Source organism: Lissotriton vulgaris, chromosome 5, assembly GCF_964263255.1.
Source record: "Lissotriton vulgaris chromosome 5, aLisVul1.2, whole genome shotgun sequence".
Classification (NCBI taxonomy): Eukaryota; Metazoa; Chordata; class Amphibia; order Caudata; family Salamandridae; genus Lissotriton; species Lissotriton vulgaris.
In genome coordinates this window covers 1,296,682,682-1,296,826,860 of record NC_141693.1, presented here as the reverse complement: position 1 = coordinate 1,296,826,860, position 144,179 = coordinate 1,296,682,682, and positions in this window count along the sequence as shown.

Here is a 144,179-nt window from a genome sequence, read left to right as displayed (position 1 = left end):
CTCCTTCATGACCCTCTGACTAGCACTGTGTGATACTCCGACTGCCTTCAGCATCAGGGAATTTTATTGTATCCCACCATGAACATCCACCTGTGTCGTGATTTCACACAAACACCTAGAGGTGACTCATTTCATAATATACACTATACAAGTGTCATACATTGCATGAAAAGAAAACTACAGAAACACACCTGAAAATAGGAAATGCTGTTAGGTAAAGAAGGGATCAATGAAAACTAAGGTACCAAGTAAACGAGCTGCGTTGCTGGCATGGATTACCACGGTTTTTTTTACAGTCCTTATTGAGAAATTGCTTGATGCTTTTGACTTGAGGACATGAATTTAGGGCCCCTTAGTGACCCATTTCAATGTCAGTTTTACAACCTGCTCCGACTAAATTTGGGTGTTTGTGATCGTTTTAAAGTAGCTGCACAGCCTAATGAGATTGAACTGTTCAATGGTGATATGAGAGACAGACAGTGCAAATGATGAGGGGCACTGCAAGTACTAAGGACTCCATCTCCCAGCACTCCATGGGCCGCACACATCGAGGACGTCATTCTAGAGCGCCCGGAGGCGCTTAAATCACCGCTGCGCCTCCCGCAGCGTGGGACACATCTGTCTGAGACTGGAAGAGACTGGACTGGGCAATCCCTCTAACAAGTTTTTTCTAATTGAGTTAGGTGGGCTATCTGAATGAATTTAGTGCATTGTATGTACCAAAACCTGTAGAGGATTATATTTGGGTATCTCTCGGTGGTTCGTGAATATAACGCAGAGTAAGTGTATATTTTCCTTTGCACTCTGTTTCAGTTATTAGTCTTGTCTAGGAGAAGTGTGGCTCAGGGGTTAGAGGCGGCAGACCCGGAAGCTGAGATCGGCCCTGGACGGGGGTTCGGCTCAATAATTCCACGGACTCGATAATTCTCGCTCCGGTGCCTACTCGACTCACGGGTTCACACTCTGCGACTCTGGGCAATAGCTTGCTTAATCTCCACAACGGCCCCTCGCGGCGGGATGCCTGGCTTTCACCTTGTGGATACCCTGCCCGGGTATCTCACAGGGGAATACCAGGACGGGTTCCCTAAGCAAGCGCATAGATGCCTGCGATGTGGGCGATTTGCGCTATATAAATACATGTACATTTACATTTACATTTACATTTAAGTATGGGAGAGAGCCCACCTCCAATCCCTAGGCCTAATACGCGTCAGAAAGCCACTATGCGTACACCCAACCCGAAACCAACTGCTATTGACAAAATGCTACGGCAGGTGTTGGGTGCAGTCTCTAATGAGATTTAACGCACGGAACGTAGGCTCTCTGTGACGCCCTCTTTTCAATGCCCCTCTTTGGATCTAGAATCAGGAGCCCCTAGTTTAGCTCAGACACTAGATCTGTCTGCTACTCCAGACCTGATGGAGCCTCCGGAAAGGGCCCACTATGTATCTCCTGTTAAAACACCTGTGAGGGGGGCTAATCGGAAAGGCAATCCAAGAAAACAAAAAAAGGGGGGAAGCACGCAAGTTCCTCTTTGAGAGTAACCACTACGACCCAGACTGTAAGTAATAATGGAAGCAACCATTTAGAATTGGAGCCACCAACATGGGCTTCCACCCTTCTAAAAGAAATTAGAGAGAACTTGGAAACATATATCCACAGTGAGATGGGAGTCCTTAGACAGCTTTTAGAGAAGCTTATTATGAAGATCGACATTTGGGGAAGCGAAATTGATGCCCTTTTTAAAACTTTGAGTAATCTGAAACCTATAGAACCAGCCTGTATACAACAGAGTAGCCAGGTGTGCATCCTTCCCGGAAATGCTAATAGAGAATCTAACCCTCCAGCTGAGCTCCCCACTGTGATTAATTCTGCTATGATACCGGGGGGGGGCAGTAAGGGCCCAAGGGAGGGAGCTGTTAGCCAAGGGCTGTTGCCCGTGGTATTCCCATTAGATTTGCAAGCAGAGGGTAGGACATTGAGCACCAGCAGAGGAGATCATGAGAATAATTTAGACCCAAATAGACCACCTACTAAAGATACCTTGCCATGTCTAGACCTGCCTTCCGCATCAATTCCCTACACTGTTATCCTCACTGGTGGAGAAGTGTGGCTCAATGATTAGAGCGGCAGACCCTGATGCAGAGGTCTAGCCCGGGACCACGGTTCAATTCCCCGCCTCGGCGGGTCTTGGGCTCAAAAATTCCACGGACCTGATAATTCTCGCCTCGGTGCCTATTCCAATCATGAAGTCCCACTCTGCAACTCTGGGCAATAGCTTGCTTAATCTCCACAACGGCCCCCACCATGCTAAGGATGCCTGGCCTCCACTTTGGGGGTGCCCAGGAGTGGACGCCTCACAGGGAAAACCAGGATGGGTTCCACAGCGGTATTCGTACAAGCGCCTTGAGACCCTTGCGGGTGTGTAGTGCGCTATACAAGTATCAATTTACATTTACATTTACTGGAATACCTGAGTTAGAACCAAATAAAGTTGAGCAATACCCGGAGCTAATAAATAAAGTTATTTTTGGGCTAAATAAACATAGACTATTGCCCCTTTAATCCTGAGTGAAATTATATTCGCTAGGCGGGTTAGCTGAATAGGACCAAAGAAAAAAGATACACAGGGGATTGTGTATTGATTAACTTTAGGGACCCTAGAGCAGTCCACCATATTCTACAATGGGACCACGTAAGAGATACCTATGGCATAAGGACCCTTCCCCTCGCCTATTTCTATCCCCCCACCCCACTACTAGCAAGAATGGGTGGTGTTTATAAAAAATGGGAACACCAAGCCAAGACTGATTTTTTTATCATATCCCACGGGGACTTGACATTTTCTCGTCTTTTAACATCCCAGTATGCAATAGATTTATCAGCCTAGACCTAGTCAATTGACTAAACCCTCAAGTAGAATCTACTGAAGGTACAATCACTTATACAGTACCTCAGCAAGAAAGCGAATTAATTATGCAAGGGGTCTGTTACTCAGAGTTCTCAGCCAAGGCTTAGAAGGTCCGAACAGAATGGGAGCCTTACCCAGTGCACTGGGGGACGTTTCAGGAATTCTCCATGGCCATGAGGGGGCACATAGCCAGTTAATTGAGCAGGAGGTAGTTACCTCTAGCCCCTTGTCTGCAAAATCCATAGATCGATCTAACTTAAGGCTCCTCTCCTGGAATATAGTAGGCTTAGCCTCTAATTTAGACCATTCCGATTGGGGAGCCTTTGTAGATAATCATGGGCTATGTCTCTTTCAGGAGACATAGGCCACTATTCCAATACATATGATAGGTTTTTCAACATACATAATCCCAGCACATCAGGGACAAAGGGGTAGACCATCGGGGGTCTTTGTATCTGGATTGCTATCCACTTAGGGTGTACTATTCAAGCCCTTGACACTGGCTCCCCGGATATGCTCTGTATCCTCCTCTTGTTTAAGGAACAATTTAAGCTGGCTATCGTAAATGTGTATTTGCGCCCTGTGAAGTTGGGGCAAACCTCTCAGAACTTGGATTCCCTGTCTCATTTTCTTTCTTCTCTTCCTGAGTCTGTCCATCTAGTTGTTGGTGGGGATTTTAATTGCCATTTTGAACCTTTAAATGGTATTAGCCCCAGTATTACTAGTGAAGAAGATGCAGTTTGGTCAATTCCGTTATGCAATACTTATCCGACTAGAGGGTGGGTCCCCCTTGTCCTTCAATTGACCTCGCTGACACTAGTCCACTCCCTAAGGGCCTGCAATGGACAACTCCCGGCAGACAACCCGGGAAATCCAACTTTTAATAAAATAGGACAGGCTTCTATAATCGACTACATACTGGTTGATCTTGAGTTTTGGCCCAAAATCCAGGACTTTGCTGTGCATCCAAGATGCGAAAGTGATCATAACCCATTAGTCCTGGCTTTGTGTATCCCCCAGCTTGGGAATGCCCAGGAGTACTGCACCCAACCTCCTCCAATTTTAACTACAACCGAAGGAGGTAGAATAGTCCGTTGGGGAACTCTGGCTGTTTCTGATGAGAACGTGGCTACTCTGTACTCCGAGATTATCCCTTTTCTTGAGTTTGCTTTTAATGTTACTGGAAACCATCAAGACCAAGAATCTCTGATACTGATGAATAATAATCATGATGAGATGTTTTCTAAATTGGCAGCCTTTTTTCATATACATGATAATAATAGTAGACCTGATCCCAAACCGAAAGATCCATGGTTCAACAAGGCGTGTTGAGAAGCCAAATTAAAAAAAAAAAAAAAAAAGAAAAGACAAAAACATTTTTTTGATACAAACACAATGATACGTTTTTGATACAATTAAAAAGATATTTTGAGATGAACTGATTTGCTCAGTGGTGTACTATTTGTAATGTACTTGTTAAAGATGTGAACATTGTCATTTGGTAAAAGTATGATGGTCAATGAGGGAAACACTGATACAGTTGAGAAGCCAAATTACTACTTCTACTTAAAGTTAAGAACAAGGATGTCCCAGGCACTAGACTAGCTAGGTCTCGGTTCAAATCTATCTTGGCTGAGGCAAAACTAGCCTGGGAAAATGAAAAGGAAGTGATTAGGAAAGCATTAGATAGCAGAGATATGCGCTGCTTCTGGAACCTTGTGAAGTCAGGCCACACAGAAGGTCATTTGGCCATTGCTTCTAATTTGGCAGAAGAATCCTGGAGATCACATTTTAAAATATTATATTCTAGGCCCGTGAACACAATTGAATCTCAGGGCCTAATGGATGTATTTCATATTCCCCTGAACATGGAACCACCCCCTTGCACATTGTTGGAAGTAAACCTGGCACTGGGCAAGCTACTCCCTAATAAAGCACCTGGTCTGGACAGGATCCCTGGTGACACATTCAGATCTGAACGGGGAGTATGGGCTCCCTACCTTCAGTCCTTATTTAATTCGATATTTCAAGGCATGGAGCTCCCTCCAACCTGGCTCGGTGCCGAGATCATTCCAATTTTTAAAAAAGGTTTCCCTTTGGACCCGGTAAATTACCGGCTATTAGCCTCATTGATGTCACCCAAAAGATCTTCGCCCGTGTCCTTCTTGGGCATTTGCAATCATGGTTTGATGAGTCAGACATTCTTACTCCCCTACAAGCAGGATTCAGGTCCAGAACATCGACTTTAGACCAAATCTTCAGACTCCAACTAATTTATTGGAAGACTGTAATCTTGGGAGGGGTAGTCTTTATCTGACTTTTGTGGACCTTAAGTCCGCATTTGACTTGGTCAATCGAGAGCACTGAACTTTGGGGACACTGTTCATCTCACTCACTACAGGTAACGGAGAATACCTTTCTCAGACAGTTGCTACGGCTGCCGAAGAGCACGCCCCTTACTCCGCTTAGGATGGAACTTGGCATCGGCCCCATTTCTGATGCTATTGCCTCTCGCCCTCTCCTCTTCTGGCACCGTATATGGAGTACGCCAGAGTTAATTAACTATAGGGAGGAATTGAGGGATGTAATGTGCAAATTGGGGGCTAAAAATTTACCTTGGTTATCCTATGTCAGGAGTCTGTGCTTTTCTCTGCGTTATGGTAATTTATGGCTGAACCCAGAGGACTTCTGTCCTAGTACCCCGAAAAAAGCCTTAGTCACAGCGATGAAGGAATTCAAACTTGCCCACTTAGTTAGGAGTACGAACTCATGCTCCTTGACATCAAGGTTTCTTGATGTCAAGCAGCAGTACAAATTGGAAAAGACCTTGGACAATATCCAACCTTTTTTGGCAAAAAAACTATTTATTCAATTTAGATTTGGAACACTCCCATTAGGCGCATTTACAAATAAATGGAAGGGTTAGCTCAATCTCTTTGCCCTGGTTGTGCAGTAGCGGAAGAGACAGAATTGCATGTAATACTTTTCTGTCCCGCTTACCATAGGTCTAGATCGCAGTGGGTTTACCTGCTGTGTAGAAACCTAGGGCTAAGAAATTCCCAGAAGGTTTTTAGGCTACTTAAATATGAAACCTCACCACTTTTTGTAGTCACAACCTCAAAATTCCTATTTGCAATGTGGTGTACCCACAGAGGAATTCTAAAGGGAATAGATCTGGGCAATAGATTATGTTCCTGTTTGTATTAGTGTATTATTCTCTTTGCTGCTATGCAACAATGTAGTGAACGAGATGATAATAATCATGCCCTTATCTTTTAGTATGTGAGTTTTAGCATAATCTTTATAATTTATTTACTTTTTAACATGCAGTTTAATAGAACATGGATTAAAGCATCGGTCATGTTTTTATTCCTCTTATATATTGTATATTAGATTGTGCTCTGGGTTCCCCCTGCAAGTGCTTCCGAAATCTGCAGGATTGGGCACCTATTTATCATGAGCCATGGCTGTCATTGTTGTAATCTACTGTTGTACATAATTAATTCTGGTCATTGATGTTAAATTGTAACTTGCCCCTTTGCAATCTTCTCAATTTGAAGTTACACTTGGTGTATGTATATTATTTCTTGCTTTTATAGCTGTGCAGCTGAAATAAAGTATTTTGACTGACTGGCAAATGATGAAAGAATATGGAATTAAAGGGGACAAGTGGAGTGATGACAGTGTCATCAGACTTGAGCGAACGTTAGTTTTGAGATGTTGGGGGATGGTATCACTTAAGGTTTTGGAAAAGGGTTGTTTTCTTTTCCGCGCCTATATTTTTCATTTGCTTCCCAAACAAACCCATCCGCTTCTTGCCAAAACTAGAAGCTTTAGTCTAGGCATTGCTGGCACACGAAGGCAATAACATAGGTCCTGAATAGCATTTAGTGTCACAGTAGGTGGTCATGGTGAAGGAATTTGTAGTGGAGGGCAGGGAACTATTCAGACTAAGCAACTATCTCCTTTTTTGGCATTTGTACAATTTAACAGGAGGGAGTGTGCCTCTCTCGCAGCTTGCCAAACAAGTTAAGCTGGAATTGCTTTAACACCAGTTTTTTTTTATTTTTTCTATGTTTATCATTGTGTGGTGTTAATCCTGTGAGATCCGTGAAATGCATTAAACGTCCTGTTTGAGGAGACACACTTAGAACTTATTAACTTGGGTTATAGTCTCTTCCTGTAAAGTTTATTCACCAATGCCAGGTTCAGATTTGGATTTGTGATGCCCGAAGTAACAGTTGAATCCTAGTGGGGACCAATCTTCAAAATCAGTAGTTACTAATAAAATTGGGACATGACAGCAGAAGTGCATAGGTGCCCATTGAACCTCCTCACACTAAACATACATTAAATTGAAATTAGAATTATGCTTAAAATGATGTTACCTGAAGGATGTTTATCCACATACTGAGGGTTACAACTTTGGGTTTGTTTCTTAGCTGAAACCTGTTAGGCTGAATTTGGGCTTGAACTTGGACAGCATTGGGCTTGAGACAGAGCTCAAAATCTGGCACCATGACCGCGACATCTGCAGGTAACTAATTGAGGTCGGGCAGCGTCCTAGCAGAAGCGCATTGGCGCATTCCTGATTTCTACTTGCAAAAAGGGAAATGTTATTTCCTAAAAGACGAAGAGGCCTATAGAGCTTCTCAGAAGCTAAGTAACTACTGTGCTGCAAAGATAATTTTGTGAATCGTGTTCCTTTAAGGTAAAGTAAGTTGTTCCAGTTTTCTTGTTGAGACAATCAAGGCAACTGCCTGTGTGTGCTTTTGAAAATACCTTTGATGTGGTGACAATCGTGGGGAAAAATAAAGACTGGAAAAAAATAAATTCAAACTATGAAAAAGACATGATTAATCTCTGTGAGGCGAGTCTGAAAGCGAAAAGGAACTACTGTGTATACTCCTTAAAACAGTAGCTTCGTGAATATGAGGAAACCCACAATTAAGACTCCAACAGTTCTTACCAAGCAGTGAGGAGTTGATCTGGCAGTTCATTGTGAGTGAGGAGTCCAGTATGATGATAAGGTTACATGCAGGGTCCATGAGGATGGGCGTGGTTTCCAGCACGGTGGGCCACCAGGAGTCATCCTAGTCTGAGGGGGTGGTTCCCAAGATGGGTACTTTGGTCTTGTCCGAGTTGAGCTTGAGGCAGCTGTCTTTCATCCAGGTGGCAATCCCTCTATAAAAGTTGATTTTGGTGGCTGTGGGTTCATTGGTAAGGGAGAGGATCAGCTGGGTGTCATCCGCGGTGATGTTCAGTCTGTGGTTTCTGCTGATGGCCGCGAGGGGGCCATGTAGACGTTGAAGAGGGTGGGGCTCGGGGAGGAGCCCTGGGTCTCTCCGCAGCTGATCTTTGTAGATTCGGAGAGGAACAGAGCAGTCTGACTTGCTGGTACAGTCGGTGTGGAATGAGTGGATCCAGTCCAGGGCCTTGTCGCGAATGCCAGCGTCATGGAACCCAACCCAACATAAGTAAGGTTCTCTGCTGTTTGTTGTAGAGACGACAACATACCTATTAACATATACTTTAGCTTGGACGAGCTCTAAGCTGATTTTTTTGCAATTAGCCAGATTGCGCTCTTTTGTAAGAGATTTATGGTTGTGCTTAATGCAAGGTGGATTTTCATATTTGTGGGCAAAAATTTGGATTACATCCAAACTTGCTTTTACAAAATGTTTTAGAATTGATTATCAGTCATTAGAGAAAGTGAAGCAGATCCCCTGGCTGTCTTATATCAAAAATATTTTCTATTTACTAGAACTGCCAGAATTTAATGATAATTGTATCATTATTCCAAACTGACATTTTCTTCTATTCAATTTCAATAACTCCCAATTCTAAACAATGCTTTGAGTATGTTTACCTTCTGATTACATTTAGTATTCTCTTTAGAGGTATTATCCTAACCAAAGGGAGGGTGTCCAGTTTCCTGCATGGCTCTTTGTAGTTTTTTTCTATGTAAGCCTAACTGTACATGTTGTAGGCCTCATTTTCTTTTGCATATGTTACTATATCAACACACTTGCTTTTTTGCCACATTGTACTTTCACATGGAAGCTACACATGTTTGCGTGTTCTGTTCTTTTCCTGGGATTTAGTCTGAACACCAAAGACAAGGTCAAACAACAGTGCCACTTGTTATTCTCTCTGGTCAGGCACTAGCACGTAGACACAACACAAGAAAGCAGCTGCTGTTTGTGAGCACACATGCCTTGTCATATAACTGAGCCCAAGAGCTTAACCCCTTTGCCGCAAGGCTAATTCCTCCACAGCCTGGGGAGGAGGGGGCTGCGCTCGGCACCTCGGAACTCATGGCGAGCTCAGCTTGTTATGACTCCACCCATTCCCTTGGAACGTCCGCACAGGAGGGGAATAATCCCCGCGTGGGCGTGCCGCAGCAGTTATGACGAGCTCAGCTCGTCATGAGCACAGCTTCACTGTGCCTCATGACGAGCTCAGCTCGTCATAAGCGCCGAAGGAGTTAAGAAAACATTCTGAGCAAGCTTTCTGACACAATATTGCTATGTCAGCTGAGATGTAGAATGTCCATCGGTGTACGCTAAGATACGGGGTCCACCTCTAATCCCAGAGATCTTTGATATATAAACATTTTTGTGGGGGGGGGGGTTGTTAGGCTACTCTGTCTTATAGACAGGGCTTTTTATGATAGATGGTATATAGACCTTTTTGGAATGCATTTGTTTTCTAATTGAGGCACAAATAGTGGATTTTAGGACACAATAGTTTAAATAAATATTCGAAACTTCCTTTGTGTCTCTTCGTTATCTTATTGTGGATGGGTGAGAGAGTGAAAGGGTGCGTCCTGCTACCGTGTTCCCTGAGAGGGTCAAAAGTGTTGTGCGCTGGGGTGCCAATTCCCTTGCTCGTCTCGTAAGGTTTGGAGGGCAAGTGAGGCACAATAGCTTGTTAGACTCAGGCTCAAGGATACTGAGGTGATATGGTGACTCAGTCCCTACATGCTGTTGTTCTTTGGCCTCAAGCACAGTTCTGTTCCTAAGCAGAATCCCTGCAACACTTGTACCCTGGACGAGCTGAGGCTGCTATACTGAAGTATCGCAGGTCTGGCTGCTAAGTTTAGTGACAGCAATTGAGTGCAGTTTGGTAGGACCTATCATGTCATCTCTCTGCAGGAAACCTGGGAAGTAACTAATCTTTTTTTCCTAGAAGGATATAAAACATACTTTTCTCCTACTGTGGAGTTGTATGGTTATATTAAAGACCTTAAGTGGGATTCCCATCTGTTTCAGGCCCTGAAGCTGCATGTATCTGATGCCACGCCCATAGCATTGATTAACTTCTATAATGCAAAATCAGGGACGTATGGGTGCTCTAACTTCCCCAGTTTATGCTCCGCTATTAACTTCTGGCGGGGCATGGCATTGGTCGGGATGAGCTTATATTAGCAGGCGACTTCACCTGCCAACTGTGTCTGCCCCATAGCCTCAGATAACATCGAGCCCAAATGTATGATCGGAGAGTACGGAGTTTAATATATTTTTAAACACTCCTAACCTGGTTTTCACTCTAGAGAGGGTGGTGCATTCATAATAGATTTTATCTTTGTTTCTCCCCCTCTGTTCTTGATCATTTCGAATTTTAATATAATCCAGAGTCCTTTTATTGACCATAATCCTCTGTCCCTAGCCATAGGTGGAATAAGGGGTGGAATTAGGCCATTGGTGGAGACAACCCAAAGGAATTCAATCTGCCACTCTTTACTGAGTGCTGGCAGGAGATATCTACCTGCCAGGATTTGAACTCCTCGGGTCAGCGATCTTGACTGCATTTGCATATATTGCAAAGAATGTGTTGGCATTGTTATCGGTCGCAGTGACACAACCTAGCTTAGAAGAGACTAAATGTTTCAATTGACACTGCTCCAAGTCCCTTCGTCTCTTGAAGGCTGCCCTAAAGCATTGTTCACAGAGACAGGGAGCACGTTGCCCTTCGTAGAACGGAATATAAGAAGACCTTAATTAATCATATATTTGCAGCTCCTACCGAACAAACGTCTTATTTGCTGTTTCATGCTTTTTACGTGCAGCTTTGAGATCAAGGCAATCTAGACCTGAATAATATCCTTGTTGTACGTGAGGGTTTTTTTAATGGTAATGCATTGTCAACACAATTTTATCTTTTTATGTTATAATAATGTGTGCTTATCTGTTTTTACTTTGTTAAGTGTATGTTTCATGATTTTATGCTCTTTTATGGTTATATTTATAACCGAACAAAAATGTATATGATGATTTATAATTGTGAAATAATATACAAAAAAAGAGAAACTGAATTTCAATACCGGTTATTTAGTGTAACATGTTTGTGTATGGTTCATAATGTTATTTTTTCTCCGTTGTCCTAGAATGTTTTAAATGGTGCAACTGCAAATTGGCGTGCATCATATGTGTTTCTGGAAGACTGTCGACATTTTTAGTCTTGAAGAATGGTGTGAAAATAATCTAGGCCGCCGAAATGAATTGCCATTTTTTTCAATACATAATCAGCTTTACACTGAATTACATTACATTAAATATTGATTTATAAATGTATAGCAGCAATATAGGCTAATTGGAACTTTTCTAAAGAGATGAATGAGTTTTTTAAATTCTTCCGATTTGTGTTGTTATCTGTGTCTTTTTTAACAGGCTCATGCAATTACACTGATTTATTTTGTTCTTTTAAAGTGTGCTTATATGCATGCTCATTCTTTTATAAATAACCTGGGGGAGTCACTTGGTCTTTAGTAAAGTTCTGTCATCAAGAAATGTGAAACCGAGGGTTGCTTACCTGAGCTAGGTCAGAGGCAGACTCTAACCTAGTTAGGAAAGGTCTATAGCAAAGTGACAGACATTGATTAGATAATACAATTTACGTTTTTTTGTAAACAAAAACCTAGAATGAAACAGTATATTAAGTCCACTTGTGTACAGAAACCAATGAGCAAAATAATTTCTGATAGAGCTTTATTGTTTATTGTTGTTGACTATTTTTCTTTTGTTTTCTACTGTTTTTTTTAATATATATAGTTTTTATAAGTGATTATGTGTTTAAATTTTATATAGTCTTGAATTAAAAAATACAAAAGAGAAAATACAAAATCAATAGACATGAAACATATATACAGTGATGAAGGCAAAGCGGTAGACACCACTACGCGCGTTTCGGCTCTTGAGCCTTCTTCAGGTGACCGTCTATTGTTAGAGTTTCAAAGAGTCCAGGACTCACAGTTAGGTGTGGCGTGGATATAAAAGGTCAGTCGGTAAAGGCAGCTTCTTAAGATCTTGAGATGTGGAACGATGTAGTCCTATAGCTTGTCATATGATGTTATGACATCAGAGAAAATGAGGTGGTAGAACAGTATAGTGGAGGTAGCTTAGATTCAGATAGTTATTTGTGTTGACATTTGTAGAACCTCCACGAGTATAACTTCCAGTGAGTAGATGGTAAGGTGATGAGAGTAATAGTGAAGGAAACGAGTATTTATCTCCACAAGTTGATAAAATATCCGGAGGCGAGCAATAATGATGTATAATTGTTAGCACGAATATTTTGTATCCACCTAAAGATAAAGTAGAAAAGATGTCCCAGGAGCGGAAAATACTATGGAGGATGATCTGGTCATAGCATCGCCCGTGAGGTTTGATGAAAATAGTGACGCTCCTGGTAGAAAAGGACTGGTAGCAATACTCGACCGCCAAAAGACCACACACCGGTATGCTAGAATGCATGCTAACAATTATACATCACGACTATCTCTTATTGTTTTAGGTTAAATTCGGGGGTTTACACGTATCGAGCCGACAATATTAATTACTTTTCAAAACTCTCGACAGCTTTAGAAGGTACGATTTTTTTGTTTACTGAATGTCGAATTATGGTGTTTTCTAAAGAGTGGAGGTCAAACAGCACAAACAGTAATTGTGGACAGGTTGTTTGAATTTAATGAATCTATAAGAAGGCATGAGAGAGTACATGCCAGGAAGCGTTTTTTGCAATGTATTTTTAAAGTGTTTCAAAAAATATGGGCTATAAGGTTTCTGAACTAAACAATGCGCAGATATGATTGTGCATATATGAATACATAACAGTTGTGTATTTATGGCTACGAATATATGACAGTTGTGTTTATTTTCCTTGACAGAGAATCAATGCCCCTGACGAAGGGCAAAATGCCCGAAATGCATTGGGGCAAGTATAATTTTGACATTTGAACATCAGTGACATTGTGAAAAACTAATGATTACAATCAACTAAATTGAACGTTTCAATAAAACTTTATTTTGAAAGTACAAAGCATAAGGGAAATTTCTCAGTGTTGTGTGCATTTGAGGACATCATTCCCGGTTGGAATGACGCTACCATATTCATCATTTCAGCCTCCAAGACTCAGAAGGAGGAACTCATCTAGCACCTAACTACCTTCAGTACTGTTTTACAACCACAAATAACGAGTGCGACGGTTCATTCTCTAAATTTTCAGATATCCTTAGTGGAAATGTTCCCTGGATACTTTTGTTCCTCTCTCTCTCTCCATGATTGTATACAGAAGACTGCACCATCTATATATTGCTTTTCGATTCCTGAGAAGGTGTCAATCGTAATAGTGGCATGTGGTGACAACAGTAGAGTATACGTTTTTAATGAGCGTGCTCATGTGATGGACTCTGGATCCTAATGCGCTTATTGTATATACCTTCCAAGATAAAAGTACAACTGTATTTCACTGACTAATGATATCATATATATAGTATATACATGGAATGTAGGTACAATAACAGTAAATATTCCGATGGATACTCCTAACTGCAGATTACTCATCTTTTGAATATCCCTGGGTGACAGACTGAATCCAGAACATCAATTGTTCCCAAATGCAGGTGGAGCCATAAGACTTTAGGACTATCTTGCATGTAGATCAGGAAGTCTGCTCCCTACTTTTTCAGAATCTTCTATCCAACAGTGTGTCAGGGGAAAAATGTCCCACCCCATCTTTCAAAAACAATAGACCTCAAACCAAGCCACAACTGCAGGAAGAAGATATCTCTCACGAATCCTATAGTGTCTAGGGTATAGGCAACTTGAAGTTGTGCAACAGATGGTCCCTGATGCACTCAAAGTCCATCAAGGAGTGGGAGGCAGAACTATATGTCATGGAGCACAAAAAGATATGTCCCGCTTTCAAGTATAGGACACACTGAAGCTCGAAGTTGCAGGACTAGTCCTGTCCAGCTCCAGATTATGACCTGCTCCAAGTCTTTGTCTTTGAGGAAGGCAAAGACTAAGTCCAAGGACAAATCATTCCATAAGCACAAGAAGTCCATGCAGGACTTGTCTTTGTCTTTGCCCTACGACACACAGGACATGCTGTGCAATGACACACCAATAGTCCAACTCAAGCCCATTCTGAAGCTGATCCCAGTATGCCTTGTTTCCCAAGCCATCATCGAGGACTCGGCTGATAGAGGCTTTCAGGAAGCCCATACTGCAACTGTTCATGGTGATTCCACCTTCCTTTTTAGCACCATTGGGCCCCAGGGAGCTGCAAGGACACTCATGTTGGACATGTACCAGTGGATTCAGCTTTGGCACTGACGATCAATCCTGGATTCAGCACCGAGAGTTTGGGCCATGTCAGGCCTGTGTGTCGTTATGAGCTCACCAAGTCACAACCCACAACTTTGGAGGATTCTTTGTTCCTTCCTCGACACCATTAGTATAAGAGCTGGAAGCCTTATTCAGGTTGGATTCTGCTGCCACTTAAGGTCTTCAAAATCTCCCACAAAACAGAGATGACAATGAGGGAACAAATAACTTACTTACCTTTCACTATACTGATGATTCCCATTTACATAAATCTGCAGAATGCCACTGGACTTGACAACTCCCCTGAGACAGAGCTGGACTCTCCACCAGGTCCCTCCACCAAAGAGAGTGCATCCTGTGCTGCAAAGTGACAGAAGTACAAGATTTACAACAATCCACAATAGACACCAAGTCAACCCTTCGAACAGAGAGATTACAGCTTGGGCGTGCAACCTCAGAGCTCATGCTGCCCTTCAATGAAGCCTTTTTGGAACCTTTGATGGTTACCACGTCTAAGCTGTGTTCAGGCCTGTCTGTATGTCACTCTATAGCTAAACGTCATAGGTGAATCCAAATGCATGCCCTACATCTCCTTTGGATCAGAAATCAAAATGTATCAACATTTTTGGTAAACAAGTCTTTTCTTTTGCCAGCTTGTCTGTGAGGTCCCTGGACACTGTTTGTATGCTGAGACAATATATTCATGCTACCTGGGACATGACCAGCAAGATCTTGACAGTCATCTATGAAGAATTTCAAAACTCCTCTGCTCAGAAGATCGAAGATGGCCAAGATGCAGACAAATATGGTCTGCCCACGTTGCATTCTTTGGGACATGCCAGGGGCACTAGTTTAGTGATCCTGTGCTATACATTGATGTGCCCTACATATTTGTCTGGGGACATGCAGGAATCCCTATTGGGCATGCCTTTTCATGGCTCCAGACTTTTCAATAGAAAGTCTTATTTTGTGTTGGAACGCTTCAAGGCCAGATGTGCTACAGCACTCTCCTTGGGTCTGACCTTTCCTGTTCATCAGTTTCACAAGCAGTACCAGAGGTTCGTAGGGAATTCATGACGTCTTGTCTACAACCAGTGACTGCCCTTGCAAACTGAGTAGCAGCCAGTACAGCCCTTTCACAGCTCAGAAGGACACAGTGGTGGCAGAGATCATGCACACCACGAGAGCAGCAATCTTCCTTTTCTTCTGCTGCAGCTGCAGTCGATCTGCTTTCATTTTCACTCCAATGGCCATGTTCAGCCATTATGTGGAAGAAGATTGTTCCTGTCTGCTTGGTGCACCATTTCATGGGATCAGTGACTGTTACAGATTGTTCAGAGATTTTAGATCCCCCTTTCACAACCTCCTATCTCACATCCTGCCAAGTTTTGCTCAGACCGCAGCCTATCACTTTTGTCCAAAAGGGCCTTCGAGAATATCCTGTAGGTGGGGAATACGCCCACTATTTCTTAGTGCCCCCCCAAAGATAGAGGGATCAGAACAATGTTAGATGTTATCCTCTGATCTCCTTCTCGACTAAGGACAAAATCAAGATGATGACTTTCTCCCAGTTCCTTTCTCTCCTGTATCCAGAGGATTGTTGGGTGGGATGTCCTTGAAGTTGCAGGATGTGTACTTTGATATGCCCATCATACAATCCAGTATACACTACCTTTGATTTGTGGTGAGGTTGGAGCACTTCCAATTTGCCTTTCTCCCTTTCAACTTTACCACAACCCCTCTGTGATTTACAAAGGTGAAGGCAGAGCCCTTTACTTCAGTTCTGGAATGTATGTATTCCTGTACCCAGATCACTGGCTGCTTAAGGGGGGCTCGCTGCAGTCAGTCACGGACCACCTGCAGATGACAGTAACCCATCTGTGATCGCTACGGTTTTCCATGGTGTTGCCATTTCCAAACCATATCCATGACTTTTTGGTGGATAATGAAATAGACTGCTGATCTGTGAAACATGGCTGCATTTTAGAGACTGTGTTGCATGAGATCACCATTTCCACAGTCAGATTGAAATGTCGTTGACAGCATGACATGCAGATGCAATGGATGTATGCTGATAACTTAGCCTGCGGTGATAGTATTTGTAAATAACCCATAGTTTAAAAAAATAATCTGAGGTGTTTGTCTTTTTTGCATATTCACACTTTATACACACAGTCTCTATTTTTCTCGTTTTCTGTGTGAGCATTGGGGACACTTAGGACCCTTTTTCCTTTTTTCCATTTTCTCTATAAATGTATACCAAATATTGTTGAGCATTTTAAGTTCCCTCAACTTCAGGATTACCTCAAAGAGGCAGGGGAGGGTCACAAGGGTCATTATCATTGAGTTATTTCAACTTAGATATTGATTTAAGTCAGCTTGAGTTTTCTTCGTTTATTTATGCACCCACTCACATTCATTATCATACTTGAGAACTTATAGAGGCCTATTTATTATATCATATATATATAGAGTGCCCTATCACCTCCAAGGTATCCTGGCTCTTAGTTCTCCAGTAAAACTATTATTGACTAGCTGTACCCTGCCACGCGTTGCTGTGGCTCATTCTGGTTAAATGGAAGAGAAAGAAAAGAGTAAGCGCACTTTTCTAATATTTTTAATTTCACAATGCTTGTGGGCACACAATATGTTTTTGTGACTATTGTCACGTTGTGTATATATAAACACGCGCTAATGTTGCAAAGTGAACCAACTCCTCCCCGCTCCCTCCACTCACTTCCCAGTCTGACATCCTGACACCAACTGTTCATCCTAATATATGTAGACTATTGTCTCTATGCGTCCTTGCTTAATGTTACAAAGTGAACCAACTCCTCCCTCCTCCCTCCACCCACTTCCTGGTCTGCCATTCTGACACCAACTGTCCATCCTAATATATGTAGACTATTGTCTCTATGCGTCCCTTGTAGTTGTTGCGCAGCACCAAAATCGATATGGTCTGTTCAGACTTTCGATTAAAAACACGCGCGTATTGGACACGCGAGTATTCGAATCCAATGTTGTGTATATATAAACACGCGCTTAATCGAATCCAACGTTGTGTCACAATTTCAAATCAATCGTGAAGAATTTTCGGAGACTTGCGATTTCGAACAAAGGAACATTGACATTTTTATGTGTCCGTTCGGGCTTTCGATTAAAAACATGTGCGTATTCGACACGCGCTTATTGGAATCCAATGTTGTGTACATAGACACACGCCCCTATTCGAATCCAACATTGTGTCAAAATTTCAAAGCAATCGGTGAAGAATTTTCGGAGACTTGCGATTTTGAACAAAGGAACATTGACATTTTTATGTGTCTGTTCAGGCTTTTGATTAAAAACACGCGCGTATTCGACACGCACGTATTGGAATCCAACGTTGTGCATATAAAAACACGCCCCTATTCGAATCCAACGTTGTGTCAAAATTTTAAAGCAATCGGTGAAGAACTTTCGGAGATTTGTGATTTTGAACAAACAAACATTTACATTTTTGTTTATATAGATGATTGAGTAGACCTCAACCTTATTTACATGGGAAAAGCCAAGTTTTTAGAGTTTCCTAAATATCAAGAGATCTGTATTGTTTCTCAGTGATACTCATAGTTTGTTCCAAAACTGTGCTACTTTAACTGAGAAACCTCGTTCTCCTGGTCTTATTTTCCAATATTTGGGAATACAATGGAGATTTGTGGTCGATAAATATAGGTTCCTTGATAGTACATATCGCTTGAATTATTTACTTTGGATTGGTTTAAGGCATTTTTCCTGAATTGCTTTGAAGACTATGCCAAGTGATTTAAATGCTATCCTTTCCTTTAATGGGTGCCAATGAAGTTCTCTCAAAGCTGAAGAGGAAGATGACTTTCTAGTTCTGTTCAATGTTTTTTTTTTTTTGTTTTTTTTTTTGGGTGTAAGAATTTTATTGCACTTTTTTACACATACAAGACAAATCGATAATCACCTATAGTGCGTTCGCCTACAACCGCAATGGGCCGGCGTCCAGCAACCATGGTTATCAGCAACAGTTCTAGATGTACACAGCCCATCAGCCAACATCCAGCGGACCGGCGGCGTATTATCAGATAGAATCCAGTCGCGCGTCAGTGCTATGCTCGCTGCCTGATACATCAATAATCTTACGTTTTCACAGTTTTTTTGATCCTATTAACTGGAACTTAACTTAACTGTACATTCCCCAACTTGTAGTTCTCCCCCTGCATCCTCCCCTCTGCATCACAGCATCCTCCCTCCTAAGTGCCAGCACTGTACAATTGTTCGTCCTGTGTTGTCACCATCATATGTTCATTCACACAACTTGAGCTTCTGAATCTGACGTGCCATGCTCAAGTAAATAGTCACGTAAGTACCCCCAGTAGTCTTTGGGCCTAGAGCCGATTGGCAGTTCCTCCTCGTATGTGTTGAGCGTGTCTCGGCAATATACCATGTCTTCAATCCAGCGTTTTACCTCTGGTGTTCTTTTACTATTCCAGTGGATTGACACCCTTCTCTTAGCTAACAGGAGTGCAACAGCACAGAATTTACGCTTCAAGGCTCTCAGGTGCGGAGTTATACCCAATAGACAGATCTTTGCTTCACACGGCATGATAACCCCCAACATTTCGTTCAAAACCTGTATGACTTGTTCCCAATATCCCGCCACCTTTCTACAGTGCCACGCTAGATGCATGAAGTCAGCATCTGCTTGTTTGCACCTGCAGCAGTTTGAATCTTCCCGTAAGCCATGCTTGTGCAGTCTCTGAGGGGTGTGGTAGACCTGATGTAATACTTGTAATGTATTATTTTCAAATTCCCGTTAGGTGTCAGCATACCCGTAAGCATGCATGCGGAGTCCCATTCTACTTCTGTCAGGGGTTCTGCTAGTCCAGCGCTCCACCTGTCTCTGGCCTTGTGTGTGTTGTTTCCCACCGCCCCCTGTGCACTTGCATAAAGCTTGGACACCATGTGAGATGCTTTGGGTGTAGTCAAGAGTAGTTGTAGGGGTACAAGGGTAGGCGGCTCTTCTGGATATGTCGGGTAGTGTTCTCGTATTGCTCTCTGTAGCCTGTAGAAGTTGAAATTAAACAGTGGAGATGGGTTTGTGATGTAATGTAGTTTATCTAGTGTCTGAAATTCTCCATCTTTGTATAGGTCCCCCAATGTGTCTATTCCGGCCCGCCGGAACAGATCCATGCCAACCCTTTCCTGCGTTACCGAGAGGGCTGGGTGATGTGCTAGTGGGAGCATGGGTGCGTACAGTGGCAGGCAATTTGCCTCCTTGCCTATTAGTCTCCATGCCTCAGTGGTCGCGTTGACTGTGTTAATATCACGGTCATGCAGCCTGGTGCGTTTGTGCGTGAGTATATTGGCCAAAGGGATCGGGTCAGTGTCGCCCGCCTCCACCGCCACATGTGTCAGGAAGGGCACTTCATGATACCAAAAGTGTGCGTATTGCGCCTGAGCGCATAAGTAATACAGGTAAAAGTCTGGTACTTTGAACCCCCCCGGCATATGGCAATGTCATGGTGCGCAGGTCCATTCTCGCCTGCTTGCCCGCCCACAGCAAATTAAGTACTAGTGTCCTGATATTTCGGAAGACAGCAGCGGGAGGTTTTATTGGGATGTTGTTAAATAAATAAAGAAATTTCGGTAAAAGCACCATTTTTACTATCGCTGCCCTGTCCGCCAACGAAAGTGGAAGTCTGTTCCATTTCTTTATTTTATCTTCCAGGGTTGCGATCGTCCGCCCATAGTTTGTCCTAATGACCACTTCAGGGTCTCTGTGAAACCATATTCCCAGATATTTTGTGGGTTCCTCTTGCCACTCCAACGGATAGTCTAGTTTAGTCGGCTGTGTGCTGTCTGTTAGTGCCAGCACCAGGGATTTATCCCAGTTTATCTGTAAGCCGGCTTGGTGACCAAATTTTATATACTCCCTCAGGAGGGGATTTAGGTGTTGTTCCGGGTGTTTAACATACAGCACCAGGTCATCCGCGTACAGTGAGATGTGTATGGGTCGGGAGGGCATTTGAATCGCTGAGTGGTGATAATGTTGCCGGATTTTGCAGGCTAGAGGCTCCAGCACTAGAGCGAAAAGCATCGGTGATAGTGGGCACCCCTGCCTAGTACCTCTGCAGATTTGTATGGGTTCTGATATGGATCTGTTTACTCTGATGCGTGCCGTCAAGTTTGTGTAGAGCATCGCTATCCATCCCTGAAATATCCATGGGAATCCCATGCGCACCAGCACCGCACGGATAAAGGGCCAGCCAATAGTGTCGAACGCTTTAGCAGCGTCTAGGAGTACTGCCACAGCCTTCGTTTCCGGAGCTAGATAGTGTGCTAACGCGAACAGTGTGCGGGTGTTGTGTGTGGTGGCCCTGTCTGGGATGAATCCCGACTGATCAGGTCGGATTAACATTGGCATGAGTGGCTTTAGCCTGTCTGCCAGCAGACTAGCTATGATTTTGGTGTCACATTTAACAACGACAAAGGACGGTATGAATCGCATTTATCTGCGTCTTTGCCCGGCTTCAGCAATGTGATGAGCAAGGCTTCCCTTAGCGATGCCGGCAGTGTCTGGGCCTCATGCGCCGTCCCGTACATCTGTACTAAGTGTGGTGCAAGTAGGTCAGCGTATGCCTTATAAAATTCCGCTACAAAGCCATCCGGCCCCGGTGCTTTGTTGTTAGGTAGGCGCCTAATGGTGTCCGTGACTTCCTCTATAGTTATGGGGCGTTCTAGGTATTTCCTATGTCCATCAGCTAACCACGCCATCTCAATATCCTCCATGTATTTCAATAATTCAGTCTGTGATGGCGAGGGGTGTGCCTCGTATAGCGTGCCATATGTTTTCATAAATTCTCGCAGTATACCCTTGGTGTCCGTGACCACCTCCCCGGTGCTAGTAGTTATGGATGTGATATTTTGCGGTGTTTTGCCTGCGCATATCTTTGCGGCCAGCTCCCTGCCCGGTCTACCTCCTTCTCCATACCTCCTCGCAGTAGCTCGTTTAGTCACATATTGTAGCTCGTCCGTCGCAAATTTAGCATGTTCCGTCAATAGTGACTGGATATCCCCCAAGATTTTGGTGTCTCCCGTTTGTGTGTATGACTGTTCTAGTGCGTGAATGGCTTGTTCCCGTGTGTGTAGTTGATGTCTTATATCCTTGAGGATGCCAGAGGCTGTACTGAGGCAGACTCCCCGGATTGTAGCCTTGAAGGCCTCCCATAGCAAACCTGGGTCTTCCGTGGTTGGGCCGTTAAGATCGAAGTATTCCCTTATTGCCTTATGTATTGTGGTGGCGTACACTGGGTCTCTCAATGCAGCTGCGTTAAAACGCCAGGTGAAGGGTGGTGGGTCATAGTGCGGGATATCGACTTCTAAAAGTACCGGACTGTGGTCCGATAGTGTACGTGGCAAGTGCGCAACATCTAACACCCATGAGAGTACATCTTGAGTGCCCAGCCAGTAATCTATCCTGGACCAACTATTGTTTGCCGCGTTTATGTGTGTCGCTGTTGCCACCCCTGGGTTACGAACCCTCCATAAATCTACCAAGTGTAGGTCCTCCATGGCGTCTCTCACCATTTTCCTAGCATTACCATGTTGTTCCAAAGTGTGCGCTGCTCTGTCTAGAGCGTCCTGCATCGTGACATTGAAATCCCCTCCCCATAGTACATGAGGTGTTTGCATGTTTGTGATGGTGTGCCATACCTTGCTAAAAAACCCCGGGTCATCCACATTAGGGCCATATGTGTTCACCAATAGAATCTGTTGCCGTCTAAGCCTGCCAGCTAGTATCACGCTCCGCCCAGCTGTGTCTCTTTGTATGTCGGTAATTTCAAAGCCCGTACCCTTCCTGATTAATATGCTCACTCCTCTCGAATATGTTGAGTAGCTAGAGTGAACTACCGTTTCAGCCCATCTTGCCCCCAGTGTTGAGGTGCCATCTCGTTCTAAGTGTGTTTCCTGCAAGAAAACAATGTTAATTTGCAATCTATCAAAATAAGCAAATAGTCGCCTGATCTTCTTCGGGTTGCCTAGACCCCTCACATTCCAAGTGAGAAACTTCAGCGTGTTACTACGGGACATGCGTACGTATTTGGTGATGAACTATCCACTTCAGACGTCTAGTCTGCTTGTTATATCGCGTGTGCATAGTGCTATACCGTACATCATTTAAAAGTGACAACATCATTTGCTGATTACAAACATTATTCACATGACAGTACATTTCTAAGGAGTTCGCCATGCTTCTCAGACACAGAGGTTGCAGTCAGTTAGATTTTGATTCTCCCGCTCTCCCCCCACCCACTTTAGCACCCAAACTTTGCCAAAGCCATCCCTAAATTAACTTTAACTTTAACAGTAACTTCTGCGTCCAACATAGTTCGGGGTACACCCTCCTGGGGGTGTCACCAGGTTCACACATCTCCATCCACATAGTGGATGTGGACGGTCGCAAACGTATGTTTTAGTGAATAACTTGCGTGTGACTTCCTCCAACCCCGTTCACCCACTCATCATAGTTAGTATCGCTGAAATGCCATTTCTCCAGTACACCGGACTCCCCTTCGTCTCTAGTCCCAGCGCATATGTGGGGCGGCGCTATGTAATGTATGTAGTGTCTCTCGCTCAGTAAACAGTTGAACAACAAGGCCGGTCGGGGTCGCAGCCACCTGTCCGCTGCCCCTCATTCCAGTAGCCGGCCCCCCCGTCCCTCCTCGCCTACAACAGCATTTCGTATACTTACAACTGAAACAGCACTTCTGCGGCATCTCAGACACAGGGACAGTACTCACATTAAGTTCGTAAGTGCCTTTCCAGTCCAGTTGCCGCCACCCACGTTGCCATCATGGTCCATGTGATTGTCTGCAGGCAACAGTGTTCATAGATAGCCGTAACTTGTCAGTGAAGTTCGTAAATCCGTCTGGCTTGATAGTGTTCCGCCTCACTCATTCCACGTCACTTGTTGGTTCATTCCGGTCTTGCTGTTTTCTCCGCTTTCCTTGTTGCTTGACATAGTCCTGTGCCGCCTGCACCGTTTGTAGTATGACAGGTTTCCCGCCGGTGATGACTTTGAGTTTCGCCGGATATAGCATGGCGTACTCCATGCCAAGTTTTCTTAGCTTCTTTTTGACAGGAGCGAATTCTTTCCGAGCCTGTTGCACCGCCATGGTGTGGTCTGGGTAGAACTCTAGCGTGTTCCCCTGGTGAGTAATTTTCCCCAGCTCTCTTGCCAGTCTCAGGACCGTGTCTCTGTCCCTGTAATTAAGCATGCGGGCAATGATCATGCGCGGGGCTGCTCCGGGTTTCGGCACAGGCGCCAGCGACCGATGTGCGCGTTCCACTAGGAACACTGGAGACAGTTTGTCGGCTCCAAAGATTTCTTTCAGCAGAGTTTCTACATAGGTCTCCATTTTTCCTGTGTTTGTGGATTCTGGCAGGCCCGAAATCCGAACGTTGTTCCGCCTGGACCTAGCTTCCTGGTCCTCCACCCTGGCTCGTAGGCTTTCCACTGTTTTTTCTAGGCCCCCGCAGGTCTTGGTTGTGGTCTTCTGCTCATCTTCAAGCCTCGAGATTCGCTGCTCTGCTTCCATGAGGCGCCCGTCGTGCTGTTCAATTTTCGCCGCCATGTTGTCGACCATCTGCACCACGTTGTCGAGCTTTCCGTTCATCTCTTGCAAACTCTGCTGTATCGCCCTCAGTACCGACTCCATGCCCGTGCCCTCTGGTGTCTCCTGGCCCCCGTCCACCTCTGGGTCTGTCGTGTTATTTCTACCTTGGTTCCGCTTTTCGAACTGGAGCTTAGTTTGATTCCGGTCAGGCTTCCCCATTTCAGGGTGCTGTTTGGACGTGTGCTGTTCTGCCGTTTTAGGGCTGCTGCCCGATGCTGTACTGGCTGTGGAGATGGCACGAGGCGCTGTTACCGCAGCTCCCCCTCTAGCTGTTCGTGTGGTCATCAGCGGGCTACCTAAAGCTCGGTTGCAATCTGGTCCCTAACGAGGTCTCTTTCGTCAGGTGTGGCAGGTGTTGCCGTTCGCTGGTCTTTTGGGGCACTTCAAGGGCAACAGCCCACACTCTCTCATCCCGCTGTGGGGGGGGCAGTCCCCGTACAGTCGGTGGAGCCGGCGCTATGTTGATGGCAGCGCGTGTAGATATCAGGTGCCGTCGTGTTCGTTACACCTTGTCTGCGCACCCTCGGTTCTGGTGTAATCGCGGCTCCCTTCGTTACCCCATGCGGGGACCCAGCTGTCAGTGCGCCATGTATGTACTGATGCGTGGCACAGTCAACAGAAAGCGCCGGGATCCTCCCACCGCTGCCGGTCTACAGACGTGTGCGCCTCAGACAGTCTACGAAGGGGGTCTGTCCGGCGGGAACGTCCGCCGCTGCCGCCAGCCTTGTGCGTTCCACGGGCGCCGCCATCTTGCCCTCAGTGGAACGCACGCCAATTTTCTGTGGCGCTGTGTCCCGGGGTCTTACATGAGCCCTGCAGAGTCCTCGATGGTGGTTAATAACCACTTACCAAGCAGCGCCGGGTGTGAGCATGTGTCCCGCAGCGCTGGGTGTCACGGGAAGCTCCGTTCCGCCGAGCATCCGAGGCGGCCATTTTGCGATGTGTCAGCGAGGACTCCGGGATTTGGGCTGGATCTTTCCTTCCTCGCTCAGTAAGCCGCTTTTTTTGTGCTGGGAGATGTCGGCCTTACATTCCGATGCCCATATTTATAATCGCCGCTGCTTTTGGTGAGGTTTCAAGGGGTTAAAGGCCGCTAGGCGCGCGACCGTCCGGCGGAGCTGACACGCTAGCCAGCCATTCCGCAGTGCGCCCTCTAGCGCCCCCCCAGGTCTGTTCAATGTTAGTTTTGCACCTGGTGCTTGTACTCTGTACAGTCTTTTTTTATTACCAAATCTGGTATTCCTAACAACAGCGCATTGCAGTAGTCAAGCCTGCTCAGGATGGTACTTTTGCACTATCAGTGTTCTGGCTTATGAGGGTAAGATAGATAGGAGTTTCTTCAGGCTACAAAGAAGTGCAAAGCAGCTAGCTGCCGTCTTGTTGATATGGCTCTCCATGGATAGCTTATTATCCACCATTACCCTAAGATTGCAAACCATCTGTGAGATTTCTAACTCATCGTCCTTTGTCAACGGCGCACAATTAGCTGGGAGTTCCATTGGGACTGTGCAGCAAAGAATTTCTGTTGTATCTCAATTAAATTTGAAGGAGTTGTTGCTTAGCTCGTTCGCAATCTCTTTCAGACAATTATGGACGAAAACCAGTGATTCTGATATTGTTTCCTAAGGACAGTTTCAGCTGCGTATCGTCTGCATAGTTGACCAGACTAATATTGTTAGATCTGATAAGAGTTATTAAAGTTCCCATGTAGATATTGAAAAGTGATCAGGCTAAGCGATGATCCCTGGGAAATCTATACTCAACTGTTTTGAATTCAGAACGATATGGGGGTAAGGAGACGGCTTCAAACTGTCTGTCAGATATTATCTCATACATTTCAGTGTTATTCCATCACTTCTACTCTTTTCTAGTGTTGACAGTAGTACCTTGTGATTAACCATGTGAAATGCGACTGACAGGTTAAGTAGTGTCCGAACCACCATTTGACCTTTGTCCACTGTCATCTGGAGTTCATCTATTGCCCCTCTTCTAGGAGATTTTGATCTTCAATTCTGTATTGACAATCTTTTGCTTACATATGACCGAAGGGTCAGCTGTGGACTTTTTAGTTAGGGAATTACAATTTCTTTTTTCGAGGCCCAAGGGACTTGGCCCAATTCCAGTGATTGATTACAGATCTGTAACATGGTGGCTATAATTCTTTGACTAGGCACTTCAACATTTTAGGTGGTAGTGGATCTAATAGAAATCCTGATACGGTAGACATCGCTATAGATCTAAAACGTTCTTTAATTCAAAGATATTCTTTAGGAGAGCCATGATCATGGGGTTATTTCGACCTCAATACTGACTTACGCCAGCTGGAGTTTTCTCAGTTTATTTATGCATCCACTCACATTCATGATCATACTTTGTGGGGCAGAGTTAAACCTGGACATATGAGCATATTTATTAGTAGTAGTATTTTTATTTAGGAATTTAATTTACATTGGTCAGATTACTGTGATGTGTTCTTCTCCAGTAAATGTCGAGGGGGCAAACAGAAATACTCGGTGAAATTTTGCGCTATGAAAAATACAAATAATATATCTAGAGAGGCACTAGCCACACTGATAGAACAGTTTGCCAGATGGTCTCTCAATTCAGTCAGTGAGCACTTAATTGTTTTTGGCATGCGCTGCATCTTTTTTATTGACACCTTAGGACCTAGAATTGAAACTCTGGTCTAAATGCACATCGCTCAAACGTATTTGATTCATTTGAAAACCCTAAGGCAAAAGGCCTACTAACTGAAAACAAAATATTGTAAGTAATATGATAAGGCAAAGGAAACCTACAAGAACATTGTATGCCCTCATTAGAAGTCTGTCAGAATACTGTGGAGTATTTGTCATACATGGAAAATACCATTACCCCCAAAGTGAGGTATTTGCCACCTGATGTAAGTGCCTTCTATTCCAATTTGTTTTAACGCAAACATGAGGAATAACATGTGGAATCGAATTTTAACACACCAAATTCTGCTTCTTTTTACTTTTTTCTGGGTCCCCGATTAACCTCAGCAGGTTGACATGCCAGAATTATCAGGGAAATAACGCAGGTGTGTGGTAATTATCACATAACTCGTAATTCCTGTGCAAAAAAAGTCTATTGAGGTGCTAAAATATTAATTAATGACATTCAGAGGGTTTTTCAGCATGAACGTAGCATATAATTCTACAAGAATAAGTTATTTTCCAGCACATATGCGAGACACTTGTAATGATACAGCAATTGTTTTTCATGTACAGAAAAAAACAAGCACTGGCAAAGCCAACATGTCTTGCAAGGCACAATGACACAAACGTGCATGAGCACCGGGGGGCTTGGTGGGGGTGCGGGAGATATGGGAAAGCAAAGATAAATGAGCTTAGAGCTGGCCGAAAAATAAGTGAAAAATATATGAAAAGCAAAGGAGGGGAAAGATACACTGAGTGTGGGCTTTGGATGGAAAGCGAGAAGCAGCACATGAGGAAGAGAAAACTAATTTTGGGAGGAGGCTGCAACAAGGCGCACACAGAGTTGGGTATTTGAGAGTACAGCACAGAAGCAAGCAAGAAAACCGAGAGCCCTACAAGTCCCAGGGGCTCCAGTTTTTTTCCAGCTTCTGAATTTCCAGAACACTGAATTCAGTCGTTTTGAATATTTCCTGAGAAAACCTTTCATGTTTTCAATATCTCAATATCTTTCAGGTCAGAGAATGTTTCTCAGTAATTTTCGGACTGAAATTTGTTTTTCTTTTGGCAAAATGCCATCTCTTTTTTTATCAAGTAGACAACCTATGGGAGTAATAAAGCAGAAAAACACCCCAGTGATTTCTGCATTGCTTGCTTTCCAAAGTCAAATGTTCCTGAAAAACGCGGGCTCTGTGTAAACCTTTTGATGCGCTTTACAAATCAACATCCCAACCGCATCATGTATATACCACACAGGCGCCACGCGCATAGCATGTACTTGGGATGTTAGTGCATGGAAGCGGGACACTATATGAGTGGGCCAGTGGACCTCTTCCACTTTAGTGACACAGATAAAATGGTCTGGTGACAACTACTGATTTTCAAAACGTGGTATGCTACCACCACCAATCTACATGCTAAACCCCTATCAGGGACTGTAGTCCAATATCTGTCTAATGAGGGCATGCTTGACACAAACCTCCTGCTCACTGGACAGTTCCAAGAAACCACTCATGGCAAGGGGCAGGCCTGGGTCTTTGTGCACATACTAGACTAGCGTGAGGCTGGTGCCAAAATAAAAAACCAGGATACCAGATACTCACAGTCAGGCAAACAGTATGAGAAGCATAACTGTCCACCATGCAGGGGACAGTCCCATCCCAACAAGTGGGAAGAGATGCTAGCATAATCTACACCAGGAATTACATTGGATTGTGTACATTTCCCTATGTGTAGCATTTAGTTCTAGTGCGCATGAAAGTATTTTGCTTCATGGAAGTCCACCACTGGGTTGGACAATCATGTATTATACTAATGTGTGACTGTTGAGTGCTGAGCTTGATCACCACCATATTAACCTCTTGATAAGCCAGAGACTGCTCCCCATAGTTACAACTGAGAGTCAATTGCTGAACGGATTATACTTGGCCCAGTCTGCAGAGCCATATTATGAGGTGCCCCCGGACATGTGAGTCAAATAACCTAACCCTCACAACTGAGGCACTGTAGCCCCTGCTTGCCTAGTGGCCCCCAAAATGGGTTGCTATACTTAGCCGCAACATAATGATTAGACGGTAGAAAAAAACTGGGAGCACTGCCACAAAGCAAGTAGCATTGGCAAAGCCAACATATCTGCGTTTTGTGTGCTGTGCTTTGAACGATGCACGCGGGGAAAGCCAGGAGGAGGGGACAGAGAGTTTTTTGTACAGTAGCTCCTCATGCAGGTTAATGCAAGCACTCTAGTAGAGATGTAAGTATACACTCAACAGCAATATGTGAGGTGGGGCTGAATCAATATGTTTAAAGGAATGGATCAAAAGCACACTTCACACAGATTGTTAGCAATTAGTGTCCTTGACAGCTATGCTGTCAAACTACAGACATAATAGTTTTTAAGACCCTTAAATCACCAATGACCAAAAAAAGAGAGAAAAAAGGCTAATTTCCTTTTAGAGACACTATTTCAAATTCAGGGTCATATTTACAAAGAAATGACAAAGCGTGGCACTGCAAGCAATTTACCAGCGCTGTGTCATTTCCAAAATGCAGGGATGCGCCGTATTCACAAGAATATGGCACATCCCTGTGTTATTTTACCTTGCACCGGTGCTTGAAAAAAGAACAGCCTAGCACCAATGCAGACATGCTTGCGCCATGGAACAAGGGTGGCTACGTTGCAGGGATGATTTTTATATGTGCAGGAAGGGACACCTTCCTGCGCATAAACAATCATTAAAGGCAATTTGCTCCTTCTACATGTGCTGCAGAACGCAGCACACCAAGAAAGAGCAAAAAATGAGGAGAAATAAAAGTATTTCTCCAAATTGCGGCACTCTAACGCCAGCTTTTCAATGGTGTTAGTTTTTGGCACTGTATCCTAGTAAATCTGCGGTGGCTTCAAAAAGAATTGGGTGTTGTAGTGGGACACCCACAGCAAAACCCATTGCATGCCCCTTTCACGCAGGTACCTGCATAGAAGGGTCTTTAAATTACAGTGCCGCATTAAGCCATGCAAAGTGGCTCAGCGTCGCATTGTAAACATCGAGCAGGGCATTGCACCACCAATGCGTCGTAAAAAGTGATGGTCTAGTGGGGTAATGCCCTTGTAGATATTCCCCTCTGAGTCCATGCTTATATGTAGTAGCTGCCCAAAAGAAGAGCGCCCAGCCAAGTTTGAGAAAGAGGTGCCCTCTTTTAGGAGACTGAGACTGGCCGAGGTGTTGCTTATAGCAAACATTGTGCTTTCCTGATCTATAGCTCACTTGAATCTTTCTGTTAATGCTTCCACTGGCAGCAAAGCAAATGATTTGAGCGTTCTCATATTTCAACACATCCAATTAGTAGAGAACAGACTTAACAAACCGGAACCATAGAATATAAAGGTTTATAGTGAGACCATTCAAAGAGTCGAGGTCGCCAGCTTCTTGTTCCTCAGACGATGCTGGTATTGAAGAAAGTTCAGCCAGAGTTACCAGCTCTAACTGCCAATATATCTTAGATGAAGTGAGGTCGCTAAGCAACGTTGCACTTTTTTCAGGGCTGCTTCTTCCTTCCGGGCCCCTTCTGGTTCCCGAGGGCAGGCACAGCCTCTGGGAATGGGGATTCCCACGGCTCCAGCTCCAACAAGGCCCAATTCAAAGCTTGTTCAGGTTCTGACTACAGGGCTTTGTTACGGAAGCCGACCCCATCTAAGACGCGGGGTGGCCTGGCATCAGAGTCACTTTCAACATAGTCTGTGGCGCTGCTCTCAGAGCCGCTTCAGCCCATAAAATTGAAGGAAATCCTTCGGGTGACTAGATGAACAGGTCAAAGCACTCTTTAGTACCAGACTTTTGTTGACATTCTTCCCAGAGCATAGAGATTGGCATGCATGAACTCCGTTTTAAATGCACTTTATCTGCCAAACTTGCACTTCCAGTTGATTGAGGAGGAGGATTCAGTAACTGATAACCTCCCCTCGTCTTATTATCATATATGTGCTCGTCTCTCTTGGACCATCAAAATGATAGCGGCCTTGATACACTCCCAGAGGTTTTCATTCACTATCCTTTGGGACATCTCTCGGGGAAGTTTACTTGTTAACGGGCATTGGCATAAAGCATTTGAGGCATAACAATTGCTTAGACATCTGCGGAGCCCAAATCAGACATTTTCATAGAAATCCTACAGCCATAATATGTGGCTGTGGAACTTCCTATGCACTGTAAAGATGGCTTGGAGGTGCCAGTTCGTGCTGCATAGGAGAAATCCTTCCCAGGCTGGACGTTTGTCAACAGATTGCCCGCAGCAACAGTGCTGTCTGATCTTAAATTGTCCAGGCATTTCCTGCTCACATTTCAATACATTTTAATAGGTAGAGAACAGACGTACCATACCGACACCAGAGAATACCAAAGTTTATGGCTGTAATAGCTGTGATTCAGTGAGAACCTTGTGCTCTACTTTCTTATTACCGTATGATTCACCAGTCTGAACAAGAAGGTCATTTTCAATGGAAGCAATGAGCTACATCATTATTCTTTCGAAATCTATGCAATAGCCATTTCAGTGGGTGCTATGATTTGTTAATGAAGCAGGTTTTGAACGAACAAAATTGTGAGACAAATTATGTATCCTCATGTGCAGGGTAGTATCTTGTATTCCAAATCTAAGACATTTTGTTGTGTCAGTAATGTTGAGATTAATAAGATTGCTTAACATTTTTCCATAAATGTATATCAAAGTGCTTAACGCCTGCTGATATATTGACTACACAGCTTGAATTTGCTACATTTAGACTACACAGAATTAGAATCTAAATGGGCCACCAAAACATTTTATTTATTTTTAAGAGACCCAGTGGACATAACATCCTGTCCTAATATCTCAGGGATGCTGCGTTTGCGGATTTAAAACATTGCGAATGTGCCAAAAGGCTAGGTGGCCTCATCTAACCCTGTAGGACTATCTGCCTGTGGAGACTAAAGTTACCCTTGCATGTGCACGGTGCTCCTGAAAACAAATTCAGAGTATCTGAACGATGGTCATTACTCAGGGGAGATGGGTGACTGGAACAGCAAATGGTGCTCCAGGCCAGAACACTCTGGTTCATCCCGGTCAGTAGCAGGTGTGTAATATTACAAAATTGACATGACACTTGTTAGGTAAGCCTGGTAGAAGAATCGATTTACGAAACATTACAAATACTGATAGAAAGCAAACCATCAAAAGGCAGGCCTCTTTTTATCTACGTGTTTCCGTTCACAATGTTCAAAGACAAAAATGTAACCTTAAATTGCCATTGTCTTAACTTCGGTTTAGCATTCTTCATACGTTGTTAAACTTAATTTTGCATTGCAAGCAAGGGTCCCGGCCCTAGGACGTGTCTTTGTGAATTTTACAAAGTAGGCGAGGTGTCTTTGCCTCCCCATGAACAGCAGCTTAGAGAGTTTGCGGTGCCCGAATTGCAGCTGCCTTTATCTCTTCTGGATTCTGGATTCAGAAGGCCATCAGGCGGCAGGGCTAAATTATACCTGGGCCAGGCCCATGACTGTCCATTTACACCCCTTCAGTAAGCCGGGGCTAAATTATACCTGGGCCAGGCCCATGACTGTCCATTTACACCCCTTCAGGCAGGCGGGGCTAAATTATACCTGGACCAGGCCCATGACTGTCCATTTACACCCCTTCAGGCAGGCGGGGCTAAATTATACCTGGACCAGGCCCATGACGGTCCATTTACACCCCTTCAGGAAGGCGGGGCTAAATTATACCTGGGCCAGTCCCATGACGGTCCATTTACACCCCTTCAGTAAGCCGGGGCTAAATTATACCTGGGCCAGGCCCATGACTGTCCATTTACACCCCTTCAGGCAGGCGGGGCTAAATTATACCTGGACCAGGCCCATGACGGTCCATTTACACCCCTTCAGGAAGGCGGGGCTAAATTATACCTGGGCCAGTCCCATGACGGTCCATTTACACCCCTTCAGTAAGCCGGGGCTAAATTATACCTGGGCCAGGCCCATGACTGTCCATTTACACCCCTTCAGGCAGGCGGGGCTAAATTATACCAGGGCCAGGCCCATGACGGTCCATTTACACCCTTTCAGGAAGGCGGGGCTAAATTATACCTGGGCCAGTCCCATGACGGTCCATTTACACCCCTTCAGTAAGCCGGGGCTAAATTATACCTGGGCCAGGCCCATGACGGTCCATTTACACCCCTTCAGTAAGCCGGGGCTAAATTATACCTGGGCCAGCCCATGACGGTCCATTTACACCCCTTCAGGAAAGCGGGGCTAAATTATACCTGGGCCAGACCCATGATGGTCCATTTACCCCCCTTCAGGAAAGTGGGGCTAAATTATACCTGGGCCAGGCCCATGACTGTCCATTTACACCCCTTCAGGCAGGCGGGGCTAAATTATACCAGGGCCAGGCCCATGACGGTCCATTTACACCCCTTCAGGAAAGCGGGGCTAAATTATACCTGGGCCAGACCCATGATGGTCCATTTACCCCCCTTCAGGAAAGTGGGGCTAAATTATACCTGGGCCAGGCCCATGGCGGTCCATTTACCCCCTTCAGGAAAGCGGGGCTAAATTACATCTGGGCCAGGCCCATGACGGTCATGAGAAGCACACAAAAATCATTAGAAAAGACAAGTCTTCTCCCTCTTCTAAGAAACGGTCCAACATGCAGATAATTTGGAGAGTCAGAAGTGCTGTCCCATAGTGATGGCTGCTATTACTACTTCAGAGACCATGCTGGATCTGAATATACATCAGCCAGATGTTCCCAGCTCCTTCCACCAGTACGTCTCAGGTCGCAGTGTTTTGGTACATGTTGTTGGACCTGTTCAAGGCTGCCTCTCCTCTCTCTATGCCCCTTCCGGCCCCCGAGGGCAGGTCAGAATCTGAGGGAAGGGTGATTCCAGAGGCTCTGATCCTGACACTGCCCATTTCAAATGTTGTGCAAGCTCTGTCCTCGGAACTGCTTCCACGGAAGCCACTGCCATCTAAGACTCTGTCTGGCCTGGTGTGAGATGAGTCAACATAGTCTCTGGCACCGCTCTCGGAGCTGCCTCGCTCTGGAAGTTGAGCGAAATCCTTCGGGTAGCGATAGAATTCAAAGTGTCCATTCAGGACCAGTCTCGTGATTACCCTTTTTCCTGACCTAGAGAATCGCATGCACAAAAGAGCTCTTTGGCTCAGAATTGAATGCATTTTATGTGCCGAACCTGGACTTCTAGTGTACTGAGGAGGATGCCTCAGAGACTGAAAATTCCCTGTTTACCATACAGATGCTATATATTCAAGAACAAAAAAGGAGAATCCCCAGGACACAAAGTCCTAATGATGTAAAAAATAATAAGGGGCGAAAAAAAGCAGATAAAGAAAGAACTCTTTCTTTATAAAAACCCCTCACTCACCAACCTGGTCGGTGACATGCTTCATCATAGGGGCCCACCAGAGTGACCGAGTGCCACTCCGGTGTGCTGCGACGCCTGCAACTGCAGCGGAGCTAGTTTATTTGTGTGAATTGTGACAAAAAGTGAATGTGAGTGATTAATTAAAAAGGTGTTCAGCATGTACTCCTATCTAATTTATTCTAGAGTCATGTGACACGGTTAAAAAAGGAAGCTTATTTCAAACCTCTCCTGGTATAATGTAGCCAGAAGGTACATGTGCTTAAGTGAATATGGTCAACATGTTTCAACCTTTGTCTATTTTTTTGTTGGTTTTTATCAGGACCAGTGTGTACTGAGCCGAGAGGTCTGCACTCGCTAAGGTGCGCCCGTCCCAAGCTCAGTTGTGCGGCCAGACCGTATACTCACAGTTTTGGCAAGCTTACAGCATTCTGTGCAAGAATAAATCTGAAAAAAACAATGTGCGTAATTCATTAGTTCAGACATTAATTGCATATTTTCTCCTTTCTCAAATGGCATGTTCAGTCTCATGCTTCGATATACAATCACTGCTATAGCATGCAGTGACAAGTACCTTGCTCAGGTGTACTCCTGTTTGAAACGTGTTTGGTGTCATACCTACTGTATTCGATTCAGTGGTATGTTTTTTGCATTCCTTACTTTTGTTGGAGTGCTAGGAAACTTGTGTAGCACTAACAGATTCAGCCTTGTGTCACGCATGAACATTAATTAAAAACAAGCAAGGGTGACCGAGGGTTTTTTTGTTTTTCAAAAAGCACATATTATACTCAACAAATGACTTACTTTTAACTAGATTTTAGTCATGCCCCGTGGATCTCGTGGGGGGGCCTTCTACGAGAATAAACTGTAGAAATGGAAAGAACGTGGAACGGGATTATGGTTAGCTCTCTCTTTGTTGTGCCAGTCTTTCTCTCAATGCGGAATCATGTCCGTTCGTGAGGATCGAAATTATTGGACACTGACAAAAACGGAGCCCACTCGTATTAAAAGGTGGTGAAAAACTTACTTTTCTCGTGATAATGGCCCGCAGGAAACCTGATTACCTTCCACTTCGAGTCCCGAGGATACTGAGAGATTCTCAAGTGTGTGTAATAGTGCTTGGTTTCCTGGTTGGTAATAGCCAATCACAGCCCTTCTAGCCCGATCACGTGATGTGTTGTGTCATCATTCTTATAAGGGACCGTCTCGACACCAAAAAACGCCATATGCAATATGATTATGCAATATTGTAATGTGCAATGATGCATGAGAGAATGATTTAAGTCTGTTAAAATGTTCAAATAGGAGTGTACAGACGTATTTCACTTTGCCCTTTGGCCATTCTGTGCTTCGTTGTTTTGTCTCATTGTTTTGTGGGTCACGGCTGTGCCCACTTGTCATTGAGTGTTTCTAACAAATTAGTTTTATATATATATAAGTAAAATAAATTCTTGTCCGGCTGGACAAAAGACATACTACCTATTTAGAGTATGATTATTGTATATAAGTGACTCTTCCTTTAAAAATAGGGACCAATGTTCTCGCTAACATGCTACTGCCCAAGGTCCCTATACTATACCTTTTGGGTTCCATTGTTTTTTGTAACCATCATTCTAATAAGGGGCCGTCTTGAAAGTTTGTTTCTTAGTACATTTCTTAGGGAACTAGTCCAAACTATAGTTTATTGAATTTCTTAAGCTTTATTTTTTAATTTTCAGCCATTTTTAACATAGACTGATATTTCAGGCGTTCTAGAGTTCGCTAATTGCCCCTTTTTTTGGTTCTTTTTTGTTTGAACACTTATGGATGTTTTTAATTTATTTGCGGATTCTTTTATACATTTTTCTGATTAAGGCTATTATCATACAAATCCAAATGGGATGAGGCCTGTTACCTTTCTTTCACGGTATACCACGGTATATTATCATTAAGTCCAGAGGTGTTTGTGGAAAGTCTATAGATCCATCTTTGCTCTTTTTCAAATAGATGCTGCGTTGTCTTATCTCCTGGTTTTATTGCTTCGATTACTGTCCAGCGCATATCATTTGTGGTGTGATTCATTGCGAGGAAGTATTCCGTCAGTTTTGTAGTTGGTTTTTTACATCTTATTGTGCTCCTGTGTTCCCAAATCCGTTGCTTTACTTTTCTTCCAGTCATGCCTACATAACGTAGACCGCATGGACATGTTACTAGATACACCACATTTTGGATGTTGCAGTTCGTATGACACCTTTGTGTCCAGACTTTTCCTTCTTCTAAATTTAGAGTTTTTGTGCTTGTGGTCAAATGGCACACGCTACAGTTCCCGCACGGATGGTGTCCCATCACTGGAGTCAAGCTATCCAGGCTGAAGAAGGCTGATAGCCAGAAACCGGTCCTTGGATGCTTGATTCCGGTCTAGGAAAGACTTGACTTGATAGTTCGGGCTGGACTGTTCCCATGAGGCACAGGGTCAAGGCTGATTTGCATATAGCCATTGTCTGACCTAGGGTGGTGTGGAGTGCAAACAAACGATGGATTTAGGCCCAGATCTTTGTACTGGGATGAATGTAAGACATTGTTCTACATTCTGTCCATCAACTGTGTTTTTTGCAATTTTCACCCCGAATGGGCTGGGTATGCTCAGACGTGAGTCCCAGGCTCTCCACATCACTGGAGTCAAGCTATCCAGGCTGAAGAAGGCTGATAGCCAGAAACCGGTCCTTGGATGCTTGATTCTGGTCTATGAAAGACTTGGCTTGATAGTTCGGGCTGGACTGTTCCCATGAGGCACAGGGTCAAGGCTGATTTGCATATAGACATTGTCTGACCTAGGGTGGTGTGGAGTGCAAAAAAACGATGTATTTAGGCCCAGATCTTTGTACTGGGGTGAATGTAAGACATTGTTCTGCATTCTGTCCATCAACTGTGTTTTTTGCAATTTTCACCCCGAATGGGCTGGGTATGCTCAGACGTGAGTCCCAGGCTCTCCACATCACTGGAGTCAAGCTATCCAGGCTGAAGAAGGCTGATAGCCAGAAACCGGTCCTTGGATGCTTGATTCCGGTCTAGGAAAGACATGGATTGGTAGTTCGGGCTGGACTGTTCCCATGAGGCACAGGGTCAAGGCTGATTTGCATATAGCCATTGTCTGACCTAGGGTGGTGTGGAGTGCAAAAAAACGATGTATTTAGGCCCAGATCTTTGTACTGGGGTGAATCTAAGACATTGTTCTGCATTCTTTCCATCAACTGTGTTTTTTGCGACGTTTGACATTAACACTGATCTAGAAGCCTTCATCAGGGTACTGAAGGCAACCCCTTTCAGTAGGTAAGTAGGTATTTTAAGCAGTTGTATTTGAGTATGACTGCCTGTGTAGAGGTTTCTTCTGTGTTGCTTTTAGAACACTTGGTGAGCCCCCACACCTTGCTCCTTTATCTGGGGTTCTTCATCGATCAGCAGAAGCTGTATCCCACTCTGATTCAGCGGCTGACCTTCATTGGAGCGCTCCTGGCTACTGCTTGCCTGAAAGTTTGTCCTCCACCTCAGGGAATCTCATACATTCAGGATTGATTCTGATACTTTGGACTGCAGTGCTAATCCCAGTTGTAAAAGTCTTCAACCGTTTAGTCTTGATGAGCTTTTGTACCATTCTGATTCTGAATGTCGTGCAGAGAATGGCATTCCTCCAGTAAAGACTCAGGCACAGTTGTCCCCCCATCAAAGCATACTCTGCCTGCTTACAGAACTTCTGCCCATTCTGCCTACATGTTGACTGGTGGCTATATATCCCTCCAGTCTTATGGTGGGCTGTCTCTTCTACCCTACTCAGTTACAGGCCTCCACTGTGACAGAAGCGTCCTTTTTGAGCTGGGGCACCAATTGGCGGCAAGATGACAGTTCAAGGCCTATGATTCCCGAGAGATCAACTATTGCATATCAGTGTACTGAAACTATGCTGTCCAACTAGTCCTGTGAAGGTGGTGCTCCTGTCCATTATGTGCCATGTTGTGCGGGTTTTTTCGGACAGTACTATTGCTGTAAGCTGCCTCAACATTTAGAGAGGAGTGGGTTCATGGCCCCTGTGTGGGAGGCCCAGCACTAGTGGCAGTGTGATCTGAAATATAGATTTTTCCTGGCCTTAGCCCATCAGAGGGGCGCTTTGAATGCAAGGGAGAATACCTTGAATTGTCGGTCCCTGGATGATCACAAATGGGAGCTCCACCCTGATGTGACAAGTGTGGTCTTCTTTCCAGTTGGACTTTCATGCATTGGGCTTTTTGCCACAGTACTAAACAAGAAATCTCCTCCATTCTGCTTCCTGTACTTTTCACACTTAGTTCTATGTTGGACGCCTTCTTCGTGAATTAGTCGCAAGAACTACTGTATGCATTCCCTGCAATTCTGATAATCTTGAGGGTTCTGCAGAAGGTAAGCAAGGGAGGCACGGAGACGTTTCTCCTCACCCTGGACTAGGTGAGGGGGATTTGGTACACTGATCCCTGGGAACTCATTGTTCTGTCTCCTCTTTTTTCAGAAAGGGCAAATCTGCTTTTGTAGCAGGATGTTTGGGCGCTATATCCCAATTCATGCAGGAAGGGACACCTTCCTGTACAAAAACAATCACAAGTCAAGTCAAGTCAAGTCATGAAATTTATATAGCGCACTACATACCCAGAGGGTCTCAAGGCGCTTAGGGAGGGGAGGAGGATTACTTGTCAAATATCCACGTTTTAAGTTGCTTTCTGAATGCTAGGTGGTTCTGGGTAAGGCGAAGGTAAGTGGGAAGTGAGTTCCATGTTTTAGCCACCAGGTATGAGAAGGAGCGACCTCCCATGGTGGTCTTGTTGATGCGAGGTACAGTGGCGAGGGCTTGGCTGGAGGATCGTAGTTGGCGGGGGGGGGGTGTAGAAGGACAGTCGTGAGTTGAGGCATTCTGGTCCGATTTCGTAGAGTGCCTTGTGTGCGTAGGTCAGAAGTCGGAAAGTGATCCTCTTATTGACGGGTAGCCAGTGGAGGTTTTTCAGGTGACCAGAGATGTGTTCGTTACGCGGGATGTCCAATATGATCCTGGCTGAGGCGTTTTGGATTCGTTGGAGTTTTTTCTGGAGTTTAGCGGTAGTACCTGCGTAGAGGGTGTTTCCGTAGTCCAGTCGGCTCGTGACCAGAGCATGGGTGACTGTTTTTCTGGTTTCGGTGGGGATCCAGCGAAATGTTTTTTTTGAGCATTCGAAGAATGTTGAAGCAGGATGAGGAGACGGCGCTGACTTGTCTGTTCATTGAAAGTGAAGAATCCAGGATAACGCCTAGGTTCCGTGCGTGGTCTGTCGGGATGGGTGCTTTTCCAAGGGCTTCCGGCCACCAAGAGTCGTCCCATGCAGGGGAGGATGTACCTAAGATGAGGACTTCTGTTTTATCTGAGTTCAGTTTCAGACGGCTGTTTTTCATCCATTCGGCAACTTCTTTCATTCCTTCGTGAAGGTTAGTTTTGGCGGTGCTGGGGTCATTGGTGAGAGAAAGGATCAGTTGAGTGTCATCCGCGTAAGAGATGATGTTGAGGTTGTGTTGGCGGGCGATGGCCGCGAGGGGGCTCATGTATACGTTGAAGAGGGTGGGACTGAGTGAGGATCCTTGTGGTACGCCACAGATGACTTCAGTGGCCTCGGACTTGAATGGTGGGAGGCGGACTCTCTGGGTTCTTCCGGTGAGGAACGAGGTGATCCATTCAAGTGCTTTTCCTTGTATTCCGATGTTTCTGAGGCGTTGTAAAAGGGTGCTGTGGCAGACTGTGTCGAAGGCTGCAGAGAGGTCGAGGAGGATGAGGGCGACTGTGTCTCCATTGTCCAGTAGAGTTCGAATGTCGTCTGTTGCTGCGATGAGGGTGGTCTCAGTGCTGTGTTTTGCTCGGAAGCCAGACTGTGAGGAGTCGAGGGAATTGTTGGCTTCGAGGAAGGCGGCGATCTGGTTGTTGACAGCTTTCTCGATGACTTTGGCCGGGAAAGGAAGGAGCGAGATGGGGCGGTAATTTTTGAGTTCGGTGGGGTCCGCTGTGGGTTTTTTCAGAAGGGCGGTGAGTTCAGCGTGTTTCCTGCTTTCCGGGAAGGTGGCGGAGTTGAAGGAGCAGTTGATGACGTCTCGGAGGTGCGGTGCTATGACGGAGTTTGCTTTGTTGAAGATGTGGTGAGGACATGGGTCTGTAGGGGATCCTGAGTGGATGGAGTTCATCAGGCGGATGGTGTCCTCAGTGGAGATTGGGTTCCAGTCGTTAAGGGTGTTCAAGGGGGGAGGATGTTCAGCATATGGTTGGGTGGGTTGGTCTCCGGGTTGGTTGTCGAAGCTGTTGTGGATGTCTGCAATTTTGTTGTGGAAGAATAAAGCCAGGGAGTCGCAGAGGGCTTGAGAGGGGGTGATGTCGTTGGAGTTGGCCGAGGGATTGGTAAATTCCTTGACGATGTTGAAAAGTTCCTTGCTGTTGTGGGCGTTGTTGTCTAGTCGATCCTTGAATGCTGTTTTTTTGGCCTTTCGGATTAGTTGGTGGTGTATGCGGGTGGCGTTTTTGAAGGCTTCCTTGGTGCTGGTGGTTGGGTCTTTTTTCCAGGCCTTCTCAAGGGAGCGGCAGAGTTTCTTGGACTTCTTAAGAATATCGTTGAACCATGAGGCCTTCTGGTTGCCAGGTTTGCTTTGACGTTTTTTCAGTGGTGCTAGGATGTCGGCGCTGTTGGATAACCATAGGGTGAAGTTGGCGGCGGCTTGGTCTGGGTTAGAAGAGTGGGCTGGGGTGTTTAGAAGGAGCGATGAGGAGATCTGGTCGATGGTGATTTTGTTCCAGTTTCTTTGCAGAGTTGGTTGGGGGTGGTTGATGAGTTTAGGCTTGTTGTAGGTAAAGTGGACGCAGCTGTGGTCAGTCCAAAGGAGAGCCGTGGTGTGGCTGAAGGAGACGTGGTTGCTGGAGGTGAAGATAGGGTCGAGAGTATGACCTGCTATGTGGGTGGGGGAAGTGACCAGTTGTTTAAGTCCTAGGTTGGCGAGGTTGTCCAAGAGGGTGGTGGTGTTGCGGTCGTTGTTCTTTTCAAGGTGAAAGTTGAGGTCTCCCAGAAGGATGTAATCTTTGGAGGGGAGCGCGTGTGGAGTGATGAAGTCCGTGATGTCTTCACTGAATTTTGCGCGGGGTCCTGGTGGTCTGTAGAGGAGGGTGCCTCTGAGTGTGGTCTTGGGGTCGATGTGGATCTGGAAGTGAAGGTGTTCAGAGTTGGCGAGATTGGCGTCAGAGCTGGTTGAGATGTGGATTGATTTTTTATGGACAATAGCGATTCCTCCTCCTGTGTGGCCGGTACGGTCCTTGCGAATGATCTTATAGTCTTCAGGGATGGCAATGGTGATGTCTGGGGAGGTGATTTCCTCTTACTATGTGTGCTGCAGAATGCAGCACGCATAAAAAGAGGAAAAAAACGAGGATAAATGAAAGCATTTGTCCTCGTTACGCGTTGTTATGCCTCCCCTGGGGAGGCATAGCATTCAGACCCATTCCCATGTTTACAATTTCTTGTAAATCTGGGAATGTGTCCGGTTCCATGAGTGTTGTGTGGGAATATCCACAGCAACACCCATGGAGCGCCCTTTTCACGCAAAGTGCTGGGTGTAAAGGGGCCTTATTTACAAGGACAGGAAAAGTCACACAGGGAGCCACTTTGTGTCCTTGTAAATATGGGGCACCAAAATGCGCCGCCAGTGCGTCACAAAAGCGGACGTAATGGTAGCGCACGGGGCTTGTAAATAAGCTCCTCAGTTCTTTCTTCATGGCATCTATAGGAAAGTGGAGTATTATGTAGTGAGGCTGGGTAAACTTCACTATGCAATACTTTCACAATACCCCAAGTGTGGCTAAGAGCAGTCAGGCTTTACTAGAGGAACAGGTGTTAAGCATTTCAGAGTAGTAAAACAGACACCAATTTATTTAAAAACACATTTTTTCATCTAAATTTAGACACCATAACACAATTGAATAAGGATAACTGGACTTATGGATTTCAGGAGGAAAAATAAATCAGTGCAATTCACTACAGAAAAAGTTTAACATTGTAGTCATTGGGAAAAAGCACTAGTGACAATCGGTCATTTGCAGGTTGAGTCCAGTGGAAACCACTTAGGGGTAAGGGGATGCAGGTCCCAGGACCAGTATATGACAGTTGGTAGAATTTTACCTGGCTCATAGGGCTTGGGTGCAGAGTTGTCCTGGCTGTCCATGGTGCTGAAGTGGGAGCTGCGTGGGTGCTGGTTTTACCGCTTAGACAGTACTGGGGAGGAAATTGATGTGAAAACTTGATAACGGGGCCACTGGTATGGGGACTTGAAGTTGCAGCGCGGTTACCTCGAGGCACAGTGTTGAACAAAAATAGCAGTAGCTAGATTGCCCATCAACAAGCCTTGGCAACAGCAAGCTTAGCCTGGAGATACTTCGATATCCTGGAGTACGGGGGAAAACTGTAGCAGCCTCACACTTGCTGGAGTTCAGGACTATGTTTCCCACAATGTTCTAGACCAGCTATTTTTGGGAGATCCCTCAATGGCCCGATGGCCAGTGATTCTTTGGTTCCGGGAGTGTGCTGTATCTGCGGGCTGCAGGGGACTAGTACCTCTAGTCCAAGGGAGTCCTGGAGTTGATTTTGGCTCTCAGAGAGGTTCCTCTATCCTGTGGAATTGGGCTCTGTCTGGGCCGAGTCTCAGTTCTGCAGTTGCAATGTGGTTGCCACAGGTGCAGGGTATCGCACTTTTGCTTTGTACAGGTTCTGAAATCACAGACGCTGGTCTCCTTTTTCTCCTTGGTTGCAATTCGATTCAAATCTGAGGTTCTGGTGGCAGGGGAGCTCCTTAAGTCCTAGATTTAGGGGTGCAGGTGCTGGTAGTCAATGGAATACTAGCTGAAGTGGCTAATCCATCCCTGAGGTGACCACTTCCTGTGGAGAGGGCAACTTTTCTACCCAGAAGCCTCTATTCTGCCACTTTTAAAAATGGCAGAATCCTTCTTCGGCTGTACAGATGAGGTAGCCCATTTTAGGGATACGGCTAGCCTTTAGGTGGTGTACACCTCTTGACTACCTAATTTTTCCACCTGCCAGGGTTGCAAATGTGCCCTGGTTAGGGTGTTGGCTTTTTTCTCCTCTGGGATGAAGCATGGTTCCATATCAGAGGCAGTTAATGCTTTGAAGTTCACTGCCTTGATGTGCCACTTAACTATCCATCCTTCCAGGAAGGGAGGTGACACCTCTTATCCATTTAGGGCTTTGTTTCTGCCTCCTGGGAGAATTCACAACTGTTGTCAGGGGTTAGATTCCTGTCTTGGCATCAGCAGCTCAGGCGGCCAGCCAGGGCACAGGAAAGACTGGGGCAACAAGGTGGGCAACCTCTAAGATAAGGTAAAATATCCAAGGGTCTATAATGAGAAAGAGAACACTAAAAGTTCTTTTGGAAAACCAACACTGTGATGTCTAAATGCTACAAAATCAGGAAAAATTCATTAAGTTTCCGGATTCCCATCGCTAACCAACATGGTGACATGCTTCATCATCTGGGTCTCCTCTGGAAGTCAACCTAGTGACTCTAAGGGCTACAACTCCATCATAATGGCGGAGGAGCCTGAGGATATTTTCATTTAAAAAAGAAGATAACTTTCTAAATTACCAGATGAGAGCAGTGGAGTGTGTGGGAGGTGTATGCAGTGCAACAGTGATATGTGAGATTAAAATTGAATCATAATAGACCCAATATTTATTATTGTCCACCGTGATCCAAACTAAAAACAGTGCAAAAGGCAGTTTTAACAAAGAGCTGTCTATAATTACTAAGAGGTCAACATGTTTCAGCACATGTGGACAACGATTTGCCCTGTGCCTTCGTCAAGACCCACAAAACAATTTTTTTGCTACTGCAATAAGTGAAAATCGTGATATATTTCAAAATAGATGTAATTAATACAAGTACGCTCAAAACGGTTGAAAACAATACAACCGGATCACCTATATTATGGCGTGTACAATCCTTCCTCAAAGAAAATCGTATACCTTGAGGTATCTGTAAAATAGGAAAAAAATGTGCTATATTCGTGTTCATTACCAAAAGAAATAAAGTGTTCTCAATACTGTAGACATAGTTTCAGTAACATTGTCACCTATCATACTCCATCTTTGGGCATAAGTCACTTATTCTTACCTCGAGTTTCTGAGGAGACTACCTCACCCCACCTGGCAACAGCTCAGGGGAAAGGAGGCACTGCTCTAAAAAGGAGAAAAGCAGAGGGGTCCTCAAAATTACTTCGTTAATATTGTCATTATCATCCAGAAAAAGTCCACCCATGATTGGATACTTTGTCAGGCCCCCAAAGGTATTATTAGGGATCTTTTCATACACCTCCTCAATGTGTTAGCGCATAAAGATATCATTATACTTGCGCCTGCTATTCAGCTTAAAGGGCACAGCCTAACTATCTTACTGATTGTTTAAACAATTGTCAGTGTCACTGCTATACAGGGGCACCCACGCTCTCTCCAAACCTATGAGACTGTATCAGGCAAATAGTCTCAAAAGCATAATATGGTCCCACAAACAAATCTTATTATGGCCAACCATGTAGATCATTTACTTCACCCCTTCGGTATGCCTCTGCTACACAACAAACAGAGCGTTTCTCAATACGCGCAAGCAACATGTATTTCCTCGCTCCGATCTGATTAGAAACCCTGTACTAAGAACGGAGCAACTAGCTGACACCCTCGTGTGTGTCCTTGCTCTCATCAAATTAGAAACCCGGCATTGAGAATGGCACGCTCGCAAAATAAGTCCCCCACTCTACATTTACCGCATACAGGGATGTCTCCTCACCTGTCCGTCGGTACCTCTAGACGGTCGTCCGAGCCGTCGGGGAGGTACCGATCGCGTGGTTTAGGCTATACCGAATAATGAGTGAAGTCACTACTGAATTAAGGGGCAATATTGTCGCAATTCAGCGCTATGCACTACTGTCTTTATATTCTTATGCTAGTAGTGAGGATCGATATATAAGGATGAGTCACATTAGATCTAGACCCGAGCACACTACACTTCCCATGAATATAGACGCTAAACAATGACTCCGTTACGTCTTTACCCATCATTATACCAGTGTACGCTACATTTCCCATAAGCACAGAGACGCCCAACGATGACGTCATTACGTCGACAATCGCGACCTCCAGGAAGTAAGGAATCAGTATTGCAGTTAAATAGATATGGTCTCCACCTGATTGGTACCTCCTAGATGGCTCGGATGACCGTCTAGAGGTACCGACAAGACAGGTGAGGAGACATCCCTGTATGCGGTAAATGTAGAGTGGGGGACTTTTTTTCAAGAAGAAGTGGCAGGATGAAAAGCAGAGGGTGAAGGAGAAGTACTCCAGGACCGAATCGAACAGGATCCTCCCTGCCCCACACTCCAGAACCCGCCTCCGTCTCACCCCACTAGAGGAGGATATCCTCACCACAATCCACCCCCACATGCTCCATTGGCTGCCTGTGAGTGATGTCCTCAACGTGGTACCAGGTAAATGGGATGACAAGAAAAAGTGTATGAAAAGATTGTCTGTGTTGCACTGGCATTGTGAGTAAGGAAGTTGTACAAAGTGTATTTAAAAATATACTCAGACACTCAGTTGTTACCCTCTGTATGTTGCACCACAAGTCGCAGAATCCTTTGTAATAGAAATGGCAAATTCCTCTCCCACTATTGAAAACATGGGCACAGTACTGCTGCCGTATATACCTAATCCCCTAACCCTGCTAAGTAGCAATTGACAAAGTGCCCTTACCACTCATCCAGATGTGTCTGAGCCAGTCAAAAATGTGAAAGGTTGCGGAGCATATGAAAATCAATTGACAAATGAATTGGGACAATACAAGGGGGCAGATTTACAAGGACTGGCGCATCCCTGCATATTAGCAGGGATGCACCAGCACCAATGCGACACGCAATTCTACCCTTGCACCACCACAGATGTGTCGCATTAACAATGCTGCACACCGTGGCAGAGGGATATACAGATGTGTGTCTCTTCTGATGGCTTAAGGGCGGCGCTTTGCTGGAGTTGTGTCGCAAGTGCAATGCAATTCCAACAATGTTCATGGACCTCCCATACCTAACGTGCTGCGCCACTCCTTACGTCTGCTTCAAGCATGCGTAAGGTTTCGTCACAGTGGACTATGAAAAGTGACTTTGTGGAATCTTGTAGATTTCGCTGCATCACTTTCACGAGGCATTTCACAAAGGAATGTCCACCCTGCTTACATTAAACCTGACGCAGGTTTAATGTTGCGCAAGGGTACACAACGTGGCGCATCTCCCTAGATGCGTCATGTTGGAACTAAGTCACAACGTGGCACATGGTTTCCGCCACCGCTGTGTCACAGAAGTGAGCAACTGCGGATTAAATATCTAGCTAGGGGCCTGTAAATCTGCCACAAATTATCCAAGAAGTAACTCGCCCTGTGCCATCAAAAATCACAAAGCAGGAGGTGAGAGAATCCTCAGATCAAAGTATGTCATTTACATATTCCGTTGTTCATTTCCCACCCTGCCACACCATTACATCACCAACGCCCCACTGCACCTACCTGCCCTGTCTGCTGCAGAACTTCACAACACTGTTAGCATGCAGAAAATATGGGGTAATGCCTGAAAAGTTCCACATGTACATTTCCCATTTGGTTACTTTTCACTCTTCTCACCTATTGACATATTCAGCAGGAGCACAGACAACAACCGTAGCAGAGGTCCCTGCATATTCTGGGAGGAAACAACATCGTCCAGAGCAAGGCATACCACCCTCACAAACTGGTAAGTCAAACTGGTCAGGAGATGGTCAAAAGACATACATTGTGAGGAGACAACAGAGGGACGTGTAGTGCCCGAATGTGAAAGGTACCTAGAGATGAAAAACTAGCTTAACAACTATTGGATTCGTCAATGGACATTCACCTTTAGCAAATGACATATGTGAATAGCGAAAGATAAAATATAATATGTCTTGGCTCATCATACCTTTGTATTTGATGAACATAATATGTATTCCACCAACAGTACCAATCCCAGGAATTCAATCCTGCAATCGAGTGCCACAACAAGTCAAAAGGGTGTCCCCACTATATTGTAATAGTGTCTTTAGCCATAATCAAGAATGCAAATGTTAACAAATATGACAATGAGGAACAAGAAGTGAGCTACCATTGTCAGTAGTAATGATAATGAATCCACTTTCCAACTCAGAATGTTTTCACTATAAATGAAATCGCCCAGTCCACCCAGCTGGTCATGTACTTCTCACATTGAATGGCTAGTTTGTTGACCATCAACAAAACACGATAGTGGACCTTAATTCAGGATTCAGAGTCATTTCATTCTGATATACGTTGCTTCTAGGTAGTGGACCCATTATAAGTTATATTTGGGATCACTCATGACATTAAGTGACACACACTTCTGCAATGGTGGTGCCCACAACTGCTTGTTCTTATCCTTTGTGCCTGAAATTGAGTGTGTCAAATGTGCCAGCAGAAATTTAAAGTTGCAAACACACTTATCATTGTAGGTACAATAACGTCCTCCCAGAATTAGAGTCACACACTGACTTCTGCTACAAAGTTGGCTGTGACATCTGGTCCGGGACCGGGCCATGCTGAGTAAACCCAATAATAATGTACCTGAATGCTCATTAAAAGTGCCTTTGATCTCCACTGTATGTTGTATGTGTTGTACAACACTGTTGTCCTGCATCACAATATGCTCACATACAGCATTTAATCACATACCTAGATCAGACTTTGGTGGCTAGTGAACGGATGACACAACATTTATGCCAAGTGAGTGCAGAATGGACATAAAATAGTACAATGTGCCATATGAAGTGTCCAAAACACAACTGACTTGCAATTCAATTATATGAAAACTCCCTAGCAAAATGTCAATGGCAAAATCATATTGAAATTGGTATGAATGAGGCTCACACTGATGCCAGTTGTGTACATTTGAGACGGGTGTATGGGCTACTAAGCTGAATCTCTATGAGTTTACATTTTCAAATCACTTGGCTGAAAAGCAACACGCTAATCCAGTGCAGGCGGAAAAGCATCACAGCTTCTCAACTTAGCCGCAATGTGGGATAATTACCAAATGTTGCATTCGGCTTGCCTCCTCTTCTACCATATTTACATATAGGTGAGTGGTTGACATATGAGGTTATGAAGTCTGCTGTACAAGACACCATCCGTTGTCAGCTAAATACTACCATGATGGTGGAATTAGTGTATGCAAACAGAGGACACTCAAAGGATGGACATAAGAAATCTGTGTTCTCTCAGTCAGAAATGAGCTTTGTCACTTCTTGGGTAGGGAAGCACAAATGATCAACATTATGTACCTGACTATTGCACTTCTCACACATGAACACCTTTTGACTTGTCAACAGACAACATTACACTCATGAAACCTGTTGGTCTTAATGATGAATGTGAAATCAGTGTAATGCGGAGGAGTCCGGGTCATTTATCCCCTTCCTTGAAATTTCAGTAACCTTCTCATACAAGTTTGTGTGTTGATGTGTCATCTTATTGATGTCCGTGCTACGTAGAGGTAACAGCTGGCAACTGCTGCATGTGAGCATGGGCCCACATGTAAAGTCCATGAGGAAAACATGACGCACATTGACCTGGATTATCCGATCAATGGTTATTGAGAACGACTTGCTAGCTCATAGCTACCATCTGTTGCACTGAAATATGGACATTTATGTCTCATCACAGCTGCTGATAGGATGACACCAGTGCAGCGTAAACCATCCCGGGGAATGCATGACATCCTGGCTCCAGCAGTGAAACTCTCTTGCACCCGACCATCAGGTAATTCAAGCATAAAGTGTGTCACTAGCTCAGATTACTGAACCATGACAGAGATCAAGATCCCCTTCTGTATGGAATTAGCAGTTGTTGTTTACAAAGTGACATACATATTATGAGTGTCACATGTCACTGTTTGTCAATTAGTAATGCTGATCATTGAGAATGTTGTCACTTCCCTCTACCACTGCTGGATCGTGGACAGCCATGTCAATAACTTCAATAAGCAGACAGGTTCAGCATTTGAGAACAGGGGTGATCGCGAAGGGACATAAAGTTGTGGCTGGAGTTGGTGAGTTTGCTTGTCTAATGTACATCTCAGTTTAACACCTCAGTTCTATGGTGTGAGCTGTCATTTGTGGTGGTACACTAGCCAGGTCACATGATCCTCATCTGTTGATGCAAAGTACAGTTAATCCAGCCCTTGTGTTGCATCACATGTAATACCAGGTCAATCACTAGCATGGTTGCAACCTCTATGTTCCAGGGGATGAAGAGGAAGAGGATGAGGATGAAGGACTTACAACCAGTGTGGGCTGATTGGCAATCAGAGGAGGAAATCCACTGATCCTCCAGGCAGTTATGTCGGGAGCAAGTACTGTGCAAGAATAGGAGGAAGTCACTGAGGACAAAGACTTGGAAGAGAATGTCAACTATATGTCCATGCCAACAGCAATCGTACCCCGCCCAGCAACATCCGTCAGCCTCCTCCAAAACAAACAATTGCCTGTCCCCAGCATAGGGGAAACCAGCCACGACTCTCATGCTGCCCAACACAGACATCACTCCCTCACAGCCCTCATGCCCAGGACCGACGTGATGGTTCCCCTTCATGCTCTTCCCTATACAGTGTATCCCCGGCATCCTCTCCACCATCTGGGGGAAGTACCAACCCTGTTGTGGGACAGGTATCCCCTGGGCACCATTCTCCTGCCCACAGGCTTCCACCTGCACCCCCCCTGTTGTTGGACCTGCTGGTCCAATCCAAGGCAGACACCTGCATTGTTGCCTGCACCTGGCTATGGTGGCCAGTGGGAGCAGGACTTCTTCCAACAGCAGACAGATGTGAGGCAGGACATTCGTGCTATAGGGAATACACTGTCAGACATATCTGAGTCCCTGTAGGACATTGTCCAATTCCCTCAGCTGGTGGACAGGCTGAGCCATGTTTTGGATAGGATGTATAGAACTTGACAGGACATGTCCAGGAATATGAGAGACATGATATCCATCCAAAGGGAAGAAAGCGCAAGACACCATGCCTTGGCCATGAAGATGATGGAGGGCATGTTGAAAGTGATCCAAAGTCTCCCTTCACGGTCAGCGCAGGGAGGGGAGCCATCATATCTGCCTGCAGGACAGCACATCCGCACACCTGTACCACCAACTGCCAAGGACCATAGCAAAAGTACACATCCACACCAGCGGCCTGAACATGCACTCCCACTACCTGCACAGCCACCAGCAACCCCTGTACAGGCACTTCCACCACCTGCACAACCACCAGCAACCCCTGTACAGGCACTCACACCACCTGCACAACCACCAGCAACCCCTGTACAGACACAGCTACCATCTGCACAACCAGCTCTTGTCCAGGCACAAACACCAACTGTGCATACACCATCGGCCCCTGTACATGTAGCTCACCCTGTACAGGCACATGGACAACACCCACATACATGTAGGCAACAAGCCAGAACTGATCCCTTACAGTGATCATCACCTCCGAAATTGCGATGTCGCAAGCTCCATCCCATTGACAACATCCCAAAATTAGATTGACCACTGTGAATATGTGTACAGAAATCTTCCCAAGTAAGATTTTGTTGTATATCATGTCCTGTATAATGATGTTGGTGGCCTGGAGATGTGAGGAGGTATGTGTGTGTGACACAGTTACAAGTGTACCCATCATTGCAACAACCCATAATGTGCAATACAGATGACTCACCCGATACGTGTCCATTTTCTGTACCAGACATTCACAATGAAGTCAAACAAGTTAAAGTAAGTAAGATTCCTCAAACATATTTATGTTAGATCATTAGAACAACCGTCCGTTTGGAAGGGAGAAAGGAAAACAAATGATGATCTTAATGCAGATGGAGTGGGAAACTTGGATTGGGGTTGGGCAACAAAAATATAACAGGTCAGGGAGCGTCAGGGAAACCAGTCTATTTACAAGGGGAAAAGACATTTTTGTCCACAAAGATGCATCAGTCAAAAAGTCAAGTGTCCTTCTGGTCATCCTTTAACACCACAATGTCCAGACCCTCCGAGTCTGATGCAGGCACAATGCTGGTCGGTGCAGGAACAGGCACCACATAGGTTCATGACCCATCTGGGGAACAGGGGGAAACAGTGTGGGCCAACGGACAGGGGGAGACCTTGACGGTGGTATGGGAAGGGAGTTGGGAAACAACAGACGACATGGATGTGGCCAGGGAATTGACGCAGGTGATGAGGGTGGCCAGAGTTCCAACAAGCTCCGCTCGCGTCATGCATATCTCCAGACACATCTGCATAATGATGCGAGCGGACATGTCTGACTGACCCTCACACATCCACCTCAAGTCTTCTGGGACATCCACAGGAGGAACAACACAGGGAGGGACCTGGGTGGGAGTGGAGGGATGTGGTGCCTCAGGTCCGGAGCCGATGTTTTGGTCAAGCAGGCAGCAATGATGAGGGGGACTGGTTGCAGGGGATGTAGCTGGAGTCCCCGATGGAATGGGGGCCTCTGGAGTTAGGGAGGGGCTGATGGCAGGCCCAGGTTGTGTATTGGCCTGCCCAGAGGATACCTCGACCGAACCCACAGGTGAATAGTCTGGGGGAGAGTAGCACTCCACCACCCCATGGTCAGAGGTGTCGGGTTCTCCCCCCCACTTCAATGTCCACAGCCTCCACCCAGGCTGTAGCACCAGATCTGTGTTCCTTGTCAGTCCGGGTGGGTGCAATCCCCTTGCCTACAGATGTTGAGGGTCCCTCCTCATCTTCCTCTCTGGTCGAAAGAGTTTGTAGCCGCCGGCGCACTGATGGCCTCCCGCTCCGGACCTGGTCCTGCTGTTTGGCCAGCTGCGCCTTCTGAAATGTAGGCGAAATCATGATGTAGTGGTTGTTTTATTTAGGACGGGACACATGCATAGATGAGCCAAGGTCAGACTTTGTTTTCCTCTGACCACACTATACAATTGTCAGTGTTTATGAACTTACATTACGTGTATGTTCACCGTCATCTCCTGAATTGAGTCTGACATGGACATCTCACATGAATATTTGTGGCTTACACAACAGTATTGGCCAACCCTAAACTTTGGCATTCTTGTGATTGGTGTGTCCTGTCACTGCTACATGTGCAGGTTCCAAAACCAGTCCACCAAAGGGGAACAGAGAAAGTCCAGATTTAATCAAAATTGCCCAGTGATATATAGTCGCAGCTCTTTGACGTCTGGACAAATGTCATCTACTGTATAGCATTGTATGGGACAAGACACATGCCGAATGTGGGTCACACATCCACATGGGTCTGGGCTATTTGTTTTGCTACATTGTGAGTCTAGCCTCTTGATGTCCCCTCACAAAATCTGACAATCCAGCACCACATATTGGCTTTAATGACTGATAAGGTAGTGCAGAACACCGGTGACCAGTGGTGGGTCATTGTGACAGCTACCTGTACATGTGAAATGGCATACATACCACTGAGGATAAGACGTATGTCAGTGGACAACCTTTGCACATTTAGAAACACTTAGGAGTGAGGCAAGGATCCCAAAGTCTGTCTTGACTCCATGGCACATGAAGATCTGTCTCAATTAGAACCCAAACTCAACAAATGCAATGCAAGTCACAGCATCCAATACCGTTTGGTCTGCCATACACACACTGGACAGTGTCTGTACGATTGCTAATCCAATGCACACATCAGTTATGATTCCCTTGGTTTAATGGTAGTGGTGCTGGCAAAGCAAACTACAACACAAATGCAGTGCGTCTCATTTACCCAGTTGTCAGGAAGAAACTACAACTCCCAAAATGCACTCTGCCCTGTACAGTCCATATGCCACAGTTTGCCTTTTTATTCTTGATGACTGCTGCATGAACATGGTATAGGTGAATGGAGGCATGGAACACACAATGGTACAGCACTGTTTTCACTCACATTATACTCCCAGACACATTATGCATAGGATGCACTTACCAGGTCTCTCCTGCTCATGTTCCTCCAGCTGAGCATGGAGGATCGGCCAAGCTGCTTGCAGGACCCTCCTGTACAGTGGGGTGAGGCGAGGACGATGCACATGGTGCTGAGAAGACTGGCCCACCAGTTCCTCAGCCTTGTGCCGGGACCAGGGCTTGCGGCATGCCCTAGCACTCCTGATGTGGACTCCCACTGCACTGCAGCGCTCACCGATGTTGGCGCATAGCCTGGTCCGGGCTGCAGTGCTCAGCTGGTATTCAGGGTCCCCATTTAGCTGAGGATATTTGGCCCGCACCCCCTCTACCAAGATGTCTAAAAATGTGGTCTGGGTTATTTTCTGAGGTATATAACTCAAATGATGGGTAGTCGCACAGCAAAGTTCAACATTGAGGTCAAAGCCAAGTATATGTAAGGTATTAACATGTATGAGGTTTGCAGCCCAGGTGGCGTCTATTGTCAAGGACGACCAGTTTACTAACAAAAGAAAGTGCCTCCAACGTGAATTAGAAGCATCCCTCAGCGCTCCACTCTGAGAACAATTTAAATCAATTCAAATAAAGTTCCATGTAACGTTTAAATTCTTATATTGTATTCATCAAATCAGATTTCAAAAACATCCTTTCATTTCAAATATCAGGTTCATTGAGCGATGTTTCAAGTGATAATAACACATATTACAGTCCAATGCATTTCGGGCTGTCTGCCCTTCATCCGGGACAATAGCTAGAAGCAAGATGAAAAAAATCTATAAATCTAATGCATTACATATTTACAAAACGTCAAACGCATTAAATGTCATAATCATGGCAACAACGAAAGAAGGGCTTTGTGCTCTCCCTTAAAGTGCGTGCATGCAGGAAAAACTGATAACAACATTAAAGGGTCTCACGTGTTATTCTCGTTGCTCTCTGTTACACAGGATGCTGAAAGAATGAAAATGGGAAACTTGTTGCCTTATGCTAATAATAAATAATATTGATAAGTGGACTGGGGGGAAAAATTAATGCTTACTTATCGTACGCGACTCGCGTTCATGCAATGTTGCTGAACGGGTTCTCCTTAACGTCTGGCGCGAAAACCATCTGAAAAGGTGGCAGCCAATTGCAGTGTATTTAACAAAATGGGGACTGTGATAGGGTGTGAAGCGTTATATGATACGCTAAAGGTTCCGATCACGTGGTCGGATTCCCACCAATCTACGGTGGGTAGTGTGAGTTGTAAACATTGCGAACAGGGTGCTGGAGTTAGGCACAATGATGCAGCCGTGTCTGAAAACAAATAGAGTCGTATCTAAAAACAAATATAATACCTTGACTTTCTTAGATGTTCGAGTCAATCTATTTGAAGGAAGAATCGAAACAGAAATGTACAGAAAAAGCACAGACTAGAACAACACCCTTCATTATCATAGTTTCCACCAAGAATCATTAAAGAGACATTTACCTTTATCTCAAATGATGCGAGCTAAACGCATCACATCGAACACTGAAAAAGCAAAAATCAACATCGGAGAAATGGGAGATAGGTTTCGCACAAGGGGTTACCCAGCACCCCTAATCCAGGAAGTTGTACAAAAAGTTGAAAACATGCAAAGAAGAGATTTACTAACCATCAAACATAAATCTCAACAAGACAGAATGACAATCGTGTCCAAATACTCCACTGTGAGTTTTAATTTCAAGAGGATCATCAGGAGTCATTGGAATATTCTTAAGGCTGAACCTGATTTCCAACAAACCTTTCAAAATCCTCCCATTTTTGCATTTACCAGGAACAAAAACTTTAGTGAAATGTTAAAAAATACTACAATTGATCAAAAACAATACCGTGGAACACGTCCCTGTTTACAATGCGGGAATTGTAACAGCATAATAAGAGGCAATCAAATAACCCATCCTATGAAGGGCAACAAAATAAGACTGAAAGTCAATGCAACTTGTGACAGTTCTAATTTGATATATATGCTAAAATGCCCATGTGGCAAGACATATGTTGGAAAGACAGAATGAAAAATCAAGACTAGACTCAATGAACATAAGTCAAACATACGTACAAAAAACTTGAAATCTACAATAGCCACCCATTTTTCAGAAGCCAATCACAACATTTCCCAACTCCAATATGTGGTACTTGAAACAGTGGATAAAATCGAAGGCAGAGACAATAATCGATTTCTCCTACAAAGAGAGAACCATTGGATTTATTTACTAAATTCAAGCAAGCCTTATGGCCTCATTGAACGCATTGAATTTCTGTGTTACCTTTAACCTTACATCCTGATACAACTATTTGATGTTATCACGTTTTTGTATTGGAAAGTATGGGTGGGCAGATCTGTTCAGATTTTGGTCCTGTTTAGACACATATTTTTGTTTAGACACGCATTTTGTGCGATGTATTATATTTGTTTTTAGATACGACTCTATTTGTTTTCAGACACAGCTGCATCATTGTGTCTGACTCCAGCACCCTGTTCGCAATGTTTACAACTCACACTACCCACCGTAGATTGGTGGGAATCCGACCACGTGATCGGAACCTTTAGCGTATCATATAACGCTTCACACCCTATCACAGTCCCCATTTTGTTAAATGCACTGCGATTGGCTGCCGCCTTTTCAGATGGTTTTCGCGCCAGACGTTAAGGAGAACCCGTTCAGCAACATTGCATGAATGCGAGTCGCGTACGATAAGTAAGCATTAATTTTTCCCCCCAGTCCACTTATCCATATTATTTATTATTAGCATAAGGCAACAAGATTCCCATTTTCATTCTTTCAGCATCCTGTGTAACAGAGAGCAACGAGAATAACACGTGAGACCCTTTAATGGTGTTATCTGTTTTTCCTGCATGCACGCACTTTAAGTGAGAGCACAAAGCCTTTCTTTCGTTGTTGCCATGATTATGACATTTAATGCGTTTGACGTTTTGTAAATATGTAATGCATTAGATTTATAGATTTTTTTCGTCTTGCTTCTAGCTATTGTCCCGGATGATTGGACTGTAATATGTGTTATTATCACTTGAAACATCGCTCAATGACCCTGATATTTGAAATGAAAGGATGTTTTTGAAATCTGATTTGATGAATACAATATAAGAATTCAAACGTTACATGGAACTTTATTTGAATTGATTTAAATTGTTCTCAGAGTGGAGCGCCGAGGGATGCTTCTAATTCACGTTGGAGGCACTTTCTTTTGTTATTTTCTGAGGTTAGAGCCCGAAAAAGTAGTTTCAGGTTCAGGAGCGGTGGGTCCACATCTGCGCATTACGGTCCGAAGCCGGAAATTACATTTTCGGGCTGTAATCTACGAAATTGACCCGGAACACATATTATTTCATACAGGAAGTGGGAGACAGGAAATACATCACAGGACATTGTTGGAAGCCATTTTGCTATCATCCTGATCCATCCACATCACTAAGCAAATCCACTGCCATCCTGCAGTTCTGTTGTGGAAAAACCTGAAATGACAGTGCAGGTTAAAATCATGAACATGTAACAAAAGGGGAAACAGACCATTTAATGAAATTTCTGCCCGGACGGGGGGAGGGGGGGTTTGGGGGGAGTTGGGGGGGTAGGGCTGACACAACATCCAACCCCAGTTTGGTTTTCTCCAACTTTGCATTATGGTACATGTAGTCCATACTGTGTGCTCATTACAAAGGTTGTGGGATGTGTTACGTAACAATTGGGTGGAGCAGTGCTGTAAATCACAGACACATGGTGCCTGATTCACCCATGACATCATCACTCACGTTGTGGGCCCATCATTTGTGGGGTAGTCAAATCTGTAGAGTGCACAGGCCTAAGACTGCAATGGTAATGGGCTTTTGTGATTGAGCGACCAGGTAGGTCTCTCAGAACATGTATAGTTTTACATCTACGTGAATAGATTGTTTAGGGATATCCACTACACTGATCGCTGACATGGGCACATGACCTGAGGTACGCTCAACCTTTTGTATACTGTTCAACAGCCATGATTTGCATGCAGTGAGTGTGGCTTGCAAAATAGTCTCAGGATGGAATATATTGATACAGCCGTGTCTATCCAAGTTTCATCATTGACAACAGACAGCAAACCACATTTTGCCCATGACACTACAGGTTGCTCATGTGAAAAACGTGGCAACGATCTGTTCACGGACTTGCATACCTTGATCTCGGTTATGCGCAATGGCTCGGTTTCCCAGATTCAGAGCTAGCCGAGGTTTCAGAGGTATGTGTAAGCCACGCTTTAAAGCAATGTTGTGCAAAAACACAACAGGCTAATATGATCTTGCACACAACTTCAGGGGAGTACAGCAGCACACCCCCTGTACAGTCAAGACATTTGAATCGCAACTTCAACAGACCAAAAGTGCGCTCTATGATGGCTCTAGTCCATATGTGCGCCCTATTGTACCTACGCTGAGGTACAGTGTTTACATGCCTGTAAGGGGTGAGGAGATGTGGGGAGAGTGCATACCCAGTGTCGCCTGAGGAGGGAAGAAAGGGCAGTTGGCTACATTTCCCTCTTTTATTTGCACAGGACATGATCTGTACTTTAGTACATGCAGTGTCTGTTGGGCCATGTATGTAGCTTTATTATTCTTATTGTACAATGATTAATGTTGTGTGGCATTCAGACATTTCAATAACACATATCCCTCATTTTTAGTGCTAGGTACTTATCTAGTAGCCACATGTTGCCAAATTCTCCTACAGCCATCCGCCGGGCAAGAGGTGACATGTGGAATAAGAAGCTGTCATGGGTATTGCCTGGGAACACTGCATGCACATCAATGAACCTCCCACTGGCATCACAGACAGCTTGCACATTGATGGAATACCATCGGTGTCTGTTGCAGAAGATGTGTGCAATGCGGCGGGGTGGCTGAAGGGCCACATGTGTACAACCAATTGTACCCAGCACACATGGGAAATATGCAATGAGATAGAAATCACGTGCTGCCCTTTGTCTCCTAGCCAGTGTCTGGGGCATTTGTATGTTGTTGTGGGCTCTAGCAGTGATGCATCTCAGTACCTGATGCAGGCACCACGACTGGTTTGCCTGGGACATGCCCACATAGTCACTGGAGACCCTTTGGAAAGACCCAGAGTCAAGTTCCTACTCCCATTCAAATACCATATCCAAGATGACTTCTGGAGGGAAACGGTACCTGGCCCTTACATCTTGGCTGGACATTCCAAATAGGTTGTTCCTCTGTCTGAAGATCCTCTCTGCTCTCCTCCTCAAGTAGTTTTGCCCCATGGCAAGGGGCAGAGCAACAAACACATTCAGCGACATGTTGAAAGAGTTTGTGTGTGTCTGCTCTGCATTTATACATCTGACGTAAATAATTAATTTACTCTCTTAATTTCTATGCAGGTAAGTACTTAATCAATGATAACTCAATCAGAAAGAAAGAAAACAGAGTCCGTGGTGTTAGAGTTTCTAAGGGTTTTATTCCTCATAAAGGAATCAGGATATCATGTTCTGACCACCACAGGGGTGTCAGAAGGGATAGATGAGCGCGCTCTCGTTTATTGACAATACATAGCTTATATACTTGATTTACATCATAAGGTTCAATGTAAGAGGCGTAACAGCTGAGAGAAGACAAGATAACAGTATACACGTGGTACCAATACATCATCAAGAGGCGTAAACTAGGCGTGAACTAGAGGTGTGTGCTAGAAACGTCACTGATAGGTGACGCAAGTGGGTGGCACCAAGGGGTGGTGCTAACAGAATGTTGCAATGTCAGCAGAAATCGGAAGCTTGGATGCGCGCGCAGCTGCATGACGTGTGATTGACGGGGTGCAGGGGTCTTGACATTTACACGGACGGAAAGAGACAGAAGTCTGGCATGTCAGATCAACTTGTACTTCTATCATATCTGATATCTGATGTTTAGGAACTATACTATCTGGGCGGAAAGGTCTCTAGGGCAGAGACTATTCTATGCTAACTGTGGATGCGTATATGAGCGCCTGAATGTCTATATGTGAAGCGTGGGGCACGGGGCCTTCCATGGAAGCATGGCAACAGAGGCTATGAATTACTTGTATTAAGACAGGTCGGCCCTTTTGGCTCTGCAGCTGGAGAGGATGTTTACAGGATCTAGTAGGCAGGAATGTATTCTCGGGGAACGGAACAGATAACTCGAAGGTTATAGTCAGTCTTGGCAGAAAGCAGGCTTGAGCTGAGCGCGAGGGGCCGCGCTGAAAGTAGGACAGAGTTCACGAGTAGAGAGGTAGCCTGGGCAGAGTCAGGAGCCACAAAAGAGGTTCAGATGGCAGGAATTCAGGGCCTACTCTGGCTAGAGCAGGAATACATGAAAAGTGTACTACAAAAAGACGGTGGCATAGCATACTTAGGAACGGACTATATAATCCATTCATGGTGGATCTGAAAGAGGACAAGTTGACGGTGGACGCAAATGTATTTGCGTCTTCATAGCTGTCACAGGAGGGAAGTTACATGCACTTTAAGCTGGTACATGGAGTCGGTGGGGTACGCGCTAGGGAACACATCATGACCAAAATTTAATTTTCCTCATTCCCTCCTTGTTCCCTACGGACCCTTCATGAAATATCGATCCTCATGAATCGATCAGTCTGTTCTTGTAACATCATTTGTTCTTCTTTCTTTCGGTTACGTTTTGAGTGGAAACTGGAATGTTCAATACAAGAGGTGGCACACAATCCACAGATCGCTGGCCCACACTGCAGGCATAGGCAGCAACTGAATACTAGGACTAGGCCAATGCCTAGGAAGGATAGGATCTTCCATCCCCAAGCTGTTAACGTTGTCCAGAACCAACCGGACCAAGTCCAGGTGCCTGGATTCTGATGTATCTGATTTGCAATATTATGAAGACGGGTGATAGCTTGATATACAGATGGTGCATTCTGTGGAATGAAAACACAGCAGCTTGACCCGATGACCTTACAGGCTCCACCTCTATCTGCCAAGATGACGTCAATTACAAGACGATTCTGAAGGACAACAACCCGCATAGCGGACTGCTCTTCTGTTAAGTTACCTAAGGCGGAGGTAGTTTCATTTACTACGGCTTCAAGTGTTCTAGTTAATCTGCGTATTAATTTACTATTCTGGACAGGGCCTAAAAAGAAAAAGAATCCTTTATTAAAGTCAGTGTACTGTTCCCATGCCGTTTCTGTGTAGTCGACAAGGGGGGCATCTCTCCTGGGTCTATTCTTTACTAGATTGCTGTTTCTATGGTAATCAGAGGGAGCTAGAAAAACAGGTGGCAGAAGGAATGCAATGTAACAGGTACCATCCCAATCTGGAGGTAGACAGATGTATGCGGTATGACCACACACAAAGTAAGAATGACTGATAGCTTTGAAAGATGATTTTCCATCATCACTGAATTCGACCACAGTAGTGCATTTACTATGACCTAAGTGTACGGAACCTTTCTTCTTGATACATAATTCACCAGTGACTGGCAGTACTGACATAATAGGTAGAACTGGTGCGGCTTCGGATTCGACAGTAAGAATCATAAGGCTAATTGTGTAATTACCTAATCCATATACTTCATTTTCTAGATCAGTTCCTATTCTAATGGGGAGTCCCTCCTTATCTGGGTAACAGACGTCTAGTAGGACCAAGTTCAGGTTTCCCCAAACCCAACCCCCATCGAAAACAGCAATGTCGGGATCTAAAGAATTAATTATTTTGAACCATGCTCCGCAGGAGCCATTGTGAGTGAACGGGTAAGGAAAGAGAGGCAGGGCTCCCTTATAATTCTGGTAGGGAGGGAGTCGGCCACATATCCAGCAATTTGTAGCATTGTTAGTTTGATGAGAATGATGTAACATACTAATGAATGTATTGTTGCGCAGCGCAAGTCTGTAGGAAAGCTCATGAGGAGGTAACTCACTAAAAGTGTGTTCAGCAGAGACATTGTAAGCAGATTGTTCACGCTTGAAAATAGGATAGTATACAGGTAACAAGATGCTAGCGACAATTATTAATATACTTAGAATAAACATAATTATTAGTGTCACTATGCAGTGACTACGAAGTGATTTGCAATATGTTCTTTTCTTTTCTTCTCTCTCTCTAACTCGATCTAGGGGATACATGTCAGAAACTATTTAACCGATTCACCTAGGGGAGGACTTAAACAATTAAACTGTCTGACTGACTAGATCGCAATTTCATACGATATTGTTCTTGAGGAGTCTTTTCTCTTTTAACTTCGGTAAAGTCTTTGTTATCACAGTCTTTGGTGGGGGTGGGTGTGTCTTGTTCCGGTTTCAGTCCTGGGAATGTTTTGATATGGCTTAGGTGGACCCACCCCTTTCTGCCTTCCAATTTGACTGCGGTCCTTGTCGTAAGTAGAACGGTCTTCGGAGACTTCCAGCGGGGCTCCAACGGACTTTTCCTGTCGAAGTTTCGGACTAGCACAACATCTCCGGGGCGGACGTCATGCTCCTTCACATCGGTGTTGTCAGGGAAGGCTGCGGCAACCTGTGAACGACATGATTGGAGTGCAGACATCAAGGAGGCAAGGTAATCTGTCAACATATTAGAATCAACATCAGTAATCCTTTTAGGAATGGGCGTCCCCCACATATTCGGTGGTCTTCCAAAGACCACCTCGTACGGGGATAGCCCTGATCTCGAATGGGCGACCATTCTCATATAGAATAGTGCCACTGGCAGAGCGACTATCCAGTCGACCCCTTTGTCCTGACATATTTTGGCAAGGCGGATCTTTAATGTCTGATTATGCCTCTCAACAAGGCCTGCGGCTTCTGGATGTCGGACACAATGGAACTTCCACTGGTATCCCAATAACAAGGAAACTTCTTTCATTAGGGCAGACGAGAATGGCTGACCGTTATCTGAGTACACGACACGAGGCATGCCGTATCGTGGGAAAAATTCACGAACCAACTGTTTGGCAGTGGTCGGAGCAGTGTAATCTGGGACTGGGTATGCTTCGGTCCAGCGGGACAGAGCACAGACAACTACGAGAACATATTTGAATCCTCGACAACGGTCCATCTGGATATAATCCATCTGGAGGACTTCAAAAGGGTGATCGGGAGGATGAAATCCACCTTGCTCTACAGGGACGCTTTTACCTGGATTGAACTGACAACAGATCATGCAAGTACGCACTTTCTGTTTTGCTGCTGCTCGTAAGTGTTTATTGTTCCAGAGATTTTGCAAACTGTCTAGCATTGCTTTCTCTCCAAGGTGGGCGGGACTATGTGCTGTATTTATCATGACTTGAACCATAGAGTCAGGGAGAAACCATGTAGATTTTCCCTTCGTCATCCAACCTTGATCTGTCTGGATCCCTCCTAGTTCGATCCATTTCTTTATTTCGTCTGCAGTAGCATGTGTCTGAATGTCAATAACATCTAGTGTGGGATCCCTGACTGTCATGCAGTTTGTCGGATCTGTTATCTTTGTCGTGTCAGTTGTCTGAGTGTGAGTCAGTGCTGTATGTTTTGCTGTCTGATCTGCCAGGTCGTTACCCTGGGAAACAGAATCTGTGGCTTTAGTATGTGCTTTACACTTCATGACTGATATGGCTGAAGGCAGATGTATTGCTTCTAACAGTGCTTGAATGAGAGGACCATGCTGTATCTTTGTACCATGAGAGGTCAGAAAACCTCGTTCTTGCCAGAGCATGCCGAAGTCGTGTACGACTCCGAACGCATAACGGGAATCTGTGTATATGTTAACATTTCTGTTCTTCGCTAGAATACAGGCTTGGGTCAGAGCGATGAGCTCTGCTGCTTGAGCAGACAATGTATCAATACGATGTGTTTCTTTAACTTCAGTTTCAGTGGTCACGGCATACGCGGCCACTAACTCTCCTGTACTTGTTCTCATGCATGAACCATCCACATAAAGTGTCAGGTCTGGATTTGTCAATGGAACATCTGTTAAATCTCGTCTGGGCTTTGTTACTGCATTAATAATCTCTATACAATCATGTGGAGCTGGATCTGTCATAACTGTAGGTAACAATGTTGCTGGATTCAAGATACTGCAGCGTCTGATTTCTATGTGTGGCTGGAATAATGTCAATTCGTAACCTGTCAGTCGTGCTATAGTCAAGTGTTGAGTCTGGGTTCTGTTTAACAGAACCTCTACAGAATGTGGAACTTGTACTGTTAACTGATGACCTAAAACAATTGAGTCGCTTTGTCTGATTGCTAACGCTGTTGCTGCTACTGACTTTAAGCATGCAGGGAGTGCCTGTGCTACTGAATCCAATGTGCTTGAAAAATAAGCGCAAGGCTTATGTGAACCTGCTTGATCTTGAGTGAGGACAGACAATGCTGTACCGTCACGTTCTGTAACAAAAAGTGTAAACGGTTTGCTGTAACATGGTGTCGCTAAAACTGGTGCTTGGCATAAAGCTTTCTTTAATTCCTCAAAGGCTTGTGTGTGTTCCTGAGTCCAAGGGAGGACAGTCGAAGTTGCTGCCTCCTGTGTTGTTAACTGGATGAGTGGTTTAGCTAGAAATGCATATTGAGGAATCCATTGTCTGCAGTACGAGGTGAGGCCTATGAAGGCCCGCACTTCTTTTTGTGTCTGGGGTCGTGGCATGTTTACAATTAACTGAATGCGATCGGGAGTGAGCTGTCTCCCCACTTTGGACAGCAAGTGACCCAAGTACACAACTTGCTGAACACAGAATTGTAGCTTCGAAGGAGACACCTTGTGTCCCTTGTCGGCCAGAAAATGCAAAACTATCAGAGATGCTTGTTCACATTCGGGCTCACTTCGTGCGGTGATCAGTAGATCATCGACGTACTGTAGTAAAGCGGTATTAACTGGCATTTGGATACAATCTAGTTGTCTTTTCAGTGCTTGACTATAGATGCTGGGGCTTTCTGTAAATCCTTGAGGTGCGCGGGAAAATTTGAAACTTCGTCCATTTAAACTGAATCCGAAGAGATATTGGCTCTCCGGGTCAATGGGTACACTGAAGAAGGCGTTCTTGAGATCGATTACAGTAAAGAACGTTGCTTCTGAATCAATGGCAGTTAACAGGGAGGAGATATCGGGGACCACAGGATACTGTGGTACAATGCATTTGTTCAGTTCTCGAAGATCAATCACCAGCCGATATACTGGCGGTGCATTGCGGTCTGTACGTTTAAGAATTGGAATGATGGGTGAATTACAGATATTGGAGTCGGTCTCTACGACCACTCCCTGGGCGATAAGCTCTTCAATAATTTTCAGTAAAGCCACTACAGCATCGGGTGGTAACTTGTATTGTCTGATTCTGGGTAGAACAACTCCTGTCTTGAGTGTAACACGGTATGGTGTGATATGCATACAACCTACATCAGCTGGGCCTTTTGCCCATAAGTGATCTGGTACATTTCTCAATCTGACATCAAAGTCACGTAGAACATAATGACCCTTGAAATCCCGTAGAAAGAGTCTGACTCCCTCCGGGGAACAGCAAATTATAGCTCCTAGAGCCTTCAGTGTTTTAATTCCTAACAGATTTTCGGGACATGATTTCGTAAGTAACAAATCTGTAACTCGAGATAATGGACCCACAGCTAGTGGTACTGGTTCTGATACTTCATTTACAATAGGCTGTCCTGAAAAACCAAGGGAAACATTCTGTGAGCCTGAGAGGGGTGCCCCTGGGACTTCATTATGACTTATAGTAGTGCGACTTGCCCCTGTGTCAATTAAAAACTTTCTGTCTTTTCCTAATACGTGACTATGTACATAAGGACCTTCTTGATCTACAGGAATTTCAATAAGAGGCAAATCACTTTCCCTCCCTAGGCTGTTTCATGTATAACGCTGATAATCTGGATATGCTGACTGGGCATACTGGTACATCTGTTGTGATACTTGTCGTGTTGCGGCAGCGGGCTGTGTCTGAGCATGCTGTGGCTGCGGTACTGCTACTGTCTGTACTGTATGGGACTGATCATGCATAGGCTGTGTATTCTGCATTGGCTGTTCGTTCTGTGAGGTCTGTTGTTGACCCTGTTCATGTCTAGGCGGACGCGGTCTTTCTTTAGTTTTACCTGTCTCGATGTTATGTTTCAGGACTGGACATTCATGGACGTAGTGACCTGGCTGCTTGCAATAATTACATGTCCCTTTAACGGGAGCGGCAGAATGATTGGTCTGGGCCCCACCTTTTCTATGACCCTCGGCTGGAATTGTCTGAGCTACTAACATTTTCATTTTCGTGTCTTTCATACGTTTCTGTTCCTGATCTTGTTCTTCCCTTATTCTGTTCTGGTGATATTGTAACATTTGTAACATCTGTGATGGCGTATTTGCCTGCCAAGTACTTTCAACCTTGTACACTCTATTTTTAACTAGTGGTAGGGCGTTCTCTACTAATTTTGTTACAAAAAGGTGTGGATATGACTCGCTACTAGTTTTTAGACCACTATTGATAATGAAACATTTCTCGAATCTTGAATAAAAGTCACTAGTATCTTCATCTTGTTTCTGTTTACAGGACGAGATTGCGTCCCAATCTTCCTTTCGAGTTGTCAATAATCTTGGCAGAACCTGTACTATTAAACCTGGTAATGCTTTAGTCAGATCCCCAAGGCCTAACCCTGGGACTCGTTTCTTTTCTTCGTCTTCTATCTCCGCCCATGCTATCTTTGACTCTCCCACTTCCCAATCCTTCTCCTTTAATTTCTCGTAAATGCCCGTGGGCAACAGTACCTTTAGCATTTTCATAATATCATCATACGTGTAATCTCCCATCAGTAACATGTCTTTAAGCTCTCTGTGAAAACCCGCAGGGTCTTTATCATGGCACGGAACTAATTTCTTCATTTCTAACAGTTCTAACTTAGTCAGTGGTGTGTGAACATACACACGTTTCAGAGTATGATCCTCACCCATAACTGGATGTACTTCTCGTAAGGGATTCTGACTTTCAATGCCACCACCGCATTGCATGTGGTACATTTTTCTTTCTGGAGGCGGGGCGGGAATATATTCAGAGCTCAGGAAGGTGTTATACTTACGTCGTTGTTCTATAATTATTTGTATTAGTTTGGTACTAAAACCTCTCCATCTATCCATGAGTAGTGCTTCTAATGTTTCATGTAAGGGACCTGGATCAGAATGATGGTTTCTGAACTTGATGAGGAGGTGCTGAATCATGTATACACCTGCTATTTTCTGTTCTTCCGGGGGAAGGTTCAAGAATGTCTGCACTAACGTGTCATCATTATATATGTCTGGGTTTTCGGCCCACAACACGGCTGACCGGGCTAGTTCCTGTTCATCCATAGAATTGAGTACATGGTACCCTACTCGATCTCGAAGCCTTTTATCGGTTTCCTGGAACTGATGCTCAGAAGAATTCGGATTTGTTAAAGCAGAGAAAAGGACTCTCTTGCTCTCCGGACGGATACCTTTCCTAAGGTAGTTTCCCCTACCTACATATGCTATAATGTCTGTAGATTTTCCTGATGTTTCATCTTCATCTTCCTCCTCGGAGGAAGTTTTATCATTTTCTTCCTGATGTGCAGTTAATACTGCCTTTCTAATTTTCTGGGACATAGTGGCTAGGCAAGTCCCCTTGTCATGTTTCGCGTCTGCTATATTTTGGCCCCACTTGTTTAATGCGTCTAACTCACTTTGATCTGTCCCGGGCCTGTCTCGTTCTCTTATCACACAATTAATGAAGAATCGTAATATCTGTTTTTGAATGTCAACTTTCTGTTTATACATGGCAGCTTTAACACTGTCGGGGTCTTTCCCTGTCTGTATGAATTTGTATAGTCTGTCGAGAGCTTCCTGCATTCCTACACAGCATAGCAAGTTATCGGTGGCAGATCTTAAGCGCAGTGATGCTAATACCATTAGATCGTCTTTTCCGGGTACGGGATCATATCTGCAAAATGACATCCTATTTTTGAATGCCTCAAGCCGGGGTGAGTAGGGAGACTGGAAAGGATTCTGTGTGTCCTTTAAATGCAATCTGTGTGTCGGTGGCGGGGTCTGTAGACCCGTTGTCGCACCTCCTGAGGCGGATGCTTGGGCATTATCTCTCCGCGGAGTCTGGATTTGGACTTGAATCTGTCTTTTAGTAAGATCGGGTAGTACTGGTTTCGGTAGATCCGTCTTCAGTGGAGGAAGTGGCGGAGGTGGCGGAACAGGGGAGGTTTGTCGCGGTACCGGCGGAACTGGATCTGGGGGCGTAGTGCCACCCCCCTCCCTGTCAGTAGGCAGGGCACGAACAGGCAGATTGGTGTAAGCTGGTGCTACATCCTCTAGATACGAATTCAGGAATATGTCTTTAGTAGTTTTATGCATTACTTTAGTTGGAACTAATGGTGTCGGTAAGTTTTTCGGTATCTCTGATTCAGTTTCGGATGTCCCATCTGCTATGAGATACATACCGTTTACAAGATTATTTCGGGCACGGTCTATTTGTTCTGTTTTGACTCGGATCCCTTCAGTAACTAATTCGTTTTCTCGTTCTTTATCTGATTCTTTAAGTCTGTCTTCTCTACGAAGTGCTTTGTCAGCACGCTTACGTGATTCCTTACGCCAAAATTCTATGGCGTCCTTCTGAGATTGTCTAGCTTTCTTTTTCCATAATGCTTCTTCTACCCTCATGATGCACTCAGCATCCCACGTTCCGGTAACAGGCCATCTGTGTCTCTCATCTAGGTGCTTGGTGTAATCGGCCCATAAATCTAGATATAATATGGCATCTATGCCGTGTTTTTGATACATAAAATTGCCTGGAGTGTCCCTAGGGGGGATAGGAATTTCTTCCTCTAGTAACCCTTTCCTAGTTCCGATCTGTTTTAACTTGCTGAGGAACGGCATCCTGCTTACTTATTACTTGAACGCTAGATCTTTATTCCTTGATACGAGTTGCTAGTTGATACAAGAAATACAATAATACACAATAAAACAGTCACATTCATACCACAACATTAATCACATAAAAACATTAAAAGACATAGCTAACTACCCCCTACACTGAATGTACCGCTCAACGGTACGGATACACTGGTGTAACAGTGCAAAAATTCGGAATACTTTATATACTGCTAAACAGTACAGATACACTGCCTAAAAACAGTGCAGACCGGACTTGCGTACCCAAACCCGTCTAGATACGACCCAGCAATGGTACTCACCGGGAAGCACGGAAACAGAAGGCCTCGGAAAACTCGACTGGACTCGACTCGGAAACTTCGGAAAACTTCGGAGAACTTTCGGAAAACTTCAGAAAACTTCGGAAAACTGGTGGGCCTCTTCACACCTCGGACCTTGCTTCTTTCGGCTGGGCTCTGGTCGGGATCCTCCGCACTCCTCACCGCCTCGTCTGGGTACTGATCGCAGTCTTCGTCACCTCCGTGGGTCAGAGGGGGATGCAGGAAATCCTGCCAGTACACGTGTAGTCCGTCTAACTGATGGCAGGGGACACGGATTGCAACGCACCTACCGGCGCGTGAGGTGGGGGAGGGGTCCCTATTCGGGCGCCAAAATGACGTAAATAATTAATTTACTCTCTTAATTTCTATGCAGGTAAGTACTTAATCAATGATAACTCAATCAGAAAGAAAGAAAACAGAGTCCGTGGTGTTAGAGTTTCTAAGGGTTTTATTCCTCATAAAGGAATCAGGATATCATGTTCTGACCACCACAGGGGTGTCAGAAGGGATAGATGAGCGCGCTCTCGTTTATTGACAATACATAGCTTATATACTTGATTTACATCATAAGGTTCAATGTAAGAGGCGTAACAGCTGAGAGAAGACAAGATAACAGTATACACGTGGTACCAATACATCATCAAGAGGCGTAAACTAGGCGTGAACTAGAGGTGTGTGCTAGAAACGTCACTGATAGGTGACGCAAGTGGGTGGCACCAAGGGGTGGTGCTAACAGAATGTTGCAATGTCAGCAGAAATCGGAAGCTTGGATGCGCGCGCAGCTGCATGACGTGTGATTGACGGGGTGCAGGGGTCTTGACATTTACACGGACGGAAAGAGACAGAAGTCTGGCATGTCAGATCAACTTGTACTTCTATCATATCTGATATCTGATGTTTAGGAACTATACTATCTGGGCGGAAAGGTCTCTAGGGCAGAGACTATTCTATGCTAACTGTGGATGCGTATATGAGCGCCTGAATGTCTATATGTGAAGCGTGGGGCACGGGGCCTTCCATGGAAGCATGGCAACAGAGGCTATGAATTACTTGTATTAAGACAGGTCGGCCCTTTTGGCTCTGCAGCTGGAGAGGATGTTTACAGGATCTAGTAGGCAGGAATGTATTCTCGGGGAACGGAACAGATAACTCGAAGGTTATAGTCAGTCTTGGCAGAAAGCAGGCTTGAGCTGAGCGCGAGGGGCCGCGCTGAAAGTAGGACAGAGTTCACGAGTAGAGAGGTAGCCTGGGCAGAGTCAGGAGCCACAAAAGAGGTTCAGATGGCAGGAATTCAGGGCCTACTCTGGCTAGAGCAGGAATACATGAAAAGTGTACTACAAAAAGACGGTGGCATAGCATACTTAGGAACGGACTATATAATCCATTCATGGTGGATCTGAAAGAGGACAAGTTGACGGTGGACGCAAATGTATTTGCGTCTTCATAGCTGTCACAGGAGGGAAGTTACATGCACTTTAAGCTGGTACATGGAGTCGGTGGGGTACGCGCTAGGGAACACATCATGACCAAAATTTAATTTTCCTCACATCCTGCGGGCCGGGATTGGCTACAGTGTGTCAGGTGTTGCATGGTGGGGGATGGTAGGCGCTTGGGCAGGTGCTTATCCTTAAGTAAAATGATCAATGACCACAGTGCGTATATTATGGCCCGATATCGGAGATTCCGGCCCGTAAGCGGAGATTCCGGGCAGTAAGCGCTGATTCCGGCCCGTAAGCGGAAATTCTGCCCCGGAGGCGAGTGCGCACGTAAAGTTAGTAGTCGTAAATCCATTCTGTGAATACCAAAAGTATTAAGTTCATTCTGTGAATACCAAAAGTTGTAAGTTCATTCTATGAATACCAAAAGTAGTAAGTGCATTCTGTGAATGCCAAAAGTAGTAAGTTTAAGATTTTGTCTTAAATTAGTTCAGTGAATCGGGCCCTGAGTGAAGATACTTTGTTAGAGCTGTGCTCCATGATTTTCGTGGTTAACTGGCACAACACAACTCTCTTCCTGGTGGGTACTGCTTTTGTACTCATTGATATGGTGATGAATCTGCAGAAAGACGTAAATCAGAAGAAACAGTTGTTTGCCTTTGGTAGAAATGTTTATAGTGTATACCAGATTTTTCACTGCCCTTCCTATTCCTCTTCTGAGGTAGTGCCCTTTATAATATTATTCCAAGGTAGTCAACTGTTACATTCCATTGCTAAGCTGTGACTGGAGTTGCATTTCACCATTGGAAGTAGCTGGAAATCAATTGCTAAAAGAAAAATGTTTACAAATCAAGTCTTGTGCCTAAGAATATTAATCAGGTGAGGAATCTGAGGAACGACATATGGGCTTAATTTGTAGTTTGACAGATGCAGAGCATTTACCAAAAAACGGCAGTTGCCCCAAAATCGAGATGGGCCTCTATGACCTCCTTTTGGCCAATGAGTCATTCCCAGTCTCATGCTGGGCCGGGCTATTAAAGTATGCAGATTGAGCAAGGGTAGGGGGCTTGAGCAGAAGTGTCCTCACTTATATTCTAGTGTGGCTTACCATTGTGAGCTAATCCGTTCACAAAGAATGCTGCAACATATGTATTTTTTTATCTTAGTGAAGTTCAGAAAATATGGCTCTTTTAGAAAATCCCCCCTCCTCCTTTTCATAATACTTACAATACTGAAGTAGTGTTTTGCGAAAAGGAGCAATCCGCAAATGTGGGCCACTTTTTTTAGGGTGCCCGGGCCAAATTTGCATCCCAATCTAACACTGCAAAGAGCTCTCTGGAACAGGAATATGTCATTCAAGCCATTGTTTGCACTGGAGGGGTCAACTAATTGGACCAAGTCGAGAACCCATGGTGTAAAGAGATATTACAGATAGACCTTGAAAACCACAAAAATCACCCACTGTTGAAGTAAAAATGATGTTCCATTAAGGTAACTTCTTAATAAACCACTGGCAAATAACTATCTCTTGAGTTTGATTTCCATGCACAACTTGTGCAAAGCCATGTGTCATGGGCGGGCAACACTTCTGCCAGTTGTGACTTGTGTTTTTTAAACACCACTTTGCAAGCTGTGAGTTTTAAATTATGTTTATAGTGGGTGCAAATGTCAGAATACAAAGTACTGCAGGGTAATCGTGGTAGTGCAGACTGAAGTTGTTAAACATTACATACCTCTTTCCTCCTGACAGGGACCATCTGGCATCTCTGCTAATGGATGAGCTCCCTTTATCTATAAATGTTTTGACACCTTCTACCTTAACCAAGAGCCAGTCCCTGAAAGAAGTAAGTCTCTGCAGTAGTTTATCAACAGCAGTGCCCCATCTCCAAATCTCATCCGGTTGGATGCTCTGGTTTATGAAACAGTTGTGCCACAGCACTTTGTAATGAGGGTCTGAACTCTGTGTCCTCCTTCGAAACCAATGAGCCATCCATAAAGTCAATGGCCTTGCACCCGACCGACTCGACCGACTGCTAATGGTAGCAAGTTCATAAGATAAACCAGTACAAACTGGAAACTGCAGTACATTCAAGCACTATTTTTAGAGGAGTGCAGTACTCACAAGCAAATCCTAAAGAAAAAAAACATTCTGTACATAAATTATATGTTTTCTATTTTTCAAATAATAATAAATAATGTAAGACCCTCAATTTTTAGTCTGATCCAAAGCAATATTTTTAGGTACCCTGCAACTCAATCTTAGTCCAATACTTTGATAACTTGTTAGTGGCATCAAGGACGAAGGACACAGGAAGACTATAAACTAAATACAAATGCAGTCCTGAATCATCTTGCAGACAATGGTCACAAGATCTCTCCCACAAAGATGCAGTACTGTAAAAGTGATTTCATTTAAAAGGGGCCAACGAAAGTCTTGAAAGAACACATTTCAGCAATCTTGCTGATGAATCCTCCAACCACCCAGAGAGAGGGGAGGATGTTTCTGGGAATAGTTGGCTATTGTTGTGGGAGCAAAAAGGCTAGCCCAAAATCGAGACGCCCCAAAATATACCTCAAGCTGATTTCCCACATTTCATTGGATCGGAGATGGTGTTAAACCTCAATTTCTTGAGGTAATGAGTCCCGTGGTAAGGAACATGCCAGAACATCAAAAATCAGAAATTCAATTAATTAGCTATTAAGACTGATTGAGTGGGACCCAGTCAATAATTGAGTTCTAGATCAATGAAAAGTTAATTGAGTTTACTACGGAATTCAAAAATATGTAGGACAGAGTCAATGCCATAAAGGCACTTAAAGAGGAGTTATTAAAAGTATGTAAAAATCAGAAATAATTCTAAGTCCCAAATGGACAGCAAAATCAGGAAAGAATTGGACAGCATCCATAGTACAATAGGAAAGTCTTCAGGCTCAGCCCCAACATCAAGGGGTTTTATAAAAAGAATTCAACATATGAAACCTATGGTTTCAAAAGTATTATTTCAGTAGCAAATCAGAGAACATGAAAAATAAATGTCATATTACCTTATCACCGAAGCACTAACCCACTACAGGAATAATTATTCCGCTCCCTCCATGCTAATGACTTTCAGAGACACTGGAACATAACTAGATACATTTACATGCTATGCGAATAACTAGAACACAGTGAATCAACTTGCTGTCCCCCTCTTCCATCTTTTTCTGTATTTGTTATTTGTTTAAGTCACTCCACTCTCTTGCCTATTCAACTAGATCTTTAATATGAGTCCTTAAAGTAATTAAACCAAATTCCTTTTTTCATCATTGATCAAATCCATTTAGTAATTTCTTCCCACTTGTTTCATTCTGCTGATATCGACCTCACGCTCGTCAGCAATTCATCTAGCTTGCCATGTGACTTATTTGCACATCAAACTTTTTCCTCAATCACATTTTTCATTTCATCAGCATTATACAACAATGGTTTGTTTAGATCAATTGTCCCCTGCCAAATTTCACCATACTGGATTTTCAAAACACCAACATTAATAATTCTCTGTGTAGGAATCTCATCAACGACCACAGTGATGATAGGCAAATCAATTGGAATTCAAGAAACAGCTCTGTTGTCTCTACTCGTACCCAGCAATGCTGTAATTGCAATTTCAGGTGGGGCATTCGCTCTTGTGCTCATAGCCACAGATGCAGTTGGTCCCTGTGTTTGCACACCCACACTATATCCCGCGCCAAAGGCAAGCCCGTCTGCGCCTATCCGAGCCCGACCGGGCCAGGGGCCGCAACCCCAGCCAATTTTTTCTGGAAATTGGCTAACTTATAGCTCCCATTCCTTGCTCGAGCTAAGAATTGATACTAACTCCAACTGTCTACATTCTCTGAACATTGCTAATAACCCCTCCTACTGCCTACACTGTAATTTTAAGCTTACACCTCAAACATATTATAGGCCCCGTACCAGCACACCACTAAGGATGTTTCTTTTAAATTGCAGATCACTTCCTAAACATTCTGTCGAATTAGCGTTACTAATAGATGAGCTTGAGCCAGATGCTTTTTCTAACAGAGACCTGGCTCCAGATTGAAACCGACCCTTCCATTATTCAAACCCTCCCCCAGGGTTATTCAATACTCAGAGCCGATCGCACGACCGGCAGAGGCCGAGGCGGAGGCCTGGCTATTATATTCAAAGATACCTTTAATTGTCGAACCACACTGAAAACGCTATCAGATTGTGAGAGCATGACCTTCTCCCTAGAGTTCTCCCCAACGAGCACCTTATCCGGTTTGCTTATTTATCGCCACCTGGGAGCCTTAGAGCAATTTCTTCCTAATCTCTCCACCTTAGTCGCCAATATAGCATTGGTTCCAGCTAATTTTACGGTGCTTGGCGACTTAATATTCATCTAGATGACCCCTCCAACCATGTAACCATTGAACTTTTATCGAGTCTTTTGGCAATCCAACTCGAACAAAAAGGATTCGCCTCTACACATGTCAAGGGCCATCTTCTTGACCATGTGTTCAGCAACCTGCAAAACCTTGTCGTAAGTACCCCTACTCCACTCCCCTGGACGGATCATTTTTTGATCCCTCTAAGTTGGGAGGCCTTCGTGCCGTCGCTCCCCCAGAGAGCAATACCGATCTTGGAAAGGAAATGGTCTAGGCTCTCCTACAATCGTTGGACCGCGGCTCTTGAAAAAACAAGACCGCTTAGTGATCCTAATCCCAATATAGCAGTAACTTCAATGCATGGATCCAAAGGTCCCTTGACCTAGTTCTCCTCAAGGTACACACTTACAAAAAAAACAGACAGAAAACAACTCCATGATTTTCCCCCAAATTGAGGGACTTAAAGCAATCATGTCGAAGACTAGAAAGAAGTTGGAGATGAATTTCTCAGAGCCTAGGAAAGCGGAATATAGGAAAGCAATTAGGCTATATAAATCAGAAATCAAAACTGCTCAAACCACATTCTTTGAAGAGAAAATAAGTACTGCTGCAAATTCATCCAAGGAGATTTTTCGAACTGCTAAATCACTTATCACCCTACCCCAAAAACCCTTGATAACAGAAGGAGCACTCACACGATGCAAACATTTGGCGTTTTTTTTCCACCAAAAGATCCAAAACATCTATATGTCCTTCCCTACCACAACACTTGAGCCCATGGTGACCAGAACAAGAAGCTCTAACTCTATCTCCAAATGCTCGTTAGAGCAATATCCCCCACACCCTAGATGGTGACTCACTGGACCTGATCATTTCTAGAGTAACCTCAGGCTCTCCTTCAGACCCTGCTCCCCAGCAACACCTCACCGTAGTCATTAATTCCATTTGCCTGGTTATCCTTGTTATTCTGAATTCCTCCAACACCTCCGGTATCTTACCCACTGCATGGAAATGCGCGATGGTTAGGGCCTTCTTGAAGAAACCCAGTCTGGACCAATCCAATCTGGCCAACTATCGCCTAATTTCCCTCCTCCCTTGACTGGGTAAGCTGATTGAGAACACATCAATATTACATTGGTTGATTATTTGGAATCCAACAACCTGTTGCATGATTCTCAAACAGTCTTTCGTCCTCAGCATAGGACAGAAATGGCCCTATTAGCAGTAACGGAGGAGGCAATCGATGGAAACAAGAGCAGCACCCTTTCGGAATCGGTTAAACTCTCTTCACATTTGGCAGATCCCTGTTCAGCTGCATTGTACCCTAAGTGATATTACCTACTCCTGTGCACTTATGAGCAAAGGACACCAACCCAGATTAGACATACATTTCCTAATAAATATATCTTTTTGATTTAGAAACCCCTATCTGGGTGTATGCTGCGCCTCGCAAACCATACTACATTATGCTGACAAGTAAACCACAATGTCTCACCATATTGGAATTCAGCTAATCCGATCTCCAAACCAACCAATAATAAAAACAAAACAATTTCAACAGAGAAAATCAAAAATGTTAATTGTACATCAGAACAACAATGTTCAAACCACCAATTGCACCCAAAATCAACAATGCTTAACCAAACACCTCACACATAGCATAACAATCAATCTCTAAGCATCAAATTCGAAACCTCAATACCACACGATTGACACACCAAAAACACTCTCAATCATTAAAATGATTCTGCCCTATACATACTTCCAATCCAAATTATTCAGGAACAGCACAACAAGCCAAATTTCTCAGCAAATACCTGCGTATTATCCTGGAGGATACTCCACACTTAAAAAGCAAAGCTACCATCTCTAAGGCACTAAGGCATGGGCAAAAGGGAAGTTTCCAAAGCAAAAAGGAGGTGCTTTTTTTTTATAACTTGCAACCATCCCCTGCTACCAAAAAAAACTGTGGGAAGACAAAGGGTAACCCAAAATTGAGAACCTCCCAAATTTACCCCAATCAGAAAATTGAGAAACTCCCAAATTTACCCCAATCAGATTTCCCATATTTCACTGGACTGGAGGCGGTGAATTTCATGAAGCAATGTGTCCCTGCATAAGGCACTTCCCAGAACATCAAAAGTTAGAAATACAATTCATTAGATAATAAGGTTTGTCAGAGGACCCACTCAATAATTGAGTTCTAGATCAATGAAAAGTTAAAGGATTTTATTACAGTATTCAAAAGTATGTGATACAATTCAATGCCATAAAGGCACTCAATTGCAGAGCCTTGCAAAGTATGTACAAATCTGAAATTATTCTGAGTCCCAAATTGGCAGCAACATCAGAAAAGAATGGGACAGCATCCCTTGTAGTGTAAGAAAATCTTATAGCTTCCCTCCAATATCGAGGGTTTTATTACATTATTTACTAATATTAAATGAAAGTAATCACAGACAGACTGTGGTGCGAGCAAAAGTATCATTTCATCAGCAATCAGAGCACATGTAAAATAGATATCATATTACCTTAATACCAAATCACCAACCCACTATATGAATAGTTATTCAGCACCCTCTATGGTAATGTCATCCAGAGATGCTGGAATATAACATTATATACTAGTAATAACATGTGAATAAATATATATAGTGAATCAATGGAAAACCCTTGTGAATGCTGCAAATCATAGTGGAACAGGGGCTGGGTCTCCGAGAGCAGAATGCAATAACTATGGAAAGAAACCATTACATTTCAGCTTGACTGTGTGCTGCAGGGTTTGTGAGGAAAGAAGGTGGGCTGGGGTAAAGAGCAAAGTGAGTGACAGATATGACTTCCATCTTGGACAAGATGGCTGTTATAAAATAAATATATGGGGAACTCCAGTTGATATGAATGCAGGAACGTTATACCCAGCCATCACCAATTTAATTCAAGATCTATCTCACAGTTATTCGGTGACATGTGACCACTGAAGATTGAATGTTCCTTCGAGATAAAAAGTGAGGGAATGAACCAAGGTAGGAAAAGCAGAATACAACACATGTCCTTACATATGGACAGGAAAAGATAAAAAGTGAGCAATGTACCAATTGGATAGAGGTGAGAAATAGTAAATGATCAAAATACAATATATGAAATCACCAGGCTAAAATGGGTACAACAATAAGATTAAGAATATTATAAAAATAAATTGGGGAGTTTAAGTCATAATAAAATTCTCCGGCCACTTAGAGGCAGAACAACTCTTCTGTGGGTATCTGTGTTTCCTTCCTTGGCGGTTCTGGAAAACTGTTTATTTTCTGTGGTTACAACTTTGCTGCCAACATGGCAAATTCTCATTGGGGAAGAGAATCTACTGCTTTCAACCTTCCTCTGCCTTAGTAATATCCCTCAATCCCAATTCCTGATGTCAAACTTAGTGTTGTATGGCGTTTTAGGATCCGAGCCAAATTTCCAGATTCATGCCCTTATATAGGTACAATTCACATTGCCTTAATATAGGCATAGAAATCATACCCTTATTTAGACATTCCACCCATACCAAAAAGTCACGACGATTTCTTGGAAAATCGGCTTAAGCAGTCAGAGACCTCCCCTTGCTTGAATATTGATTTGTCCAAGAATTCATGTACTTTACAAAGAACTACTATTCCCTTGGGGTACTTTACTGACATTATTATGCCCAAATTTACATCAAACTAGGCACCTTCAAGGTATAAATATGCCTTCACTTGCTCTAGCAAGACACTGTGGTTCTGAGCAGCTCGACTATCTACTTGCCCGACGTAGCTCGCTACAGCAAGTGCTGAAGGAAGCCTACCCTCCAGCTGACGCATTGATCGAGAAGCTGTCCTTTCTCCCGCTGAGAATCCACCACCAGTGTTTCCAATCTCCCCTTGCGGTGTGTTGGGAAATCGACTCCGAGACAGAGATACCAGACCTCCTTCATTCTAAACTAAGGTATGGAGCTGATTAGAACCTAAGAGAAATCTTGGATAGATTCTTGGCAAAGAAAACCAAACCTATGCTACACAATACTTACTCCCTCCCAGGTACTAGACTTAGGTTAGGTACATTGGGGTAAGCGTATTTTAGAAACACCAGTTTAGTATTTTAGTCAATGTTATTTATGTAAGTATTTTTATATGGCTTAAAAACCATACAATGCTTTTACAGTATTATTTCATAATACTATTCTCGCTGTACACATTATACTTTGCAGCCTGCATTACGATTGTAGCAGTTCATTTCTTTTGCATGAGAAAGAAGACTGTTCAATAAATCATTTCTATTGAAAACGCCTGTATCTCTATTTCTCTGCACCTCTGTTGAAACGAAGCATGCACGATTGACTGAGTGAAATATTTATCTATTGTTTCCGTTATTCTAGAGATACATTTCTTATTCTTGGGAAACAAAGTTGTCATGTTTATGCGGTTGTTAGAAACGAATCCCTTCTTGTGAATTCGAGAAAGTTTCTAGTGACCTCTGAGCTACCTGGCACTCACTATTAAGTTTAATATATTCGATAGAGACCTATTCAACCACAGACCTACGTCTAAACTATAGGATATATTATTCAAATGCGCAGAGCCTTTTGGGAATATAGGAACTACACTACATTAGGTTCTTTGACACTGTTCAATGCAACATGTTACCCTTTTACTTGTTATGGTGGGATGTGGCTCTTTCTAATATGTTAGAAATATCCACCTATGTTGTCCCTGTTCCTTTTATCCAGGAGGCAGTGATTTTTATTCTCTGACTTCTTCCCTTGAGAGACCCTAAAGGAAACATCTGAGAAATGCAGTTGGGTGTGGTACAGAATGCCAAGAGAGTGTCTGGTAAGGCTCTAACAGCGAGCACACACATCACTTCTGCTCTCTGCAAACATCGTTTTACAATATGATTCCTTTTCCCCACAAACCTGTAGGCACGTGGGCAGTATTGAGCAGTTGTTTTTGTGCTGGATGTACAAATCATCAAATAATTCTTTCATGAGGTCAGAGGTAAACTGTACTATATCCATGCAAGTGTTACAGGTGTCCCTTTATCACAGAAAGTGACTTTCAAAAAACTAATTAAAACTGAAGTGGTTACTTGATGTACACATTTCACAGTGAGCCATCCTGAGTGATAGTCAATTTAGACTAGGATAAAATGCTCACATTTTGAAATTAATGGGGACCAATGAAATCAAGGGCCAATTTATTCTTCAGCTTATCAGGGGCTTCAACAGGAGAGAGAGAGGAAGTTTTCTGATCTGTTGAGCATTCATGCTTGGCCACCAATGCTCGGAACATACTTTGTTTTTAGTAAGGCTATGCTCTATATGACATTCATGTGCAAGAGCTATCATTTTCTGTCTGATGGCTTCTGGTGGTATATCTTCTTTCCACAGCATACAGCACCTTTAATGACCCACAACTCAAACCTCCCAAACTTTAGACAAGATACTGGGAAGGTTGTGGCGGGCCTTGGGTATGTAAGTCCAGGGGTCAGCGATCAGCCCCATCTTATTCAATCTTTATCTATGTCCCCCGGTCAGGTTGAATAAATCTTTTGGTATCACTGTAATAAACTATGCGGATGAGAACCAACTTATCTTCTCTTTTGAAGGTAAGGAGGCTGTCTCCACAGAGACCTTTCATCGCTGCATGATAGCCACTGCGGACTGGCTGAGGGAAAATTCCCTTCAGTTCAACAGATCAAAGACAGAGGTGTTGCATTGTTCTCTAGATAAAATTCCTCGCCCTCTACCTGCTGATTTCTGGCCTCCCGCTACCTCGGTCACTGTTGAACCAGCGGACGCTGCTCGCAATCTGGGTGTTGTCTTTGGCCCACATCTACAGTTGGATGCCTTTGTGAACAAGACCGTTGGCACCTGTATGATGTTGCTAAGAATGCTGCGCAAGATCCTCCCCATGTTACCTGCATCGGCCAGACCTGAGGTAGTGCGCAGTATCATACTCAGTAGACTCGACTATTGTAATGCACTGCTTCTAGGCGGCCCTAGTTCTCTGATTAGACAATTGCAGCGGATCCAGAATATGGCAGCCAAGTTGGCTCTCTTCGCGGATGCGTTCTGCCTCGTCATCTTTGGCACTTAGGGACCTTCATTGGCTGCCTATCCATCAGCGGATCTGCTTTAAGGCCTCTTGCATTGTCTTCAGAGCACTTCATGGTCTAGGGCCTATTGCACTTCAGAATTTATTTAAATGGTATTCGGCAGCTAGACTCCTACGCTCTTCTTCTGCTTATCTGGCTGTAGTTCCCTGAATCCTGAGGACACGGATGGGTGGCCGCTCCTTTGGCTTCACTGCTTCTAAACTGTGGAACTCTCTTCCACTTTCCTTAAGGAATCTTGATGAAGTGTCTCTTTTTAAAAAGGGGCTGAAGTCCCATCTTTTTCCTGGGGCTGTGTGATCCCTCTCTGCTTGTGATGTAAATGGAGTCAAAGCGCTAGGATACCCTTTGGGTGAAAGCATGCGCTATATAAGTATGTTTTTACATTACATTACATTACATTACATGTGATTCATCTTGTATGTGCTTGTTAAGCATGTCCATTTCTTTATCTCCCTTCATGCATTCAAACCACTCATTCTTACTCACACCTGTAAGATTTACCACAATCAGGTAGATTATCCTTGGTTATAAGAGAGTCCAAAGGCACATGTGAAAGGTATTCAACACAGAAAAGGGGTGAGGGTCCTATAGGTTTAGACTCTACCACCCCTGACCCCCAGAAATCACAAATGTACACACACAAAGGGGGTGTATAGAGTAGACCACACAAGCAAAACACAAAAACATAAATACCCCAAGCAGGCAAATCTCTCTGTTTGGAAAAACTGCCCTCACTCACATACCGAAGTACGTGACATGCTTCATCATTGGGCCTGCTTACAATACGCCCTGGTGTACCCACACTCAGGGCGGAGCATAAGGGAGGGGGAAAAAATAATAAATTCCACTTAACAGGACGTACAACCAGAAAAATTCAACATAGGACAACACATAACATAAATTGCGGTGAAAGCCGTGCAAACACCCAGTGTGACCAAAAAGTGCAGTTCAAGGGAAGTGCTTAAAACTGATTAGGGGTGCCAACCTAACAAGTATATTTATTCAACTTTCCTTGCTACCCCTATCAGGATTAAAAAGTAAGAAAGGGATGGGAAATGCCTTAAGGAGAAAATTAGGAATCTCAAGGCTTCCCTCCTACCACTGCTAAAGTCAACATGTTTCGACCGTTAACTATGTGCCTCTAAGGGTCACTTCGGTCTTCTTCAGGACTGTCGCAATCAGTGCCACTCTGGGACCTCCCGTAATTCAGACGATGGATCCCAAGGGATGGGCAGGTCCACTAGATCCGTACCCTTCCTAAGTTATGTGTGGAGATACACCCTTTGTGTGTGTACATGTGAAAGGTAGTCAGCTATTACAGTCTGTGATCCCGGTACATGCTGCATTCTGAAATTGTATCCTTCCAAACCCACTACTTAACTGGAAATTATAGGTGGGGTCCTTTCAGACCCTTTGGTGGTAAAGGCATAAAGCAAAGGCAGATGGTCAGTCCTAACTAAGGGCCTGAGAATGAGTTTGGTGGTCTTTGGACCACTGCTGCAGCAGTGTCAGATTATTTGCCATTGACTAGGCGGTTCTCCCGCTGAATTACGAGTTATACGATTTTCTGAACAAAAGACCACCGGAGCACCGCCAGCCATTAGCTGACCACCACAACTGCGGTCAGGGAAAGCAGTTGTCATAGGGTGGTACAGAGGAGAAATTCACCGCCCTTTGAATTACAACTTGGCTCTCTGATGAGCTGACGGTTGCGGTTTGGGGTGCATACTCGCCCATTTTCGTTTCCTCCCTTCATTAATCAAAGTGGATAACTTCCATAAGGGCTCCCCTTCACAGCAGCATCCTGACCCCGAAAAAAACAACCGTATTGGCACTGAAATACAGGTAAGTCAGTTTTTACTATTTACCCATTGACTGGACTGGCACACATGGTCCAGACTCCAGCAATGTGAAAATGCTGGTTGTAGGTATTTTTTTATGTGTCATGCATATGTGTACACTGCAGTCATAAAATGCACCCCAGCATCGACACATATGGAAAAACAAACATCGCCGTTAGAAATACCAATGCCGGACTATTTGGCACATTGTAATAAGACGGGCGGGATACTTGTCATCACATAGAATCCTCCTGTGAATGTGGCCAGTTTTGTCGTGCTGGTTAAACTGTTACATTGTTCACAAATGCTATGCACCTCCTCATACAGGTTCACCCAGTGCACATGCCTGCCTTCATGACGCTGTGGAACTTAAGCCCTGTAGGAGCCCATGCTGCTCACTGTAGATTGCCGCATTTCACTGCATGCCTCCGCAGAATTGCTAGATCTTGGAGGACGAATGCTGATTTTATACTAGTGATTAGCATTGAATCAGCATTACAATAGTGCGCTAACCAGGTTAAGCTAGCATTCTTTTTTTTTTCCTCAAGGCGGCAGGTACCCAGCTTTCAACTATGTGTCTCGGTCTCCATTGGACTTGGTTGGAAGGGGGATTACTTCCTTATTCCTGCGCTACCATTGGGCAGCCAGAGGGGTGGGATTGCCCTGCCTATTTTATGTGTATATGTTCCCAACATACTGGGCTGGGTAAGCTCATTGGGCCTGATAAGGATAAAGGACAAAGTCAAATACAAGGATTTTAAGGACGTTGGTGGCGGTTGCACTGGATTGGATTGTGTATTGTAAATCAGGAGGAGCAGGTAAATATTTAGCTATTGGAGTTGGAATTTGGAGTTTGTTTGATAACTAGTCTCCTATTAAAGCTGACTTGTAATTGTTTAGAGTGTAGGGCTAAGGGTGGTCAATTTCCCATTGAGGTTAGTTCTGTTAGGGCTACCGGCAGAAGAAATCTAACACTGGGAGATTAGGTCTCGTTGACTTTGTCAGAAAGTGTGTGTGTAAGAGGGAAAGCCATGCCTCTACAAAGGAAAAGAGCTGGTAAACTAAAAGTGCCCATGGGGAACTTGAAAACTGGTGCTAGGGCTAACGTGGCTGCCCCATTTATTAAATATGTAAATGAGGGACTAAGTGTACATTGCTCGAGTTAAAGGTTTTGCTCATCTTATTTGACTGATGCTCTTTCTACCCTTTTTCTGGGGCACTTTTACTTTAGTCCCTGCTAAGTTGGGCAACATCATTAAAGGACTTTGTTGTGAAACCTTTTAAGAAATCAACTTTACCTGATTCGGGTCCAGTTGATGACTGTAGTGCTATATGCACTCAAATGAATTGAGATGATGTGATGCCCGTTGACTACCAATATTTTAATTGACTCTATGTGTTTTAATTCACTCTATCTTGAATGAATGATATAGTTTCGTGGCTGCCCCATTTATTAAATATGTAAATGAGGGACTAAGTGTACATTGCTCGAGTTAAAGGTTTTGCTCATCTTATTTGACTGATGCTCTTTCTACCCTTTTTCTGGGGCACTTTTACTTTAGTCCCTGCTAAGTTGTGCAACATCATTAAAGGACTTTGTGGTGAAACCTTTTAGGAAATCAACTTTACCTGATTCGGGTCCAGTTGATGACTGTAGTGTATTGAGATGATGCGATGCCCGTTGACTACCAATATTTTAATTGACTCTATGTGTTTTAATTCACTCTATCTTGAATGGATGATATAATTTTGTGTTTTGACTTGTGATTTCATTTTGTGTCTCCTTATAGCTTCAGAGTAGGAGTGTTTAGCACAGAACACAACAGCTTTGCTGGACCTGAACATGTGAGATGCGTATTTGAAAGCAGAGAGAGAGAAATGCACTTCTTCCATATTCTCTTGTAGGTGTAAAACCAATTTCCTTTCTTCTTGCACCAAGCCGCATGAACTTGCTTAGAGTGGGTATCCCTGCATCCTCTGGCAAAGTGCCCTTTCTTCCCTCATTTGCGAGAAATGGCAGCTCTAGCTTAGCAATTGATTTTGTTGACTAGATGTCCTGTGCTGCCACATCAGTAATTTAGTTTATCAGTATAGACCATTGGTTTCATTGAGTCACTTTCTTACATTTTGGTGGTTGTTTCATGCATTTAATTAATGATAATCTCAGATGGTGTTTTTGTAGTTAGTAACTTTTCTTGCACACAAGGATTGTTTGTGTACCTCACTAATTGATACTGTAAAAGGGAATCGGATATTGAGTCGAATTCACATGTATTTTAAAGTCCCGTTAGAGCAGCAATGTGTAGGTAGTGACTTTCTTGCCTTTGTAATCTTCCAAAGAATTTTTGTCATTCCAGAATAACACTGAATTTTTTCCCAAAAGGTTTCCTGAAGTCTACTAAAAGTAATTTTGTATACATCAAATTCAGTTTCAAGTTATTCTTCCTCATCTTGAGTTTCTCATGTTCTCATATGTTTTCCAGCCCTCTAGGCCAAAGTTATGACGTAATGTGTTGCTTGTGCAGAGTTGTACATTTTTCACCACCAATAGCTACTAGATGGGATTCAAATCACTGTCTAGTGCATCCATGGGTGATTAGGTTCCAAACATCATTCGTAATAAGAGGAGATTGTGACATACTTGCAGGAGCCATGATGATTAATAATACATGTAACAGTAGGGTCAAGAGCTTCAGAAGGTGTAAAAAGGATAGAAAACTATTTTCACTGCATACACCCATAAAGGAAAAATGGCACCGAAAGCCAACTGTCCTCTTTCTATTTCATTCAACAGTGCAAGAAGGTGAAAGCCACTGCATAAGCCATTGTAACTGGGTTTCTGTGAAGTTTAGCTCCAGGCCAGGAACCCCAAGCCCTCCCTCGAGCAACAGGCACTGAATCATTGGAAGTAAATTTGCTTCCAACCGGGTCCCCCGACAAGATCAGATTCTAAACTTTGTAAAGCAGCAAAAAAGGATCTTGGGGGAATCACCGGCAAGGCAGCGAAAAAATATAAACGCCTTGGGAGGATAAGCAGCTTCGCTATTGAGGCTCTACCCATGGGTGAGAGAGGCAGTCTAGTTCATAAATGTGGGGATTGACGCACACGGTCAGGGTCCAGCCATAATTCTTGTTGATTGAATCCCTGTCTGTATGATAGACATTCACACTTAAGTAGCAAAAGGTTTCAAAATACCAGGAGAGACGACCCTCCAGCGATGTCATGTTGCGTTCAGGCACAACCCAGATCAGTGGTGAAATACAGGACTTACCCCAATTCCCCCTGAGCCCTTTCATGTTACCAAAAATCTCAAGAAGGGCATAGAGTGCTGTAGGGGTAAGTGCATTGTCCCGAAGAAATCCTAAGACACCATCTGCTATAAAGACACGGTGTGCCAATCCAATTCTGCCTTGACACCCCATGCCAGGCACATGGTACACAACTGAACAGCTAGCGGACACAGGACACTACCTTGTGTATATGATGAATATATCCAGTAACAAGACTGCTGGAGCTTCCCAAGCATTAAGATGTACTGAGTGTTGTATTACATGGTTTATTATGTCATAAAAATCTGTTGACAAAAAAAAGAAATTGTATGCGGTGTGCTCTCAGTGAAAAGTTAGGAAAACCTAGAGCACAACCCATGATCATCAGGGAACGTCCTAAGGTTCCTTGGCAGGAGATTGTTTTGGACTTACTAGGTCCTATTTATAGTGATGGATGTGAAACATATACATTTGAGGCAATGGACATGTTTTTCAGATGGCCTGAAGTATGTATCACATGGGGCATTGAGACAAAATATGTAATAACATTTTTGAGAGATGTGTTTGGGAGGTCAGGTTTACCACAAGTGTTACTAACTGACAATGGGATACAATTAGTGTCTCATGAGATGGAGAAATTATTGAGTGACTGTGGAATAAGACATGAAAAGTGTGCCTTATACCATCCCAAAACCAATGGGATGGTAGAAGTTTTCGTTAGAGTTCTGTAAGAAACCATATATTTGGCAAAGGATAATGGCCTGAACTGGATGGAAGAACTTAACAAAAGAGTTAAGGCATACAGATTTACCCCACACTCTACAACAGGTAAAACTCCTTTTGATTCTAAGCCAATAATAGTGTCTAAACTATTTACTAATGCAGTGAAGACAGAGGATTCCCAGACATGGGGGCCCATTAGGATGTCGGGCGGATCACCACCGCCATGCGGGCGGTGGCGATCCGCCCGACATCCTTGTCCGCCCGCCACCCGTTTCCCCCCGCAATATTACTATGGCAGGGGGACTGCGGTGGACGGAAACACCGTCTGCCTCTTTTCCGCCTGGTCGCCTTGCGGCCGTGGCGGAAAATGGTGCATATGGTGGCGGTGTCTATCAGACACCGCCAACCATATTAGCATGGGCTTTGGGAGATGCCTTTCTGTGGCAGCGGAAAGGCAAGCAGTGTTCACTTTGGGGGGTCCCTGTGGGCCCCCATGGCGAAGGCGAGGTGGGGGGTGCACATGGGGGTGCCTGTGGTACCCCCCTGCATTTGCATACACAATGCGGCAGGCAACGTGGGGTGGCTGCCGCTTTGTGTATGCAAATGCATGCCAGGCATTTATAGCATTGCGGCGGCTGCAGGTGTAAACACTGCCCGCCGCAATGTTATAAATGCATGATGCGCCAGCCACTGTGGCGGGCACATGTAAATAATACGCAAAGCGGGACCGCCGCTCAGCTCGCGGGCGATCCCGTTTTCCGCGAGGATGGGGGGGTGGGCAAAGTCCACCCGCCATGCTAATGGGGGCCATGGAATCTTAATAGAGTGGTTCTATATAAAGGAATAGTAAATTACATTGGGTCAGTGTCCAGCACCTTCCCTGACTTTCACGTGACTGGAGTGGGAATAGTAAATTATATTGGGTCAGTGTCCAGCACCTTCCCTGACTTTCACCTGACTGGAGTGGGAATAGTAAATTATATTGGGTCAGTGTCCAGCACCTTCCCTGACTTACACTTAAATGGAGTGGGAATAGTAAATTATATTGTGTCCGAGCCCAGTCCCTTCACTGACTTTCACCTAACTGGAGTGGGAATCGTAAGTTATATATTTATTGTATTTTAGTGAGAAAAGTAATGTTTAAAAATTAATGTTGTAAAATCATAAATGCTGATTAAATATATGTAAGTGAAATATTATATATCAATATATAACTATAATAATAAAAATAACATTGTTTTTTTTTAAACAAAATGTATTGTTTGAGAAATAAGTACAGATGAATAGTTTTAAAATTTTAATTTACAGGAATCATTTTACATTAGTCAAAATACAGAAAATATGAGAACAATTTTTTGTTCATGTTAAACTTTTAGGTAATTAACAAAAGGAGGGAGGGTGATCAATCGATCAGTCGGGCACCATTTACCACTAAGGGAAGTGGAAGGTCCAGTATCAGCTAGTGCCCTCAACAAGTATAGGTCAACAATGTAGGGTGCTGGACTGTTCCTTAGAGAAGGGGGTGTGTGTATCTGGCATGACCGGGGGTGAAGATGTAACTGTATACACCTGTTACAACGCAATTTTTACTCCGCACTACCACTACAACGCAGGCATTACAACGCATAATGTTACAACGCATTGCACTGGGGGGCGCTCTAGGATAAGAGGTAAGTTTAATTTACTATCCAACACCTTCCCTAGGGTCCACGGGGACTGGAGTTAGAATAGTAAATTATACTTACCACTATCCAGCACCCCAAAGCGCTATGCGTTGTAACGGTATGCGTTGTAAATACCGCGTTGTAATGGTATGCGGAGTAAAAGTATGCGTTGTAACGACATACATCCAGATGTAACACCTTTGGGCATCCATTTTGTTGGATGTATTTGCCTCACACACCCTTGCAGGTGTCATGCTTCATCATCGGCGTTGCTCCTCGTCGGGGAGGCGGTGCAATCCCCAACGGGCTCACCTCTAAGAGGGGCTCTTTGGCGGAGATCTTTTAATCCAACTGCCTTATGGTGAAGTGCGGGTGTGCATGGGAAATGCAGTATGTAGCCTCGGTGGTGTTTAAAATGTAGTAGAGGGTGCCGGAAACTCCTTTATTCTGGGGGTCCCCTGCTGCAATTAAAAGCGTGAATCTAACTCTCTAGGTGCCAACAGGTTAGGTATAGTGGCCCTAGATTAGATTTGGAAAGGAATTGGTCAACATGTTTCTCGCCTGGGCAAATTACCCGCGATTCATCAGGAGCTATGATGGATAAAGACAAGGTCTACAAACATTCAACAACATGCTAGTGTTGTAGGAGAGTAGGGTCTGCAATCCTATGATCACCCAGATTTTTTGCTTTTGTTTCACTGGTTTACGACTTTCTCTGGCTGTGGGCCTGCCAATCAGACCCACAGCCTGGCTGTTCTCTCTCTAAATTACGACATGTACCCTAGGTGCATTTACCAATTGGTACTGGGCCACCTTATCAGACCCTGTAACTCAGGGCATAGATGTACCCAGGGCCTACCAGGGGCTGAAGCATGTATTATGCCACCCCTGGCTGGCCTCCTAAATTTGACACAACTGGCTGCATGACAGCTGGGGCAAAGTCGTGTAATCACCCTTTGCTGTAGATATAGTATACCTATGTCTAACCCTAAAAATGGACACACAGATTCCTATCAGTCATTCCTATGGCAGGCCTTGACAATCCTGAAGGCAGAGTGCTTGGAATCGTGTGAGATGGTGCTCTGGCATGAGCTGAGCCTGTCTGCAGCTTGCGGAACCAAGTCCTAATAGCTGTTCCATGATAACGCATACCATATACTCTTAAGTGCATTATAATCCTCGCGGTTAAATGCTATCTTTGGTATTGCTTTATCAAAACATGTCGAGTAAGGTGTCATACGAATTGGAATACTAACCCCTCGCCAATTCTGGCGACGGGGTTAGCATTCCACCCTCCTAGAGGGACACGACATGTATGTAACTGTGAACCCCGGTTAAAGTTAAACGAAGCCTCAGCTCCACAAAATGGATGCTGCCACCACAGACACGAGTCTGACCCCCTGCAGCTGGGAGTCCTTCCAGCGAGGGGAGCCTGGACAAAGGGTTTCCTGTCCGGGGCGGTGCTAGCACCATCCCAGACAGGGTTTTGTTATCCTGGGTAGGCAGGGCTTTACAGGAAAGTGACTGCTGAGTGGCACCCCGGTGCTCACTACGCATAGGCCGGTCAGAACCAGTTCCAGGGGCACACTAGCCCCTGGCCTGGGGAAAGTCCGGCATGGGAGAGGAGTGTAACCACCCCCCTCCTAATCCCACCCATAGGCAGGACCTAGTCACCGGGTCAGCCCCTTTTCTTAGTATAAAGAAAGGAGCGGGCCCCCTGTTCAAATTAGATCATCTTTGGAATCAAGACACGACTTTCTGCTAAAGGACGTCAAGATTTCTTCTTCAAGATTCTCCCTTGTGACTAAGGAGTAGTCACCCTGCATCCGCAGGCACCATCTTAAGAACACTGCGGTCTGCTGCAAGTCCTTCCTCAGGAATCCGACGACACAGCTCGACGAGACCCGGCTTCCCTGGCACCTCTGACCTCTACTCACCTCTAGAGCCAAGCTGAGAACCGTGAGTGCGACGAGACCTCGAGGGACCGACGATCGCCAAGACTGCACGACTTCTTCACAACAAGCCCGCCGAGTGTCCCTCTGGTGAGTGCTTTGGGGTCCGAGAAGCCCTGACTCTGAGCAGCTCCAGCACCGAAGTCCAGCCTCCCAGCATCTCCACGATCTGCGTGGGGCCCTTCTGCTTTTTGCTGCTCACCGCGTTGTTTGGCTACTAGTCCGCTGGCTTGTGGCCTTCTGAACGACGCCCGACGACATCACTGCTGCTGGTCTGGTTGCTACAGACTGGCCCTTGCTCCCTTCCAAGAGAGGAGCACCCCGGACCCTCCTGGTCCACTCCAGACGCCATTTTGAGTCCACCGCGTGGGCTTGAATTTGCCAAGGCTTTGTTGCCCAATCCTGGGTCCAGCGACGCTGACAGCTTCATCCATCGTGGGATAGCTCGCTCCTCCATCCTGGTCGCCGACAACGCCTCCTGGTCCGTGAGATCTGCAGAGCACAGCGTCACCCACTCACCTAGTCGAGGTGACTACCATCCGGTGCCCTCCTGGTGCCACCTGACTACTGGCTAGTAGTCACGAACTTGGTCCCCTCTGCTTTCAGGTGTCATCTATCTTCAAGATCCAGGCTTGGATCACTTCGAACTCTCTTCCCTGGTCGCCTGCCAGCATCTTTCTTCCAGGCTCCTGGTCCGTCTACGAGGATTCCCGACGTCTTTTGAGACCTATGCAGCTGCAGCCCCTGGGCTAGGTAACTTCGGCATTTCGGTGCCCCAGCATAGCCTCACTATCCAAGGGTCAGAATCCACTTTCGTTTTCCTCCTACCAGGTCGGGTTCGCCCGAGAACACTAACTTTGTGAAATCTAGCTACCATAGACTTTGTCCCGCATCACGCGTGAGAGTGCACACTCTGCACCCGAGTCCCCTGGGTCTCCTAGAAGTAATCTAACGATTCTATAGTCAAGTCCTAGCGATTCCAAAGCCTATTAGTACTGTACTTACCTGCTAGTAATTTCGCATTCCACTTTCAGAGTATTTGGTTTTCCGTGCCCCTCGGGCATTTGTATATACTGTGCTAACTTAAGTATTTTCGTAAGAGTTTTGTTTTGTGCTTAGTACCCTGTCCTCATAAAGAGTACAGGGCTGTTGTGATCTTAATAAATACACTGTTTATTTTCATAACACTTGTGTGGTGTTCTTTCACTTGGTGTTCAAGGGGTATATGTGTGGTATAACAGCTGGCTTAACACGCCCTCTCGAGTCTTTAGCCTTAGACTGCTTGTATCCACGCTACTAGGATAGCTGGTCTATAAGGTTGACTTACAACCAATCATCAATAAGGGTTGCTGGACTGATACATAGTGTTCACTAGAATAGTGAGCACTGCATATCAGGCCACCTTCTCACAAGTGTCATGTGCCTAGTACCAAAAATGCGGATATTTGTTACCTCTGTAGCTTTTTCCTATGCCTGAATAGGGAATAAGAGTACAGGGTTAATAGCATATAGTAATCGCCAGAATTTATACATGGTCCGGGACCAAACTTACACACAGTGTCATGCTAGTGATAGTGAGTTTCTACTAGCTCCAAGTTAACATGACCGTTTTGTGACAACGTGAAGTGTTACCATCACACCAACACTTTGTAAGTGAAAGGAGGGTTTAAAAACAAGAGTATACAAACAACTACAGCAGTCCTTCAGGAGAAACACTCTCCTTCTCGTTTGATAAAAAGGTTCAGTGTGTGGTGTAATTCTTACCACTAACTGTGCATTGTGCCGCTAAGGACGGAATACCGACTCACCTAATGGTCAGGGATTAAATGCCACAACAAGGCTCGGCGGGTTGGTACATCAGGGTGGAACCCATAAGGTGTGGCTGGGGTAAGGAGACGTGTATAAGGTCAGATTGTGGCTTTGGTCAGGATTACCAAAGCCCTCTGCAGGATCGGGTTCGGATCCTCCGATACTGCCTAAAGGGAAATAATTCTCTTCAAGAATCCCAATGCGCCCCTCGGGAATTCTCCTTACCTCTCTACTCCCGTGTCCTTACTTCTTCACCTACCCATCGCCGCCGAGCTCGGATAGATGCTGGAGCTCAGTGGCGGTCGCCATTTCTAGGTGGAAACGTCAGGACTCGGTGCCTAGTCCCGCCCCCCATGTAAGGTTGGTGGTTTTCCTGGTTACTGTGGTGGCCATTGCAGACTGGGGTTTGGAGACTTGCTTAACCAGGGATCAGGCCAAGCTAGGTAGTGAGTGTTTGGTTAAAAGAGGAGGGAGGCGAAGTGTGTGTAACCTACTCGTTTTTGCCTTAAGGGGTGAATTAACGTATGGTATATTAAGCACCGTAGTTAACCCCTGGTGGAAATGGCATGTTTAATTAATGCATTATAGTGGTCGCGACTATAAATGTAAAAGGTGAGTGAGCGGACCGAGAATGGATTCATGCGCAATATGCAGGTCTCAGCTACTTGTATTTAGTTCAGTATAAATACATGTATATGAGGAAGTCTAGTACTACAATTTTATAATGATTGCCACGGAATGTCCTCGTTCAGGCCCCGACTGTCTGATGATAATCGGTGGACCCACCTTTGTTCTTTGTGAAACAAGGCTTGTTTTGGGCAATTGGGGCTAGATTCTAGTACAAGCCATTTGAGCGAGTCTGCAGTGTGATTAGACTCTACATAATGTTTGCACATCTTGGTGTTTGTCTTTCTACAGCGAAAGTTACTGCGGTGTTCAGTAATGCGGGTTTTGATCGGACGTGTCGTCATGCCAATGTACTGCAATCCGCATGGGCAGGTAAGCATGTAGTACAGTGTGAGGTATTACAATTAGTGTGTCCCCTGAGCTCCCAGTTGAAGGTGTCAGTGAGTTGTATTGTCTTATGCACGGCAGTGTAAGCACATGCCACACAGGAGCCACATGGATAATGACCCTTCACGGGAGGTAAATGCCAGAGTGTCTGCTGAACCACCTTCTTGGTTACTTTGGGTCTCGTGTTGATCAGGATGTCTTTCACATTCTGGGATCTTTTGAACGCAAACCTTGGTTGTTCAAAAGTTAGGTTGCCTGTGTTCAGAATAGCCCAGTGGCGTTTGATCACACTTTTGATTTTAGTTGACACAGGGGTGAATGTTGTGACACAGGTTATGGGTTGGTTCTCAACCGGTTCCAACTCCCGTTGTTCGAGGAGAGCCTCTCGGTGGTTATTTCTAGCTCGTTTTTGTGCTTTAGAGACATCCCTCACGGGGTATCCTCTGTCCAGTAAGTTCCTGGATAGGATTGCTGATTCTTTCTTGTAGTCAGGTAAATCACTACAATTTCGCCGGATACGGAGAAATTGCCCCTCTTAGAGGTGAGCCCGTCGGGGATTGCACCGCCTCCCCGACGAGGAGCAACGCCGATGATGAAGCAGGACACCTGCAAGGGTGTGAGGCAAATACATCCAACAAAATGGATGCCCAAAGGTGTTACATCTTCACCTCCGGTCACGCCAGATACACACACCCCCTTCTCTAAGGAACAGTCCAGCACCCTACATTGTTGACCTAAACTTTTAGGTAAACCATATTTATTACATTACATTTATTTACATTTATAAATGTTTCAGAATTCAAATAGCATATTTTGTTATAACATTGTTGTTTTTTTCAAAAATATATACAGTGTATTTTGCATTTGAAATATGTTTTAACATTTTAATTTTTATTGACAATCATTAACACCCTTAGAAAAAATGTGAAATGGTTTTTGATTACATATTGAATTAATAATATTAATATATAATATATATTAATTTTATTAATTATAAGTTGTTTTGAATTGTATTAACAGAAAATAGAAAACAGGTAAGTATATTTGTACTATTTTTACATGCTGGATATATATTTTTTAAATATTTATATACATAAAAAAGATCATTAATAATAATAATTAATATGTGTTATTAATTATTATTATTAATTTACAAAGGTAAATTAATTATAAAGTCATTTTTAAAGTAACAGAACAATCTTAATCATATATACAGTCAAGTATAATGCTTGATATATATTTTTTAACATTTATATACATACAAAGATTATTAATAATAATTATTAATATGTGTTATTAATTATTATTATTAATTTAAAAAGCTAAATTAAATATACAGTCATTTTTAAAGATACACACAAAATTGTAAATCATTTATACAGTCGGGTATAATGCTTGATATGTATTTTTTAGGCATTTATATACAGAAAAAATTTATTCAGAATAATTAATACTATATTGTTATTAATTATTATAAATTTCCAAAGGGTAAATAATCATACAGTAATTTTTAAAGTCACAGAAATAATTTTATAATATTAAGGGGCTCATTAGGATGAAGGGCGTGAACCGTATGAACCGTATGAAAAACAAGAATAAATCCGTACGACATAGAGCTGCACAGTGAACCGTAAGATTCGTAAACATGCCATACGACCCACCAAGTACGATCCGATCCGGGGAACGAGAACGCGATTCGTACGGAAAGCGACGAATGAGCAATTTGTACGGAGAACCACACATACACATATGCACCGTACCCCTGCGATCATGGGGGTATGCACCGTAGTATTAGTATTAGTATTAGTATTTGAGTTGTAGGTTTTTCAGTACTGGTACTTGCTGCTTTAATGCTTTCAAGGGCATCTCTGACCTCTATCTCTGTGATATTGGGGGTGATTATGTTCTTTTGTAGATAGTACTCTGGCTTCTTCAGTCATACCTCTACCATAACATTTATTTGAGTAGTTTTTACTACACTTCCAAATCACTTTGGCCCCCATTAGGATGGCGGGCGGACTTTGCCCGCCCGCATTCCTCGCGGAAAACCGAGCTGAGTGGCTGTCCCGCCTTGCATAATATGATGCGCCCGCCACAGTGGCGGGCGCATTATGCATTTATAACATTGTGGCGGGCGGTGTTTACACCTGCACTCACCGCAATGCTATAAATGCATGGCTTGCATTTGCATACACAAAGCGGCAGGCACCGCGCAGTGCCTGCCTCATTGAGTATGCAAATGCAGGGGGGTACCACAGGTACCCCCCATGTGCACCCCCCCACCTCGCCACAGGGGCCCCCCAAAGTGAAGACCGCCTCCGCCACGGAAAGGCATCTCCCAAATCCCATGCTAATATGGTTGGCGGTGTCTGATAGACACCGCCACCTTATACACCCTTTTCCGCCCCGGCCGCAAGGCGACCGGGCGGAAAAGCGGCGGACTGTGTTTCCGTCCACCGCGGTCACCCCTGCCATAGTAAAATGGCAGGGAGGAAATGGGTGGCGGGCGGACAAAGATGTCGAGCGGATTGCCACCGCCCGCATGGTGGTGGCGATCCGCCCGACATCCTAATGAGCCCCCTAGAGTCCTGTTTGTTTTTCTTGAGTATACACATACCCCATATAGCATAGTAATAGCTTATTTTTCCGAGACATAAACTATGCACCTTCAGTCATGTTTGTATTTTTGAGCCTAGGAAAGATTAGAAAGAAATACATTTTAAGTCTAAATACTTTTATACATGTTGTAAATGCATTCATGTTTTAATTATTATACTTACAATGATTCTTTGGTGCAATTTGAAATGTTCAGTATATTTTTTCAAGCTTTTACTTGTCTGTTGATGATGTTTTTTCTGTTGGTGGGAGAAAAAATATTTAGTTATTGTATTCTTTTATTTGTTTTTAGAGGGGAAACTCTTTTGGAGTTAGCATTTTAGGCTTTTTAAATAATTGAAAATATGTATTCACTTTGGCAATTTGTGGAGTTCTTTACTTTGAAAGAGTAAGTTTTGGATGTGTTTACATTTTCTGTTAAGAAGATAGAAAACAAATAAAATGTGTATTAGAACTTTGCGTTTAAATAAAGCAGTTGGTGTGTTTTACAATTTTTAAATATACTTACATTAAAAAGAATTCTGTAAAGAAGCTGACAAAGGTTTAGTGCTGTGTTTCCGTGGCGGTATTGCTGCAACGGAAAGGCATTCACAAATGCCCATCCTAATATGGCTGGTGGTGTCTGATAGACACAGCCACCATATACAAGCCTTTTCCGCCCCGCGAAAAAGTGGCGGACGATCTTTCCGTCCGCCGCGGTCCCCCCGCCATAGTAATATGGCGGGGGGAAATGAGTGGTGGGGGGGTGGCGGGCATGTTAGGATGTCGGGCGAATCGCCACCCGCTGCATGGCGGTGGCGATCCACCCGACATCCTAATGGGCCCTTTAGAGTCCAGTATCATGTTTTATTTTCATTTATAACATTGTATTTCATATATTTAAGTTACTATTTTCATTTAACTGGGACTCTTTTCTAACCGCTTAATGTTATTTTGCTTCATTCAGGACTGAAGAAGCTCGCGGTTGGATGGGGTAAGGTGAACTTTAAGTATTATATGTTAGAGAATACTAATGTTTGAGTCTAGTTAGGAGGTTGGTAGTATTAGTTTAGTTATTTGGTCGTGGTGTTTGTATATTTTAGGTGTTCGTGATTTTTTACGGAGGTGTTGTGACTGAGTTTTTTAGGCCTAGCGTATTTACTTTATTGTCTTATTAAAGATATGTTTATTTTTATGTTGTACATTCATCTTATTTAATTTTGTGAAATGTTTGGGGGGTTTTGTGTGGGTGGGTTTGTTTTCGATATTATGTACAGGTTCCTATTTTTCGCGGTAACGTTCCGGAGAAGGATGCGTTTTTTTTTAAAGAGAAGAGTGTAGTAGTTTACTAAACTAATCTTTTTACACTTTCTTTTCTTTTTTCGTGGTTTCCTGGAGCGATTCTTAACTTCCTAAACTATTTTTCGGGTTTTTAAGGGTTTTGAATTAATGATGGAGAAGAACATGCGTTTTTTTTTTAACTAAAAGTGTGTGTATGTTACTGTAATGAATAAAGTTACCACACTTTTTTTTCTCAGGATATCCTGGAGCGATTCTTAACTTTTTTAACTATTTTTCGGGTTTTTATGGGTTTCGAATTTATGCTGGAGAAGAACATGCGTTTTTTTTTTAACTAAAAGGGGTCAATTCCGATTCGGGAAACAAATCCGTCCAACGATTCGAATTAGTAGCCGTTTCCTACGAATCGTACAAAACCGTACGAATCGCGTAGTACGATCTGTAGGAAAAGAATACGTACCAATGTCTGTGAACCGTATGAAAAACAAGAATAAATCCGTACGACATAGAGCCGCACAGTGAACCGTAAGATTCGTAAACATGCCATACGACCCACCAAGTACGATCCGATCCGGGGAACGAGAACGCGATTCGTACGGAAAGCGGCGAATGAGCAATTTGTACGGAGAACCACACATACACATATGCACCGTACCCCTGCGATCATGGGGGTATGCACCGTAGTATTAGTATTAGTATTAGTATTTGAGTTGTAGGTTTTTCAGTACTGGTACTTGCTACTTTAATGCTTTCAAGGGCATCTCTGACCTCTATCTCTGTGATATTGGGGGGTGATTATGTTCTTTTGTAGATAGTACTCTGGCTTCTTCAGTCATACCTCTACCATAACATTTATTTGAGTAGTTTTTACTACACTTCCAAATCACTTTGGCCCCCATTAGGATGGCGGGCGGACTTTGCCCGCCCGCATTCCTCGCGGAAAACCGAGCTGAGTGGCTGTCCCGCCTTGCATAATATGATGCGTCCGCCACAGTGGCGGGCGCATTATGCATTTATAACATGTGGCGGGCGGTGTTTACACCTGCACTCACCACAATGCTATAAATGCATGGCTTGCATTTGCATACACAAAGCGGCAGGCACCGCGCAGTGCCTGCCTTATTGAGTATGCAAATGCAGGGGGGTACCACAGGTACCTCCCATGTGCACCCCCCCACCTCGCCACAGGGGCCCCCCAAAGTGAAGACCGCCTCCGCCACGGAAAGGCATCTCCGAAATCCCATGCTAATATGGTTGGCGGTGTCTGATAGACACCGCCACCTTATACACCCTTTTCCGCCCCGGCCGCAAGGCGACCGGGCGGAAAAGCGGCGGACTGTGTTTCCGTCCACCGCGGTCACCCCTGCCATAGTAAAATGGCAGGGAGGAAATGGGTGGCGGGCGGACAAAGATGTCAAGCGGATTGCCACCGCCCGCATGGTGGTGGCGATCCGCCCGACATCCTAATGAGCCCCCTAGAGTACTGTTTGTTTTTCTTGAGTATACACATACCCCATATAACATAGTAATAGCTTATTTTTCCGAGACATAAACTATGCACCTTCAGTCATGTTTGTATTTTTGGGGCTAGGAAAGATTAGGAAGAAATACATTTTAAGTCTAAATACTTTTATACATGTTGTAAATGCATTCATGTTTTAATTATTATACTTACAATGATTCTTTGGTGCAATTTGAAATGTTTAGTATATTTTTTCAAGCTTTTACTTGTCTTTTGATGATGTTTTTTCTGTTGGTGGGAGAAAAAATGTTTAGTTATTGTATTCTTTTATTTGTTTTTAGAGGGGAAACTCTTTTGGAGTTAGCATTTTAGGCTTTTTAAATAATTGAAAATATGTATTCACTTTGGCAATTTGTAGAGTTCTTTACTTTGAAAGAGTAAGTTTTGGATGTGTTTACATTTTCTGTTAAGAAGATAGAAAACAAATAAAATGTGTATTAGAACTTTGCGTGTAAATAATGCAGTTGGTGTGTTTTACAATTTTTAAATATACTTACATTAAAAAGAATTCTGTAAAGAAGCTGACAAAGGTTTAGTGCTGTGTTTAGGAGATGTCTGTAGAGGAGATATAAATGGTATAAAACAAAGGTTACTTAAAGTGATTGAAAAAAAATAGTTTTACTTTTAGGCTACTACTTTTGTTTTAATTTAAGAATAGTTTAACTTGGGGTATTTCTGTAATATTGTTGTCTTGAAGAGTAGTTCTTTCAGGAAACAGTTGGGCACCTTCTTCTTTCGTTAGAGTTAGAAGTAGGAAATAACTGTTGAAAATGTTTCCTTTTATAATGTGTACTTGATTAGTTGTTTTATTTGATTGGTTTATTAAAAAATGGGAGCATTTCATTGGTTGGTTTGAATTTTTTAATTTAATTGGCTGTTTTTTTATCTAGTGGAAATGCTAGTTAGTTATTAATTATTGTGCAAACATTGTTCGTTTTTCTACTTTAAATATATGTTATATTTTTTTAAATTATATTATGAAAGTATTCTATTTATTATTAGATTTTTTTAAAGGTTTGTATGATTTTCTATGTGACAGTTTCATTTTTTGTATATGTGTATTATTACATTAATATTTTGTTATATATTTCTTGCGGAGTGTATTATATTATAAATATATATTGTTTTGTTGTAGTTATATTTTATTTGGCCTTTTTACATAGTCGATGTTCGTCAATATTCGATGTTGGTGTTATCTATATTTTTGCTTTCGATATTTTTGTTGTGTACTCTTTATTTTACTAGCAGACTATATTTTTTGTTTCTCTATTTTTTCTTTCGATATTGTGTCTTTCGATATTTGTTATTTACGATATTCTGTAGTGGATATTTTTGTACTTTATTAAATATGTATTAGGATTCGATATTATGGTAGTCGATATTTTTTCGCCGATATTTTTGCTATTCTATATTTTGGTCGTCGATATTATGTCAGGGATCCACCTGTCTCTAATCAGGTGAATCTGGCAAAAGCATTGGCAAAATAAACCCACTGCCATCCACTAAAACCAGCAGACGGGATTCTGGTGAAGAAGCATGTCCACAAAAACTACCTTAAGCCCCATTGGAAAGGACCAAATCAAGTTGTGCTTGTAACTAACACTGCTCTAAATTGTGCTGGAACCCCACAATGGATCCATGCAGCTCATATGAGAAGAATGAAGAGAATGAATGAAAAAGTGGTGACTGATTTACAAAGTCAAGCTCAAGTTTGCAGAGTGGATCCAAAGGGAGGAGAAGTGAATCCTGAAATTGATTAATTTGATGCTAGTAAAGGTTGAAGATCCTGGTGAAAGTACCATCAATCAGTTTCAATTTGAGAATCTAAGTGAAGAACTGTTTCAAAGCACCATTAGTAGCAAAAAGAAAAAGCTCATTTTAAGCTCAGCTGAAAATGTTTGTCTCGGTAAAGGAACCCCCAAGGGCAAGAGGCATTATAAAAAGAGTTGAGATGTTGATCCAGGTGCAAGTGCGCCGGTGAGTGAAGAAGACTCCGCAGTAGTCAAAAGTGAAGATACAAGTGTTGAGAGAGTGCATCAAGCAAACAAGTGGTCTATGGCAGTGAAGAGAACTTACAAAAAAAGACACTGGGATAATAAAAGATCAGAGTCAGTCAGAAAAAAACAAATAATTAAAACAGATTCAGAGAACAGTGACAGAGAATTGTTTGTTGCCAAAACATCAACAAGAAAGTGAGTCACAAACAGAAAGTACACTTCACCTAAATGGTGTGGGGCTTGAGGAATTATACATAATCAGAGGGGGAGTTTGTGGGAATTTGAGCATTTTTATATTTTTGTGCATTATTAACACCTTAGCTGCTTTGGAACGTCCAGCTCCAGTGCTGAACTTTCCATTGCGCAGGTGCAGTTGGAACGTCCAACGGCCGACGGCAGCACTCCCGAGGTAGTGGTGCCGTCGGCCGATGGACGGGCACAGCGCTTAAGGGGTTAACAATGTGTAGAATGTGGTTTCACATTTGAATTACATGTGCCTTTGAAACAATTTTAATGCAGCTTGTTAAAGTGCATTTTCTTGACTTATGATAACAAGTCCTCATAGACCTCAACGCTATCTTGATCAATATGGATTTCTCATCCTACACATTCACTGATTATTTCTGACACACACATTCAAGTAGAGTCAAGCATATTCATTTCCTATTGATGTTGTTCTCAAGAGAAGCTCTCTAAAATGGCCTCAGTATTGTATCTTTCTCAAGTTTTCTTCTGCTTCCATGCGATATTGCCTGCATTCATCCGCTTGCTTTCGTTCACAATACTTCACTTTTTTTTTGTAATTAGTTTGGTCAGACATCTCCCAATGATATTAGGTCAGAAAGGGCTTGAACATTAGTGGGATAGTGCTGAAGTGGTAAGGCTATGTAAATAACACTGTATGACACTCAGGGGCTTATTTATGTTATGTTATGTTATGTTATGTTATATATTCTTGTATAGCGCGCAGCTGCCCCAGCTAAGATCCAGGCGCTTTGAGAAGCAGAAAAGTCGGCCGCCGCAGGAATGGAATGCGCTGCGGGTGCGTAACTTCTAATATGGGTAAAAGTGACATACCGGCGGCAGCAGGGGCTTGTAAATAAGCCCCTAATATATCTGTGTTCTTATTTGCTTACACTATGATGAATTTCGACTTTGAATGTATTCCTATGAGAAGATTTCCTATATAAACCCTTGGATTTGTGGGTGAGCCACAACACTTTCCCATGCTACTAGGTATGCTGTTTAATTCCTTGCCGATTTGCTGCACATTTGGGATTTAGCATTTTCCTTTAATTTTGACATTTTTATTGCACAGATGGCCATTACGGCCATGTTCCTTAGCACCTGTATTTTAGTTATTCTATATTGTACCCTTGATTTTTCTGTAATAAACCGTTTCAGATTTTCATTCCACCCTAGAACTCACTTATTGAGTCTGTTCTTACATAATTGAATGTAGTTGTGTAATGCTCTGTAGTGTCTTATTTTGGCATTGCCTCGTGAAATTGAGATTTAACAGCATCCCTATTCATCAGCACCTGGGCATGTTGTTGTGGTGTCTTTTGGGGAGTAAGATATTAGGGATTTATCTCTGCACGCATTATTATTATTATTATTACATTCTTATGTAGCGCCAGAATTGACCCCCGAAGGGGTTTCTCCGCGCTTGCCTTGGGAACCCGTCCTGGTTTTTCCCTGTGAGATAGCCCCTACAGGGCATCCCCAAGGTGAAAGCCAGGCATCCCGCCGCGGGGGGGGGGGCGTTGTGGAGATTAAGCAAGCCTAATGCCCAGAGTTGCAGAGTGTGAACCCATGATTAGGTCAGGCACCGAAGCGAGAATTATCGAGTCCATGGACATTTGAGCTCAAGACCCTGCCGCGTCGGGAATCGAACCCTGGTCCCGGGTCTGACCTCTGCTTCAGGGTCTGCCTGCTCTAACCAGTGAGCCACACCACTCCACTATCATAGATAATTTTTAGCATCTGCAAATTTTGCTTCTGTCTGTAGATTCATCCTGAAGCCATGTGGAGCACCTGATGAGCAATCATTATGTGAGGGCATTTGGAGGAAATTCCCTTCAAGATCAGGATCGGTCAGCTTTTCATTCTATCACAGATATAAATCATGATCTTCATAGAGACTTTGGTTTCCCAAAGCGTTAAGAGGTAGCGCTGGTCACAGTGTTAGAGGAATTGGGTGGCAGCTCCTGTGAGCTCAGCAGTATCTAAAATCTTGTTTTACATGCCCCACGTGTGTTTTCTCTGGAAACTGCCTTTACTACGCAGGCTCAGCCACATGTACCGTTTCCACTCAAGCCGAACCACACTTGCCTTAACCATGCATATGCCTTAACCGCGCAAATGCGTGGTTAAGGCAATGCGTGGTCTAGATGCTGAGCGGATGTGAGGGAGAGGAAGACAAGAAGAGGAAGGACGGTCGGAAATTTGGAGAGGACGCGATGAGGTAAGTGTGGCTGGGTCTGGGTCTTGGGGGTAGTCTTTCGGGGCAGGGAGCAGTTTTAGAGCTCAGGGCATGGGGGCTGGATCGACCTGCGTTGTACCATCATACAACTGTTTTCTCCAACCCCTTCACAAAAAAATGAATTCTTGGCGGCCTTCCAGCCTCTCGGAATCACTGATGCCATAGGGGCTCTCTGCTCCGCATTCGGTCTTAAAAGATTTTACATGCCTCATTTCATCTCTTTGGAACATTCATGGTACAAATGGCCAGGGTCCTGTTGCAGTGGGGTGTACGGTGTGTGATTATAAAATTCTGCAGGGTAGTGGTAGCCAATTAAAAAATGTGATGTAACAAGTAGGGGTGAGGGGTGGGTGAAGCCTGTGGGTAGAGAGTTTTAGGGTACCAAAGAGAGATTAGTTGTTATTCTGAAAAATAAACACTATTAGTATTCTTAATGTATTGATCCTTACACTATGGTTTAATTAATTACGAGACAATCAAACTTCGACATTACTAGCAGCATCAGTCGGTACTGCAGGTTAATAACCTTCACCCAGCACACGGGCCCAAGCCTCAGCAACTGCATAAGAAGAGTAATGCTCAATAACCAATGCTATTATCCAATTCCAATTCCAAAAATTCTTTATTTCGGTCATATAGACCATAAAAGATGCAGTGCAACATACAGACATTAAAATACATTATTAATAAAAACATTTAAATAAAATCCTCTCTCCCAGCAAGGGGTAATTCAGAATTTCATAAAACAAAGTTCAGGGGGCTTCAGTGAATCTTTTCTTTCTGATCAACCATATGGCCATAAGAAATTTTGAAACAGCGAACACGATGTGACCCAGGGTGCTGGTTTTCAAAATCCTGTATGCCTGTGCATACTCTCTAAACCCCAAGTTCTTACATAGCGGCGCTATCCAGTATTTTCTGGGCCTTTGGTATGCAGGGCACACAAACAAGATGTGGGGGTCATCTTCCACATGGTTGTTACAGCAGGGACATAATTTATTGCCCCCATTTGTCCACTTACACGTGTATGAGTTAATAGGGAGCGTGCCAAGCCTCCATTGAACGTACAGTTTCCTTGCTAGGATGGGAAAGATAAAATCCATAAAAGGTTCGAAAACATATGAATTTTTGGATTCTAAAAACCGCAAAGTTAAGGTGCCGCTATTTTGAGCGTCCATCAGGTGAGCAAGGGACCTGGCTTTATAGGTTTGTGCCAGGGCTTTGCGCGAGATTGATAGGCAACCATGCGCAGGATCCTCCCACAGGACACGGAGATTGATGGCGGACAGTTCATTTTCCACAAAGTTGAGCCAGGGGATTTTGCCACTGCAGTTAAGACTCATGACGTGGGTAAGATCCTCCCTATAATGATGGAGTTCGTCCGTAGACCAGAGCCTGTGCCAGAACTTCACTGGTTTTGACACAAGCTCCTCAGCAATCGGGGGGAGGCCCATGTCCATTCTCAGAGGCTGGAGTGGCGTGGAGGTTGGAAGGGCTAGAAGGCGCCGTAGAAAACTGTTTTCAACCATTGATAAGTCCTTCACCGCTTTATGCCCCCATAATTCGCTGCCATACATGGCCGCAGCCTTGGCCTGGGTCTTGTAAGTTTCGAGGGCCGGGCTTATAGGCTTGAAGGAAGAGGAATTAGCCACTTTCAGGATTGCACCCGTCAGCTGGGACAGTTTGGCCCTAGATCGTACTATCTGGCGGTCCCATGACAGATTTTCCTGCAATGTTACCCCCAGATAAACGAAGGTAGACACCCTCTCAAGGGTGGCGGTCCCCAAGGTGGGATTGGGCCTGGTTTTGGATGGGGGGTTGAAGATCATAAACTTGGTCTTCTCTGTGTTCACTTCCAGCCCATGCTGGCGACAGAAAAGACCAAATCCATCCAGGATCCTCTGAATCCCCATAGGGGATTTTGAAAGGAGGAGGGTATCGTCGGCAAACATAATTGCCGGTACCCTCCTACCTGCCAAAGAGGGGGCATCGTTATCCTTAACGCTTTCCAGGTGTGAGATGACGTTATTAATGAATAAACAAAACAGGGTCGGAGCCAGGACACAGCCCTGCCTCACACCTCGGCGGACTGGAAACCTGGATGAAAGTTTGCCATCCCTCCCGCACCTGACTTGTGCATAGTTGTTTTCATGCAGCCTGGCTAGGATGTTAAGTAACTGGGGGGGGATTCCTAGCTTTTCCAACACCTCCCACAGTTTCCTGCGCGGGACTAGGTCAAAGGCTGACCTCAGATCCACGAAGACCATGTACAATCTCCCTCCCTCGATCCTTACCGTCTTCCAGTAAAGGAGAACGAGGCGGAAGATCTGGTCCATGGTCGACGTGTTCTTCCTGAAGCCAGCCTGCAGGGGACTCATGATGTCTTTTTCCTCCACCCAGTCCAACAGATGGTTCAGAATGAGGCGCGCAAAAACTTTTTGGGGGACATCAATCAGGCTAATAGGCCTATAGTTTGCCGGGCTCAGAGGGGACCCCTTCTTGTAAATCGGCACTATTTCAGCCCCTAGCCAAGAGGAGGGGACCGCCATACCTCCCAAAATAGCATTAAAAAGAACAAGAAGGTACGGGCCCCAGATGTCAGGATGGTATCTGAACAAATCGCCAGGCAGCTTATCCAGCCCTGGTGCCTTCCCAAGCGCTAAGCGTTCCAAAGCTAACTTCACCTCCCCCAAGGAAAATTCCAGGGACACATCCGGGGGACAGGGAGACTCCTGCACCTTCCCTTCAGGCCAAAGGGTAGATTCTTCATATAATGTCCCAAAATGGGCCTCCCAAACAGAAGGGGCAATGTTGGGTTCCACTGCAGATAACAGTACCCCTGTCCCGTTGTTCACCAGTGCCCAAAATTTTCTAGAGTCTTTGGCTTCTAGGGCTTCAGTCAGTTCGTGCCAGTGGTTCCAGTCCCACTCTGCCCTTGCGTTGGCCAATGCTAGCTTGTATCCCTTCCTGAGGGCTGCAACCTTCCCCTTATCGCTGCCCTCTTTAATTGCGGCAAGTAGCTCAGACTTGGTTTTCCTGCAGGTAGAGGTGTACCATGTCGGGGCGCGAGTCTTTTTCCTTCTGTTTGGCAGCGCCGGATTGAAGACGTCTGCGAGGTCCTTCACTAAAGCCTGGTGAATGCCATATAATCTCTCATTGTAATCAGAAGGTCTTGGTTGGTTAATGAGAGCGTCCACCTCCTCGAACCTGGGAAGTGCTATGCCATAGAGGTTATTAATAGCTTCTTCTTTGTCGACTAGCTTCCCCCATTTCACCCTGCGCCTGCTTGTAGTGATTAGTAAGTCTCCCTGATCGGCTCCAGAGTCGATGAATGGCCGCTCTACAGCTGGGGCAGGGTGATGAATCTCCAGCAGAAGGGAATTGTGGTCACTGTCTGACCTCGGGATCACTCGAAAGTCTTGAACTTTAGGCCACAGGGAAATATCTATAAATATATAGTCCAACCTTGACTCCTGGCCCTTTCTGTTAAAGGTACACACCGAAGGAGTGTCAGAAGGGGTAGGTCCGTTACACGCCCTCAATGCAAAGTTCAGGGTGAGGGAAGTAAGTTGTACTACCAGCGGAGACCAAGCTTTGGGATGAGGTGAGGATGAGGGTGGAACTCCCCAATGGTCATCCTCGGCAGTAAAAGCGCCCTCCATCAGACCTTCCAGGGGTTCAAAATGGCAATTGAAATCCCCTCCCATCACTATTTTCAGGTCACCTGGCAATTGACCTAGAAAGGATGAAAGTTCAACTAGGGTTGGGGATTCCTTGCCCATTGCAACTGGACATGAGTAGACGTTGATAATAGCCCATGTGCTTTTACCAGGCCATCTGAGGAGGACACACTGAATGTCCTGTGAGAGTGTGTCCATCCTTTCCACTTGGCACCCAATGTGGGTCGCCACCCAGATAGCTAGACCACCCGAGGGTCTCCCCCTCCCAATCGTCTTTGCAAGGATTTCAAAGATATCATATCCCCTCCTAAGCTGTGGTACCCTTGCCCATGTTTCCTGGAAGAGGAGGATATCACCTTTGCTAACCAGGGTTTCCCACTCCGGGGTGCCCACCTTACTTGAGATGCCAGCTACATTCCAAGAAAGAATAGATAAACCTGGATCTTGGGATTGTGGGCCTGCTTCACTAGATGTGGGCTGGATGACATGTGCAGAATTACCCAGGTCGCCCAAACCAATGGTATTGGGCGGCGAGGTTGGCAATTCAGCAAGCTCCACCAATTGCGTTGTAAGAGCAATTGGTGTGCTTGATGGGTCCTCATCTAGGTGTAGGGTGCTTCCCAGGGCGGTCCCCCCCTCATTTACAGGGGCCGGGGACCTTTTTTCAATTACGGGAGTGGATGTGCCTTCCCCCCTGAGAATAGACCCATGGGCTACGTTTACTAGCACTTGTGCAGACTCTCCCCTTTTTGGTCAATCGACCTGGTCCAGGCAAGAAAATCTATTCTGATGGACAAAGTTGTCATGAGCAGGGAGTGTATTGTACTTGAGTCTGTACCGTGAACCATCTACAGCGAAGCCCACTCTGGTCCAACTTTGTTCCCTCCCCACAGCTAGATTGGAAGCATTTGGATAGAAATATGAGAGGGAAACTAGTTCTATGTTGGACTTATTGGGCCTTGTCAGCCAGTTACAGATATAAGGGGCAACCAGTGGGCTTTTAAAACTGATTATAATGCAGTCCCCTACCCTGTTTTTAGGGGTGACTCCAATCCAGGGAATCCTTCTAACCATCAACACGTCACCTATGATGTTAGGGGGGAGGGGCCTGTTGATATTGAGCCAACTAATGACTTTGTTACGGAGTGAGTCCTGTGGCTCTCTGGTGTCACCAGTGAGCTCAGGAACTCCCACCATAATCACTGTGTAAGGCAAAGCCTCAGGAGGAAGATTGACCGCCCTGCGCCTGGTGTTAGGGCTAGTAGGGCGACCAATATGGTCATTGTTAGCTCGCCCCTCAATCGTTGGCTGGGGTAGTGTCAGTTGCTTAGATCTTCTGGGTGCAGGGACAGGGGGCCTAGACGATTGTGAGGGGGGCAATGAGGGAGGACGACTGCCTAGGGCAGTGTGTTGTGCCCCAGCCGGTACCTGTGTGCTTGTTCCTACAGTAGGTGGTCTATTCCCTGTAGATTCCCGGGGAGCCATCTGTGCACTTGGGCCCAACCCCCTACTAGGCCTGTTACTGTTATATGCGATTTCTATGGCCGTAAGTCTAGCCGCTATGGAGTCCAATTTTGCAGAGAGGGGCTCCAGGAGGCTTTTAAGAATGTCCCTAAATGAGCCAATCAGAGCCTCTGGCACATTAGGTGGATTTCCACCAAATATGAACGGCCCAGGACAACCAGTTACCACTGTATCTATTGGCGAGTCTGATTGATCGGACCCAGTTCCCGGGGAGGTGATCACAGGAGATGCCGAAATGTCTGAACTAACATCTAGTGTTGGATTGGTTTTATCCACTTTGGCCCTTTTTACCCCTCTAAGCTTCCTTGACCTTTTCCTTTTCGGTGGATGGTCCGCTCTGCTGCTTACATGGCCAGTTGACACTACAACTTGCCCTTCATCATGCGCCTTAGACAACTCCGCACAATTCATATACGGAGTGGTCTCCACCACGCCCGAGGGACGCAGTAGTTCACTCTCCCTGGGTAGATTAGACGGGGTCCTGAGTTGTTGAAGGACGGACTCAATTGTCTGGTCAATGCTATCCATAATGGAAAGATGGGTGGCGTCAAGGGTTATTTGAGTACTACCATCAATGGAGGAAGAGTCCGAGGGATCCGCTAGCACTGACACGTTTTCTGCGTTCACCTCAAGGAGAGTATCTGGTACTGTGCGACCTTTATTGGCCGCCGCGCTAGCCTTAGGGAAGAATTTTTCCAGTGTGCCAGAGCACTGTTGGGCAGCCTTGCTCCTTGATACTCGGGTTGCCATGAGGAATAAAACAGTCAATTACCACAGGCTGATGAAGTAAGTATGGTAGCCTTGGGGCGGGGACGACGTTAGAGGAGGGGCCCGGTCCGGTCTCTACCGGCCTCTAACGGCCTAGAACGGCCCGCTCTTTGCCCGGTCTTCGCCCGGCGGACGCCCGCACGCGTCCCGCGATGCGCGTGTGAGTGGGTGGAGATATGGTTGTACGGGGCTGGGAGGCGTGGCCAGCCGGGAAGAGTCTCAGGTGCGGCGTCTCAGCAGCCGCTGAGGTACCTGGGACTCGCAGTCCCGCTGCGCCGTTAGGGTTAGTTCCACGACCCTCTGCTGCACTGCAGAATCCCCACAGGAGCCTCCTTGCCACTTCTCGATCCTCTGGTGTCACTGTGCCTTCGAGCGGCACCCGCGGAGCGGGGGCCGCGAGGCGCGGTTTTCAAGGGCGGGGAGAGGCGCGGTCAGCCGGGAAGAGTCTCAGGTGCGGCGTCTCAGCAGCCGCTGAGGTGCCTGGGACTCGCAGTCCCGCTGCGCCGTTAGGGTTAGTTCCACGACCCTCTGCTGCACTGCAGAATCCCCACAGGAGCCTCCTTGCCACTTCTCGATCCTCTGGTGTCACTGTGCCTTTGAGCGGCACCCGCGGAGCGGGGGCCGCGAGGCGCGGTTTTCAAAGGCGGGGAGAGGCGCGGTCAGCCGGGAAGAGTCTCAGGTGCGGCGTCTCAGCAGCCGCTGAGGTACCTGGGACTCGCAGTCCCGCTGCGCCGTTAGGGTTAGTTCCACGACCCTCTGCTGCACTGCAGAATCCCCACAGGAGCCTCCTTGCCACTTGTCGATCCTCTGGTGTCACTGTGCCTTCGAGCGGCTCCCGCGGAGCGGGGGCCGCGAGTCGCGGTTTTCAAGGGCGGGGAGAGGCGCGGTCAGCCGGGAAGAGTCTCAGGTGCGGCGTCTCAGCAGCCGCTGAGGTACCTGGGACTCGCAGTCCCGCTGCGCCGTTAGGGTTAGTTCCACGACCCTCTGCTGCACTGCAGAATCCCCACAGGAGCCTCCTTGCCACTTCTCGATCCTCTGGTGTCACTGTGCCTTCGAGCGGCACCCTACACCATGCCCAATGGAACTGGGCAAGGCCAAGCGCTGCTTAGCGTGGGCCACCATTATAGCGGTGGTGCTGGTCCCCGGGGCTTGGAGGAGGTGGGGGGGTCGCCGCGCCTTCTGATGACGCGGTGCCCCACCTACCCTGAGCAACCAATGGCGGTGCCCACGGGGGCGCGTACTGGAAACCCTTTAGTGCTTCCAGTTCAGCGCAATCTGGAGACGTTGGGGCAGGCCGGTTTAGACCGGTCTGCCCTGTGCCCCTCTTTAAGGTGGCGAGGAGAGCAGGAACAGTTCCTTGTTCTCTCGCTGCCCCCAGCCAGTCCCTTGGAAAAAGTCTGGGCATCAGCGGATTTACACAGATATCCTTTGTCATTCCATGTTGCATGGGAGAGCCATATGGTATTACTTGTAATCAGGAGGTAATTCTTCACCCTGGAAATAACAATCTGTAATTCCGGGTGCGGAATTGCTGCATCCAATTACTAATGCTGCTATAATGTGTATTTCAGAGTTTTAAAATGAAACAATAATAGAATTTACCAGTTAAAATGAATCCTTTCTTCTTGCTTCAACTTAAATTCACAAGTAGGTTAACATGTCTCCTCTGTTGTGTCTTGCTCCACACACTGACATACCTCTGTTGGCATTAGTGGAACTTTCATAGTGCATTTTTAGTCTAACCTGCATTAAGCACAGGGATAACACCTCTGGCCATCCGTAAAGCTGTCACAATGCACTTCCACAATGACCTGCATTGTGCACTGAATTCATGTCATTAACCATTCACAGGCCGCTGATGATGCATCTCTGCTGACCCACACCACATATCTCTCGCAGTGCACTTATATCCTGATTTGCAAAATACATGGGCATCTTAGTAATAAGACATTAACAGTGCTCTCAGAAACCAGTTCTGTTTAAGGTACAGGATGTGCTATAATCTTTTTAAACTAGTTAGCAATAAGGTTCACAACTTCAAATAACTGACAAAACAAATTTATTTGTTATCGCTTTGGGAATTTCCCACGTTGTTTTGTTTGCGGCCCCCTGTCCCTTGTTGTTTGTTGCTTGCCCTTCAACCTGCGTTGGTTCTTTGCTTGCCCTTGTCCCTCGTTCTTTATTGTTTATCAGCCTGTCCCTTGGGGTTGCTTGCCCCCACTTGGGCCCTGGGGCAGCAAAAAAATCTGCTATGCCACAGCCAGTGCTTGCCACATCATATCGCTTTTTTCTAATCTTCAATCTTGCTGCTTTACAACATGGCTAAAAACATTGGCAAAGATGATAGCCCGGGCAAGTGAGACATATTGGATATGCCAATGCTTATTATTGATTTCTCTGAAATTAAAACAAACATTGCCTGCTGCAAACTCAACCCCATGCAATCTTACGTATCTTGCAAAACATTTATATATCATGTCTTTACAACTTGAAGGCTGCCACATTTGGAACACAGGCTACTGTTTCAGCTCTCTAATTCACTAACGTGAGCCAATTTTTGTTTGGCATCCGGGTTCATTTTCTGACCCAGTGCGACTCTATCCTAAAATTAAACCACTCAACACCCTGTAGGTCATTGCATTACAGAAAATAACAAGTACATGGAAATTCCCCGAACCCTCAATCATAAACCAGTTGTGGTAGACAACACGCCAAACTCAGAGACATCAATTAAAATCAAAATACAATACGATAATCTTCGAGAGTCGAGACCTGTCTCAAGAGGACAGCCATCCAGAGTGGTATTTAACAATCGGCCATGAAGTATATAGTAGCTGAATAAAAGCCCATAATGAACTCACCGGTCCATGAGATTCCTTCACTTTCCACATCCTCTTGCTCTGTAAAAACGGACTCACAGCACTCACAGCCATAACTCGCCCACTCACTTTCTTTCAGATCTATTTATTCACACATCTGATACTTTAAAACCAATTAGATGATTATACATAAAAATACTTCTCCCAGTACAAGGCCAGACTTCGCCTGAACCATCACATACCACTGAGCCAGTGCCAGCCAGCCTTGTCAGCCTACCCAGGTTCTGTAGCCATACACCAGTCACACACATCCACAAGGACACACTCCCTCATTCATACCTGCCAACTTGAAGACCAATCGCACAGTGTGAGGAGGGGGCGGGGCCTTCAAATGGTCAGGCCCAGTGCTGAGAAGTACCCCTGAAGCACTTTTGAACCCCACTGCACCCCCAAGCCCCGCCTCACAAAAAAAGCTTGCTGGGGCAGGTGCTGACGACCCTAATGAATGTGGGCTGTTCAAAGCCTCAGAAAACGAGCTGGAAAACCACTATTTACAGTAGTTTTCATCCCGTTTTTCCTGCCACTGTGTCATATTGGCTGCTCGCTGTGAGACCGTGTGATGGGAGCCAATATCATGTGTCACACGAGGGTACCGTGGGAGTTGGCACGCATGCCTCAAATTGGCTCTCCCACACAGTGCTCAATTTAAGCGGTTGGTCCCGGTGCAGGGCCCAAATTGTCAACACCGGCACTTATGACAGTGCACCACATGGTGGCGATGTTTATCTAGTTTAGAGATGAGAACAAGAACAGTAATGACTAATATTTTCCGCCCAAGCCATTCTTATAGCTTTTGGGGCCTGGAATTCTTTGAATTGTCACACCTTTAAAAGTGTGTCGGTTAGTAGTTGTGTTGGTACTGACATTAGCAGAGCTGGCAGAGGCAATGGGTGGTGCAAGCTTCAGTAGCCTCCTGACAAGTTCCCTGGCACTTATTGGTTTATTAATTAGGCACTTACCTGCACACATTCAAACACGTGCACACAGATGTGTGCGACTCAAGGCCCCAACCTCCTCCCTGGACTCCCTTACCTCCAGCTCACTATCTTTTCACTCTCTGCATCCTCTGGTACAGCTGAACGCACAGATGGCAGCAGGACAGCTCGGCTCAGAGCTGCGTGTGGTGCTAGGCCTCAGACTCAGAAGACGCAAGTCTCTACCTTTTGCGCCCTGAGAAAATCAAGCACTGACACAGAACAGAGAGAGGCAGAGGCTGCCAGATGTGGGGCAGGCACAGCAGGCGAACCGAGGAGACTGGCAACGATGAGGGCAGGACACGCACAGGCAGCGATGGCTACCTCACATGATGTGATGTTAGGAAAGTGAGAGGTTTTCGAGCTGACTCTGCAGAGGCATCCCTGCAAGACAACCCAAGGTGTAAAGCTTCCCCGAGGAGAAATGTGTGTAATCTACTGTTACTGACTAATGAACTGGTGAGTGTGACTCAGCCTCTCATCTTTCTGAGCTCAATAAAATAAGATAGGGAATAACAACATCAGACACCCTCAGTTCTGGCAAGGTATTACTGGTGGCAAATGTTAATGGGACACCGGGTCACACTGGTTGCAACAAGTAGAAAGGAAAGGGGGGGGGGGCGCTCGGCCCCCACGCACACATGGCTCCCGCCGTTGAACCGGAAGCCGTTTTGCACTTCCGAGTCAAGGGGGCGGGACCCTTGACAAATAGGGGGTTTAAGAGCCTGGGGAGCGCGGGAAGCGTCCTCTTTGTGCCCGCGCTTCCCAGGCTCGCTCCTCGCCCCGCTGTGGGGCTTGTAATTTTCTTTTCCTTTGTATTGCAGGTTTCAGCGAGTCGGAGTGGCGGTCGGCGTGCTCATCGAGCGGGAGGCAAAATGCAAGAAAAAACAATGGAAAAAGGAGGAAAAGATCTACAGTAACTTATCTAAATAGGGGACAATTAATTCACCTATTTCAATGCCATTTAGTGCACTTCGGAAAAATCCAATTTATACCACCCCATTACTCATACACAGGGACTAGATTACACATTTTTTATTGTTTTTTGTAATCACTAAACTCATATCTCTTTGTTCTTTTTTCTTTGTAACAAACATCAAAGATAATGTTATACACAAGCTTTTTGTACAACATATACCATCATATACATAACTATATACACACCTATATACAAAACATTCACAACAAATTGACCAATGAACAAAATCATAACACAAAAACACAAGGACATATACGATTTACACCCTACAGAATATTTCAGCAAAGGCTGAGTGCCCTCCCATTCACTCTAGGAGGTGCACTTGGAGGTAGTATAGCACAGATGGTTCGAAAACCCAAATTACCGAACCTCAATCGAAAACTGTGTCACAAAGGCTACAAGTTCCCAAATTAATTATATCAAGCGGAAGGAGCAGGATTGCCGATCGGGGACTGCATCCGGAGGTTTTCGGTTTCCAGCGGTGCGGTGCTTCCGTGGGAGCTTCAGGCACAGAGAGCGAGCTTTCGCTGTATAAGGTTTTGACCCTCTGCCTTCCAAACTAGGCACAAGGTACGTTGTGGGCTCTGCGGTACGGCTGCTCAAGGACTGGCCCGACAGAAAGGGTGCAATCAGTGAGACATACTCGAAACGAGTAAAACGGGTGAAGCAGGGTCGGCCCCGGCAGCAACTGAATGGGAGACCAGTGCATGGTTTTATATTAGAAAAACAGATCGCTGTGTATTTAGGTGGGGGGCAGACCTTTACATTGCATGGTAAAATTCTAAAAGGCAATTTAAGAAAAAGGACAGGTCTGGGGAAGGTGTGATTGAACTCAATGTGCCTAATAAACTAAGGTGTTCTTGTTTAATGAATGCCGGATAGCTGAGTCAAGTCAAGTTTCCATTATATACAACTGCTTATAAGGTGTGATTCCGGGCAAATCACTTAATCTCACTGTGCTTAACAAAGTAAACTGAGTTGGTGCTAAATGAAGCGCCCTGTTAGCTGTTTTCAGGTCAATTTGCACTGTATAAAACAGTTTATAAGATAGCTTGTTTTGAATTAGCATACTGTTACTACGGCCCTGTTTCAGCCTTAGACAGAGTGATCAGTAGGTTTCATGATGTGTGGAATTCAGGCTGTGTGACTTAATAACAATTGAGGCAAAGCGCTTTGGAAGCTTTTGCAGAATTCGTTTTTAACAATTTTCTCATTTTAGGCTCAAAGACAAGGGCCGCTGCGGACCGGGTAGCTGGGGAGCTCACGGTGGACGGCGGAATCCGAGGACACGGGCAGGCCTGCATTTCACTGCTTCTGGCGGGCCGCGGGGCTAGACTTCGCTCGCCCAAACACTCCAGGCTAGCTGGTGTGTGCGGTCACAGTTGCGTGGTGCTTACGGCCAGCCTGTGAGCCTCCGACTTGGACAGGTACAAGGCACATTGTGCCAATAAGTAACGCATTGTGCAGTGTAGGTACTAGAACAGTAGGTATGTCTGCCAGACGGGGTGCAGGCAGTGCATGCATGGAGCTAATGTTTCAACCCATGATGCGCAGAATGTCAGCAATGGACAAGAGATTGGGGAAAGTGGATAAATTGGGTAAGACTGTCGCTGAGCTGGGTGCGAGGGTTGAAGCACAGGCAGGGCCGACAGGGAGGCCTAAGCGGACCATAGCGCCACCCAAACCAAGGGGGGATTTCGAGACACCACTGAAACGTAGCAGAGCTAAGAAAGGTAGTAGTCGCCCCCCCAAGACCCTTGTTGGAGGGGGGTCCCCAAGGCCAGTACCAAATATAGAGCCTGTTGCGCCTGGGTCACCCACGCCTGCCCTGCATATTCCAGCAGGCGTGCCGATAGCGCCAGTCACCCCTCCCATTAACCCAGCTCCTGTAGTTGTCCCGCCGGTAATTCCAGCAAGCCCACCTCCTGGGGCGGGTCAGGTACCACCAGAATTAGCGGCGCAGATAGCAGCAGTGCTTCCATGGTTGGGGATTGGGGGAATGTTACCGACAGCAGTTGACCCCACAGCTGAGGCACAGAGAATGGTTGTACAAATCATGGTGGCTAGGGGCGTAGGTAGCATACCGAGCGCACCGATTTCTCCCCAAACAGGTCCAGCGAGCAAAGGGGGCACGGTCAAGATTGTTGACCCAACGCAACCCGCTGAAAGTGATAAGGAGGTTGCCCTGCCGCTACTGGGCGAGGGCGCGATTCCCTCCAGGGGGGAGAGTTTGGCCCAGCATGTCTCTCAAAGTGAAAGAATTGATTTGGGCAGATAAATATATAAATATTTTCTCATTACTGATTGACAACAGGGAGTGGGAATATGCCAAATCACAGAAAGAGATGATGTTGCCTAGCGAATGACGATCTCAGTTGTACAAATTTAGGGTCAAGGAGACACTCATCAATTGGATCAGGGCTTTTTCTGTGTTTGTGGTGGTTACCGCAGAGCGTTCTCCCGGTATTGTGGCAGAGATGGTGTGCTATCAGAGTAGGATTACTATGTTTAATGAGAATCATGGGGGTGATGCATGGAAAGAATATGACATAGCTTTCAGGAAAGCGAGGGAGTTTAACAGATCTTTAGCCTGGGACAAAGTTGACTCAATTTCCTGGCACTCTCAGTTTGAAAGGGGACAGTCTGTAGGTACTAGCACTAACTGGAACAAAGGATATTCCCCCAAGCCTCAGCAGCCCTTTCAGAAGCCCTTTCGGCCAGCGCAAGGCGGGGAAGTGGCCAATAAGGCCAGAGGTAATACAGGTGGGAAAGGGGTGTGCTGGGACTTCAATAGGCGAATTTCCAACAAGGCGCCGGGCACTTGCAAATTCAGGCACGCGTGTTACATATGCGGCCACCCTTCCCACCCAGAAACGGCATGCCGGTCAAAAGGTGGTGCGTCAGGTAACAGAGGGAGGAGGAAACCAGAATAGCGGAGTACACCCCCAAATTGGGCGCTCACCTATCACCGTGGCTGCTATGATTCCTTGGCTTAATAGGTACCCAAACCATACTTCTGCAAGGATGCTCCAGGAAGGTTTCACACACGGTTTCCAGATTCCAGCTGGGGGTTATACTGGGACACCGCAGTGTAGGAACCAGTTGTCAGTTAAGAGCAACCCCGGGGTGGTAGCAAACAAAATAGAGAAGGAACTGCGCCTAGGTAGAGTAGCGGGTCCTTTCCCTGACATCCCTGTACCAAATTTTGTCTGCTCACCTTTGGGAGTGGTCCCAAACAAAGAAAAGGGCTAGTATAGGCTCATACACAATCTGTCAGCACCCAAGGGCTTATCATTGAATGATGCAATTGATGAGACCATTTGTAGTGTGAAATACGCGTCCTTCGACCAGGCAATTCAAACGTTGAGAGTTCTGGGTCCAGGGGCACTGATGATGAAATCAGACATAGAGTCAGCATTCAGACTACTTCCAGTGCATCCAGCTGATCAACACTTGCTAGGTTTTTCCTTTGAAGGCAAATATTACATGGATATGTGTATGCCCATGGATTGCTCTATTTCATGTGCATATTTTGAAACATTCAGCTCCTTCTTGGAGTGGGTTCTGAGACAATCTACGGGCCACCAGTATGTCATGCATTACCTTGACGACTTTCTTTTCCTGGGTCTGGTGGGCTCCCGGGAGTGCGCGTGGGCATTGCAGGAATTTTGCGTGCTCATGCGTGCTTTTGGGTCCCGCTCGCGCAGGAAAAAACAGTAGGGCCATCGACATGTCTGGAATTCTTAGGAATTGAGTTGGACTCCGTGGAGGGTTGTTTCAGGTTACCCAAAGAAAAAACTGAGAAATTCAGGGCATCCCTTGAGCAATGTTCGCTGAAAAAGAAAGTCACATTACAGCAGTTGCAGCAGACAGTTGGCCAGCTAAATTTTGCATTAAGGGTCATCCCTATGGCACGCCCATTTTCCCGATCAATTGCGCAAGCCATGAAGGGCTTGAAGGACAAGCATCATCGCACACGACTGTCAGCCGAGGTTCGCCAGGACATGCGGATATGGATAGCATTCCTGGAGGATTTAAATGGCAGAGTTCTGTGGGGTGAACCCACATTGACCTCAGCAGAGTTAGGACTATGGACTGACGCTGCCGGCAGTGTGGGGTTTGGCGCCATACTTGGCAAGAAGTGGGTGGCCCAGAGATGGCCCAACTGGTGGGAGGACAGTGGTTTGACAGCAAACATCGGATTCCTTTAGAGGTATGGCCTGAACAATTGGCTAATCGGTCGGTCTTTTTCTGGTCAGACAACATGACAGTAGTTGAATGCATCAATCAAAAAGCAGCACAGTGTAAGTTCATACTGCGCCTGATAAAGGAGATTGTGCTGAAGTGCATGAAATTGAATGTTCATTTCAGGGCCAAACATGTTCCAGGGGTCTTAAATAATGCAGCTGACACCCTGGCTCGTTTTAAGATGCAGGTAGTCAGGGAACACCTACCAGCTGCAGAAGCCTCCCCAGCTCACTTCCCTTCGACACTTTGGCAGATTGGTGCCCCCAACCTTATGACCTCGTGGCAGCCAGCCTACCTCCCAGGACCAGGACAGCTTAAGAAGGGGAGTTTCGGTCTTACTGTAAATTTCTGGGACAGGATTGGGAGACCAAGTGGGATCAGGAGGGTAACTTTAATGGGTATATGGACACATTACACAAGGAAGGGCGCTCAGCGGCGACGGCGGCGGACATAAGGCAGCTGTTTCCTTTTTTGCACAAGCAAGGGGAGTCAGTGACCCTACAAATAGCTTCCTAATACAAAAGGCGTTGAAGAGGTGGCGACGCTTTCAGGCTACCACCGTCGATAGCAGAAGGCCAATAGGACTAGACCGGTTAGCACTAGTATTCCTCGCCCTGCCGGACACTTGCAGCTCTTCGGGAGAGGTAGGACTATTCAAGGCCGCCTTTTCCCTGGCCTTTTACGGGGCATTCCGGGTAGGTGAACTAGTGGCTGGCAACAAACTGGGCATGATAGGTGACCTTTGGCTGAGGGATACCAATATACGGGGCGACACAATGAGGGTTACCATCGGAAATCCAAGACTGATCAGGAGGCTAGGGGAGAGACTTTATTACTACATCGGGCACCGAATAACACGTGCTGCCCAGTGTCACATGTGGAGGCGTTCATCAAACAACGGGCGGGTGAAGCAAAGGGAGCATTGCTAATGCATGCGGATGGTACCCCGTTGACCAGGTTTCAGTTCCAAAGAGTTTTAGCTATGACTATTGCCAAAGCAGGTATAAACCCCAAGGAATTTGGGACACATTCTTCCCAGATAGGGGCAGCCACGAGGCCACTGCGAGGGGATTGAATGTCAATAGTGTGAAGAGGATTGGCAGATGGTCGTCCAATGCCTATAAGCGCTATGTGCGGCTGCACATGTTGTAAGGGTCAGTTGACACCCCCTGACACCGGCTTTGTTGATGTTTATCTTTTAGTTTCTCTGGCCTGTGACGCGGGGGCGGAAATTACTACAGGGTCATCAAAGGCAACCATCAACATCATCTCGGCAATGGCAGGAAGAAAGAATGAGGACACATGTAGTATGGATAGTCGGTCATTCTTATGTGAAACGTGCTAAACCAATTTTTCTTGCAGGTGAAGGTAGTCGGAGGGCGGAGTGGGGGGGCTTTTAAGTGTCTTTCCAAGGCAGAGGGGGGCTTCGCCTCAGTCAGCTTAGGGGCTACATCTCAGATTTACTAGAAAGACACACCCCACCGCCCTAGTGGTCATCCTACACCTGGGAGGGAATGATTTAGTTTAGTTAGGCCGAAGGGTCCTTTCGGAAGAGATCATTTCAGCAGCTGGTTGGCTGGCGAAACTGTTACCGGATTGCACTATAGTGTGGTCACAGTTGATACCTAGGCTTCAATGGAGGCAGGGTGAATCAGTTAGGGCGTTGAATCACTCGGTAAAGAGGGTCAACAATAAAATAGACAAGCTGTTTCGAACTCCTCACCTGCAGAGTATAGCACACGGTTTCATTTGGGGGGAACAGTTCTACTTGCGGGATGGGGTCCACTTGACAGAGTCAGGGAACGACTTACTAATAGGGAACATACTGGCATGGGTGGAAGGTTTTGCTAGGAGGGTATGACCTTTCAGTGTAGGCAGTAGGGGGGGCCAGATAGTCGTTCAACTCTGCTGGCCAGTGGCGGTAAGGTCATAATCTGTGAGCCGCAATTTAAGGTCCTTAGGGGGCGGCACCATTAACGAATGGGGCTACCCAGGGGGAGGGGCCAATGGTCTCTCCTAGAACTTCAGGGGCAGGATATCCGCTTGTTTGGAAGGGTGCGGGGGAGGGAGTCACGCTTTCCTCGGGCTGACGTCAGCAAATGGCGCGAGTGTAAGGGCCCTCCTTTTTGGTTAAATGGAGTTCACGGAGCGTACGAGGGCAACCAGGAGAGGGACGAACTCTCCCGGTAACCGGGCCCTTGTCGCACATGCGCACTAAGGCGTGAGGGCGTAACTGGGTAAAGGATCTGACACCGGTTAACGACCTTGCCGTATGACCAGAAATTATTAGAATGCAAAATTGATATGTAGGATGTTAGATTCGGTTAGGAAACACGCTGTATTAGACATTTGTTAAGGTTAGCCCATCATACCTGTCTAACTTGCTGTAAATCTAATGTCTGAATTTTGCATTTAATAACAATGTAAATAATGTTATTTTAATTTGTTTTCATATTTTAATAAATACGGCCGGGGGGTCGCGAGACCCCCTGCCTTCCAAAGAATTCTGTTGCTTGCCTGATAAGTTTTGTAAACTGTATTTTGCATGTTAAGGCGGGGGGGTGGCCGGCAGTCCAAGACCATGAACGCCAGTCACTAAGATCTTACTATCCACAAAAACTTCTCCGTTTTCCTGTACGTTTCGAAGTCGGGGACTTTCTGGTGCATAAAAGTATAAATAAGATTCACCTAGGTCAACTGATTGCCACGGATTTGGATACACATCTGACGCTAAGCTCCGGCCCCTGAAAACTAGGGGACGTATTCACAAGCCCCTTCAAAGCCAGTTCCCATAATTGAAGTGACGCACCGGCGGTGCAAGGGAGCCTCTAAGAGCCAACAGCACTTTCCACGCAAAGGCATTTAAGCCCATGCTGACATTAAAAGGTGAATTTAATATGCATTTCCCATAATGAAACGCCTTATTTTAAAAGGACAACCGTAGCTTAATGGGTCACACCTGTCATGGGTTCGCTTGGCAGCTTGGCCTACAGGATCTCTGAGTCATGTCTATTTTAAGTCACCAGGGAGAAAATTACAAAAAACAATTTGATGGACAGAATGTAGATCAATGTCTTACATTCACCCCAGTACAAGGATCTGGGCCTAAATCCATCGTTTTTTGCACTCCACACCACCCTGGGTTAGATAATGGCTTTATGCAAATCAGCTCTGACCCTGTGCCCCATGGGAACAGTCCAGTCCGAACTACACAGCCATATCTTTACCAGACCGGAATCAAGCATCCGAGGACCGGACCGGTTTCGAGGTAACACCTCTCATCAGCCCAGCTAGCTTGACTCCAGTGGTGTGGAGGCTCTGGGACCCACGTCTGAGCTACCCCAGTACACTCAGGGAGAAAATTACAAAAAACAATTTGATGGACAGAATGTAGATCAATGTCTTACATTCACCCCAGTACAAGGATCTGGGCCTAAACCCATCGTTTTTTGCACTCCACACCACCCTGGGTTAGATAATGGCTTTATGCAAATCAGCTCTGACCCTGTGCCCCATGGGAACAGTCCAGTCCGAACTACACAGCCATATCTTTCCCAGACTGGAATCAAGCATCCGAGGACCGGACCGGTTTCGAGGTAACACTCTCATCAGCCCGGCTAGCTTGACTCCAGTGGTGTGGAGGCTCTGGGACCCACGTCTGAGCTACCCCAGTACACTCCGGGAGAAAATTACAAAAAACAATTTGATGGACAGAATGTAGATCAATGTCTTACATTTACCACACCACTGGAGTCAAGCTAGCCGGGCTGATGAGAGGTGTTACCTCGAAACCGGTCCGGTCCTCGGATGCTTGATTCCGGTCTGGGAAAGATATGGCTGTTGTAGTTCGGACTGGACTGTTCCCATGGGGCACAGGGTCAGAGCTGATTTGCATAAAGCCATTATCTAACCCAGGGTGGTGTGGAGTGCAAAAAACGATGGATTTAGGCCCAGATCCTTGTACTGGGGTGAATGTAAGACATTGATCTACATTCTGTCCATCAAATTGTTTTTTGGTATTTTAAGTCACCAGCACTGCAGGAGATGTTTCAGAGCTCACTGCTCTCTAATAAAAATGCTTTTGAGAAAAGAATTCTCTAAAAGTGCCAATAAGGACAAAACAGCATGAAAAGGGTCAATCCTGGAACTTAAATTCTGGTCTTTATCTCTGATAGAAGGACAAATACGAGGTACATTTGTGTAATTTAAGGGGATCATAGAGTGGTGTCATTTAAATGTATATGTAGTTCGACCATTTTATGTCTGAGGAAATATCCAAAGTTCAGAATGGTACACCTAAAAAATCTATATTATCGTAAATGTTTTATGTAGCTCACACCTCCAAATGCTTGAAAATTTAATGTATATTTCTTATACATCTGCGTGGGATTTGGAGACCAAACGTTCATTACACTCCATTTATCCCTTTGTCCCTTGTCCTCTTCACAGTTATTGCAAAAAGATGTCTGCATCTCTTGCAGGAGAAAGAAACAGGAAGTAAATTACGGCTCCTCCCACCCTCTGGGGTTCGTAAGGGTAACGTGTACCATAGAACTTCCTGTTTGTTTCTCCTGCCATAACTAGTCATGAGCATGGCGTTTGGGTCCCTGCTGGGGTTGTGTCTGCTATGGTCGAGCCTAGGATTCGTCTCTGCCTGACACAGGGATAGAACAGATAGCGGAACTTGAGACCTTTCCGACGGCAAAGAAAGTTGTCCTCGGTAGCAAGTGAAGGCAGTCCTCAGGGGAGAGAGCCCTATCCCTGGAGGATCAACCAGGGAAGATGACCGCATTCTCTCTGGATGCTGGAGTTGGGGAGAGTAACAAGAATGTGGAAGGTGGAGCAGTGTGTTTGAGCCATATGTGCTTATTATTAAGTGTTCCTTCTATTGCTCATGAACTGAAGGCAAATCACTGTTGCACATGTGAGCTTTCTTTGTCTATTCAAACAAGGAAGTAAGCAAGGATGTTGTTGAGGTGCTTGAGGGCTGTGAATCTAAGCATTTTTGTTAGTTATCTTCCCGTTACAATGGGCTACCACAGCAGAAAGATGCATAATTTGGAGGAAGTCTTTCCCTCCTGTTCTGCACTTTTTCCCCGCAAGAAAAGAAAGAAATGGGGGATAAGTGTAAGGGTGACTAAGAGGAAAAAATCAGGATTGTCCTTGAACCCATGGCTGTAGTGCACCTTTCAAATCCTGTCACATCTCAAACACCCTTTACTTCTTCTTCTGGCTCTGGTGATTAAGAGGAAAACATGTAAAACTTTACCCAGGGATCAGAGAGTTAAACACATAGATAAGGAATTAATCTTTAGCCGAAGTTCTGGCTCAAATCAAGAATAACATGAGGTTCCCAGACAAAGAATCTCCTAGTACTTCTCCACATCCTACATTAAGGCGATTTCAATATGGTCCAGCCATGGCTCTATCGATTTATCAACAGATCACCAAAGTCATCTTAAGAAATTTGAAGGACTCTGGTGATTGAAAAATAAAAAGATTCACATCAAGATTATATCCCTTAGAAGACAGGGAAAGAAGATATCTGGAAATTTCAGCATAAAATAAAAAGGTTTTTTTTTAATTTTCTGTAACCTTAATTTTCTAAATGTCAGGTCTCCCAATTTTTCTGAGCAGTTAACACAGCCTAATATATTCTAAAATAAATGATATGCTGAAATTTGCACTTTTTTGCTATTCGACCTGGAGAGCACAGTAACTTTAGCCACTATAGTCAGCTTAATTGAATGAACTTGTGTGGGAGTCATTGTTCTCTAAATGTAAGAATATTTTTAAATGCATTGCTAGTTCAAAAAGTGAGAGATTTGGGTCCTAAGTGAATCCCTATCTTCTATTAAAAGCTTAAGTCATTGCCTTAGTATATATGTAAAGAGCAAAGATCTATGTAATTATATACAAGGGAGGAATTGTACTTATATTTTTCTAGAAATAATTGATAATTTAACACTTACATTTTTGTAAAAGGCTGGTTTTTAAACAATATATATAAAAAAAACTCCCATAGCTGAAATAAAGCATTTTAAAGGTTCAAACTCCAAAAAGATTGATGCTTCTCTCAAAAGATCTTCTGTGGAGGCATGCTTGGCTATGAGGGCTGGTATGTATGGACCCTATACTAGTCAACCATTGATCTCAGACTGTAAATCCCTTTCTAGAGCATAACAGAGGGAAGTGTATGCTCTGCACTTGTTGAAGCTATGGAGAAACAGGTTCAATGTAGTTCTGATATCTCCTTTGACAGTGTAAGGGTGGCGGCACTAGCTCAATGAGAAACTAAAGTGGCAAAAAGGAATCTGTACTTAAGAGAATGGCACACAGATTTGGCTCAGAAATCGCAGCTTTGTGCTACCTTTGAAGGGCTTCATTCACTTTGGCCCGGATTCAGAAGACAATCTGCAGTGTCTTCTTATGAAAAAACATATTTCTCTTCATTTATGCAAAGGTATTCCAGATCCAATTCATTTTTGCAGCCACCTAAGTCTTCATTTCAACTTTAATAAGAGAGTCAAAGCAATCTCAGTTCAGCTTTTCAAAGGGATTAAGAGGAAAACGTTTTAAATCTCTGGGAAACTAGAAAGGCGAAGCAACTTCAGCTTCAAAAAATCAGATCACTTGACTGAAGATATTGAAATCATCTTTCTGGATTGTGAAAGAGGAGTCAAAGTGGGAACAATGCCGGCTCAACTCCTTTTGATGAAACAGGCACACGCTCACCTTTGGCTAAAAGCTTAGAACAATGAGTCATTCTTTGATTTCTAGTACCCAGGGCCAGTCTGCATCTCAGAACTTTACTAACTTATCTTCTCAGACACTGGATGTCCTTAGAGAAGGAGATACTTGCAAGTCTGCAAGTCAAATCATCCCTAAGATGGTAGATGGACACCACTCTCTACAGAAACTGTTTATTCTTCGAGCAGGATCTCCATAGATTGTGACAGCAGATGCTAACTTGGCAAAATGGGGAGCAACATTGTTCTCTATGTCAATTCAGATGAGATGGAAGATCAAACAAAAGAAAAGATCCTCCAACTGGAAAGAACTAACAGTGATATATCTAAGTGCTGCAACACTTCATACCCTACCCGGTGCAACAACATGTTTTTGTCCAGCAGGTTAGTAGTGTACAATCTATTACATCAAAAGGCAAGGAGGATCTCAATCCTCACTCTCCATCTGACAGTTGTGAAAATTAGAGCATTGGCAAAAACTCACTTTCTGTTTTTCAATGCACATTTGAGTAAAGGACAATGAAACAGTAGACAGATTGAGCAGAGTCTTCCTGTCCTCTCAAAACCTTTCCTTAACTCCACTGGCGTTTTCTCTAATATGTCAGAAGTTTGGGAATCCCTTTATAGATATGTTTGCTTCCCCTGAAGACACTCCACTGTGGAGATTATTTTCCCTATTACCTGCGCCAGGAACCTTGGGTGGGGATGGTCACCTATACCATGACGTCCTTATCTGCTTTAGGCTTTTCCTACCTTTCCTCTTATACCTCAACTTCTTTCCAAAATTTGGAAGTGGAAGTAATTACTGTTCATCCATTTGGACTTGGAAAATATGGTTACCACTTCTAAATAACGTGGCCCTGGCTCCTCCCTGGAAAATTTGTCTCTCCCCGTTTTGCCTTAGTGCACTGGGGTGTCTTCCACTTTCAAAAATGTCTCTCTCAGTCTGGAGTTTGAAAGGGTTGAGTCACAGAGTGGAAAAATACCGAAGCACTTAGCTACAGCTGCTCAGGGATTTGGCACCCTGCCTTAAGGCTTATGATAAGCATTAGAGACATTTTCAGTCTTGGGGTTCAGTTATATCCCTTTATCAAACACAATATGATATCATTTCCATTCTGCAGTTTCTGCAAGATGGGTTCTAAAATAATTTGGCTATCTACTCCTGAAGAGCTCAGTGGGCAGCAATTAAGGCATTCAGAAGTTCTTCGAGAGTTTTTGACAAATATGAGGATCTAGAATAGAGATTACTGAGGAGTACTTCTATCTCAAGACCGATCGTTTGGACTGTGGTCCCTCCTTAGGATCTCCCTCTAGTATTGAAATCTTTGCAAGGAGTTCTTTTGGGGCCTCTTTCCTCTATAGATACTAAGTATTTCTCTATCAAGTTGGCCTTCATAGCAGGTACCACATCTTTCAGAAGGATTCCGGAGTTGGGGTCTTTGTTGTAGAAGCCCCTATTTTTATTTTGTTAGATTATGGCATAATTCTCAAACCTAACCCAGATGTTCATATGAAGGAGGACTCCAGGGTGCATCAGGAATAAGAAATAAGACTTCCAGTTTTTTCCTTCACTTTCTTCCGGAGAAGAATAACATTTTGATTGTTTTGATTATTGGATGTGAAATGTGTTGTGTCCATTTATCTGGAACATTCACAGTCTTTTAGAAAGTCTCATCACTTGTTTGTTACTTTGAAGGGTCTAACCAGGGACATAAAGTGTCCATTATGGCCAAAGGTAGATGGATTTGTTTCACTCCCATTAAGGTCTACACACTAATGGACGACATTCCTATTCCTAACCGAATACAGGGCAGGTCTACAAGAAGGATGGCAGTTTCCTTGGTGGCGCTTTGAGGAAATATAAATTTTATGGTCAAGTTGTGTTCCCTAGCGCGTACCCCACCGACTCCATGTACCAGCTTAAAGTGCATGTAACTTCCCTCCTGTGTCAGTTATGAAGACGCAAATACATTTGCGTCCAACGTTAACTTGTCCTCTTTCAGATCCACCCTGAATGGATTAAATAGCCCGTTCCTAAGTATGCTATGCCAACGTCTTTTTGTAGTGTACTTTACATGTTTTCCTGCTCTGGCAAAGTAGGCCCTGAATTTCTGCCATCGAGCCTCTTTTCTGGCTTCTGACTCTGACAGCCTCAGCCCAGGCTGCTTCTGTACCCGTGAACTCTGACTTACTTCCAGCGCGGCCCATCGCGCTCAGCTCAGCCTGCTTTCTGCCAAGTCTGACTATAACCTTCGAGTTATCTGTTCCGCTCTTCGAAAATGCATTCCTGCCTACTAGCTTCAGTAAACATCCTCCCCAGCTGCAGAGGCAAAGGGCCGACCTGTCTCAGTGCAAGTAATTCATAGCTTCTGTTGCCATGCTTCCATGGAAGGCCCCTTGCCCCCACGCTTCTCATGCAGACACTTAGGCGCTTATACACGCATCCACAGTTAGTATAGAATGGCTTCTACCCTAGAGACCTTTCCGTCCAGATAATATGGTTCCTAAACACCAGATATCAGATATGATAGAAGTACAAGTTGATCTGACATGCCAGACTTCTGTCTCTTTCCGTCAGTGTAAATGTCAAGTCCCCTGCACCCCTCCAGTTTCACGTCTATCACACGTCATGCAGCTGCGCGCGCATCCAAGCTTCCGATTTCTGCTGACATTGCAACATTTCTGTTAGTGCCACCCCTTTGTGACACCCATCCGTGACGTTTCTAGCACACACCTCCAGTTCACGCCTAGTCCACGCCTTCTGATTACGTACTAGTAACACGTGTATACTGTTATCTTGTCTTCTCTCAGCTGTTACGCCTACTATACTGTTTCTTATGACATGAATTAAGTATATAAGCTATGTACTGTCAATAAAATGTAGCGCGCTCTATCCCTTCTTCCACCCCTGCGGTGGGAAGAACATGATATTATGGTCCTGACCATTCCTTTTTGAGGAATAAAACCCCTAAGAAACTCTAACACCACGGACTCTGGTTCTTTCTTTCCGATTTGAGTTATTATTGATTAAGTACTTACCTGCATAGAAATTAAGAGAGTAAATTATATATTTACGACATTTTGGCGCCCGAATAGGGACGCCATCTCGTCCTGTAAACAGAAACATGATGAAGATACTAGTGACTTCTATTCAAGATTCGAGAAATGTTTCATTATTAATAGTGGCCTGAAACCAAGTAGCGAGTCATATCCACACCTTTTTGTATCAAAACTAGTCGAGAACTCCCTACCATTAGTTAAAAACCGAGTGTACAAGGTTGAAAGTACTTGGCAGGCAAATACGCCATCCCAGATGTTACAAATGTTACAATACCATCAGAATAGAATTAGAGATGAACAGGATCAAGAACAGAAACGTATGAAAGACACGAAAATGAAAATGTTAGTAGCTCAGACGGTCCCAGCCGACGGTCAAAGGAAGGGTGGGACCCAGACAAGTCACACTACAGCTCCCGTTAAAGGGACATGCAATTACTGCAAGCAGCCAGGTCATTATGTACATGAATGCCCCGTCCTGAAACATAACATAGCAACAGGTAAAACTAAAGAGAGACCGCATCCACCTAGACAAGATCAGGTTCAGCATCAGACCTTACAGAACGTACAGCCCATGCAGAACACACAGCCTATGCATGCCCCATCTCATACAGCACAGACAGTAGCAGTACCACAGCCCATTGCCGCGACTCAGCAAGTTTCACAACAGATGTACCAGTATGCCCAATCTGCATATCCAGATTACCCCCGATATACATGAAACAGCCTAGAGAGGGAAGGTGGCTTGCCTCTTATTGAAATTCCTGTAGATCAAGAAGGTCCTTATGTACACAGTCACGTATTGGGAAAAGACAGAAAGTTTTTAATTGATACGGGGGCAAGTCGCACCACAATCAGCCATAATGAAGTTCCAGGGGCACCCCTCTCAGGCTCACAGAATGTTTCCCTTGGTTTTTCAGGACAGCCTATTGTAAATGAAGTATCGGAACCAGTACCCTTGGCTGTGGGTCCATTATCACGAGTTACAGATTTGCTACTTACAAACTCATGCCCAGAAAATCTGTTAGGAATTAAAACATTGAAGGCTCTAGGAGCTATAATCTGCTGTTCCCCGGAGGGAGTTAGACTCTTTCTACGGGATTTCAAGGGTCACTATGTGTTGCGAGAATTTGATGTCAGATTGAAAAATGTACCAGATCACCTATGGGCAAAGGGCCCAACTGATGTAGGTTGTATGCATATCACACCATACCGTGTTACACTCAAGACAGGAATTGTTCTACCACGAATCAGACAATACAAGTTACCACCCGATGCTGTAGTGGCTTTACTGGAAATCATTGAAGAGCTTATAGCACAAGGAGTGGTCGTAGAGACTGACTCCAATATCTGTAATTCACCTATCATTCTAATTCTTAAGCGTACTGACCCCAATGCACCGCCAGTATATCGGCTGGTGATTGATCTTCGAGAACTGAACAAATGTATTGTACCACAGTACCCTGTGGTCCCCGATATCTCTTCCCTATTGACTGCTATTGATTCAGAAGCAACGTTCTTTACTGTAATTGATCTCAAGAACGCTTTCTTCAGTGTACCTATCGATCCGGAGAGCCAATATCTCTTCGGATTCAGTTTAAATGGACGAAGTTTCAAATTTTCCCGCGCACCTCAAGGATTCACAGAAAGCCCCAGCATCTATAGTCAAGCACTAAAAAGGCAACTAGATTGTATTCAAATGCCAGTTAACACAGCCTTACTGCAATACGTCGATGATCTATTGATCACCGCACGAAGTGAGCCCGAATGTGAACGAGCATCACTGACAGTTCTACATTTTCTGGCAGACAAGGGACACAAGGTGTCTCCTTCGAAGCTGCAATTCTGTGTTCAGCAAGTTGTGTACTTGGGTCACTTGCTGTCCAAAGTGGGGAGACAGCTCACTCCCGATCGCATTCAGTTAATCGTAAACATGCCACGACCCCAGACACAAAAGGAAGTGCGGGCCTTCATAGGCCTCACCTCGTACTGCAGACAATGGATTCCTCAATATGCATTTCTAGCTAAACCACTCATTCAGTTAACGACGCAGGAGGCAGCAACCTCGACTGTCCTCCCTTGGACTCAGGAACATACACAAGCCTTTGAGGAATTAAAGAAAGTATTATGCCAAGCACCAGTTTTAGCGACACCATGTTACAGCAAACCGTTTACACTTTTTGTTACAGAACGTGATGGTACAGCATTGTCTGTCCTCACTCAAGATCAAGCAGGTTCACATAAGCCTTGTGCTTATTTCTCAAGTACATTGGATTCAGTAGCCCAGGCGCTCCCTGCATGCTTAAAGTCAGTAGCAGCAACAGCGTTAGCAATAAGACAGAGCGATTCAATTGTTTTAGGCCATCAGTTAACAGTACAAGTCCCACACTCTGTAGAGGTTCTTTTAAATAGAACTCAGACTCAACACTTGACTATAGCACGACTGACAGGTTATGAATTAACACTATTCCAGCCACACATAGAGATCAGACGCTGCAGCATTCTGAACCCCGCAACACTGCTACCTACAATTATGACAGATCCAGCCCCGCATGATTGCATAGAGATCATTAATGCAGTAACAAAGCCCAGACGAGACTTAACAGATGTTCCATTGACAAATCCAGACCTGACACTTTATGTGGATGGTTCATGCATGCGAACAAGTACAGGAGAATTAGTGGCCGCATATGCCGTGACCACTGAAACCGAAGTTAAAGAAACACATCGTATCGATACACTGTCTGCTCAAGCGGCAGAGCTTATTGCTCTGACCCGAGCCTGTATTCTAGCCAAGAACAGAAATGTTAACATATACACTGATTCCCGTTATGCGTTCGGAGTTGTACACGACTTCGGCATGTTATGGCAAGAACGAGGTTTTCTGACCTCTCACGGTGCCAAGATCCAACATGGTCCCCTCATTCAAGCACTGTTAGAAGCAATACATCTGCCTTCAGGCATATCCGTTATGAAGTGTAAAGCACATACTAAAGTCACAGATTCTGTTTCCCAGGGTAACGACCTGGCAGATCAGACAGCAAGACATACAGCATTGACTCACACTCAGACAACTGACATGGCAAAGACAACCGGACCGACACATTGTATGACAGTCAGAGATCCCACACTAGATGTTATCGATATTCAGACACATGCTACCCCAGAAGAAATAAAGAAATGGATTGAACTAGGAGGGATCCAGACAGATCAAGGTTGGATGACGAAGGGAAAATCTACATGGTTTCTCCCTGACTCTATGGTTCAAGTCATGATTAATACAGCACATAGTCCAGCACATCTAGGAGAGAAAGCGATGTTAGACAGTTTACAAAATCTTTGGAACAATAAACACTTACGAGCAGCAGCGAAACAGAAAGTGCGTACTTGCATGATCTGTTGTCAGTTCAATCCAGGTAAAAGCGTCCCTGTAGAGCAAGGTGGATTTCATCCTCCCGATCACCCTTTTGAAGTCCTCCAGATGGATTATATCCAGATGGACCGTTGTCGAGGATTTAAATATGTTCTCGTAGTTGTTTGTGCTCTGTCCCGCTGGACCGAAGCATACCCAGTCCCAGATTACACTGCTCCGACCACTGCCAGGCAGTTGGTTCGTGAATTTTTCCCACGGTACGGCTTGCCTCGTGTCATGTACTCAGATAACGGTCAGCCATTCTCATCCGCACTAATGAAAGAAGTTTCTTTATTACTAGGATACCAGTGGAAATTCCATTGTTTCCGACACCCCGAAGCCGCAGGCCTTGTAGAGAGGCATAATCAGACATTGAAAATACGACTTGCTAAAATATGTAAAGAGAAAGGGGTCGACTGGATAGTCGCCCTGCCAGTGGCACTATTCTATATGAGAATGGTTGCCCATTCGAGATCAGGGCTATCCCCGTACGAAGTGGTTTTTGGCAGACCACCGAATATGTGGGGGACGCCCATTCCGAAAAGAATTACTGATGTTGATTGCAATATGTTGACAGATTACCTTGCCTCCTTGATGTCTGCACTCCAATCATGTCGTTCACAGGTTGCCGCAGCCTTCCCTGACAACACTGATGTAAAGCCACATGATGTCCGTCCTGGGGACCTAGTATTGGTGCGAAATTTTGATAGGAAGAGTCCGTTGGAGCCCCGCTGGAAGTCACCGAAGACCGTTCTTCTCACCACGAGGACCGCCGTGAAGATCGAAGGGAGAAAGGGGTGGGTTCATTCGAGTCATGTGAAAAAATTCCATGAACTGAAACCAGACCGAGACTCGTCCACCCCCACCAAAGACTGTGTTGAGCCAAAAGACTTTACAGCACCCGAACGAGAAAAAACTCCCCAAGAGGAGTACAGAACGAAACTCCGATCTAGCAAGTCAGACAGTTTAATTGTTTAAGTCCTCCCCTAGGTGAATCGGTTAAATAGTTTCTGACATGTATCCCTTAGATCGAGATAGGGAGAGAGAGTTCAAGAAACGAACATATTGTAAATCACTGCGTAGTCACTGTATAGTGACATTGTTAATAATGTTTTTTCTAAGTCTTCTGATCATAGTTGCCAGTATACTTCTCCCTATCTACTACCCTATTTTCAGGCGTGAACAATCTGTTTACAATGTCTCTGCTGAACACACTTTTAGCGAGTTGCCTCCTCATGAACTCTCCTACAGACTTGCGCTGCGCAACAACACTTTCATTAGTATGCTACATCATTCCCATCAAACTAACAATGCTACAGACTGCTGGATATGTGGCCAACTCCCTCCCTACCAGAATTACAAGGGAGCTCTGCCCCTCTTTCCGTACCCGTTCACTCACAATGGCTCCTGTGGTGCATGGTTTAAAATAATTAATTCCTTAGATCCTGATATTGCTGTTTTCGACGGGGGTTGGGTTTGGGGAAACCTGAACTTGGTCCTGCTCGACGTCTGTTACCCTGATAAGGAGGGACTCCCCACTAGAATAGGAACTGATCTAGAAAATGAAGTGTATGGATTAGGTAATTATACAATTAGCCTTATGATTCTTACTGTTGAATCCGAAGCCGCACCTGTTATACCCACTATGTCAGTATTGCCAGTCACTGGTGAATTATGTATCAGGAAGAAAGGTTCAGTACACTTAGGTCATAGTAAATGCACTACTGTGGTCGAATTCAGTGATCATGGAAAATCGTCCTTTAAAGCTATCAGTCATTCCTATTTTGTTTGTGGTCATACCGCATACATACGTCTACCTCCAGATTGGGATGGTACCTGTTATATTGCATTCCTTCTGCCACCTGTTTTCCTAGCTCCTCCTGATTACCACAGAAATACAAATCTAGTAAAGAATAGACCCAGAAGAGATATCACACTTGTCGACTACACAGAAACGGCATGGGAACAGTACACCGATTTCAATAAAGGATTCTTTTTCTTTTTAGGACCTGTTCAAAATAGTAAACTAATACGCAGATTAACTAGAACACTCGAAGCAGTAGTGAATGAAACTGCCTCCGCCTTAGGTAACTTAACAGAAGAGCAGTCCGCCATGCGGGTTGTTGTTCTTCAGAATCGTCTTGTTATTGACGTCATCTTGGCAGATAGAGGTGGAGCCTGTAAGGTCATCGGGTCAAGTTGCTGTGTTTTCATACCACAAAACGCACCATCTGTATATCAAGCTATTACACGTCTCCATAAAATTGCAAATCAGATACATCAGAATCCAGGCACCTGGACTTGGTCCGGTTGGTTCTGGACAACGTTAACCGCTTGGGGATGGAAGATCCTATCCTTCCTAGGCATTGGCCTAGTCCTAGTATTCAGTTGCTGCCTGTGTCTGCAGTGCGGGCCAGCGATTTGTGGACTGTGTGCCACTTCTTGTATTGAACATTCCAGTTTCCTTCAAGCCGTCAAAGAAAGAAAGATGAGCAAATGATGTTACAAGAACAAACTGATCGATTCATGAGGATCGAGATTTCATGAAGGGTCCGTAGGGAACAAGGAGGGAATGAGGAAATATAAATTTTATGGTCAAGTTGTGTTCCCTAGCGCGTACCCCACCGACTCCATGTACCAGCTTAAAGTGCATGTAACTTCCCTCCTGTGTCAGTTATGAAGACGCAAATACATTTGCGTCCAACGTTAACTTGTCCTCTTTCAGATCCACCCTGAATGGATTAAATAGCCCGTTCCTAAGTATGCTATGCCAACGTCTTTTTGTAGTGTACTTTACATGTTTTCCTGCTCTGGCAAAGTAGGCCCTGAATTTCTGCCATCGAGCCTCTTTTCTGGCTTCTGACTCTGACAGCCTCAGCCCAGGCTGCTTCTGTACCCGTGAACTCTGACTTACTTCCAGCGCGGCCCATCGCGCTCAGCTCAGCCTGCTTTCTGCCAAGTCTGACTATAACCTTCGAGTTATCTGTTCCGCTCTTCGAAAATGCATTCCTGCCTACTAGCTTCAGTAAACATCCTCCCCAGCTGCAGAGGCAAAGGGCCGACCTGTCTCAGTGCAAGTAATTCATAGCTTCTGTTGCCATGCTTCCATGGAAGGCCCCTTGCCCCCACGCTTCTCATGCAGACACTTAGGCGCTTATACACGCATCCACAGTTAGTATAGAATGGCTTCTACCCTAGAGACCTTTCCGTCCAGATAATACGGTTCCTAAACACCAGATATCAGATATGATAGAAGTACAAGTTGATCTGACATGCCAGACTTCTGTCTCTTTCCGTCAGTGTAAATGTCAAGTCCCCTGCACCCCTCCAGTTTCACGTCTATCACACGTCATGCAGCTGCGCGCGCATCCAAGCTTCCGATTTCTGCTGACATTGCAACATTTCTGTTAGTGCCACCCCTTTGTGACACCCATCCGTGACGTTTCTAGCACACACCTCCAGTTCACGCCTAGTCCACGCCTTCTGATTACGTACTAGTAACACGTGTATACTGTTATCTTGTCTTCTCTCAGCTGTTACGCCTACTATACTGTTTCTTATGACATGAATTAAGTATATAAGCTATGTACTGTCAATAAAATGTAGCGCGCTCTATCCCTTCTTCCACCCCTGCGGTGGGAAGAACATGATATTATGGTCCTGACCATTCCTTTTTGAGGAATAAAACCCCTAAGAAACTCTAACACCACGGACTCTGGTTCTTTCTTTCCGATTTGAGTTATTATTGATTAAGTACTTACCTGCATAGAAATTAAGAGAGTAAATTATATATTTACGACAGCTTCAGGGAGTTCCTCTTAATGAGACTTATAGTGCGGCTACAAGGCTTGCTGCTACATACTACCAGTGTACATCAACCACAGCCTGAGCTTTCACCTCCCCACCAGAGCCCTGCGCTCCTCCTCGCTCTCCCTCATGCACACCCCACATCCGCCACAGCAACAATGGAGGTTGTTCCTTCTCCTTCCTTCTCCCGCAAAGTCCTGGAACAGCCTTCGGCCCTCGCCATCTCTCCAGAACTTCAGAAGGGGACTCAAGACCTGGATTTTCGACTGCAGCCCCTGAGCAGCCTGGACCTGGCTTCCCTCTCAGGTGATTAGCATGCTTTACAAATCCTGATTGAGTGACTGATTGATTGACCAGGGCTTTTATTGGTACCTTTATAAAGTACTACAGGATTGAGAATTTTGGTGCTCAAAATCTTTCTTTGGATCATTACTTGAAGGTAGTTGTTTCAGGTTAAAAGAACAGATATATTCACTGAATAAATATTATGTATTTGGTGAATATTTTCAGCATTTATATGGCCAGCTTGGCGTTGGTATGTCTCTTTTTGTATTGGCTGCGCTGAGAACAGGGGTAGGGATAATGTAGTTGAACGGTAAGTAACCGAACCGGGCATTAACTGCGGTGACGGGATCTGTTTTCCAGTTTCCCAAGCAGCTGTCAGTGGCTGGTGTGTTATTCTGGTACCCATCTGGCTGGTAATCATGCGGCTTTGGAATATTCCAGTCTGTACCATGTCATCTGGCGGTAGTTCCCTGAATCCTGAGGACACGGATGGGTGGCCGCTCCTTTGGCTTCACTGCTTCTAAACTGTGGAACTCTCTTCCACTTTCCTTAAGGAATCTTGACGAACTGTCTCTTTTTAAAAAGGGGCTGAAGTCCCATCTTTTTCCTAGGGCTGTGTGATCCCTCTCTGCTTGTGATATGAATGAAGTCAAAGCGCCAGGATACCCTTTGGGTGACAGCATGCGCTATATAAGTATGTTTTTACATTTCATTTCATTACATTACATGTGATTCATATTGTATGTGCTTGTTAAGCATGTCCATTTCTTTATCTCCCTTCATGCATTCAAACCACTCATTCTTACTCACACCTGTAAGATTTACCACAATCAGGTAGATTATCCTTGGTTATAGGAGAGTCCAAAGGCTCATGTGAAAGGTAGTCAGCTATTACAGTCTGTGATCCCGGTACATGCTGCATTCTGAAATTGTATCCTTCCAAACCCACTACCCACCTGGAAATTATAGGTGGGGTCCTTTCAGACCCTTTGGTGGTAAAGGCATAAAGCAAAGGCAGCTGGGCAGTCCTAACTAAGGGCCTGAGAATGAGTTTGGTGGTCTTTGGACCGTTGCTGCAGCAGTGTCAGATTATTTGCCATTGACTAGGCGGTTCGCCCGCTGTATTACGAGTTATACGATTTGCTGAACAAAAGAACACCGGAGCACCACCAGCCATTAGCTGACCACCACAACTGCGGTCAGGGAAAGTAGTTGTCATAGGGTGGTACAGAGGGGAAATTCACCGCCCTTTGAATTACAACTTGGCTCTCTGATGAGCTGACCGGTGCGGTTGGACCGCCTGCTTCGGGTCAGTGGAATCGAAGGGTTTTGGGGTGCATACTCGCCCATTTTCATTTCCTCCCTTCAGTAAACAATGTGGATAACTTCCATCAGGGCTCCCCTTCACAGCAGCATCCTGACCCCGACAAAAACAACCGTATTGGCACTGAAATACAGGTAAGTCAGTTTGTACTATTTACCCAATGACTGGACTGGCACACATGGTCCAGACTCAAGCAATGTGAAAATGCTGGTTGTAGGTATTTTTTCACGTGTCATGCATATGTGTACACTGCAGTCATAAAATGCACCCCAGCATCGACACATATGGAAAAACGGACACCACCGTTAGAAACACCAATGCCGGACTATTTGGCACATTGTAATAAGACGGGTGGGAGACTTATCCTCACATAGAATCATCCTGTGAATGTGGCCAGTTTTGTCATGCTGGTTAAACTGTTACATTGATCACAAATGCTATGCACCTCCTCATACAGGTTCACCCAGTGCTCATGCCTGCCTTCATGACGCTGTGGGACTTAAGACCTGCAGGAGCCCACGCTGCTCACTGTAGTTTGCCGCATTTCATCGCATGCCTCCGCAGAATTGCTAGATCTTGGAGGACGAATGCTGATTTTATACTAGTGATTAGCAATGAATCAGCATTACAATAGTGTGCTTACCAGGTTAAGCTAGCATTCTTTTTTTTTTCCTCAAGGCGGCCGGTACCCAGCTTTCAACTATGTGTCTTGGTCTCCATTGGACTTGGTTGGAAAGGGGATTACTTCCTTATTCCTGCGCTACCATTGGGGAGCCAGGGGGGTGGGATTGCCCTGCCTATTTTATGTGTATATGTTCCCAACACACTGGGCTTGGTAAGCTCATTGGGCTTGATAAGGATAAAGGACAAAGTCAAACACAAGGATTTTAAGGACGTTGGTGGCGGTAGCACTGGATTGTGTATCGTAAATCAGGAGGAGCAGGTAAATACTTAGCTATTGGAGTTAGAATTTGGAGTTTGTTTGATAACTAGTCCCCTATTAAAGCTGACTTGTAATTGTTTAGAGTGTAGGGCTAAGGGTGGTCAATTTCCCATTGAGGTTAGTTCTGTTAGGGCTACCGGCAGAAGTAATCTAACACTAGGAGATTAAGTCTCGTGGACTTTGTGAGAAAGTGTGTGTGTAAGTGGGAAAGCCATGCCTCCACAAAGGAAAAGAGCTGGTAAACTAAAAGTGCCCATGGGGAACTTGAAAACTGGGGCTAGGGCTAACGGGGCTGCCCCATTTATTAAATATGTAAATGAGGGACTAAGTGTACATTGCTCGAGTGATTTTGCTCCTCCTATTTGACTGATGCTCTTTCTACCCTTTTTTTGGGCACTTTTACTTTAGTCCCTGCTAAGTTGTGCAACATCATTAAAGGACTTTGTGGTGAAACCTTTTAGGAAATCAACTTTACCTGATTCGGGTCCAGTTGATGACTGTAGTGTATTGAGATGATGCGATGCCCGTTGACTACCAATATTTTAATTGACTCTATGTGTTTTAATTCACTCTATCTTGAATGGATGATATAATTTTGTGTTTTGACTTGTGATTTCATTTTGTGTCTCCTTATAGCTTCAGAGTAGGAGTGTTTAGCGCAGAACAAAACATCCTTGCTGGACCTGAACATGTGAGATGCGTATTTGAAAGCAGAGAGAGAGAAATGCACTTCTTCCATATTCTCTTGTAGGTGTAAAACCAATTTCCTTTCTTCTTGCACCAAGCCGCATGAACTTGCTTAGAGTGGGTATCCCTGCATCCTCTGGCAAAGTGCCCTTTCTTTCCCCATTTGCAGGAAATGGCAGCTCTAGCTTTGCAATTGATTGTGTTGACTAGATGTCCTGTGCTGCCACATCAGTAATTTAGTTTACCAGTATAGACCATTGGTTTCATTGAGTCACTTTCTTACATTTTGGTGGTTGTTTCATGCATTTTAATAATGATAACCTCAGATGGTGTTTTTGTAGCTAGTAACTTTTCTTGCACACAAGGATTGTTTGTGTACCTCACTAATTGATCCTGTAAAAGGGAACCGGATATTGAGTCGAATTCACATGTATTTTAAAGTCCCGTCAGAGCAGCAATGTGTAGGTAGTGACTTTCTTGCCTTTATAATCTTCCAAAGAATTGTTGTCATTCCAGAATAACACTGAATTTTTTCCCAAAAGGTTTCCTGAAGTCTACTAAAAGTAATTTTGTATACATCAAATTCAGTTTCAAGTTATTCTTCCTCATCTTGAGTTTCTTATGTTCTCATATGTTTTCCAGCCCTCTAGGCCAAAGTTATGAAGTAATGTGTTGCTTGTGCAGGGTTGTACATTTTTCGCCACCAATTGCTACTAGATGGGATTCAAATCACTGTCCAGTGCATCCATGGGTGATTAGGTTCCCCACATCATTCGTAAAAAGAGGAGATTGTGGCATTCTTGCAGGAGCCATGATGAGTAATAATACATGTAACAGTAGGGTCAAGAGCTTCAGAGGGTGTAAAAAGGATAGAAAACTATTTTCACTGCATACACCCATAAAGGAAAAATGGCACTGAAAGCCAACTGTCCTCTTTCTATTTTCTTCAACAGTGCAAGAAGGTGAAAGCCAGTGCATAGGCCATTGTAACTGGGTTGCTGTGAAGTTTAGCTCCAGGCCAGGGACCCCAAGCCCTCCTTCGAGCAACATGCACTGAATCATTGGAAGTAAATTCGCTTCCAAGCGGGTCCCCTGGCAAGATCAGATTCTAAACTTTGTAAAGCAGCAAAAAAGGATCTTGGGGGAATCACGGTCAAGGCAGCGAAAAAATATAAACGCCTTGGGAGGATAAGCCGCTTCGTTATTGAGGCTCTACCCATGGGTTAGAGAGGCAGTCTAGTTCATAAATGTGGGGATTGAGGCACACGGTCAGGGTCCAGCCATAATTCTTGTTGATTGAATCCCTGTCTGTATGATAGACATTCACACTTAAGTAACGAAAGGTTTCAAAATTCCAGGAGAGACGACCCTCCAGTGATGGCATGTGACGTTCAGGCACAACCCAGATCAGTGGTAAAATACAGGACTGCCCCAATTCCCCCCGAGCCCTTTCATGTTACCAAAAATCTCAAGAAGGGCATAGAGTGCTGATGGGGTAAGTGCATTGTCCTGAAGAAATACTAAGACACCATCTGCTATAAAGACATGGTGTGCCAATCCAATTCTGCCTTGACACCCCATGCCAGGCACATGGTACACAAATGAACAGCTAGCGGACACAGGACACTACCTTGCCTATATGATGAATATATCCAGTAACAAGAATGCTGGAGCATCCCAAGTATTAAGATGTACTGAGTGTTGTATAACATGGTTTATTATGTCATAAAAATCTGTTGACAAAAAAAAGAAATTGTATGCGGTGTGCTCTAAGCGAAAAGGTAGGAAAACCTAGAGCACAACCCATGATCATCAGGGAACGTCCTAAGGTTCCTTGGCAGGAGATTGTTTTGGACTTACTAGGTCCTATTCATGGTGATGGATGTGAAACATCTGTATTTGAGGCAATGGACATGTTTTTCAGATGGCCTGAAGTATGTATCACATGGGGCATTAAGACAAAACATGTAATAACGTTTTTGAGAGATGTGTTTGGGAGGTCAGGTTTACCACAAGTGTTACTAACTGACAATGGGATACAATTAGTGTCCCATGAGATGGAGAAATTATTGAGTGACTGTGGAATAAGACATAAAAAGTGTGCCTTATACCATCCCAAAACCAATGGGATGGTAGAAGTTTTCGATAGAGTTCTGTAAAAAAAACCATATATTTGGCAGAGGATAATGGCGTGAACTGGATGGAAGAGTTGAGGCCTACACCTCTTTTCCATCCCGGTCGCCTTGCGGCCGGGCGGAAAAGGGTGTATATGGTAGCAGTGTCTATCAGACACCGCCAACCATATTTGCATGGGCTTTGGGAGATGCCTTTCCGTGGCGGCGGAAAGGCAAGCAGTTTTCACTTTGGGGGGTCCCTGTGGGCCCTCATGGTGGAGGCGAGGTGGGGGGTGCACATGGGGGTACCTGTGGTACCCCCCTGCATTTGCATACACAATGGGGCAGGCGACGCGCGGTGCTTGCCGCTTTGTGTATGCAAATGCATGCCAGGCATTTATAGCATTGCGGCGGGTGCAGGTGTAAACACCGCCCGCCGCAATGTTATAAATGCATGATGCGCCAGCCACTGTGGCGGGCGCATCATAATATGCAAAGCGGGACTGCCGCTCAGCTCGCGGGCGGTCCCATTTTCCGCGATGATGGCGGGCGGGCAAAGTCCACCGCCATCCTAATGGGGGCCATGGAATCTTAATAGAGTGGTTCTATATAAAGGAAATTTGGATGATGCAGGTAAGAGGAGAGACAAACACAAAAACCTCTCACTAACCATTAATCAATCAGTAGGTCATAAATCCTAAATGAAGAACCAGTATCATTGTCCCACAGGTCATATATTTATAAAGTTATTTTTATTATTCTTGTTGTATCAAAAGATATCATTTTATTAAAATATACGTAAATACATTATGTAAAAAACGACAATCATTCTAATGCAAACACAGAGAGACCCCAACATGTGAATAATACACAAATTAAAGAAATTGGCAAAAATGGAATACAGTGTAACACGGCACATCATACAACCTCCACTCATATTATGCACGACCCAACAGAGCAAAACACAAAATAGAAATAACACATAAGCTTACAAAGGACAGAAAACTGTTATATAGACGTTATTCATAAACATTAATCATAAATGGAATACACAAAATAATTGTGAGACTGAGAAGAGCGCCGACGCGCGTTTCGAAGTGGAAACTTGTCCACCAGTTCCTTTGTCAGGGCGCAACTGATACAATGATATTATCCGTTCAAGGTTCCGTCATAGGACCAGAAACAATTTATCTAGGATGGTGGTGAGGGGTCTTTGTAATATATCGTTCAAATGGATACGATCTGTGGGATAAATGAAAGCAAAATATGATTGATAAAACTCTCTATACACATGATAAGGGGCACAAAGGAAAAGAATGAGAATAAGAGAGTAAGCTAAATACGACCAAGTGCAAAATAGACATAGGGTCCATAAAGTCAAGCCACCCAGTGAACAAGAGAACAAAAACAAGAATACAATGTGTGAACAGATGTGGATACCAATGATTTGAAAATGGAGAACCACTCCAGATAAGACATAGGGAAGAAAAGAAAAGAAGTTGACAAATTAAGAGGTCCCAATAAAACCTACTCAGTAGGTGCAATACTGAAGGTAGTTTAATTTATCATTCCACGGATTCTCGAATTCAGAAGGTCATAGATCAGGAGATAAATGCTGGAGATGGTGGGCTTCACAATCTACGTGAAAGAATGTATAACAGGTACTAAGAACAATGGAGAAAAATCGTCGTAACCCTAATCAGGGGGTACAAATGAAAAATGGAATACTGCTAACGGAACTATACTATAGGAAAATGCTAAAGAACACAGTATAAAGATAAGTGTGTAAAGGACCACAGATACATGCGAATGAGGGTCCTAAAGCGAACCTATTATGGGGTCTTAAGTCTTAGATCAAAAATAGATATGAGAGACCCTCAGAATGGCATGATGAGATAAACTTACCCACACAAATGTAGTGCCAGTGGACGAAGAAAACCCTACATGGGGGCTTCTACCTGTAGTTAAAAAGGTACCAACCCTGGCCGGTGGTCACGATGAAAAAAGAGACTTAAATAGTAAAGAACACCACAAACAAGGTATCAGTTAGCTAACAAGAAGGGGAACATGGAAATAGAGTCAGCATGAATAGAGTATATAATAAAACATTATACATACTTACAAGAAAATAAGTAAAAATAGAGTGTAGAATATAATGCAGACGCTGCTACTATATACGTCCTGGACTGGTCATCACTGATTATTAATTGCAATAAGAGACCCAGATACCAATACTATGAGCTTCTGGGATAAGGCATGGTAAGGTTGACACAGAAAAAAACAAAAACATATAAAATGGTTTTGAGGTGAAACGTCCTGCCTGCAGACCAAATCCCGAACAGGCACTGTAAGTCCAGATTCCAACATACCTTACTGGACCTCACGGATCGCTCGAGCAGGGAAACGCCTACTCTGATGTACTCCACAGAGGCAATCCTAAGGAAAAAGTACGCTTATAATGGCAAAACGTTAGCGCTAAATGTATGGTACGGGGCCAAGCGCTCCAGGGAAGGAAGCTGAATAGGCACCATGTTGGAAGTAGGATTGAAAAAAGATAGTAGTGGCCATGTTGGAAAGGGCCTGACGAGGCTGTTCCTATGCTATCTGAACAGCAGACAATAAAATGATGAAATAATAAAACAAAAGGCATAGGCGACCTGAGCAAAGTAAGCGCCATGGCAGATATAAGACTGGATACTGGGAGGGGGGATGATGCAGGTAAGCCAGAGGTTCCCTCTCCGTTAACTAATGGAAGGAATAGTAGTTTGAACAAAGTGTCAGAGGAAACTAAGAATATTCCTGGTGAGTTAGTGAACAAAAGATCTCTTAGAGTGAGGAGAACTCCTGTTTATTTAAAGAATTATGTTAGTTTAATAAGAGTAACTTCTTTCATGATGTTGTCATAGGGTTTCATCAAATTCAATCTATGTTGAAGTTGCAAGTGTAATATGAGTAACATATTTTATGTTGTTGCTGTAGGGTTTCATCAAATTCAGTATATATTTCTAAATTTGAAATTGCAAGATAACAGTATCAACCTTCTTTTGCATAATGTATCTTATGTAGAGCTGTATCATTTATTAACCTATTTATCATAAGCTTGTTTAATGTAAAAAAGGAGGTGTGTAATATGCTGAGGGCTTCATACTGTCATACCATGGGCATGGATAGAATGCGGTGAGGGCATAGTAGGAGCTCACAGAGAGGGAAGTGATAGTTGGACCTTAGAGGGTGACAAGAGGCTAGATGGAGGAGGTCTTCTGTGTAACGAATAAACCTTCTTTAGGAGGGTAATATAAACAAGGCAATCGGAGCATTAAGAGCCAGTGTTGCTTTCTGGTGTGCATTACCGCTCTCCATAACGGGCCGGGCAGCTATTGCTAAAATGGTCATGTTACCACGCTTGGTTTAATATTTTACAAACCTACCCCTGATTGTGCCTTAACGCACCTTTGCCATGATAAACACCCTGCTCACGGATCTTATATGGGGCAAGGGTAGACGCCCTATCAGCCTCAAAAAGCTGCAGGTGGGAACTGCGGCGGGTGGATTGGGAGTACCTGACTTCCGTGCATATTACTATGCATGACAATTACAATGGTTGTCATACTGGACGGCGGGGCGTAACCTGCAGGAAATAGATTACACTACTGCAGACTTGGAAAACGGGTCGTTACATGCCTTGTTGCTACCCGGACATAGGATTTCACCGGAACTTCCCCTGTAGCTGCAGACGGCGCTGCAATGCTGGAAAGCGGCATTGCAATATACCCAAACGGCGTGTAGGTATGCCGGAAATATACCATTGCTTGGGATCACATTGGCGAGTGGCAGGCTGACGAAACGGAAACTAACACCCTGGTCGGAGGTGGGCATCAATACAGTGGCAGATTTGTTTAATGAGGGCACACTGATGAATCACGACACATTCCTACACCAGACGGGTGCGCCGGCGTCTGTTTTTAATCCACACAGCACTGACCAGGTTTGTTAAGACACACTGGGCCCCTCAGAGGACAGCCCCACCTGAAAACGAGTTGATTA